The sequence below is a fragment of the Populus alba genome, chromosome 14 (assembly GCF_005239225.2).
Source record: "Populus alba chromosome 14, ASM523922v2, whole genome shotgun sequence".
Lineage (NCBI taxonomy): Eukaryota > Viridiplantae > Streptophyta > Magnoliopsida > Malpighiales > Salicaceae > Populus > Populus alba.
Window position 1 is genome coordinate 882,459 of NC_133297.1, and position 117,491 is coordinate 999,949.

At 33.2% G+C, this 117,491-nt stretch overlaps 10 protein-coding genes, 3 long non-coding RNA genes, 1 other non-coding gene and 1 pseudogene across 17 annotated transcripts; 9 read left to right on the forward strand and 6 right to left on the reverse strand.

Annotated features, from left to right (window-relative positions):
• The first annotated feature begins 1,315 nt into the window (after positions 1 to 1,315).
• On the forward strand, positions 1,316 to 3,128 carry LOC118037381 (cyclin-D1-1). Its single transcript, XM_035043351.2, has 5 exons — positions 1,316 to 1,662; positions 1,745 to 1,831; positions 2,031 to 2,334; positions 2,418 to 2,533; positions 2,795 to 3,128. Exons 1-5 carry the CDS (start codon positions 1,390 to 1,392, stop codon positions 2,951 to 2,953), a joined length of 939 nt encoding a protein of 312 aa, XP_034899242.1. The 5' UTR covers positions 1,316 to 1,389; the 3' UTR covers positions 2,954 to 3,128.
• A 4,518-nt stretch (positions 3,129 to 7,646) lies between these two features.
• Positions 7,647 to 11,374, forward strand: LOC118037331 (heptahelical transmembrane protein 4). The gene is made up of 4 exons (XM_035043289.2): positions 7,647 to 7,935; positions 8,166 to 8,428; positions 9,139 to 9,445; positions 10,535 to 11,374. Exons 2-4 carry the CDS (start codon positions 8,169 to 8,171, stop codon positions 11,195 to 11,197), a joined length of 1,230 nt encoding a protein of 409 aa, XP_034899180.1. The 5' UTR covers positions 7,647 to 7,935; positions 8,166 to 8,168; the 3' UTR covers positions 11,198 to 11,374.
• A 327-nt stretch (positions 11,375 to 11,701) lies between these two features.
• On the reverse strand, positions 11,702 to 11,775 carry TRNAT-AGU (transfer RNA threonine (anticodon AGU)). The gene has a single exon. It is a non-coding gene; the product is annotated as a tRNA-Thr (tRNA).
• A 3,376-nt stretch (positions 11,776 to 15,151) lies between these two features.
• On the forward strand, positions 15,152 to 18,860 carry LOC118037324 (putative glycosyltransferase 7). The gene is made up of 2 exons (XM_035043277.2): positions 15,152 to 16,737; positions 18,376 to 18,860. The coding sequence occupies exon 1, from the start codon at positions 15,335 to 15,337 to the stop codon at positions 16,703 to 16,705; it is 1,371 nt and encodes a 456-aa protein (XP_034899168.1). The 5' UTR covers positions 15,152 to 15,334; the 3' UTR covers positions 16,706 to 16,737; positions 18,376 to 18,860.
• A 1,774-nt stretch (positions 18,861 to 20,634) lies between these two features.
• Positions 20,635 to 21,111, reverse strand: LOC118037413 (uncharacterized). The gene has a single exon (XM_073404414.1). It carries the CDS (start codon positions 21,109 to 21,111, stop codon positions 20,635 to 20,637), a length of 477 nt encoding a protein of 158 aa, XP_073260515.1.
• Positions 21,112 to 31,830: 10,719 nt separating this feature from the next.
• Positions 31,831 to 32,843, forward strand: LOC118037392 (uncharacterized). The gene has a single exon (XM_035043360.2). The coding sequence runs from the start codon at positions 31,921 to 31,923 to the stop codon at positions 32,500 to 32,502; it is 582 nt and encodes a 193-aa protein (XP_034899251.1). The 5' UTR covers positions 31,831 to 31,920; the 3' UTR covers positions 32,503 to 32,843.
• A 2,781-nt stretch (positions 32,844 to 35,624) lies between these two features.
• Positions 35,625 to 38,745, reverse strand: LOC118035501 (GTP-binding protein At2g22870-like; annotated as a pseudogene).
• Positions 38,746 to 39,627: 882 nt separating this feature from the next.
• LOC118037301 (uncharacterized) lies at positions 39,628 to 43,053 on the forward strand. The gene is made up of 3 exons (XM_035043235.2): positions 39,628 to 40,300; positions 41,064 to 41,251; positions 42,075 to 43,053. Exons 1-3 carry the CDS (start codon positions 39,703 to 39,705, stop codon positions 42,807 to 42,809), a joined length of 1,521 nt encoding a protein of 506 aa, XP_034899126.1. The 5' UTR covers positions 39,628 to 39,702; the 3' UTR covers positions 42,810 to 43,053.
• Positions 43,054 to 43,631: 578 nt separating this feature from the next.
• On the reverse strand, positions 43,632 to 47,489 carry LOC118037310 (ACT domain-containing protein ACR1). 3 transcript variants are annotated; one of them, XM_035043263.2, is made up of 8 exons: positions 47,369 to 47,489; positions 46,439 to 46,575; positions 46,309 to 46,354; positions 45,528 to 45,642; positions 45,329 to 45,396; positions 44,519 to 45,166; positions 44,313 to 44,417; positions 43,632 to 44,124 (listed from the first exon to the last, which is right to left on the reverse strand). In XM_035043263.2, exons 2-8 carry the CDS (start codon positions 46,510 to 46,512, stop codon positions 43,732 to 43,734), a joined length of 1,449 nt encoding a protein of 482 aa, XP_034899154.1. In that variant the 5' UTR covers positions 46,513 to 46,575; positions 47,369 to 47,489; the 3' UTR covers positions 43,632 to 43,731. The 3 variants fall into 3 exon arrangements, with proteins under 3 accessions (XP_034899154.1, XP_034899146.1, XP_034899136.1); XM_035043255.1 differs by lacking the exon at positions 47,369 to 47,489 and adding an exon at positions 47,100 to 47,275; XM_035043245.1 differs by lacking the exon at positions 47,369 to 47,489 and adding an exon at positions 47,065 to 47,275.
• A 1,084-nt stretch (positions 47,490 to 48,573) lies between these two features.
• Positions 48,574 to 50,716, forward strand: LOC140954510 (uncharacterized). Its single transcript, XR_012167851.1, has 3 exons — positions 48,574 to 48,682; positions 49,611 to 49,666; positions 50,269 to 50,716. It is a non-coding gene; the product is annotated as an uncharacterized lncRNA (long non-coding RNA).
• Positions 50,717 to 51,136: 420 nt separating this feature from the next.
• LOC118035491 (protein PHLOEM PROTEIN 2-LIKE A10) lies at positions 51,137 to 54,525 on the forward strand. The gene is made up of 4 exons (XM_073404415.1): positions 51,137 to 51,149; positions 52,128 to 53,348; positions 53,946 to 54,130; positions 54,277 to 54,525. The coding sequence occupies exons 1-2, from the start codon at positions 51,137 to 51,139 to the stop codon at positions 52,913 to 52,915; spliced, it is 801 nt and encodes a 266-aa protein (XP_073260516.1). The 3' UTR covers positions 52,916 to 53,348; positions 53,946 to 54,130; positions 54,277 to 54,525.
• Positions 54,526 to 62,436: 7,911 nt separating this feature from the next.
• On the reverse strand, positions 62,437 to 63,123 carry LOC118037457 (phytosulfokines 3). Its single transcript, XM_035043444.2, has 2 exons — positions 62,817 to 63,123; positions 62,437 to 62,697 (listed from the first exon to the last, which is right to left on the reverse strand). The coding sequence occupies exons 1-2, from the start codon at positions 62,940 to 62,942 to the stop codon at positions 62,566 to 62,568; spliced, it is 258 nt and encodes an 85-aa protein (XP_034899335.1). The 5' UTR covers positions 62,943 to 63,123; the 3' UTR covers positions 62,437 to 62,565.
• Positions 63,124 to 82,037: 18,914 nt separating this feature from the next.
• On the reverse strand, positions 82,038 to 85,526 carry LOC118037292 (growth-regulating factor 1). Its single transcript, XM_035043225.2, has 4 exons — positions 84,899 to 85,526; positions 84,160 to 84,384; positions 83,469 to 83,829; positions 82,038 to 83,095 (listed from the first exon to the last, which is right to left on the reverse strand). Exons 1-4 carry the CDS (start codon positions 85,323 to 85,325, stop codon positions 82,285 to 82,287), a joined length of 1,824 nt encoding a protein of 607 aa, XP_034899116.1. The 5' UTR covers positions 85,326 to 85,526; the 3' UTR covers positions 82,038 to 82,284.
• A 6,475-nt stretch (positions 85,527 to 92,001) lies between these two features.
• Positions 92,002 to 95,484, forward strand: LOC118037489 (uncharacterized). 2 transcript variants are annotated; one of them, XR_004685615.2, is made up of 3 exons: positions 92,002 to 92,642; positions 93,052 to 93,133; positions 93,253 to 95,484. It is a non-coding gene; the product is annotated as an uncharacterized lncRNA (long non-coding RNA). The 2 variants fall into 2 exon arrangements; XR_012167838.1 differs by having other exon boundaries at positions 93,052 to 95,484.
• Positions 95,485 to 97,923: 2,439 nt separating this feature from the next.
• Positions 97,924 to 98,371, forward strand: LOC140954495 (uncharacterized). The gene is made up of 2 exons (XR_012167812.1): positions 97,924 to 97,981; positions 98,150 to 98,371. It is a non-coding gene; the product is annotated as an uncharacterized lncRNA (long non-coding RNA).
• The last annotated feature ends 19,120 nt before the right edge of the window (positions 98,372 to 117,491 follow it).

Here is a 117,491-nt window from a genome sequence, read left to right on the forward strand (position 1 = left end):
CCGATATACTTACAAAAGCAGTTTCAGGAAAGGCATTTCATGGAATAATTGACAAGTTGGGCATGATCGATATTTATGCCCCAACTTGAGGGGGAGTGTTGGTATGAGAAGTCTATCAATCTTGTATATTAATATAGGAAATAATATATTTCGTCTCTCAGGAGGAGATTGTTGCCTATTTGAATTGTAACAGTGCCTATATATATATATATATATATATATATATATATATATATATATATATATATATATATTTCCTCCTTGGCAAAGAAGAATAATATGAATGAAAGATTGCAGTCTGCAGAGACCATTGTCTTTCTACAATAATCTATTTAACATTTCTAAGGTGTGTATAGTGATTTAATAATATTTAATTATTCATTCTAAATTGTGCACAGTTATTTCTATATGATTAATTTGTTTATAAAAATAGACAAGAGCTAGCTTAATTAAATCGTATTAAAGGAGAAAAGTCAGTTATGCTTTTCCAGAAAATAGATTGGAGCTCATTTCCAAGGACAATAATTCACAAGCCTTCTCCACGGGATCAATGGCTCTCAACTTGCTGGGTTAGGTGGCGCTACCCAATCTCCCCCAAAATACTCCTTTCGTAAGACAAAGCCATGAGCTATAGCAAGGTTGAGTCCTCGGAGCACAAATTATTATAGCCATAATTGGAACTAAATAGTTATGAAGAAGGTTCGTAGAAAAATTATTTCCCTTAAAAAGCAAGCCATCGAGATTGGTAAAAACCCAATCAAGCCAAGTTATCATCCAATCTAATCCCATTTCTTAACTTCCAATACAACATATGAATTATTGTCTAATGATTCCTGAAGGGTTTTAATGGTACTATGCATGAATTTGAAGGTTACATTTTATTTTATAATTTTATGATTTATGAATGAAGATGTTTAGACTAAGATTTTAATTTTGAAAATTGAATTAAAAACAGGACAGGGTCTCTGTTGGATGGAGAGAATCCTCCATCCGACTTTACCCGATTGGATCAAGGTGGGTGACGGGTTTGGATATTCCAGGTTAGAAGCCGATAGACAAAACACCTGCCCTGACCCAATCTATTGCCAATTATTGCAGCATGATCTTAAGCGGCAGGGAATAATTTTGGCAAAATTTTGGATACAAGACAAGCACTGCTACAGGAATTTAGTCACCCACCGATCCTAAAATTGGCCCTACAGCAATTTGGCTGCTCTTTAAGGAAGCTTCATGCAAATTACCTACATGCAGTCATGTCAAAATCAAAAGCAGTGATTATCAGAATAAATATATTAGATACACCAACACCACAAGTAGCGAAAAGGTTCTGCACCTTTCCTCTCCTGGAAAAATGATGCTCAGTTGCATTGAGTAAAGATCAGCTACAATATGTCTGTCTCGACAGATGTTTCCAGTACTCCTATTAACTTGTACTGCAACGAAACACCTGGTGTTGCACTTTGCTCCAGTGATGATGATGACGTTAGTGAAACCAGTAGCCTTTCATCTACAGATTTCCCAGTTGATATCGATGAGAGCTACATTAATAATATCCTCCTTTCTGAGCTTCATCAAATGCCAGCAACCGAGCTAATAACTCGATTTCTAGAGATTTCACAAGTTGGTTCAGCTCACCAAGATGCACTGAATTGGATGTTAAAGGTTGATGCTAGTCTTTTGAATCCACTCCCCTGTGCAATTCTCCTTTCTTTCTTGCTAATTAAATATCATTTCTGCTTTGCAGGCGCATGCTTCCTACCGGTTTAAGCCTGAAACAGCCTATCTCTCTGTCAGCTATTTTCATTGCTTCATACTATCACGTCCATTGCAGGTATTGTGTTCTTAACTTAATGATCATTATATATTTCAATCTTAGGATGGTTAATTGCTAACAACATTGGAACCACATACATTAAAGAACAAATCAATAGGTATCAGAATCATTCTCTACTCTAATATTAGGATGCCCTGCCCAGAAGATTGACAACATTTAGCCTGTCAAATTCTCATTTAATCGTTGTTTCATGCAGCAAGGTAAAGGATGGCCCCTGCAGCTATTAGCAGTAGCATGCCTATCTCTAGCAGCAAAAATGGAGGAAACAAGAGTCCCATCTCTTTTAGACATACAACTATTGGAGCCCAGATTTTTATTCAAACCAAGCACAGTTCAAAGGATGGAGCTTTTGGTCATGAGCTGTCTCAAATGGCGATTACACATCATTACACCCTTCTCTTTTCTGCATTATTTCGTCGCAAAGCTTCCACATCTCAGCCCCAGAAGTAAAAATTTTATTTTAACTCATTCATCCGATCTTATCATCAGCACATGTAGAGGTAATTAATTCCTAGAGTGATCAGATTTTCCTATCTCTTCTATACAAACAAAAATCACAGCTAGCTTGCATGAATCTTGACAGTGATTAAAATCTTGGCTTATACTCCATCAACAATAGCAGCAGCTGCAGTGCTATGGGTGGCTAATCAAACTATTGATGGTCCCAAATTAGCGTGCTTTCACAGTAGAATGGACAAGGCAAGTCTTAAAACCTTATCTTCATCAAGTCTTTATCAGAGGGTTGTATTAGTTTTGGTGCACGATAAGCTCATCAAACAAATCACAAAATATTTATCAATAAAAAAATATTAAAGCCCTCACTAAGAGTTTATTTGGATCTGAGGCTATTAGACCATGTAATAGTGATTAAAGTCATTTTGTCCAAACTTTTCTTTGTTTGGTGAATCAAATGTAAAAGTAACAAATTAAATCACCGTTTCATGACAAAAATGGACACAGGAAATGGTGAGAGGATGCTACAACCTTATTAGGCAAAGCACGCCTCAACGGTGTCGTGGCGAGGTACTTGATGCAGCCATGCCTGGGAATTGCCATGCAAAGAGATGCTGCAGGAAGGGTTTCAAGTCAAGCCAAGACATGTCTCCAAACAAGTGCTGAAAATTGATACTGCTGACAATGTCTATATATCAAAAGTTTGGCCTCTCTTATATTTAATTGTCTATTCTTTCTCAAACAAATCCTCTTTTGTGAGATAGATTTTTTTTTTTTTTTCATTTTGTATTGCAACGATTGCATTTTCCTTCCACAAAACCAATTGACTGAATATTGCCACTGTCTCAATCTCAATAATATTGTAAACTATTATTGAATTGTTTAAGTTATGATATAATATGATCATGTATATATTAAATTAACTATAAATTAAATTCTTGAAAAAAAAAAAAGATATTGAGTTTTGAAGCTACAAAAAGTAACTTTCCACCGCCTTCAATTTCTTTTATGTCTAGCATTGCCATGAAGAGTCGTGGCGGTTGGTATATATATTTAAGTTTATATGATTTTCAAACAATTCATTAACTACAATCCAAATTTTATCTGCAATTGGATTCTTCATTTATAATTTTTCCTCTTTTCAAAGCTAAAAGTCTCCTCCTGTCTTTATTTCTCTTAAGATTTTGTTTAAATCCACCCATTGAATACAACTAAACTAGACATATCATTTTTATTTATTTATTAAAGTATCAAGATAATTGATGGTAAATAAATTGCATCGTAAGATCAGCATAGAATTAATTTATCATAATCAATGTAAAATTCAAAATATAATTTATATTATTTTTTTTACATATTTTTTCAAATAAAAAAAACTCTTTGAACATTAAAAAAACCCACATTATATACCTTGTATTGTTAATTAATTTTAATTATAAAAACAATAAAAATAATAAGATTTAAATTCATAACAGTTTAAATATTAAAACTATAAAATCATACCAAAAAATTATTTTAAATTAATAGTTTAAATTATTAGGTAAGTTATAAGATATGATTTATACTATAAAGATATACGAGTAAATTCTAAAAATCATTTGAGAGAGAATCTAATCTCGATTGATTGATGTATAAATGGATTAAAAAATGCTGTTTATTATTGATTAAAAGAAGAAGAAGAAAAAAGAAAATAGAAGAGTTGCTTACAAAAACATGGAAACACACGAATTAAAAGAATCGAGGAAGGATCGTAGGCTCTTGCGTGGGGGGCCATCAACTCACGGAAAGCTATCACTCAGCTCTTTAGGTAAGCCCAGAGGACGAGGAGCCCATGATTGATTTGAAAAACGAAATTTCTCTTTGCCAGCTTTGTCAAAATAATTGTCTTGCACGGCTGCTACGTGCATCCCAATTAAAGTTGGAATATTCATATTATCAAAACAAAAAAAATATTATTAATATGAAAACAAAAAAAGAATTAAACACCATCGTCACTCTCCATCATCCATCAAAATCACTCTGATTAAAATGGGTTTATGCTAGTTAAGGTTAAAGTAATTAAGCTAACCATTCTCCTTTATCAACCCTTCTCAAAAAACGAAAAGTATTTGTCACCACTTGGGTTTACAATCTAATTTATTTTTTTTGTTTTAAAAATATTTTAAAAAAAATTAATTTTTTTTTTATTATTTTAAATTAATATTTTTTTGTATTTTTATATCATTTAAATAAATTAATATTAAAAATAATTTTTTAAAAATAAAAAAATATTTTTCTATACATATCTAAATGAATAACACTTTGAAAAACAATTGTAACTACAATTCCAAACAGGCTCGTATTTGTTTTTCTTCTGAAATCATAGTTAGCTTGATAGTGAGGATGACTTTTTTAAAAAATAAAAAAAAAAAACAGTTTTTTACATGGCATATTAAAACATTTTTTACATAGATTTGGATTCTAACCGTACAATTAATGTTCTTGGAAAAATATTTTTTGCAATATGCTAATTAAATTAAATAGTGTTTGATTTCTGTGAATAAAAAAAATGGAAAAACTGTGAAAATAAAATGGATATGTGTGAGGATTAATGCTACCACTAAATTCATCTTATGCACCCTTTTCTTACAAAAAGAAATCATTTTATCCTAATGTGCAGTCTAGGTATGTGGATATGTGTGAGGATAAAATACATAGTCAACATGGTAGATGTTTTTTTTTTTGGTAAAAATAATTAAATGAGATAGTGATCGTGAGGTCAAGTATAAGAAAAATAGCTTAGCTTTCTTGAGTAGGGGAAGGACAATTAATTCTAAGATTTTAAATATGACTTGGGGGTGTTTGCATCTGCTATATTTTAGTTAATTATAATCATGGATAAAATATGTTGGATAACTTTGTCCTTCGAAGTTCGAAGGGCACACAAATCATTTATTATTGTTAGACGGTTCCCCCCTGGTTTAGTGTTTGGATTATTAGGTTAGCCTATGAGTTATAAGGTTAATTCGAATAATTATTTTGTACATAATAATATTTTTTATTGTTTTTTTTAATATTTTTAGAGTTAACTTGACTGATTTTTATTGCTACATCTATCAGGTTATGAATTAACTGAAAAAATCACTGGTTTTCATGTAATTAATATCTAACATTGTCACAATCAAAATCTAGATCCCAAAATCAATTTATCAAGCCATATTTTTAGAGTTTTTTTAGCAATATAGTTGTGATTGTTTTTTAAATAATTTTTTGTATCAAAATGCATGTCAATAATATTTTTTTATTTTTTTAAAATTACTTTTGACATCAGCTCATCAAAATAATTTAAAAATACTAAAAATATATTAATTTAAAATTAATAAAAAAAATTTATTTTTTTAAAAATATTTTTAAAACACAAAACAGGAATATATAACTATACATTTAAAAAACAAAAAAACGCCAATTTCCTAGTTTCCCTCGACATGATTGAGTTTGCTTCCGCTTTGTTTCCCTCGACCCAATCTCGTGGTATATTTTCTTATAGTGGCTCGGTGAAGTATCTTGGATTTGTGTTTTCTAAGTCTTCCCACAAATCAAAGCCGATGAGTGGATGGATTGGGTTATTATAGCATAGATTGTGTGAAAGATTCGGATTCCACTCTAAAGCTCCAAACAAAGGTTCCCATCGTCTCTTTTACACTACCAATTTTATGGATAATAATAGTGGAATCTTGTTTAGCTTATTCGATAAAATCAGTCCACGTCCTCTTAATTAAACAAAATCTTAGCCTATACAGACTAGTAAGAAAAAAGAGTTTAATAAGGCCTGCTGGAGACAATAACTATAAACTTTGTGGCGCTTCTGTTGGTCCATGGATGATGAAGATGAGCTGGGAAAATTATTTTTAATTAAGGTATTTATATGTCACGGGCAAAAACAATACCTTGTAAAACCAACCTTCTAAGCTTTTTCTTAGAGTATAAATAAAGGAAAAATTATATATTGTTTTGTTTAATAAAACGTCTATTCATAGGTTAACGAGACTATTGTTAAAAACAACACTTAGTTTTTTAATTAACCTGGATGACTATCAATTAGATTTATTTCTGATCCTAATAGTCGCGTTGTAACCCAACTTAATTATGTCTATAAAATCAAATTTCAAAAGTCAAAGCGTTAAAATAAAAATAAATAATCTTAATGGCAACTTTAATTCCAAATGTCCATATTTGACATTATAAATTATATACAAGACTTAGTGTGTTTGATATTTTTGTATATAGTGTTTTTTAAAAGTATTTTTCACTTGAAAATATATTAAAATAATTATATTTTATTATTTTTTTAATTTTAACATTAACACATCAAAATAAAAACACACAAAATTAATATTTTTACATGTTTATTGCATTTTTAAAACACAATTTCAAACTCCAAAACAATCATTTTACTACAAAGCTCGTTATCCTTGTTGGACACATATGGCTTTCGAGCTAAAAAGAGGTAGAAAGAAAATCATCACATAGTTTTTAAAGAAGGCTAATAGAGAAAATGATTAAAAAAAAATAAAAATAGTTATGTTTTAAAAAAATAAAAATTATTCAAAAATATCATTTCCTAAGAAAACGTTGTCTTGTGTAGCTTTTTGCATATCATTATTCGTTTAGTTATTATATATATATATATATATATATATATATATATTAGGTCCCTAATATGAAATTGAAATTAACTTGAGAATTAATTAATTTATCATATTTATTTTTTATTTTGGGCCTTCGAAACCAAAACTAGCAAGGTGAGAAGATTGGACTTTAAAGTCTATTTCATTCATTTTTCAGCTAGGACTCTTTGTTAGGCCTTTTGGATTTTAGCATTATCCAGCCTCGTTTTTTTTTTTGAAAAAAAAAAAATGAATAGTGCTTTTTCATCTGCCAATCACTCTAGTGCTGGACTAATAATAGAAATGGAAAAATTATTATAAAACCGAGAAAAAATCTATGTAGTAATCACATCAAATCATGTAAAGCAAATGTTGAATCTCTAAAATTAAAAATCATATTTACTCGAAATAGATCCATTTAGCTACCCGTTAAAATATATGGTTTATTTATTGGCCATGCCCATAATATATGGTTTGGTTTTACGAAGTAAACTCAAGTCATTATGAGAGTTATTGCATTTTATAAAAAATTTAACGAATTTATTATTATAGTATCATAAGAAATTAAATAGTTTATAATTGAATCAGCATAAAAGAAATTTTAAAAAAACCACTTCATTTTGACAATTATAAGTTATAATTGTCACAATCACCGCCTAATTTCAACGTATTACCATCTCAAAGAAGAAAAAAAATCGAAAGGGTACCCGAAAATATCTCCAATGCTTTGTATTTATTTCCATTTCTATTAATATCGTTTCGAATCAGGCAACCGGCGGAACAGAGCCACCGAACCGAAACCAACTTTGGCATCTCCGCATCTCCTCAAAAGCATCTGCTTCCTTCCTCTTTCCGATTCCCTTGAAGGATCCTCCCTCTATAAATTTCTAGCTCTTGATTTATTGTATGGCCTTCGACTTGAGAGCTTGAAAATTCTTTTCTTTTATACGCAAAGAACATCATCATCGTCATCATCATCGTCATCTAGCTATTCAATTTCAGGTACCATCTTCTGCCTTTGCTTTCTTCCTTTCTTGGTTCTTCTCTACCCCGTTCTTATGTATTTCTTCTTTTATTGATTCAATAAAAGACGTTAGCAGCTTAGACTTTCTTGAATTCTTATTCTGTACGATCCCATTTCTTGTTTTTGAGGTTTGCCTTGAAAAAATACGGCTTTTGCTATATTAATTAGTTTATTTATTTTGATGGCATGTGTGCATTTGTTTTAACAGAGGATGGATGGTGTAAAACATACGAGTGAGGATTCAGAGCTGATATCTGAAACAATTGAGAAACTCCCAGTAAGTGTTTCAAGGGAAGGGAAAGGGAAGAGATTATGGAAGAAAGTTAAGTACCAGCTTGTAGAGTACAATTCCTTGCCCGCATATTTAAGGGACAATGAGTTCATTTTGGGCCATTACCGTTCTGAATGGCCTTTGAAGCAGGTTCTGCTCAGTGTCTTCACTATCCACAATGAGACATTGAATGTTTGGACGTAAGTTTCCCATCTTATGACAACAACCCCTCATTTATTATTTTTCATGGAGTTAATTAAAAGTCTCTTGTTTTGGTGTTTGTGCAAAAATCTGCTGTAGATGTTGGCCGTACGTGGATTGTTGTGGTTCTTTACTGTTTAGAGAAAGACTGGTCACTTATGTTTCTTGCTTGATTTTGTACTAAAAGGTTTGCAGTTCCTTTCGATTTCATATTTAGGAAGAAAGTAGTGTGCTGGTTGTCTATGTGATAGTAGCACTTCCATTTGGAATGAGGAAGCGAAGATACGAGGACAGAAATGAAATATGGTTTTTGTTGCTGGCTGATAGTGTACAATATTTATAAAATGAGAAGTTCATATTCAACAAATCTTGTGGTGTGGAATGCTGGTATAGAAATGTTTGAGAAATTGTCTAAAATCTTATGTGGGTGGATTAGATTTACTTTTGAGTCTACAAAGAGGGATGGTATCAAATTTAAATTCCTGAAATTTTAGCCAGTAACTCAGCTTTTGGTTGTTCAGTGAACTAAAGGTTTGTGTTCCAAGATTTGGTCGTTTCAATATGCCAGTCGTATTTTGTTACCCCGACTTGTTTCCAAGATCCATGAACTTGGTGATGCAATATTTGAAGTGCCCTTTTCATAAGTTTTGGTTCAGAAGTCAGATGTTCTATTTCGGGTCTTTAAAATCAGATTATTGATTCACTGCAGGCATTTGATCGGGTTTTTCCTTTTCCTTTCCTTGACCATATATACTGCAATGAAGGTTCCAAAGGTGGTTGATCTTCATTCTCTACAACTACCTGAGGTGTTGAAAGCTGATTTGCACAAATTGCAAGAATGCCTTCCCTCGTTACCCTGCATGCCTGATCTGCACAAACTTAGCGGAGAGTTGAAGAGTACATTGCCTTCAATTGATTTGCTTCCATCATTCTCAAGATGGCATGTCATGGACCTTCTATACAATTGTTTGCCTGAGCGGTTCTCACATAGCAACCAGACTGATGTGTGTGTTCTGGTAATGATCTTTTTCCTCAATGTTGATATTACAGTCAATAGATGACACTGGTCTGCCACATTCTTGGTGGTTGGTGATGAAACAGGAATTTATGCCCCTTTCTGTTGTAACATGATATGATGCTGGTTGAAATTAGATGGCTGATTTGTGAGGGAGAATTTATAATTCACACTTCTGATTAAATTGGATATTCTTGTTCCTTGGTGCATTGAGCATCAAGATATCCTCACATGTTTGTAAGATTTTGGAATACTGAAATTGCAACATTCTATGAAGTTCTCCTTCATCCTTTTGCTTTTGTTGTGGTGTGTTGATTGGTACCGATGCTGTCTTCAGAACCTTACCTCACCTCTGAAGGATTGAATTTTGCTTTCTTTTGCGTTTAAAGATTTATTAAATTTATGTTTGTAAATCAGAAATAGGCAACTTGCTAATTGCATAAGCTCTGAATTTCAAAACTTCTCAACTAAGACTCTGAGCAACAGACAGCCTGCAACTGAAATTTGTGCTGTTTACATAGAAGCCATCTGTATTTCAAACTATATTGCGTGTATCAATTACTTGTTTTATAATGAAAGGTGAAAACAGCATATATCCACACTCTTAGAGTGTATTGTTTGACAAGTTACATGTAACATAGAACTGAGTTCTACATTTTCAAAGTTTCAGCAGTTCACCTATTTGATGCTGAAGGTTCACATTGTTGCATGGGATGTCATATCTCACACTACAACTTTTTGCCATTATTTTAAGTTAGTCATGCCTTATCTTTACACATATTGCTGTGATGTTCCAGTATATTTATAACATATATATTTTAGGAACAAACATTGATTTATTTTTCTGTTTGTATTTAAAAGATTGAATGGTGTTTGTATTGCGATGATTAGAATGGTAGTCCAATCCATCAGTAGTTGCAAGAAGAGAAGGGTTTAAAAGAATATTCTTTATTGATGCTGATATTATTTTCCAGTTGCTGCTTTCTACCGTTTTGTATACTCAGCAATTTGCATGTATAGAATCTCCCATCTAATCTCCTGTCGTCATTTGGCTAATGTTCTTATTACTATTTTTCCCTATTAAATCCAGCGTAGCATGAAGGAGGATGTTGCAAACATGATAGCACCCCTGATGCTGAGGCCAATCACACGTTGGCCATTCTTTGCTTTCTTGGGTGGGGCTATGTTTTGCTTGCTAGCTAGCAGCACTTGCCACCTTCTCTCTTGCCACTCCGAGCGCTTAACATACATCATGCTTAGGCTTGACTATGCTGGAATTGCAGCCCTAATTTCCACCTCGTTTTACCCTCCTGTGTACTACTCCTTCATGTGCAATCCTTTTTTCTGTAACCTGTACTTGGGGTTCATAACTCTCTTGGGGGTTGCCACAATATTGGTTTCACTACTGCCAGTGTTTCAGAACCCTGAATTCCGTACCGTTCGTGCATCCCTTTTCCTTGGCATGGGTTTGTCTGGGGTGGCGCCTATTCTGCACAAGCTTATCTTGTTCCGGCATCAGCCTGAGGCCCTTCACACAACTGGCTATGAGGTCCTGATGGGGATTTTCTATGGAATCGGAGCACTGATTTATGCCACAAGGATTCCAGAAAGATGGATGCCTGGGAAATTTGACATTGCAGGGCACAGTCACCAACTCTTCCATGTATTGGTAGTGGCTGGAGCTTATACTCATTATCAGGCAGGGCTGGTTTACCTCAAGTGGCGAGACCTTGAAGGATGTCGAGGAACGTAAATCCTGAATGCTAAGAGTAACTGATTAGTGGATGAGATCTTAGATTAATGTCATTGTGTCACTAAATAAGTAAAGCTGGCCTAGATATGTAAAGGCAGTGGAAAAGCAAAATACTTCTCTGCTGTTGTTTTTGTGCATTACAACGAATGTCTATGAATAAAATAATTGTATTCTCTAGTACTGTATTCTATTATTCAAATCGCCTATAAGAACATGTGCTGGAACAGAAAATGGTGTTGTTCAGTTTCCACCTCTTGATTTGAAACTGTCAAAATGATGAGGAGAGTTTGGGTCGATAAATTCAGTCCTCAATACAAATGATAGAGAGTTGTCTTTGGTTTCCATTCCGTAATATACTTAGATAGCGTGAGGTAGAAGAATACCGAGGGACAATACAACACGGAACAAAAACGGAGATAGAGTTGTCTTTGGTTGACCGCTTCCACGTTCGTCTTCCTGTGAGCTTCCGAAGAATAATATATACAAAAAAAGAAATCATCGAAATGCTTTCATTGAGAGTTGAACTCAAGACCTCCCGCTTACTAAACGGGTGCTCTAACCAACTGAGCTATGAAAGCCTTGCTGGCACAGTGTTGGATTTTATGTTAATAATCTATGTATAAGTGCTAAGAGCCGGGATTCCATTGTCAGACAGTGACAGGAGAGACGTAGGACCCAACTGTGATCAGAACGGTCACTGTGTCTGCAGTTGGCTCATCAAGTTGTCAGTCTGAATTAAATCGACTCCTCACATGGAGGTAGGGCAAACAGGGTTGCGAGTTTGGATTAACTTTGTTGCTTAGGTTTTTTCCCGTAGTTTAGCCATTAATTTCTTTTTCAATAAATTACTGGGGCTCTTAACTGTAGTTGCTAGACTCTACTTGAAAATTAATCCGAAAAGGGATCTCAGTCACCAAGTTACTAGTTCATCCATGGATTATCATCGAGTCAACCAAATGAATTGTTTTTATTAGAGCAACATATTTCATTATTTTAAAAGAAATTGTTTAGTACCGATTCGGTAGGAATACAGTGTTTGATCAGGTTAAATAAAATCATTTATTGGATCAATGTTTTTTTTTTAATGTTCAACATTAAATCTAACTAGAATCAAATTTCGAGATCTGAATTTCCAAATTCAATTTATTATAAAGTCAAGTCGGTTTAACAATTATGCTCCAGACATGATTTGTGAATTCCGATACTAAAATATACCTGGACTGGACTAGGCTCTGCAAAGATGGATGCAACCTTGAACGGAACAAAGAAAATAAAGCTCTTCTTACTTCTTACTTCTTGTGAGATATGCTATGTATTTTAAAAATATTTTTAATTTTTTTAATTTTTTAAATTTTTTTATTTAATTAATATGTTTTTAATGTTTTTAAATTATTTTAATGTGTTAATATTAAAAATAATTTTAAAAATATATAAAAAAATATTATTAATATATATTTTAACATAAAAAATTATTTAAAAAACAACAATAACTGTACAGTAAAAACGCTGATTATAACACAAGAACATGTCGTAGATGATCTGATCTCGGAATTGGTGTCTTCACTTGGTGGTCGTTTCGACTTGTGTTCTATATTTGATTTTTGGACTTTCTTTAACAACGGACAACACCCTTTTTGTACTCCTTGACATAAAAAAGTTGAAGAATCATACGTCCATTAATTTTTTCTGATTTGTTGTTCATGCTTGTTTTGCACTGCAATAATTTTTTATTTTCAAAGTGATTTTAAAATTATTTTTTATTTTAAAAATATAAAATTAATGCATTTTAAGTGTTTCTTTATTGATTTTAATGTGATAATATCAAAAAAAAAAAAAAATTCTTTTGATAAATTTTTAATTGAAAAACATTTTATACCAAATTACCTCTTAATATTAAATTTTTTTTCTAGTGAATTGAAGTGCTATTTTTGTCCGTTTGGTTTTTCTGTTTTGACTTGTGTGCCCTTTTAGAATGGGTTTTCAACAATCGATGGCCACGTGACACTATGGCTCCCATTTTCCTCGAGACCTCATTAAACTAGAATAAGGCGTTTGTTCATTTTATTCTACAAATTAAAGTCAGATAAGTGTCCAAACTTCATAATAGCCCATTCTCCCCCTTCAAATTAAGAGGTTTTAAATTTGAGTTCCTCTCCCCAGGCTGTACATAACCAACAATTAAAAATTCAATGCAAACGTTTTTTAATACACACACACACACACACCATACACAATAAATACGTTTTTCAAGATTAACATGGTGATGAAGGAGAATTACTCTATTTTTTTTAACTTCTTAAATTACAATTTTAAAATTAGTATTTAATAAAATTTATTAAGATCTTTAATGTACTAAATTGACTTAATAATGCATCTTTAAAATTGTTTGGTAAGAGATTATATATATATATATATATATATATATATATATATATATAATCTCTAAAATACTCTTCAATGATTATATGTGATTTGGAGATTCGGATTCTAGAATTAGGGGGGGGTCGTTGTTTTGAAAATAAAATAATTAATTATGTAATACAAGAGCCAAATTCAAGGAGCTCAGGGTATAATAAAATAAAATGGATCCCAATTCTTAAGGCGAGAGGAAGACGACGGTATGGAGGATAATAATTAACTAAAATAAAATAAAACTTAAGACAAAAGTATCGTAAATGACGGAACTTATGCCGGAAATGTCCAAAATCAGACCAGAAATTCTGGTTCAACTGTAAAAGTGTCGGTGATACACTGTCACGTGTAATAATCTACGTGTCACTTCTAAAACCCCACACCTCATCAACACGCGCCCCATTACTGCCGTAGTTCACGCCTTACCTTATCGTTTCATGTCTATACCTCACTCCCATATGTCCCTCTATTTTTACCATTTGCTCAGTAAAATTTTTAACTTTAAATATGATCAAATCAATCCCCCGTTTTTTAAAGATAAAGAAAATATGAGATCCCTAATCAAATAAATTTAATCGAACCGAATAATAATAATAATAATAATGGGCATAGTTTTACAATTTTTTCAATACTATTTGGATATTCTAATGAAAACCTCATTAGAATGTTTGATAGGTATTCCATGGACGTAATATGGAAAAACCTAAATGGAAGAGTTTGATATTTACGTTTTTTTTAGGTATTCATAATTCATGTACTTATAATATAGAATTTAGTACATAATAAATAATATTTAGTATGTATTTGTTACTCAATTAGCAATCTTATTTTATATTTTTTAATGAACATGGTGTTCTTAAATTGTAGTTAGAGTAATTTATTCCTTTTACAATTTTCTTTTATATTATTTTAATTATAAATATTCATGAATATTCAAAATTTGGTTATAGAATAAACAATATTGTTTTCTTATCAGCAAGATTTTAAGACGAGTAAAGATAAAATTCTATGACAACATTTTATTATTATTTTGATATTAAAAATACATGAATAGCAAGATAAAAAAAAAAAAAAAAACCCATCTCCATTTCTTTTTTGTTTTAAAATGACATAAACTAACTCTAAAACTATTATAAATATAAATTTATTTCATATATTTATCTTCATTCCTCTAATCAAATCAGTTTATATATTTTTTTATCCTAAAACACTAATCAAATAAAACCTAGTGGGTATGATTGGAGTTTAGAAAAAAAAAAAAAAAAAAAAAAAAAACTAGATTGACATATACTCAATTTATAACTATCCCTAGACTCAAATAACAGACGAAGAGAAATTGATTTCATAAAATTTTAAGTAAAAGCACCTATGTGAACAAAAACAAAAAGCAAGGATCATATTAATAATTATTAGCCCTCAATTAACAAGCCCGGCGCATTTTAGCCTACAGGGCGCCATGACACCGACGCTCTCCACCCTCCAATCAGAAACTCATATTGTTGCTCCTAAATACCCCACCAGATTTTTGCAAATTATATGATAAACTCTCTTGCATAAACCCTCTCCTCTTAACTTCCGGCATCAATATTGGTCAATGCATTAAAACCCACCAAGTCCAACACATCTTTCACTCTCACTACTACTAGCCAAAAGAAAATACAATATTACTAGAAAAATCTCATCTAGTTAGCCTCTCTCTTTCTTTCACATGCAGTTTAATGTAAAATGATCAAACCAGAAGTGCCCCAAAACAAGTCTCAATACTCTCCAATGGCAAAATCAAGTGTTAGAAACAAACCCTTTTCCTGTTTCAGTGACGGGTTTCTCTATCTTGGTGGTGCTCTATTAGCTTTTTTACTAGTCTGGTCATTGTGGTCTTACACAGTTCCGCACAGTTTCGAACCCAAGGGAAAATCCGCCACCAACCACGCCCAAACCCAGCAATGCGTTCGAGAAAATCCTGCTGTCAATTTAGGCTACGACCCACCAGACCAAACCTTCTATGACGATCAAGAACTGAGTTATTCGATCGAGAGACCGATGAAGAACTGGGACGCGAAGAGAAAAGAGTGGCTCAAACGTCACCCTTCATTTGCCCCTGGCGCTCGTGATCGTGTGGTTGTTGTGACTGGATCACAATCGAAGCCATGCAAGAACCCAATAGGTGATCATTTACTTTTAAGATTCTTCAAGAACAAAGTTGATTACTGTAGAATCCACGGCTACGACATCTTTTACAACAATGTTCTGTTACATCCAAAAATGTCTAGTTATTGGGCCAAACTACCCGTCGTTAAAGCAGCCATGCTAGCTCACCCAGAAGCTGAGTGGATCTGGTGGGTTGACTCGGATGCCATGTTCACCGACATGGAATACAAGCTCCCGTTACGGCGTTATGATTACAGGAACCATAACTTGGTGGTCCACGGCTGGGAAAAGTTGATCTACAAGGAGAAGAGTTGGACGGCTTTAAACGCTGGCGTTTTTCTGATAAGAAATTGTCAGTGGTCTATGGATTTCATGGAGAAATGGAGCAGCATGGGTCCAATGAGTTCTGAATATAAGAAGTGGGGTCCAATCCAACGGTCAGTATTCAAGGACAAGCTGTTCCCTGAATCAGACGATCAGTCGGGCTTGATCTATATGCTTTATCAGGATAAGGGTTTGATGGACAAGATTTACTTAGAAGGGGAGTATTACTTTGAAGGGTATTGGGCAGATATAGTGCCAACGTACGATAACATAACGGAGAAGTACACGGAGTTGGAAAAGGAAGATGGGAAATTGAGGAGACGACATGCAGAGAAAGTGAGTGAGCAATACGGCGTGTTTAGAGAGCCACACTTGAAGGAGGCAGGGAATGGTAAAGGGAGCTGGAGGAGACCCTTCATCACACATTTTACTGGCTGTCAGCCTTGTAGTGGGGATCACAATCAGATTTATCACGGGGAGACTTGTTGGAATGGGATGGTCAAGGCTTTGAATTTCGCTGATAATCAAGTCTTGAGGAAGTATGGTTTTGTGCACCCTGATTTACTGGATTCTGGCACGGTCACCGAGACCCCCTTTGATTATCCCGATGATGGGCCTTGGTGAATGATTCACCGACCAAAATATAGGAAAAAAAGGTAAGTTCTGTTTGATTTTGACAGTGGTTAATTTAGTTGCTCCTCCGTGCATGGTGTTGTATTTTGGTTTGGTTTATACTGTTGTTTTTTTTTTAATAAGTATTTAATCATAGGTTTGTCTGTGTTTTATAAGAGCGTCAAGCATAAATTTTGAGTATTCTTTTTTATACCATATACAATAGTTATTAAACTCAGTAGCTGACCCGAAAACCCATAAAATCCCGATTGAACCTGAATTTCAAATTAAATTGAAAAAGATATTAATATAATAAAATCTTTTTGACTCATTCACGTTTTCATGAGATTAGCCGAGTTAATTTTAATGAATTTGTTTTTATAATAAAACAATGACTTTTTCTTTTTTACTGGAGTTAATTCGTGGATTGATATATTGACTGAGTTACTCAGATTCTTTTGTAGGTTAGTTTCAAGTCGGGTCTCACAAATATGTTATATACTGTGATGATTGGATATCTGTAACGCATGAAATAATTGATTGACCATTTTAATTGTTGAATTGGTGGCCATGGTTTTTTTTTTTTTCACTCTTTTTTAAAAAGGAAAAAAATAAAAAACACTACGGCCATAATTGAAGGCTTTGTTTGAAAGTACTGAAAAGAGAGAAGCATATAGTGGCACTTTTTTACATGGCTTAAACTAGTGCATGATTGGAGGATAATGTTCCACTTATCGAGGACTTGGTATGATAGAAGAATGATTTTGTTAGGTGGTGGGGTGACTTGAGTTTATGTGCATAAAGAAAAGAATTGTTGGCGTGGCACTTGAGCTTATTTTTTACTAAATCATGGTGCTTTTTGTGCTCGTGATAGGGACTAAGATCTTCGTTTTTCAAAGTGACCAAAAACACCTTCCAGCATCCCTTCAACCATGCCCTAGTGGCTGTTGTGATCAAAAGAGTAGTTATTTCTTTGGATTTTCTTTTCTCTCTTCAAATTTCCAAGTTTGTGTTATGGTGAAACAGTAATTGCCTTGTGGTGGGTTGCTAGCTTGCTACAATGCCTATGTTTTCAATAACAACATTTTATATCGTTGGGTTTGAATAAAATAATATATTCAATGCTTCAGATGGGAATTGACATGGCCTCGATTCTCAAAACGTAGGCAATCTAGACTCATCCCTACCTTATGATCCCAGTTCCGAAATCCTTTCCGGCAGATCTATCGAGCCTGGATAAATTTCATTACATAGCTAATATGCTAGTTGTGGATATTAGTTGTTCCTGAGCAGCTGAGCAGAATGATAAATCATTAAATTATTTAAAGACATAGTGGCCTATCGATTCATTCTAGTTTCATTTTAGATTTACCCTTGTGATCGAGCTGTATTATTTCATCTATTATCTCGGATTTTTTGTTTTTTTCTGAGTTATTCCGATTTCATCGTTCCAATCCCGACGTGTTACATGTATTTTCTGATTTCATGGATTCATCTATGCATCAGGACAGTTTTCTACCTGACTTTGATGTGGGGGCAATGCCTCGTATCTATGACAATGTTTTTAACCCTGTTGTTTACGAGATTCATGTGGATTATTGTCATAAACACTGCATAAATCGAATTATATACACTTGATTTCTAGCACTCAATGCTCATCCATATGTTTTGTTGAATTACAGAAAACCTGAACTAGGGTGGTTCAAGCCTTCCATTCCCGTGCACTCATTCGACATGGCTGTATATTTTCTGTTGGCAATTAGGGACGACTGAATCAATATGCAGCAGTTGTCCTCAAGTAGTCTTGCTTAAGGCAGTGGATTATGTTTCATCGGCATGTCTGCATACACGAGACACTCTTGCAAGATTCATGTCTTTCTCTTTCTTCGTAGGTCTATCCTCCCTTTGATAAATGATTGTCTCCATGCTTATAAGGTATATATAGCAGTGATTGCCATGGTTGAATCTATGTTCTTCATCCAGAATAGGATGAATGTCCTGCTTTATTGAAGCAAGTTTTGCTTGCCTTGCATGTGCCACTGTCTTCTCCTCATGCCTTGATTATGCAGAGAACTTGTGTAATAATTGGCCATTGTATCCTGTCACGCTACTTCACCCAAAAATTGGGATCCATGAGAAGAAAAATAAAATGCAAGTTGTCTGTGTATTCAACGATTCTTTTTTGAAAATCAGAACGGTTTTTAGTCTTAAATAATGCAAAACGTAAAAATATAATTAATTAGCGCCACTTGTCGTTGGTTTTTATGCCTAGCCTATTATGTTTGATTGCTTTTGATTTATCTCTGAATAATTATAGTTAAGTATTGTTACCAGAATTAATGAAAATACTTTCAGGTGAGAAACTTAAACCTAACCCAGTTTTAGAAAGATATGTGTATTTCTATTAATTTTTGTGAAAATATATATTAGAAGAATATATCGAAGAATAATTTAAAATGAAGAAAATATTAGGAACAATTATATTTTTATGGATATATTGGAGATGAGGGGATAACTTGAGCTAATTCTCTCAAAAAACATGGAGTTGTCTTATGCTTAATCACTGTTTTTTTTTTTTTTGAACCAATTCTACATGAAATTGAATCGATTGCAAGAGCAAAATGGAACTCTAAAGTTACAGTAAGAAAAATAATAATAACATGAAAATGTTCAAGCAACTAAGATCTAGCTGCTGTTGAAAGAACCATGATGGAATCCCATAAATTTTTGTCCCGTGGTTATACCAAAAACATGGGAGGATCAAAGTTCAGATTTGATCGTAGAGTGAGGAAGGGAGGAGATGAAATTGTAGCAATACAGATTTTAAAGGTAATCCTCAACGTCATTATATCAAATCGCAGCTCTTGAGGTGCGATTTGTAACAGTGGACTGTCTGCAAATTGAATTTCAATTTTTTCTGACATGACAGTGCTAAAATTTCTTTGCAAATCCACCCTACTGAAAATCTATCAGAACAGAGGTTGCTTATTTGGTTTTCCTTTCATCTGCAATTTGTATGAGCTAGCAGCATAGTGTTATATCTGTGTTTCAAGAATCCAAGGAGCCTGAAACAATGCAATCTACAATCAATACACACTGTTGAAACAGATAATAAAAGATCACATTGAAAACATCTGAGCTAATAGTAATTAACCAAACACTTGGTTTCTGGTATGTCGACGCAGCAAAAGGGAAATAGATGGATGGGGCATTCCTCAAGTAGATTTCTACTCCAATCTCAAATCTTGATCACAAGTCGCCTGAGCTGGAGACTTCAAAGTTTGGTCTTGAACGGCAGTCTCCACAATAGAAGACTTCAACCTTTGCTGATGTAGGTGGGTCAGAAAAGTTTGACGGTTCTGAACAACATCTAAATGACTTTGTCCCTCGGGATCCACCACAGGTTGGGTTTGAGTGAGAGCTGCGTGATAGGTACTATCCAGCACGGTTCGGAGGGCACTTTTTTTTTTTTTTTTTCCAGTCTGCGCTGGTGAATGAAAGTAACCAAATACTACCTTAACACTAATCCTTTTCACATGTCCATATAAAATTTCAAGTTAAAGAAAAGAAAGCGGATGGGGATGAGGATTTTGAGACAGAACTTTCCAATTCCAACAAAAATAAGTAACACATTTAAGGTAGTATGTATCGAAGGTATTCTAGCACCAACCTTCAAGATTAAGTTTAATTACCTTTTCCAATTTAGTACGAGGCAGCCTTCTACATGATGACTAAGGATTAAGAAATTTATGAAACAAGCTTCCTTTTGATCAATTGTCAAAAACAAGGATATGAACAGCACATGTGCCAAAGTTGGAACTTAAGCTGAAATAGGTACTGTAAATATATGTTGGCAAACAAGAAATTGAGCCAAATTTGACAAACAAGAGAACAAGAAAGTCTGAAAAGAGAAGATAGAAGGGAACTACCGGCCCCCATCTTCACCTTTTAGAGACATCATAGCTTCTGCTTCTGGGATAAACATTAGTCTTAACCTTGACATCCTCTTCATCAAAATCACATGGTTTTTCTTCATCAATCCTTCCAATAGCAACAGTACGACTCCTAGGCATATTGTCTCCTAGTCGAGTTGCAGATTTCTTATGACTATATTGTTGTCTTGCAGGAACATCCACATTGATCTTCTTGTTTATACTTCCTATATCACTCCTGGTGGAGGCAGCCCTTAAAGGCTCCCTAAGATCATCTTCCAAGTGGTTTGGTTTTGTTGAGCTGACACTGTAACTTCGAGGCATGCTATTGAAATTGCCTGTAGGGCAACTCACCACACAGACCTGATCTGAGTATTCAGCCATTCCCTTCATGTAGAAGTCCCAGGCCCTGGCCAAAATCCTAAGGGGTGCCTTCAGAATCTTTTTTAGTGCGCTTTCTTTCCTGGACTTCTTTTTGATAACCATGTTCTCTAAAGAAGACTGAACAGAGTGATAATAAATACAGGAAAATGGGAGATGAAGAGAGAAAGAAGAAGACTAGAACTTATCCTCGAGGACTCTGGACATGAGTTAATAGATGATGCTCTGCAATTACAGGGGCTGGCAAGGCAAATATATATGGAATGTTGGGGCTAATAGGATTGCAATTACTAGTTTATCAACAGTCGAAAATGATGGGGACGATACCATTTTAATTAAGTGTTTTTTTTTTTTTTTATAACCATCGTGTTAAAATAATAGTTATTTTTTTTTATCTTATATTTATGAATTTAATTAATGGGAAAATTAAGATTAGTGTAGAATCTTTCATGCCCATAAACGTTTTCTATACTAATTACAACTTGCCAACAAACCATTATTAAGCTAAAAATTACACCAAGCATATGAAAAAAAAAAAATCATATTTAAAGAACATGGATTTATTGTTATATATATATATATATATATATATATAAAAGAAAATGACAATTTAATTAATTCTTTGTAACCACTTGATGATGTAGTTATTTTTATTCTGTTTTTATTTTTTAGTTAACTCGACTTTATCAGTCAACAATATTTAAGAGACGACCAATATAGAATCTTTAAAGTCTGTATGGGTTTACTCTTTCTGTGGCCATATATCCATTGAATGGAGTGTGGTTTACGGACCAATTGTGGTGCATTTGTCAAGTGATTGAGCCGGATTCATGAGAAACTGCAAACCGGAATAGAAACGACACAAAAAAAATCCAAACATTGTTTTTCTAAAATGAAGAAATATACAAATTCAGAAACCTATATATTATATATTGTACCTGCCGTTTGATTTTTTACTTACTGATAGTTCAACGTCTATTGTTTTTTTTTTTTTTTTCCTGGAACAACCATTTAAAAGGATGATCATAGAAGGGGTTGTCGCCCATTATTTCTAGGTCCAGGATCTAGTAAGATGCCACATTTATTATTATATTTTTGCATAACTAAACGCAGAGTTTAGATATATGTGAATATTGCGAGATGTTAGGGTGTGTTTGGTATTGCGGTTGCTGTTGTGGTTGTGGTTTTAAAAAAGTAGTTTTATAAAAAGTACTTTTAGTTGAGGTTGGGTTGGAAAAATAGGTGTTTGGTTAAAACTGTGGTTGAAATTGAGGTTGAACAAAAAGTAGTTTAATGTGTTTGGTTAAAAAAATGCTTTTCAAATTGAGGTTATAAAATAATTAATATATATATATATATATAATATTAATATCAAATATTTTTTTTATTATTTCATTAAACTATATGTAATGTCATTACATACGAAATCTATCAAATAAAGACTATATTTTTCATGGTTTCTTAAGCGCGCAACAACAAAAACTGATTTTTTAATTTATGTAGTGTTATTAAATAATAAAAATTGTGATATATTTATTATTGGAATTGCGATCAAATTCCATAAATACTATGTCATCATGCGATATATTTTCTAATTTATGTAGTGTTATTAAATAATATCAAATGCTAGTTTTTCGAGTAAAACATAATTTTTTTAAAAAAATTACAATTTCATTACGTACAAAAGTTATTCGACAACTACAGTTTCCATGATTTTTTGAGCGTGCAATAAAATTAGATAAAATATTATCATAAATAAAATTGAGATTACAGTACGAATAAATTTAATTCATCTTAAACTAATTTTTTTTTTTAAAAAAAAATATATATTGTTTACGATTAACTGAACTGGTTTTTTGGAGGAAAAAATAAACTTTGCTCACTGATTTTTTAAAAATAAATAAATAAATAAACTTTTTTATACTTATTAAAAAAAAAAAAAAAACATGGTGACAGTGGAGCATGGCTCCACTGTTCATTGAACAGTGGAGCCATGCTCCACTGTTAGAAGAAAACGTCTTCTAACAGGGAGCCATGCTCCACTGTTTAGAAAAAAATGGATGAACAGTGGAGCCATGCTCCACTGTTCATCCATTTTTCCATTTCAAGAAGCAGCCGAGAGCTGCTTCTTGAGACCTGTGGTTGCACCACAGTTAATGGTGGGGTCCACCATTGAAAAACTGTGGTGCAAAGATTACCAAACAGAAAAAATTGTGGCTGCGGGTGAACCTCACCCGCAGCCACAATACCAAACACCCACTTAGACTCATATCTAGCTTCTGCTTTTTACTCCAAAAGAGTCCTGGGCTTCTTGGTAATGCCGTAAGTAAGAGATATTTTATTTTAAAAAATCAGAAATCTTTTATCATGACAATATAGAAATATTTTGTTGATATATGAATTTTTTTTCCCTTTCATGAATGAGGAGACCCTAGGGGCTATAAAAAGAATCAAAGTAGCCCCTACTAGCTAAATTACTAAAATCAAGAGATTAATAATCTTATTCTAGGTCTCGGCTTGACCTTCAAGCCTATAAAATAAAATTAGATTTCATCAATTGAGCTATTAATGAGAAAATGATCAAAAATTCATCAATCACTCCTTTAGGAACAAAGTCATTATCATTTCTAATTACCATTGGATTTGAATCTTCAAAATTTTAAAATATTCTCAACAGGTACTAGTGGAAATGTTGATTCAAATCGTGTAACTTTGGGAGTTAATGCAAACAAAGGGCTTCATTGTCATTATCATTTCTAATTACTATTAGAAAGTCTTTAATGGTTACTAATAAATTGACCCTGTTTGTTTGTAGGAAAATAGTTTTTTTTTTGTAAGTGAATTCCAGGAAAGTGAATTATTTTTTTATGTTTGGTAATATAATGAAAAATAAGTTGGAAAACACTTTCCAGTGTTTGGTTATGAGCTGGAAAATAACTTATTAATGTTTTATTTTTCTCAAGTTTATTAAAATAATGAGGAACAAATCTTACAAATTAAAAAGTTGAATGAGAATGAAATTGAAAAAAATATAATTTCATAAATTAGCTCAAATAAAATAAATAATAATCAAAATAATAGAAATCACATCTAAAAAATAAAAAATAATAAAAAATAAAGAAATTAAAATAATAATAATTAACATTTCATTTATTATTTCAAATAAAATAAGTAACAATCAAAAGAATGAGGATCAAATTTGATAGATAAAAAATTTCAATAAAAAATGATAAGGGAAAAGCAAATAACAATTATAAAAATGAGGACCGAAATTAATATAAAAATTAAATTTTAAGAGATGAAATTGAAAAATAAATATTCAAAATAATATATATAGCAATCAAAAGTTTGAGGATCAAATTTGATATAATTAGCAAATACTATGACATTTCTAAATTTTTCACAATTTCCGGAAAGTGTTTTCTGCCCAAATTTTTCAGGAAAACATTTTTCTGGAAACCAAGCTAAATTTTTCTTTGACTGTAAAGTGTTTTTTATTGATCAATTTTCTTAATGACAAATAAAAACAGGAAAGTTTGGAAAGTAATTTTTAAGAAATCACTTTTCGAAAAACAAACATGGCTAAAGTGTTGGTTCAATCCATACAATTTTAAAAGTTATAGCTAACTAAATACTCTTATCAAGTTTGTGGATTTGACAAAGTAGATAATTCCTAATTAAAGAGTTATTTTTTTTTTCATGCTTGTTATATTCTTCAATAACAGAAGAAACTATATTTATCTTGGAAGAATCATTTTAATAACTACTCAAAAACCTTCATCAAAGAAACATCATTCCCTCTGATCATCTTTAAGACCAATACTATATATATATATATATATATATATAAAGATGAAGAAGAAGTGATGTCCAAATGTTCTTTATTATAAAAAAATTCTAAATCACCGACAGCAACTCTTGGTAAAAATCGAAAAAGAAGTTCAAGAGAGGGGGAAAACACATATAAGCATTATACTTTACAGGTCACAATCCTTTGCTTATATTTTTAATAGATGATATATTATAGATATATTAAATAGTAATACATATAACTCCCATTCAATCCTCGATTATAATATATGCCAGGATTCCAAATTTTAACTTATTGTCGTCTGTATTTATTCTCAAAATTTGCCCATGTCTGCCTTCTGATGTCGTAAGAACTTTATTTAGCTAATCTAGAAAGTAAAAATTAAGTGAAAACTGAAATGTATAAAATTAAAAAAAAAAGGAAAAAAGAATCTGGTGTTCACGAGTGGAAAACTTGAACATGATAGAGTCAATATTTAATGTAAGTCGCTAGTAGTTTCCGTTTCTACTTCGGCACGTTGTTTAAGTTATAGTTTTCGAGTTGGACTCGAGAGTTATCTGATTCTGACATATTTACTCATTTAGCCATCGATCTAAGATTTGACGTCAACTAGATTAGGGAAATCACACAAGTTTTTTTTTTTTTTTTTATATATATATATAAAATAAATTAAATAATATTGATTGAGATTTTTTTATAAAATAATCAAAATTTATGTTGCCTGAGCAGCTCTGATCAGATTCCAAGTTAGATTTTATAATTATGCTCTCAAATTAAAAGTGACATTATAAATTTTATAACATGATAAATCATATAACTAGAATGACAAATCAAAGTTTATCTTTTTATATATCTAAATAATATTGTTTGAAGTTTTTCTTTTTAAATCAAAATTTATGTTGCCTTGATTAACTAGGATCTACTCTTAGAGTTGGATCTTATAACAATAATTTCAAATTAGAAGTAACATGATGATTACAAACTATTAATTTTCAAAATAATGGTTTCGATTTTTTTATAAAGTAAAATAACTACTAATTTTTAAAAAAAATGACAATAACGATAACCGTCCAATAATTGAGGTGAATAAAATTCAAATCAATAACTGGGGTGAAAATTTAAAATTTGGGAAAAAAATTAAATAGAGAAGAAAAATGATTTAAAAACAGGTGTTGAATATTTAAACACGGTGCAAGTCAATTATTTTGAAAAAGCCTCCTATGCCGGTGACTTTAGGGCAAGGTTAATTGATAATTTATGGGAGCTTTTCACAGACATCTGAACAAGATCATCAATGCAAGGCATTTATTTTTCATCTATTGCTATATGTATCATAGCCCCCCCAAGGGATATTGAAAAATATTCTCGAGTTCATTCTTGTGTAAATTAATCAAGACTATTACTTAATGATTTTTAAAAAGTATTTTTCATATCATACAAACATATTAAAAAATATGTTGGATTTATGGTTCAAATAATTTTAAAAAATATTTTTACAAAAACATAATGCATGCACTAAGAAATATCATGCATAAGATCATGAAAACACACCAGATATGATTAAAATCGATTAGAAATTGGAAAGTAAAAAATGTGGACAAGAATATAAAGAAAAGAGAACAAGGAGTAAACGTGGGGGCTCAACCCAAGAGTGTCCATTACGGTTGCAAGTCATGTGACGGTGCGAAGTCAAGTCTTTTCGTTTTTGTCAATTTGTTTGAAGTAATTTGGAGCTTTCACTTGTCATAATTACTCTTGACAACTACTCCTTGAAAGGCAAATAGAAATATCCTGGCAAAAGATCCTGTCAGCTCACCAGTTTGTGTTTAATTAATTTTAGTTTAGATCAAATTAAAATTAAAAAAGATTGATTATGTTGAAAGAAAAAAAGGAATCATATATTATGTTAATAAATAATTTAGTTATTAAACCTGTATTGTCAAGCTTTATTTTTATTTTTTTTAATTTTTTCCAGTAGAAAATACTTTCAATTAGATACCATAAATTGATACTGAAATATATATTGACAAACAAGGGAAAGACAGTTTTGAAGTTTTTTTTTTTTATCATTTCAAATCAAGAAAAATAAAGATGATTTTTTTTCTTTTTATTCAACTGTCTTCATATCTTTCGTCTTGATATAATACAAAAATATCATGGCATAGTATAGCCTTAATTAAATAATATAATTTTCAAACCCGATTTAAATTTAAAGTTTAAATAACATCTTGATTAGATAGTATCTCCGATTAATTAATAAATTTACATGATCTGATATATGTTTAACTGTAAATGTTTTGGATACTTAAGGAAAGTTATTAAGCGAACCAGCAACTTGGGCTTCCTTATCTCTCGGGCTTTGTTGGGTACTCTGCTAGTGAAGCTGCAAGTTTCCTTCCATAGATATATTGTGGGCTCACCTTGTCGGCTTGTTCATAAGGCCATGCCCTAATTTCCAGGTCTCAATTTCGACATCTACCCGAGAATATATTATTTCTTGTCTCGATAAAAATAATAATAAAATGCATATCTAAGATTTAGAACCCAGTCATGGAAAAAGCTTATCACATAAATAAAATATATTTAAAAATATATTCAACAGAATACTCTCATTGTTGGGCATATCTTAATGACTAATTTAGTCTTTTTCTAACTTAAAAATAGGAAAAAGTACTACTAATTAAAATCAAGGGTGGCAATATCCCCACTTCTTTTTATTGTTATTTTTAATGGGTTTTGTTGTTATTTTCACTTCATAAGTTTGTGGGAGTGACAAGACTAAGTCTATTTTTATCTTCCCTTTTTCACTCATTTTTTTCCATTTATATTATTATTTGATTATTTGCTTTCGTGTATAAAAAAAATTGAAAATTGTTTGTCATTAATTAAAATTTGATATAAAATATAAAAATAATACATATTTACTTAAATACATCCTTAAAATATTTAATTATTTGTTTCTTTTAATGTTACATACCCTTAATGTTATATAAATAATTATATAAAAACATTTCAAATTTATTATTATATAAAAAAACTCATTGATCCTTAATCTTTTAACTACATCCCTTATTTTCTAATTCTGTATTTTCTCATCTTTTCTTAATATTTAAAGTCTTTTACATTAATTATAGAAACCTCCTCAAATAATATTTAGAGTACTTCTATTTATATTAAATATGTAGTTTGATTTTGAGAGAGAGAGAGAGAGAGAGAGAGAGAGATTCAATGCATTTACCCATACCAGGTATAAATATCATCAATATGTTTTTTTTTTTTTGTAATTAAATTTAGATCAATTTGGTTTTTTTCATAATTTATTGATAATTCTAAATAAATTATCTAAAAGACCCCCAACAATGTGCGGACACATTTGCTAATATATATCCATAACTAATAGAAGGACGTAATGTCATATTAACTTATAGCTTCCAAGGAAAAAGCATGATAGCTGATGTAATTAGCCACCCACTTCAAAATATTAATTTTTATGTGTGTGGTTCAACCTTAATATAGTGCTTAGAATCGAACTTCCTGATCATGACTCCAACGGTTAGAAAAACAAAAATCCCAAATCAAGTTCAATATGTCAAGATTAATTTTATGTTTAATTAAAAACAAATAGGCCAAATTAAATATACATTCCATTAGTGGAATTGTATGGCAAATGATTGTTCAATAATCTGCTCTTATTAGCCTTTCCTCTTTGAGATTTCAGATTGAAAGCCATGATTTCATACTTAACAATATTATCCGTCGGTATACCTCTCTATGTTGTAAACTTAATTAGATACTTTTTTTTTAATTAAAGTGGGTGTTTTGATGCGCATCTTGATTAATTATACATGTTTAAATTAACAATTATATAAGTTTTCAATAACCCTAAAGTTAATTTGTGAAATATAAACTTAATTAAACATCTTTTTTTTTTTTTTTTTTTATGTGCGTGAGAAAAAGAAAGACTTGGATCGATAGCATTTGATTTGATCGTTGTTTCAAGACAGGAGTGATGAAAATAAAAGCAGTGAAGATAATTGAGATAAAAATGTTATATTTGCATTTTGTTTTAAATGATAGAAATTTATTTTAAAACTATTACATAAATAAATTTGTTTTATACTTCTATCTTTGTACCTCCAGCTAAGTTTATTTTTGTTTTTTTATATATGTCTTTGTCATTTTAAATTATCAACCAAGCACAATAATTTAAACGCATTATTGAGTCATGTCGGTTGCATATGAAAATGGCAGCAGGATTACCCATTGAAAATATGTATAAGTGCAGGAAAAAAAAGAAAGGTCATGCATTATTGAGTTTGGTTGAAATCTGAAAACGATGGTACCTCAATATTAATTCAATAAATTACTTTTTTGACGCAATTGCTTACAGCCAGTTTTACGAGATTCTATACAAAATTTAGGACGGCCGCGACTTGGAGAAAGAGACAGACCACTTTAGTTTTAACATCGGTTTAGATCTGAAAACTTGTTGCTTAAAATATTTTCCTCACTATTCTCCCAACTTTCATGGTAAGCAAAGGAAAGCATGATCTGCACGCATAAATTCAATACATTGATCTTTAGCTTGCTACAATTGGGACTGGTGTAGATTCATGGTAACTAAGTGTGTTTTTGGCATTATGATAGTGTTGTGAAAAATATACAACAATTACTTATAAATATTGTTTAAGAGCTAGAAAACTGAAAGAACATAAGATTTAATTATACCTGTATATATATGAATGAGAAATTTTTATTTTCACTATATTGAAATAAAACTATATGATATGTATTTATAATAGGCCTTAAATCACCCAAGAAATCCTAATCGTTTACATAAGAATTTTTTCTAATACATCTTTATTGTATCGCTGGAGCGTTGCCTCTTAACACCCTATCCTATTAGTCGTTTCTGACAACAAAACATGGAATGAATCCTTGAGAAACATAAGTTGTCATTTCGCTCCGTTTGGCTCAATATACTCCGTTTCGCTCGGTAGACTTCGCTCCACTCCAATGTCTGTCTATGAGCCACAAATTACAGTTAGGTTTTGCAATTACAATTGAAAAGGTAGGTTTTTTAAAAAATAAGTTTACAAAAAATTATAAATTGTTATTTTTTTTCGTAACCAGGATCTACGTAAAATTATAGTATATATTAATTAACTAGATATTTTCAAAATTACAATTAAGATAAAACACAATTTTAAACGCACCAAACTCCCAAACAAATCCTAAAGGGGTGAGAGTTTAGGCAAAAAAATCAATCTTATTAGTACATGGATAGTGAAGCAAAATTAAAATACCATCAATTGAATGCTGTGTGAACCTTGCTTGATAGAGAAAAACTTTGACATGCATAATCCTGTAATGTAACAGTTGGACTAACATCAAAGAAAAAAAAATATCTTTATAAGGTCATCACTAAGAATTCATAGCGTTCTAAATTAGAATCCGTTGCCAGACATTTTATTGGACATTCCATCCCTTTGAACTTCTTCACACTTACTAGCTACGAGTTCTTTTCTCACTGCCTTGCATTCTACAAATTAAAAGCAGGAAAATTAGCAAACACAAACCTATTAATGCTCCCACTTCTCTGTTTCTACTCTAAAAAAAAAAGGTTTGAAGACTATTATTATTATGTTTTCTAAAAATAATCTATAGAAATAAATCCCATTCGGCAGCAAACACCAAAAGAAAAACTAGTTTCTTCTTTAAAAAATAAAATCACTGATGAACATAGAAATGAATTCAAGTTCAATGTACTACTTCTCAGTCTCCAATAGTAGCTGGTCGGATATACATAAGAAAAGCGTGTCTTAGTATAATAATGATTATTTTTTTAAAATATTTTTTATTTTAAAATATATTAAAATAATATATTTTTTAACTTTTTTTTTTATATCAATATATATCTATAAATATAAAAAATATATTAATTTAAAACAAAAAAAATTTTAAAAAATTAATTTTTTAAAAACACTTCTAAAATATAATAACAAACATATCCAAAGATAAAAGGATGCATTATTTCAATAATGCATAAAGTTACTGAGCATTCATATAATTGACTACCTGGGACCAAATATATATAATTAACTCACACTTAAAAATAAGTAATAAATAATGAGTTTTTTTGTAGAATAAATTTACTATCATAATCATGAGATTTGGATGGATTACACGTATAATAAATAAAAAAATTGTTGAGTACTTTAATTTAGTCAAAGATTCTGAACAAATGCCAGGTGAGTGACGTGCTTGATTATGTAAAAGAGTAGAAAATAGGTCCGAGGCGGCTAGCCTCCACCTTAGCAATTTGCGACCTCGTCTCATGTATGTGTTCTTCCATGGCTGGCGAATTATTCGTTTCTTATAACAAAAATTCTGCCTTTTCTTCTTTATTTTTTTAAATAATGTTTTCTTCAGCTTCTTGCACAATATGTTGATTAATTAATTACTTTACCTAATTAATTTACATGGTCGGTGGGCATAATTGTTTTTTCAAAATGTAATTATATAGGGTCGGATATGAGTGAGATTAATTAATTCAAGTTTTTGGTGAAAAATGTTGAAAAAACTTGGTTATAATTCAATCATGAATAAATTAATTATTTTATGTTTCATAAGAACAAATAATTAACGAATATCGATTTTTTTTTTCAAAAAAATATTCGACGGAAGAACGAAGACAATTACGGTGGGAAGTATTTTAATGAATAAAATAAAAAGATTCAAGAATTCAGCATCGGACCATATAGTCGATGTCAGCACTCACATAGGCGTCGGCTATAACATAGATATATAGTTTTGTTTGTTTGTTTATTAATTTATTCTTACATGTTTGTTTGTCTACGTGGTAATTATATTTAGATTAAAAATATTTTTTAAAACCAAATACGGTTTAAATAAACGTATAGCTTCAGCAATAAGTAGTTTCCAACTTTCCATTTCTTTGTCTCATCCACAGATTTCTCTGTACAAATCTTTATATAAAGTAGACGTCTTCCTTTGATCAATTCTCATTCCTCATCTTCTCAAAATTAAAGCCCGCACGAACACACCAAAAATAGTTCCAACCAAGCTTGTTTCTCAGTACTATGGAAACATATAATTCTTCTTCTTCTGTGACATCATCATCAATGTACTCGAAGCAATTCTCAGAAGAAACAAAGGGCTTGAAAATGCCACAATCTTACCATTCATCACTTCATTCAATCCGGAAAACCCAGATGAAACCATGGAAGAAACCAATAGCACCATTGCCACCAACCCCGCCACGAGTTTACAAGGTGGATCCTATAAACTTCCGAGACCTTGTTCAGAAGCTCACCGGTGCACCCAAGAAAGAGCCAGATCCAGAGCCGCAGTCAAGGCTACAAAGCGTGGCACCTCCTCCACTTGATCTCCTTACACCAACATTATTTGGTAGAGACAGAGAGATCGCAGCAGTACCCTTACATCTCCTTCCTGCGCCTGCACAAACCCCATTGTCTGCCAGCTTGTACCAGGAGTTAATGTATGAATCATTGGATGCAAAACCCGAGTGGATGCCAGAAAGTATAATGTCTGCATCAAGTTCCCTCGAATTGAATCTGTCACCATCTTATCATGCTTGGTGTTCCTATCCTCTTCTGAGCCCAGGAACTCTTTCCAGTCTTGAGCAAGGCACCGTGCTTTAGATGTTACATCCCCATGACATATTTTACTTCCAGTACTGTTAGCACAATTTCTTCGAGCTAGGTTGAAGCAGCTCTTATACCCCATTTCCTCCTTTCGTTTTTCTTTTAGGGAATCATTTCGTTTTTGCTTAAGCTGCACAGAGATGCTGTTTAAAACCCTAGTTCTTTACGTTGTAATTAAGAAAATATATATGGTGTCGGTTGAATCCTAGCCATTCAACTTCTTAAACACCAGAATAATCATCAATCATGGAAGCCCTGGACTATATATAACTAGGTAGTCATTTGTGTATAACAAAGTGAATCAATCAATGTATAAGAATGTTGATTCATTTTAATAATTTTCTGATATTTCATTTCAATAATGTGCGTGCGTAGCTAATTACATTAGAAAGAAAGTTTATGCACTTGATCAAGTGCTTAATTTGTATGCAAATCATGTAAATATATGGTATAATTTCTCCAGTTCATCATATGCCAGAAAAGCTTTGGTACAGTATGGTTACTTGTGTGAACTTAAATGTCTCTACGTACGGCTCAATAAAAGAGAATAAACGGTAGTTTAACTAACGTTGTCCTCTTTTATGATCCTAAGCCAGCGATCTCAAGTTCGATTTTTTTTAATAATAAAAAATATATGTATTGTGAGGGAAAAAAAAAAAAAAAAACACAAAGGGACAAGAATATATAGTGATTTTTTTTGGATGAGAGGCTATTACCAAACAAGCTATAAGTGGTTTTGATCTAGATTGAAGTTTGTAATCTTTTCTTAACGTTAATGAATTATGTTTTCATCCATTTGGTCGTGGATGTCTTCCCATCCTTAGGTTTTACCATGTTAAAAATTCTTGTATCCTCTATTTTTATTTCATAATTATTGCTTACTTGTATTATTAGCATAATTGTCATTCGATAATTGATTCAAGAGCTTAAAAGTGAATCCGAAAAAGTTAATTTATCTAAGGTTGAAGGTCATTCTAGAATTAGTTGAATTCAATCCTAAAATTGGCAAAAAGAAGACATGGTCCAGTGCTAATGGTGAATTAGAACTTCAAAGATTAGAAATATGGCTAAAATAATTAGAGGTTTATTTTAGTGCTAATTAAGCAGTGCGTAGATCTTCAAATAATTACTCCTGTTAGGCTGCCAATTGGTGGTGATGCACTCAGATGGTGGGAGGTCTATTCTACTAGATTAGAAGCTAATATTTCACAGAGTCTATTCAAATACGAGAAAAAACCACAACTACATTATCAAATGAACTTGACCTAATTGGATGCCCCGATGACATAAGAGAAAGATGGAAATATCTGTGTCAAGAATAGGGTCAAATTGTCCAAGAGTATGCTACTGAATCGCAGAGGGAAACTGTCATGTTGGGTGTTGATTTTGTGTGATCCTGGCACCTCGACAGAATACAAAAGTTGGTTTGAACTTTTGATTCTGGGATTTGACGATGCTGGTTTTAAAGCTATGCTCATGGAAAAATAGGATAAAAAACTTTGGATTCTTTTTTTGCATCTCTTCTCTTTCTTGTTTGGAGTTTATGCCGGCCCATTTTGACAATTTTATGTCAAATCCTGTAGCTTTTAACTGTGGTTTTTTAAAATCCGCAAGTAAAAACTGCAATATTTTTCTGGTTATGCTATTTTTAAAAATCTTTTTCCACGTGATATTTTTTAAAAACTTTCCGACACCAGTGTTGGAAGCAAAATGATTCAAAATATTAAGTGTCCTTTGGTAATTTCCTCCATTTAGGTACTCATCAACTTTCGGATCACTATGCAATTGGTCTTCTAAATTATTTCCAAGGAACAATCTTTGTCCTTTGGTAATTACTTCTATTTTTTCCTGAATCTTCTTAGGTAAACCTTGAATCATTGTGGAGTTTTTTCTGTGAATATATACCAACAAAAAATCAAATATATACCAGAACACATAAAAAAAAGAGTAAATTCAAAATACTCCCTGATATTTCTTCGTTTGACCATTACTAAGCATTTCATAATGAAAGAAAATGATAAGCATTTAAGTGGTGGTCCAATGATAAAAGTTTGAAATCAAAAGATTTGCTTTCTCTGTGGTCTCAGATTCAAACCCTAAGTAGCTCATATGCTGGCCACTGAAAGCTTACATGGTCGTTAACTTCAGGGTCCATGGATTAGTCGAGGTGCGTGCAAGCTGGCCCGAACACCTATGTTAATCAAAAAAAAAAAAAAGAAAATTATGGAGAGAAGCTGCCTCCATGCTTCAACTACAGGGTTGCTTTCAATTAGTGGATATATGCATAGTTTTAAAATCCGGACCGGCCCGGGCGGGTCAACCCGGGACCCGACCGACCCGGGCATGAGACCGGTCCGGGTGGAGGCCAAAACCCGCTTGGGAATTGGCCCGGCCAAACCCGGTTGACCCGGGAAAACCCCGTCAACACCCGCCCCCAAACCCGTTGACTTTTTATTTTTTTTTTGCTAAAACGACGTTGTTTTGATTTTTTTTTTAAAATAAAAAAATAAATTTTGACCCGGCTGACCCAGTCGAGACCCGGTGACCCGGTCAAAACCCGGAACCCGAGCCTTGGACCGAGCCGACCACCGGGCCGGGTCTTAAAACTATGGATATATGCAAAGGGTATAAAAACATAAATAGAAATATAAAAATAAATCTATTTTTATTATATATTTTTTGAATGAATTTTTATATTTTCAAAATAAAAAGAATAAAAAAAATATTCTCAACGCTAACATACCTCGCTCAATGTCACCCCTAAAATTAGTACAAAAATCCCACCATAAAACCCACAAGTAATCACCGAAAACAAGAGAGGCAATAACAGGAATTCGTACTTGAAGAGGTATCAGTTGTTTGACAGAGTTGAAAGAGAGAAGGCAGGAAATGCTTTCAAAATTCAATTGGGAAAGCTTTTTTTTCACTGAAGATGCCTTCAGATTCACTTAATTGCAACGCTATAAAAAATGAAATGGTCAAAGTTCAACGAGCAGAAACAGCTAAATGCTACAAGTGACATAGTCCTCCACAAGAAGGAAATCACTGAACCATGACCGAAATTAGGACCATACTTCATTGAACTTCATAATAAAAACCTTTTGACTACAGCATGAGAGTTGGTCCAGACATAAAGATTCAGCATTTATCATAACCAGAAATTAAGGTCCGAGAACAAAGACGATATGAAGTTTCTGCAGACAAAAGCAAGCTCTAAGAAGTTGAAACTGTAAAATCCATCTATCTAATCATGGAGCAGATACCGATACGATCTTCTAGAAAACAATAAGACTTCACTCATCAATATACATATGAAGAATGTTACAGGTCCTCCTTATATTTTGATCAAATCTTTCATCGGCAAAACTGACATGTAACGAGAAGACGGAAAAAAAAGGAAAGATGAAAATTTTTTCTAGACTAACATTTGGCTTTTTTTTTTTTTTTCTCGATTACTGATCCCAGTAGTTTCTTAGCTGGGACATGTGTAGGAGAAGCTCATCTCTGCCCAAACCAATGACAATACTAGTCATGATCCATGCAGGATGTTGCTGATAGTTTTGCCCGATCAACTCCTGAAAATTCCTGATATTCTCATCAGGCCTTATTCCCTTTCCCCCCTTCATTTTGTCACACTTTGTGAAAACAAAAGTCATTGGTATCTGAAACACATTGGAATGGCAGAGAACAGTGAGCAAACACTGATATAGACTGGTGCAGGCAACCTAGTTATACAAATTAGAAAGTTATCTAAACAATTTACAGTTGAGGAGAAGCTTACATTGTTGCGTCCAAGCCAGTTAGCACAATCCAAATCGATCTTTTGAGGCAGGACACTAGCATCAATGAGAAGTAGGACAGCTACCAGAGCTTCTCTGTTCAAAAAGTACCCTTTTGTAAAGGAGGATCAATTCATTGGAGCAGAATCTGGGGCTTTAGCAAACCTGAAAACAGAGTGGGTTATTAAGCACTAATTCAACCACACATTCAAAAATACTAATTTCCAAGACAGTTGTTGGTGAAAACAAACAAGATAATTAAGGGTAGTCGTTCAATTCTTTGACATTATGATGAAAACATGAACAATTGATTAGCTATCGTTGACTAAAGCAGAGCATATGCACATGAGTTCAAAAAGAAATGATAGGTTAAGAATGCACAAGCTGGGAAAGCTCCTATAGAACAGTTTGTTGCCTTGCTAAAACTGTGGTTATCTTCTACTACAATCTAACATCCACAGTGGCCCATGTGGATGGCCTTTATCTTTGTCTGGAATTAGTTTTTCTAAGTCCTCATAAATCATGAAGAGAAACCAACAAAAGAAAAACAACATCTAATGTCCAAAGGGCATGAAGAATAAACAAATGCAGCTTTCACCATTTTGAAAGACAAAAGTAGCATTGAAAAAGAGTAAGACAAGCAGCTCCAACCCAAGTTTCTTTCAGTACCAGCACTAGCGCTATACTGCAAGTAAGACAATGCACAATTGAAGTCAAGAACTACCTCAAACTGTTAAAAGAAATAACAGGCGAGTAAAAAAAAGCATAATAAATGAGAGATTAGTACCTATGTTTGAGATGGAAAAAAGAAAGTTAAGGATGCACCCGTCAGTCAATGGTTGATAGAAAAATTTATAAATCTATGCTGCCTGTTCATTATCAAAGCCATCAGGGTAGGCAAATTAAGAAATTTGCATATGACCCATCCACTATAAACTCCAAATTTGTAACTCCAGTTCTAGAAATAGACCATCACAAGCATCCAATCAACAATTAACATAGCAAGAGATTATTCGTTCTAATTTATCATGAAGCCATTGAAGCTATACGTATCAGACCATTGTTCAGTAATCTTCCCAGAATTAGATTGTGGAAAACGTAATTGGAAACTACATTAAAGCTGTCAGTTTTGTCGAACACAAAACTTTCCATCACAAATCATATTGTTTAAAATCTAAAACATAACAACAAAAATATTACTAATTGATATAAAAGAACAAATATACAAATCAATCTAAATGGCATAGACTGGAAAAACAAAATTGTTCCCTTCACAGAATCACTGCAAAACATAGAAGCACCTCAAAGCTGCGGGCATACACTCGAAATGTCAACATAATTTTTCCTACCTTTCCTCTTTTGGACAAAAAATGGAGAGAACTACCGCTCAACCGAAGAACCTTACCTAAAAGCAAAAACCTTCACTCATCTCCCCGAGCTAGATCAGGTGGCAATCTCACAAAGCAGGGAAATTTTCCCTTAATCTCAAGACAAATCCAGCACACTATTCTACTAATCCCCGACGAAAATCAATAATTAATTGCTTATCAAAACATAACCATAAGCAATTCCATTTATTAAAATAAAGAACATGCAGCCTAGCAAGCATTCTTTCACAAAAAAAATAAAACTTCCCAAGCAAAAAGCCCTAGCATCAGTTTATTCAACAAAAAAACATTGAAAATAAAATAATAATAATAAAAAAAAAACAGAGAGAGATATCAGAAACATGAGTTGCTTACCCATAACCAGGCAAATCAACAATGTACCAACTTTTATTCACCAAAAATGATTTATCAATTGAATCTTCCCTGCATTGAATAATATATTTTTTAAAAAATCAAAACCAATAAATAATTCACACTCTAAAACTAAAAATATCTAAGATTTAATTTAATTTAAATATAATTAAAGCATGCAACCTGGTTTCTCAGAAGTGAGAGCAACTTCTTTCTTTCTGACAAAAGCATTGATAAGTGAAGACTTCCCCAAGTTGGACCGACCCAAAATTGCAAACTCAGGTAGCTCGTCTCTCGGACAGTACTTAGCCGCCCCCCTACTCTTAACAGCCTCAACTTCCTTGAAATGGGCATGACCCGCATATGGTCCCACAACAATATTCGAGCCAGGCAAAATCATCTCCTCTGTCACTTCATCCGGGTTTGCACCTGGCCGCACAAAGAGAGCTGTACGGACAAACCGGGCCACGCCGGAGAGTGGGGGTGGTTTCGATGTTTTTGAAGCAGATACATGGTGGGTCGGGCTCGGGTTAGGAAATTCTCGGGTCGAGTAATTGGAAGAGAAGGTTGATGGAAGTGGGTTTCTTGTGGGTTATCACAGAGTGATTAGGCGGTTTCGAAGCAGTAGCATTTCTTTATGGTGTAGTGAAGGCTGTGTAGCTGCTGCTGTTTCTAACCTGCTTCCACATTATCAGGATGTTTCGCTTATGGAACCTTTGGTCCCTCTATTCTCAATTTTATCTCAATTTGGTCTCTTTACTATTATTTGTCCATAAGTATTGATTCTAGCCCAACCTTCGCCAGGTCTCCTCCAGCCAACCATTCTTTCCTCCTCGGGTGACATTCTATGCTCACGGCAGACACAATGGCTACGTCCCAGCCATGGTTTCCACAATGTCACACCACAAATGAGAGCCCATTTATCAGCTTCAGGACCACCAATATCCTCGACCATGTTCTGTTGTATACTAGGACAAACCTAATGAATGTGTCAACTGTACCACACTCTTCTCAGCATATGTAAAGGGTTCCCTTCTATATTAGGACAAACCTATTCAGGAATTTAAATAAATTAAACCATTTCCTTCCTTCTTGTTGACTTGCAATATACAAAGAACTGCATACATAAATCCTCCTCTCTTTCCATGATATTTTCATTGATTAGTAAAAAGTGGGATGCATCGCGTTTCATTGTTTATATAAACCATAATGAAATAGATATTTAATTTTATATTTTTTTAATAATTATTCATATTATTTCTAGACTGATGAAATCAATTAAATTATATTAAATAAAATTTAACATGGTTTATTTAAATTTATTTATCCAATCAAGTTTAGATAGATTACTCTTATTTGAATCACAAGGAGCCCGATTGGGTAAATAAATTTAACTAGATGAATATTTTATACCATTTTACTTGAAACTTAACTTCAATTATGCCTTAAATCACAAAATTTTAAATCAACCGGTTTGATTCTAGTGGCGAGGCTTCTGTTGGGATGGCAGAAAACGACGACGGTTAAAAGCTTAATGACCGTTGTCTCTGTCAATTGATTAATAAAAATAAAAATTGTTACAGTGAGGTAAGATATGTCGGTCGTAGCTAAGAAATAAAACACTTGCTCTGCTAACGCGCAAGTTATTCTTTTTGGCTTTTGATTCACTTTTAAAAAAAATGTCATGGCTAGCAAGATCTATAGCTAATTCTCTCAAATTCGACGACGACGATCAACAACCAGATAAGAACACCACCGCTACCTCAACCTCCGCCCCAACTACCGATAATGTTAATAATAACAAAGATTTATCGAATTCGGAATCGGATCAACAACAATCCGCGACACCTCGTGGCGTCAAAGAAGACCTTACAGATCTAAAAAAATCCCTAACCCGCCAATTATGGGGTGTGGCATCTTTCCTCGCTCCTCCACCTGAACCACCGTTGACGGAGAATCGTTCTCATACTTCAGATCCGGATGGATCCAACGATGATGACGATGACGCTGCATTGATTGCCGGCATTAGGAGCGATTTTGCGGAAATTGGGGGCAGATTTAAGTCAGGGATCACCAAGCTGTCCAGTAACAAAACGGTGTCGGAGTTTACTAAGATTGCCTCCAATTTGCTGCAGCTTGGATCCGAGAGTGATGAGATTGGGACTGCTGCTTCTGCTGTGGGCGTGACTGAAGAAGTTGTGGGTTTTGCTAGAGATGTCGCCATGCATCCTGAGACTTGGCTCGATTTCCCTCTTCCTGATGTTCAAGGGTTTGAAGGTTTTTTTTTTCTTCTTAAACCAAAAAAATGAACAAATATTTTTCCATCTCATAGCTCTAAACACATACAAATTATAATTTCAATCTTTAAATGGTGCATTGCTTCTTAGTCATAACCATTCGGTTGCTGTGTTGCCCATCAGATCAATAAAGCAACCGCAGTATAGGCTATTTATGTAAGGCAGTGTTTAGCAATGCGCCTGGGTCCCTTTTGAAAATGTTTCTCAGAGTTCTTTTAGATAGTTTTGAGAACTGTCGAAAAGCTGGTGAAAAAGCATTAAATTTGATGGCTTTTCGGTCCAAATGCCTTTTTTTTGCAAAAATACATTTATCGCATTATTAAACACACTCTTAATGTGTTTATATTGTCTAATCACTCGTGATTAGGTTGATTCAATTGGTCTAGTAATTACCAATCCATGAAATGTGACACTTAAAGGAGTATCATCATCATCATCATCATCATTTTTTTTTTATTACAATTTAGTTAAAAATTGAAGTTGAAATGAATAATAAGTTACCTGTTTCTTAATCTTCCAGGGTTTTTTTCTTCTTTCAACTTTTCCTAGTTTGATGTGCATGAGCAACGCAAAAAACTACATGCCAATAACCCATTGAAGTGATTGCATTACTCTATTTGCGTGAGATATGCTTCTCTCCACACTCTGCTTGGAAGCAATAAGTAAACGTCGAGGATATGGTTGGATCTGATTGTGAGCATGGCGTATTTTAATCGTCTTTTCTTTTGTGTATTCTTTTTCAGATTTTGACATGTCAGATGCCCAACAAGAACATGCTTTAGCCGTTGAGCATCTTGCTCCCAGATTAGCTGCTCTGAGGATTGAACTTTGTCCAGGATATATGAGTGAGGGCTGCTTTTGGAAGATTTACTTTGTGCTGTTGCATCCTAGACTCAGTAAACATGATGCTGAACTATTGTCAACTCCCCAAGTAAGTTGTTTTTTTGTGGCAGGGTTGGTTGTTTCACTTTATTTATTTATTTATTATTATTGAGAATTTCAATAGAAACTGCTGTTACATTTCATTGTGGTTCGATAGCAATACACATGGTTTCATTAGTTCAATCCATATAACATTCCTTGTATATGCACATTATTTTTATTGACATAGAGGACTTGCATTATTAAGTCTACTTATTTTGAACTTATAGCATAATCCTAATCCTTCCAACATTGCGGAAGTCGTTGTAAATCATATGGTTTTCTATTTTCATAAACATCTTCCTTGCTAATCTGTGCCTAAGTTCTTTATGTATGCATTGCAAAGATGATGAACAGTTCTGCGAAAGAAGCTTTTGATGGTATGATAATTTTGATCCTTGGTCTCTGATACAATAGCTAATGTAAGAACTTGTGATTCTGTATGTGTTGCAAAATTTACGAGAGTATCATTAGTAGTTGTTTTGGAATTGATGATAGTGTCCAGCTTGTTTTTCTATTTGGTCTGAGCCTTTTTTCTTGCCTCAGCATATGACCATTGCTCAACAGAAACTTGAAAGGCAGTTTAGAACCAGGAAATTGATGATAGTGTCCAGCTTGTTTTTCTATTTGGATCAATCTTGACTTCTATATAAGTTATTTTGTTGATGTTAGAACCAGGAAACTGACACTCTACTATTTAATTTTGGCAGTTATTGGTTATTGTCATTAGTTGATTTCACTTCCATGTGATTTTAACACATTGTGTACCTTCATTGTGTTGTGAACAATCAACTTGATTATCTGCATCGCTAACTGCTGATGTGTGCTTGCAGATAGTGGAGGCAAGAGCGATGTTGTCGCATGAGTTACAGAACAAAGCCAAGGCAAAATCCACTCCAGATTGGTCTGGAGTTGACACTTCTAATGTAAAAGCTGATTTGCCACATGAAGAGTCTCTGTCTGTGCCATCTTGTGCCAAGTCTGAATCGGTTCCAATCATGACATCTGGCATTGAAGCAGTCTCTCCCACACTTGCAGCCAAGACATCTGATAATGAAGCAGTCCCTTCCTTTGTTTCTGTTGAATCAGAAACAGAAAAACATCTAGTTGAAAATACTCAGATGCAAATTATTGATAAATCCGTGGTCGAGGAAGGAAAAGTTGACCAGACCAAGCATCAACATTCATCATGTAGTTCGTCCTCTGGGATTCTGGAAGAGAAATTTGACGATGATGGTGATGATTGGTTGAAAGATGATAGTTCAGAAATGATTGGTGTCAGTGGATCCTCGATGCCTCTTGGAAATGACGAGGATGTCTCATTCAGTGATCTTGAAGAGGATGATGGAGATGAACCTGCAAGTTACAAGAAAGTGGCATCAGGCTCTGATTGTGCAACAAAAGGATCACAAGATTGGGTTCAGCTGAGCAGAAGCTCTGCTGACTCAGTCAAGGATATCAAGCCTGTTAGCATAAAAAATGCTGGGTCTGAGAAGGTAAGTGCTCGCAACTCTGAAAACAAGGAATCTAGTGATTGGCTTGATGTTGATGACATTGATGTGATGTGATTTTGCCTTTAAAGCTTTCATGTCGCATGTTGTTGTTCTTCTTATCCTTTTTTTTCTTTTTTTTTTAATTTCCTTATTGTGAATATCTTGCATATGGTTTCTTCAGACCGAGTTGGGCTGTGGAACTTTATATTCCAATGTAAATAATTCCAAATTCCAATGTAAATTGGATTATCATATTTGTATGAAATATGTATTTATGTAATAATTTAACACATTCCAATGCAACATGCGATCTTGCTTTGATGTGGAGTTAGATGAGGTTGGCAATGTGGTAGCTGAATTCTTAATTGTTACTGTGAATATTAAATTGTATCAAGATAACAGAAAGAAAATAAGACAGAAAGAAAAGGAGACGTCCTGAAAAAGCACATTCCAATTATATTTTCATAGAATTTGGAATGATTTTCTTTTAGCCAGCATAACAGGTAATGAATTGCTGTCCTAGTTTTTGCAAACTGAAATTAGATGGTCATTTCAAGAATTTGGAATAATTTTGCTTGGAGTTGGCGTGGGAGGTATTAAAATCAGAAGAGTGTTACCTACTGTATGTAGTCTATTCATGAAATTATACAAACGGATGACTTGAATGTCCATGTAACTGTGTTAATCCGGAGAAAACTGTACAAGACAGTGCGTAGATTTGATTTTAATCTTGCCATGGAGAGCGTTCATGTGTGGGGCAATGACTAAGCTATATTAAAGAGACAAGCTCATTGATTTTATTAAAGAGATTGGGACTAACGTATAATTTACTCTAGAAACAATTGAATTTGAGAAAAATTCTGAGATCATGCAACCAGGAAAATAGAAGTGACGAGATGTTTACAAAGAATAATTCCTTTGATTGCTTGGAGGTAAATGCCATATGCTCATGATCGATCATTACAGTGGATGCTACTGAGCTAGGAAGATAAACTACTCATGATCGTATGGAGCTGAAATTGCTTGAAAGCCTCTTAAGCTGTGACCAGAATAGGCTTCCTGGAGAGAACCGTGGCTTTTCTTCATCAATGCTGCCGCTGCTATTTCTGCCAATACTACCTACCGAGCGAGTCTTGGAGGTTTTTGGTGTCCAGCCTGGTGATTTGTTAACTACCACTACAGATCCCCCCATCTCTTTTTTTACCTCTTCTATTGCTCGTGGATTTGCTTCATATCCTGAAGCATCAGTAACATAGAAGGAACCAACAGCTCTATCACCATTTGTTCCGATCTCAGCCCTTGATATTGATAGCCCATTCTCTCGGAACGCCCGTGTCACATTCGAGAGGAGTCCCACTCGGTTGTTAGTGCAAATGTCCAGCCTCACTCCCTGCAGAACGTAATTCAGTCACAAGTTAGTAATGATTGCCTATGCTCGAGAAACTGTACCGATTAGTGGTATTTTGATTATGCGGGTTAACATAGTACAGTTGCTTAAAATTTTTGCTCGAGTCCGGTCTGAGGTTGACCTTTCCGGCCGAGTTCAATAAACGTAAGATAGGCTTTTACGGTACATACATGGGATGCTCTGCGCTCAATGGCAGCAATCAAGCATTGGGTTAGTTTATGCCTTTCTCTCTCTGAGTCCAAAGTGCACCCATCCTGCTGCCGGATGAAGTACTCCTGCAACATCCAAATTCCGAGCAAGCATCAATCGCCAATTGTCAAGCGATTTCAGTAAACAAGAAGTTATGATCTGAAAGAAATGCATGTTGATGTCGTACCTGATCGGCCATGGTGCCCTTAGCGCTAACCGCAGCATGGAACACGACATACTGCATATCAGTTAGAGCGCAGAGTGTATCAAACAAGAGCTTGGGCCTGTCTCTACTCCTGACATTCACCACAGAGTACCCCTTCTCCTTACAAGATTCAATAGACACATGAATTTTAGTACAGTTATTTCTATGTGCTACACCCCCTCCATTGCATCCCTGACATGGTTCGTAGTCCATGTTGGCGTACATCAACTGGTGGAGCCTCCGCCCTGTGTGGGTCTTTTGTCCTGGTGCTGGGGCCGTCAGTCGCACGCTCCTCCTCTCCCCCACCCCATGATGAGCCTCTACAACATTCTCCAACTGCTCTTGCACATGTGCTAGTCTCTTTGGATCTGTGATGGGTCCTCCTTGCAACCCATCTTCCATGTAGATTATGGAAGCTGCTCTATTATTGTGGGTCCATACCACGGAAGCAGAGACATCGCACTCCAACTTGGAAAGCACCGCTGATATTTCTGAAAGCAGACCTGGTCGGTCAGTCCCAGTTATCTCCATGGCCGTGTGATCAGTTGACGCGTATGGTGCCCTAACTTCTCTGTGGAGAGAAGCTTGCGATTCCTTCGATACCCTTCTTCTCCTATTTACACACAGTGCCTATTTTTGTTTATCATTCATTTGTTATTACATAAAAGTAGAGGATCCATAACCATATCAAAAGCATGACAAAAAGCATTCAGGTATGAATATCTATACATGACCAATACGTATACTTGTACGTGTATGGATAATCATACGTATATTGACGGAGAGAGAGACCTGCTGAATGTAAAGTATGAGGCTATCGTCAGTGAGTTTGCTCCCAAGCTGGTCAGTCACGTGGAACACTGCATACCATACCATGCAATCAAAATAAAAACAAACCCGCATGAAAATGGCAAAGGCAAGAACATGACATTGCTACACACACAGAGGAGTGATGCAAGCATGATGTTTATTTTGGTTGGTGGGCACTGACCTTCCATGAACCATCCCCCATCAGAGGAAATATATGATTTGGATATAACAAGGTCAAGATCTGTCAAGACTTGGACCATCTCTAATAGAATCCCCTGCTTGTTTGCACTGTCAACCTGCAACACAAAGTAAGCAAAATACATAGCAAGACATAAATGTATATGTTTCTCAATTTTAATGAAACCTTGGGGTTAACAATTTATGAAAAGATCAATAGAGCAACTTGGGATGACAGGCAGAAAACTGCTTCTCCGACATTAAAGCTTAATGACAGCAGAAGAAGCTTTTCTTTTTCTTTTTGAAAATAACAATTTGAGCTCCAGTGGCTATACACTCGGTGGGTCAATCAGAGAGAAACCAAAAGGGATCTCCATCTCTTACGGAGGGCAAGTGAGATTGATGGCATCTTCTACTCCTACAACTAGGGCCCCATTATAAGTTATCCACGAACTAGAAACTGTTATATATCAGGACAACAAGCTGTGTAAACTATGGTTATAAGATCCAATGGGTGAGTTGACTTATGAGTTAATTTGATGAATTAATCTAAAATGATATATATTTTTTTAATATATAGAAATATAAAAAACTAGTCCGAAGTAAAACTCGCAGGGTCAAGCTATGGATCGGTAGGTAAGTCACTTAATTAACATGTCAAGTCGAACCGAGTTTTATAAATATCATGTAGACCAACAATAAAAATATATCAGTTAAACACATATAGGTCTAAAATCAATTGCGATCGCAAATAAAGTGTAAATAATGATAATGGAAGTAATGACCTTAACAAGAGTGCAATCTTGGTAAGTTTCATTGTCTACGCAAACTCTGCAACACCAAAACCAGTAAAATCAAACAAACAATATGCAAGAGCATATACATTCAAGAATTCAAAGATATTTTAACTTGTACCTTGGAGGATAAATTCTTTCCATGAGGGATTCAAACTCTGCATCGATATAAGGCTTATAAGCTGTTATCTCCATCTATATATCTTCTTAATCAGCAGCAGTGCTTCAAGGTTTGCTTGGCCTTGGAAATCACCAGAACTATTGTGTACATATCATCCTTTACAATCTATGTATACACATATATTCATAACACGTGCAAAAGAAATTCAGGAACGCGTTAATACAATACAATAATATATAAATTAATTGCTTGGGGAAGAAGAAGACGGAGATAAGAATGCGGCTGTTAGGCTATCTTGTTTCTTAAGATTTTATAGAAACCTGATGATTACAAATTTACAACACATTAACAGCCATATCACCTCATCGAATATCTTCTTTAATATATAAAACGAAAAAAATATGTGTTGGAATCCATCTTTGATTCAGTCATAAATGATGGATCATTGACCTATACATATATACAAATCAAATTTGAGCTGAAACTAACGCATCATGAAATTTTCATGGGTGAAATTGTTGAGAGAAAGATTGATCTTTAATCAAGGATATATAAATTTCTTGAATATGTATAGAAAGAGGGGGGGAGGGGGAGGAACAATTAGAAAAAATATATATATTAATTACCTTGTGAAACAGCAAATCATATATGCAAAACACACCTCAATTCAGGAGACGAAAAGCTTTGTGTTGTCTTGTGTGTGAGAGATATGGAAGATGAACCAAGAGGTGGACTGTGGATGGGCTAATTTTAGAGCGTTTTCTTGGTGCCTTGAGAGTTATATATGGCAATAGCAGGCAGCAGGCCAAGCTAATACCTAAGGCCATGGCCAAGGCCAAACTTTTTTTATTTTCTTCCTTTTTTTCATTTTCCTAGTTTTCCTTTTCCGGGATTAAATCAGAACGTGTCTGCATAGGATTAAAAGGTTACCTGGGACGAGCACTGAGACTTTCATTGGGTTTTTGCCACGTATACAGTCACATACAATTTATTTGAATCCATGCCATCCATGAATACCACTCACTACAAGAGGTCATCAGTCAAGAAAGAAGTAAGCAAGGAGGAGGAGGAAGAGAGGGTGATTTTATAAAAATATCACAAACAAGACCATATTGTTTAATTTAAGTCAAACAAAGAAAGAAAAATAAAATTATATCAGAACACAGGAAAGTGACAAATCCTTGTTCGTTTGTCAAATCGATGGACTAATGTTTTCATTCCTTATATAATTATGATTATTGACTCGTTTCATCATTAATGTTTTAATTCCATAGTATATTAATTATACATTTTTTGTCCGATTTGGGTCAAACAAATTATTTTTTTAATTTATCCCATGATTAAAAATAAATACATGCGTTGAGATATTTTAGTAGGAAGGATCAAGTATTCCTTCCTAGCTAATGCTATTACATTAAATTGCAGGAAAAGTGAAGGTAATGTCATCCAAAATCAGTGAATGTTGAGGGAGCTTGGTCCATATTTTTCCTAGTAGTATAAAAGATTTTAATCCTAGGGGTTGGAGTTGGACCATTTAGTGGGTGTAGGCTGCCGATCTAACTAATTTGGAACCTGAATCAAGCAAAACCATTGGATTGAAGTTGCAAAGTCATATATATTTTAACATAAAAAAATGATGTAAAGTAGTGTATTGTTTCATGTCCGATGCAATATGATATAATGCGCTCTAGTATAGATAGAATATATTATAGTTATTAAATTTAGTGGGGGTTAAAAAGATAATTTGAAACCTAATCTAAGCCAATTTTTGCTTGAGTTGTTTTAAACATTCATTCAGTCAAATTTAAATTATTATATACGACTTATAAACTAATTGATCTTTTCAATCTGGTCAACTTTAAGGGATTAAAAATATAATTAAAACAAAACTATTTTTATACATTTTGGCATTAGTTTTGAAGTCTAAATTCATTGTTTCTTTTAGTTTTTCTAAGTGCTTGTATAAATATTAACAATGTGGATATCCTATTATGTATCTAGAATTATCCATTGAGTAATATTGTAATGAGTTGGAAAATACAATAAAGCCCTTGAAGGCTTAAAAGTTGGAATAAATGAATGAGGGGTATAGTAGTAATTGGATAAATAGTTGTTATATATATAAGAGGGATCTGAAAAATTTGAAGAACAAACCGTGAGAGAGAAGGGAGGAAGAAGAAGAAGAAGAGAAAAAAAGGGAAAATAAGGGAAAAAGGAAAGGAATTGAGGAAATAAGTTAAAAAGGTAAGATTTTGGTTGTTTAATGTGTATAATATGTTAATTAAGCTTTAATTTCAGTTTTGATGAATGTTAGGGTTTTGAGAATTTGTGTTTTGGTTTAAATTGATGAATTAAATTGAATGATGGGGGTTGATTATTATGGGTAATTGATTATTTGATTGATTTTGAGAGATTGAATTGAAAGATGATGATTTTGAGTTGTGATTTTGTTTGAATGGTGAAATTGTGTTAGAAATTTTGGAGAGAACAGTGGGGTTTCTGTTAAAATTCTGGATTGGAGGTTGAAGATGAGGAAAATTCAATTTGGACCCTCAATTTGCGAAAATTACAGTTTAGTCCCCGAACTTTGGAAAATTACAAATTGGTCCCTGGAGCATATTCCGAGATTCTGAACAGAATAACATATGAATTATGGACAGAATTACTGTATAGATAAGAGAATTTAACACTTTCAATTTGGTCCTCCAATTTGACAAAAAGTACGATTTAACCCTAAAAATTTGGTAAAATTTCAAAATGGTCCCTTGAGCATAATGATACATCCTGGACAGGATTGAGAATTAATTAAGGTCAGAATTTCAGTATATTCATGGATTTATGACAAATTTCAGTTTGGTCCTCCATTTGAAAAAAGTTACAATTTGGCCCTAAAAATATGGAAAAATTCCAGATTAGTCCCTAGCTGTAATATTAGCCTTTTCAGATTATTTTGATGAATAATTAAGGGTTATTTAGTGAATTATTACCAATTTTATTAGTTGTTTTTATTATGGGTTAGATTTCGGAGAAACCGTTAGATTTTGGGTTTTTGAGAAAATTAACTAGTTAGTTCAAAAACATATAGGGTTACGGTATACACCCTTAGTTAAGTGTATTAAATAGGTTAAATGTTCTTTTGAGTCGTTCTTGAATATGTCTTTTTTGTATTCAGATAATCCTGATATTCTACCGGCAGAACGTCAGTAGGATTTCCTTCGGTTTAAGCTTGTGAGTGTTGTTTGCTTTTGAGTCAAGTGAGTGGATAATTTTCCATATGCATGAGAAATAGTATAAATATTTGATTTGTTAATATGAATTGAATCATGCTTCTTGATAATATATATTGATTATTATCCTTGTTATGATAAAGCATGATCAATTATTGAATCTGAATTCTTGATATGAGCCAGTATATATTTTGAATTGACTTCTGAATTAATAACTCCTCATTTGATTGATTTCATGAGTTGAATATGTTTGTTGATTATGATTATGAATCTTTGGTATGTCAGTCAGAATACCCATGCTAACAGGGTAGTGTTAGTCTTTGTGCACATCGTATCTGAACCCTAGTTGGTCGGGGGAGTCACCGACCTGTGTGGACTGATCATCCCACAGTACGGAGCCTCATGCTCATTGTATTTTGATTTTCTGATGAACTTTACCATATAATCTTCTTGTTATGGCCTAATTGAGAAACCTTTTTATAATAACCTAGAGCCATACTTGTATATATATTTCTCATTGTTATATTACCTCGTATGTGTATATTAAACGTTATCTACTCACTGAGTCGTTGAACTCACCCTCTCATTATTTATCATTTTCAGGCTTATAGCTTGATAGCAGGTCACTTTTGTTGAATCTTCCGAACCTGCTTTTTAGTTGTAATTTGTACATTCCTTTTTGTCAAGTTAGTGCTCCAAAACTATGAATTATATTAATTCTTGTAGTAAGACAATTATATTATATAATGAAGTTAGTTTTGTTGTTAATGCTGCGTTAAACTCTGATTGAGTTGTTTGAAGGATAGGATTGTATGTAAGTTTGGGTTCGCATAGGTTTGGAACCTTGGAGGGGAACCTTGCCTATGTGCCGGTCATGGATCCGGGAATCGGGTCGTGACAAATATAAATATGTGTGTTGAAAGTATTGTAATCTAAGTTCAAGTCCATACGAACTTACTTTTGTACAAAAGTATTATGAAAAAGAATTGTCTTTCATCATGCTTCCTTCAAATATACTCTCTTTTTAATTATTCATAATAAATTAGTATCAAAGCTAGTATCAAAGCAATTAGTTAGAGCATGTATTATGAAGTAAGGAAAAAATTATGAAAGCAAATGGATATTGAACCCAAGAAAGAATGACAAATAAGTGAAATTAGTAAAACATGAAAGGTGCACGATGATAGAGCCCAACAAAAAAAATTAAGATGTTACATCAAGAAAGATAGAAAAAGTCTAAAAGATTACACAAGAGAAAGTGTTGTGCAAAAGAGATTGCACATGAAAAAAAAAATAAGAGAGAGAGAGCTCTTTCTAAAAAAGAAATGAAAAATGAACAATGAACCATGATAAAAAGAATGCAGCAATATGATGAAAAGTGAACTAAAATAAAATGATCACTTAAAGAGTCAAATCTTGAAAGAGTTATTTTTTACAAGAGAAATGTGACAACAGCCAGAACAGAAAAGTAATGGCTAAGCATAGTAATGTTAAGATCTTCTATAAAATAGTGACAAATACAATTGCTAAAGAAAAGTATATTGAAAAGATGACAATGAGATGATATTAGCTAGCCATAATAATAATAAAAAAGAATGGATAAGAAAAAAAAAAAAAAAGATCTTCTCAAGATGAAGATAGATCATCGATAAAATAGTGACAAAATAAAGATACAAGAAAGATATTCTCAAAATAAAAATGAAAGATCTAAAAAATAATGGTAACAATATAATTGTCCTAAAAACAATAAAAACATTAAAGTTTTTATTATCAATAAAAGATGAGAAAGGTTCACCAACCATGACAAAATAATGCTTCAATGATGTGACTATTTGATTTTTAAAATTCTCCATAGACTACAATAAATACATGTATTAAAAGAGTTGTAGGCCAAGTTCAAGTTCAAGAAACTTCCTCTATTATAAGAGTCATATGATATGAATACGATATGTTTATGTCATGTTTCCCTTCTCCCTTCAATTATTTCAAACAAAGATAAAATAATTAACATAAGTTCACTCGAATACTCTCGAGTTAACCCAATACCTTGGTAACTCAAGCTCTAAATATTCAAGTCATACACTGGATCAGGTTTGAAAATTTTAAAATATAGTACAATTTGATCAAAATCATCATGAAGAGAAATGAACTAGTTTATATGTTCACACTACACTGAGGGTCGAATTGAATATTTTATAAACTAAGAAAGAATTTCTAGGTCATAGGAAAATATTTGGTGTTGTTAGTAAACCAGACCTAGTGGATCAATTTTAAAACTTCTCGATTTGATTTTTTGTTTAATCGATGTTTAAAATTAAACTTTTAAGTTTGCACAGATATAACTCAATCGACTTGATAGGTTCAAAAACAATTCAAATAACATGTAAAAAAGCATGATATGATTTAATTTTTTTTTTTTTTGAAGATGACATCTTTCTTTTTTTAACATTAATACGATAAAGCTTGGTTTAAAACTAATGGGGTTGTCTCTAGGGATTTTAAAGATTTTGTTCAGTCGGAATCAAACCAAATTCCCAATAGTTTCAAGCAAATTTCTAAAGTGGCAAGGTCTAATGAGTTTTCAGAAGGATTAGATGCCCTTACTCAAGCTTTTACTGTGGGAATTTTGCGTGGTTACCAATCCCATGCAAGAATTCATCATGATGCTGGTGCCAATGGGGATAGGAAAAACAAAGGAAGTCCAAGTTTCTTGAACAAGGTTTTTGAGAAGCCTGCTTCTCCAACTGGGTCTGGTTTTGTTTCTGTTATCGTTGGAAGCTTTGCTAGGAACTTGGTTCTGGGATTGTATGAAAGTTGTCTGAATTCAATTTCATATTTGAATGCTGCTGCTGATGGCCATGATTCTTTTCAAAAAGTGATGGGAGCGGTTTGTGGTGATAAGGGTAGAGAGCTGATTGTTGATTGTATTCAGTTATTTGTGAGCACAGCAGTTACGGCTTACCTTGACAGGACTATGCATATCAACACCTATGATGAATTTTTTGCTGGATTAACCGATCCTAAGCACGAAACCAAAGTGAGAGGGGTGTTGGTATCAATCTGTAATGGTGCAATTGAGACTCTTGTCAAGACATCTCATCAAGTCTTGACAACTGATGATTCTAACTTGAATTCGAGTTCCGATTCACCTTATTTGGCCATTGATCAAGAAGAAAGAGCAATGGAGGATGCGGTATCTGGGAAAGAAGCATTTTTTAGTGAATCTATGACAAGAAAGTCAGTTGATTAAGGAGAACGGTTGGGTTAATAAAGTGTCATCTGCTTTGTCAGTCCCAAGCAATAGGAGGCTTGTTCTCGAAGTAACTGGGAGGGTTACGTTTGAGACTGTTCGGTCTTTCCTGGAGTTTCTGCTGGGGAAGCTATATAATGGAATGCGGAGATGCGTTGATTTTGCTCATGAAGTTGTTGTTGACACTGATATTGAAGTTGTGAGATATGTCAAAGCAAAATCCTCTGTTATTGCAACCCTATGCATTTCTTTTTGCTTGCACATACTGGATGCTGCTTGGATTCTGGTTCCAGCTTAAGTGTTTGAATGTTTCGACATCATTTGTTATCGAATTCTCTCAAGTCTTTCATGCGACTTTTTGCGCGAAGAATGCGAGATGTATCTAATTTCTTTGTACAGCTCAGTTCATCTCGCATACCAGAAGAAGAAAAAGGTTATTTGTTGATTCAATCTGGCTTCTTACTACAGAAGCTTCTTGTGTTTAACCCGTTTTGGAACTGATGCAATACTTTTATTTGTGTGGTAATGTTGAAGAGAATACATGTTTGGTAAAAGTACCTGTAGTTGGTTAATGGCATCAGTTCCAATTATCCCTGTACACCCGTAAGATGAAAAGGAATATAGTCTGATAATTTGACAAAATCCTCTGTTATTGCTTCTGGATGCATAACTCTGTGCTTGCACATATTCGATACTGCTAGTGTTATGTGCTGGTTTGAATTGTTGAATGATTCTGTATCATTTGCCATTAATTTAGTCTAAGATTAAGAGATCATATCTGCAGGTAAAGGAACTTGTTAGTAGTTTGTCGACAATGGTCGCTTCGCATATATTCTTGGGAGCATGATCGCACAACGTATATAGTTGAAGAAGTTTAAACGCAGGAAACTTGCCTTCAGGCATGCTTTTATCTTGTAAATCTATGAATACCGTGCATATGTAGTGCAATTACATGATTCAATTTTATTTCTATTTCGCACTGGCGTTGTTTGGATTTTACAGTTATTAAAGAAGACTTCATCGATGACAGATTGTGCTTATAGTGGCATCAATTTGAGCATGTTGATTGTAGACCTCCCCGAGTAATGACTATGAATTGCCTGCTCAAAATTTGAGATGAAATTCTTCGGTGACTATGAGGAGCAATGCAGTGCCCGGTGCGGTTGGATTGTGAACTTACTGCACTCCAGTGTTTAAGATTACTTTCAACTGCTGGTTAGCATTTTAACATGGTTTAGAGTAGCTTTCTAGATCATGCTCTGATTCTGTTTTGCATGTTGTAACTTTCTGATATATTTTTCCTATCTTGTTTGGCTGTTACAAACTTGTACATTAGCTTGAGTTTTTGGTTAATGTTACAGGATATAAGTGACGGGGATGGTGGATATAGAAAGGACATGTCTCCATGCATTTTCTGTTTTGAAAGTACAAGAATTTACTCCAAAACTATTATAGAGATTGATTTATTATATGTCTCTATAAGTTTAAGGCAGCCTGTCCAATTTTTTGAATGTATTGATGTCATGAAAGCGAAGATAGTGTCAGAATATCTAGTAGTTGCATGTTTTCTCATGAAATGGGGCAAGGCAGAATGCCTTTTTCTGTTTGAAGATTTCCTTTTTTTGAACATGGTGCAAGTCTTTTGGCAGGATTTTGATAAAGCAATGGCTTTAGCCGTGCAGTTTTGCCACAGGCTGGTGATGTTTGCGGATCCTAAACCATATCATGTATAAATTTTCTTTTAGGATTACATCACTTGGCTTAGATACTTCTGCTCGTAGCCATCTGGGTTTTTAACCCTTTAGATTTTCAAGTTCTTCTTCAGGAATTATCTACCTAGTACTGACGTTTTTTGGGCCTCAAATTATAAATTGTTTTATAGATTCGTTTGAGTTATGATTTGTAATTAAGTGGGACTTAAAATGATTAGTTGTGAATTGGGATAACGATTTTTTCTCTCACTCTCTCCCTCCATGAATTAAACTAAAGATTGGCGGAACAAAATTCATAACAAAGGGATCTACGTCCAAGTTAGGGTCAGTATAGAATGCCTGAGCTGTCTTCTCCACACAAAGTTAGTTGATTGATCTGGCACAACTGAAGCTTCTTCTCAGAGAAGTTCAATAACATGGTAAACTTCACCGATTATGGCCTCGCAAGGAGAACAAAGTTCAGTAACATTCATTATTGGGTGGTGCAGCTCTAAGCCTGCTACGAGGTAAAGATTACTTGAGCTTTTCTCCTTTGACCAGAAACAGTGTTCATCTTATCCTCTTACAGATGTAGCTGGGAGCCCATCTTATCTAAAATACAGTATCATATGCCCAGATTCTAAATTTTATCAATTGAAAACAGTATCATGAACACATAATAAGCCTCTACAGTGTTGGAAAATTGATTTCTCTGCTCTTGTTATGAAGGAATTATACATGAAGAAATTCCAAGCGCTATCTGCTAGGTTGAGCTTGTGTCAGTCCCCTTTGTAAATGCCTCTTCCACAAGCTTCTTTTTCCAGTACTCATCAAGTTGGGGTCCAAATATTGCCTTCCTTGAAACAACTCCAATGCTGCAAAAGCCATACAAAGTCATTCCCTAAGCAGAAAAGACATGTTACTATAAAATCAAATGAAACCATATGAAAATTTTGATTTGAAGCTTAATAGTTGACAGGTCATATTTACACAACATTGAGGTCATGAAAAAGCTGTATCGTTTTATCATCTATGGCAAAAGTAGTTTCAGATAAGATTATGTACAATTTCGCCATAACATCTCAGCAAAAATCAGCAAACCACTGATCAGACAAGCTCAAGGTTCACCAGAATAGCTTAACCAGGTAAACTCAGAAGCAATGGAGCTCTATTAAATTCTGGTAAGAAGCCAAAAGGCAGAACAAGGATTGCATTCTGGCTTCTGTCTACAAATCATAAGGTGCATGCAATCAGTCAAGATGCGGGTGGAAGCTCGTTCCCTTGGTGACTGCCATTATCCACATTTTCTAAAACATCTATGAAAATCAGTTCAGACAATTGGGCTGTTTCAAGAAGGTTGTCAATTCCGTTTCGGTAGGTGTTTCGTTTTTTCAATTGGAATGAAATATTTCAGTTTTGGAGTGTTTCGGTGTGCCGTTTCGGGGTTGTACTGTTCATATATATATATATATATAAAAATTCAAATTCAAGATAAATTAATTATAAATTATGCAATACAAACACAATGCCAAACAAATATAATTTCAAAATTTAAAATATTTCTAAATAGTCAAGATTAAATAGATCTTTAACTTAAAATAATTCAACTTAAATAAAATATTAAAATATTATGAAAGTAAAATATTTTAACAAAAATATTTTAAATATAAAGCTAGGTCAATGTTATCAAGTGGCTAATAAAATCTAAAACATCATTTGTTTTGCTCAAATTCCTACAAAATATAAACATAAAAAAAACATGAATATAAACCATATATATTAGTGATAAATCTAATTTTAAAAAATTAATATTATTATTAATGAAAATTGTAATAATAATTTTTAATATTATTATTAATATCATTGCTATTGAAAATAGTAATGAAAAAGAGTTTTTTTATAATCGGGTGGTTTAATTAATGAAATTGAGCAAGGTTCAATTTGATTCAATGGCTTTTCAAGAGCGGAACGGAACATGTAGAATGAAACTGGAACGTTTCGGGTGAAATTTAGCTGAAAAATCCGGAATGGACCGAGATTTAAAATGAGATGAAATTTGTTCCGTTTTGTTCCGTTTTTTAAATTGATATGAAATGTTTCGGCCATTCCGGATGGAACGGAACGGAATTGATAACCTTTGTCTTTCAACAACCAATCTACTAACAAGTCTTCAGACCTCAAAGTTTCTTTGAGATCAGCATCAAAATGAATTCTAGCTAAAAAGAAAAACATATCAACTCTCCAAAATTTTCCAATCATAGTTAAGACTTCTAATTTAGCTAAATTAACTCCATCTGTCTGTATAAAGAGGTAATGGATCCTAAAACATGTGTTCTAAAGGGCTGAATTTAGAACACAAGCTTGGTTGTATGACCAAAAGACAGACAGCAAATCCAAGAAACATAAACCGGAAGAATGTGGAAGAGGAAACATGATGAAAACGTACACAACAGCTCCAATCACCAGAGGAAATGAGAGAAACCTGCTTCTGAAGAACATAATTTAAAAAAAAAAATTAAAAAAAAAATGGATTCGAAGATATTAAAGACATTGTTTTTCTTGCACTTGGACGCCGCTCTTCGATTTCAGGGTTGACCTTCCTGCATCTCTGCCTTTCAAGTGTTGAAGCTTTTAGTCATTTTTTTTTTATCAAAGTAAAGATGGATAAAAAATTAATTTAATTTTCTTAGTCAAATCTTCTCAATGTTTAACATTGAATTTTTTTAATAATCAATTTAAGATTGAATTAAAAAATTAATTAAATTTTGGTATATGAAAGCTATCTTAAAAAAAAAAAGTCATTTCAATATATATATATATATATGAAATGCCTACTACAGCAGCCGACATGAAATATAAAAGAAGTTTAAACATGAAGAGGAGATTGTCAAATTTTGAAGATGTTGTTGAGATGATTAAATAATACCCATTTCATTGTCATATGCCTTTTGGTCGTGGGATTCAGCTCAAAAATTATTTTCATATTCTAAATTGTTCTGACAACTCTGAGCAAATTCTGGGTTTACAAGGAAAGTCCAACTCTAAAACCGAGTGTGTGTGTGTGTAGCATCAAGGTTGCTAGCAGTTGCAAGTTGCTAATACTATTATATATATATGTTCATAGTTACAGCTTGAGATATTACAATTGGCTTGAGACCATTTTATTCACCAGGAAGATATATTAAAGATTGCGGTTTACGGGCATTCAAAGGCTTTCTTTTTTTCTATTTTTATTAATTAGGATATTCGGACTAATTTGCACACATTTCGATTAATTCTACGAGTCCTAAAGTTAACGATAATATAAATTTTCAATAACCTTAAAATTTATAAAACTCGAACTTATAACCTCAAGAAAATAAATTTAAAGCCTAATCATTTCCCCTCAAGATTCATTTGAAGGCTTTCTCTCTTTCATTTACTATTGACATTTATGCAATCAATCAATGCTATCTAGTTTACCATGATATAACTTCAATCTAACACTGTGAATCTTGTAATATCAAGAATCTAGTCTAGATTAGATTTCAAATTAAATCAAGCAAAATTTGATGTGATTAATTTGATTAAAATCTAATTTGTTTGACTTTATTTTAAAAACAAATCTTAAAATGAAATTATTTTGAAGTGACCGATCAATCCATTCAACCCATAAATCAACCTTTAACAGGTCATTTGATAACACCTCCTCCATTGTTAAATCAAGTCTTTATCACCTGTGTTTATCTCTTGTGGGTTTTCTTTGAAGCATAAACATAGGTTCTTATCAACAATCAATCACATATGGCTAGACGTGGTCAAGGTAGCCAACTAGCCGCGCCACATATAGTTATAGATAAGCTAGCAAAAAATGGGAGAGGAGGGCCATTAAAGACCATGTGTTCACAGCTTTGTCAAAAGGTATGGAGGATCATTTACTTATTTATGGTCCACATAAATGGGGAGAGGACGGACCACCACATTGATAATTCATGATAGATCCTTGCATCTCCAATTCTCCTCTTCTAGATGGTAATTGACATTTCTTCCCTGTACGTTAATTAAGTCAAACAAAATTATTCCTCGTGGACCAAACTATGATCCCGAATCCATGGCTAATCTGTACAAAATCCCTATAAACTAATGTCTGTTTTTAAATAACACCCCTTAAAAGATTTTTGCTTTTTATTTTAATGAGTTAGCTATTGCATGTTTAGATTTATTTAATAGGTTTGGTTAATAAATTCGTTACATGCATGTGAAAATCACATGCATAACAGGCAAAAAAAACCCTCCTTAATTAAACTATTGTCCATTTTGATTATTATACCCTCGAAGTTTTTTTTTTTTTTAGTAATTGAATTATTGTATGTTTGTATTTGTATTATCTTTCTTAAGTTCTATTAATAAATATATTAAAAAGTACGTGGAAATCACGTGTGTAACAAAAAAAACAAGCCAAAATAATTGATAAATAAAAAATAAAACAAGAAATAATATTAAAAGTAAATGGAGGAACAAGTAACTGGCTTGAAGGTTGATAATTCTTTTACTTTTATTACTCAAGGGTTTTATTCCGATTATTTATTCCTATCCTTCAAGATTTAATTATTAAATCTTCAAGAGATTATAAATCAAAATAAACAATAATTCAAAAGATCTTTATACAAACTTACCCAAATTCATCAAATAGAAATTTAAAAGCGAATTTCTTAATAAATAATATATAATGGTGTTCTACGGATATCATTCATAGGTCTTCATTGAACTTTCTAATCAAATAATTCTTCTTTCATGATTTCAATAGAATAATCGATGCTATAGTTACCCAAAGATTATACGCTACACACTTACCAGAGCCGATAAACCTACCCATCTATCAAACCTTAAAAAATAAGGAATCTAAAGGTTTACAGTGACTATGTATTTAGATGTTGTTTGTTTTCATAGCTGGCCGTGTTTTTTAAAAAAGTTAATTTTTATTTTATTTTTTTATTATTTTAATCTATTGATATTAATAAAAATATATTATTTTAATATATTTTTTGAAAAATAATTGTTATCATGATGTGAAGCATTATCTTTGTCTTGTGTCAAAATTGCTTACCTATGTTTTATGGTGGCTTGATAAAAGAAAATGATATGCATGCATACAAACTATTCTAATTAAAATTCAAACGTATGTAAAAGTGATAAATGATGAGTAATTAATCCTATAAATCATGAAAAAGATTATGATTTGATGGAATATAAAATAGAAGGGTTATTCTGTACCTCTATCTCTCCCGTCTTGTTTTTTATTTTTGTTTTGTTTTTTCTTTGTGAAGGTTTATTCAATGAAACTTGGTTTATGGAGATTTATTTGATAAATTAATGATCGTAGAGCCACTGATAGCCATGAAGTTATGTTTGCTCTGATTATTTATTCTATCTTTGATAAAAATTTATTATTTTATTACTAGTTCTTAAATTGATAAATTTCTTAACTATTGGCACAAAGTCTGTTAATACAATAGACCTGAAGAATTAAACTACCTTTAAAATTATTATTATTATTATATATTTATGTTCACATGCAAAATAAATGTGCTGTAATTACTTTCGGTTGCCTTTTTTGAATAAACAGTTTCAAGTTGAATGTCTTTATGATCTAAATACAGCGGAGAAAAAAGAGTCATGCTAAGAAATTATGTCCAAAAAAATCAAAGAATACATATGAGTTATTAATATTAAAATGAAATCCATTCATGAGCTCTATTAATTTAATGACTTGCATGTGATGATCCACTTGAAAAAAAAAAAAAAAAAATAGCCTGGAAATTTATTTGGGCCTCTACCCAGCACCACAAAAAAATTCTTAGCTTTTTCAAGTTACAATGAATTAGAATATGGCGCTGCAGACCACTCATGTACACATTATTTTTTATTATTATTTATTAACATATTTTCTAATATATTCTCTACCATTTTTACATAAAAGTTATCAATATTTTTTCTAGCTATGCAAACACACACTACATTCTATCTAACCAGGTAATTTCTTTTCTCAACCAATTATTATTTATAACCAATGCATTGTATTATCCACTTCTCCACCTATGAAGAGCCAAAAACTATAATGAATAGTAGGCATCAATATTTTTATCACTCAATTATCAATAAAATAAAATAAGCTGACGTGATTCAGGTTTATAAATATCTTAGATTATTATGTAAATAAAAAATATTTAAATTTGATAGTTTTTATTCTATAATAAATAAGGACACATTTTTTTTAATTATAATATATATTATTTTTCTCCTGAACTCGTTAATTTAAATATTAGAAAGTCTCTCATTTCATAATAAATTTAATTTTTCAAGAACAAAAAAGTCTATAACCAAATTTAGGCATCAAGTTCATAATTAAACCTACATGTCTTGACCTAAAATAACAGCACGTGAAAAACTCAATTTATATTTAAAGTTTTATACAAGATTTTATAAACTTGTATTTTTATTTTTATAATTTTTTTTATGTGTAACATTAAAATAAGAAAGGAATTACTTATCCTCGAGAATTATTGAGAGGAGAAAAGAAAACCCTTGCACCAAGCAGTAGGTGGGATATCTTGATAATTGTGCCTATGGTTTTAGGGATTGATTAGGATGTCCTTGAAATCACTTTTGTTTCCTCAAAATAAGAGAGGTTCCTGTGATGAGATGATAAGACAGCTTCCTTCGAATGGAGGTGTTAGGACATTAATGTGTGTATTGAATATGATGGACTTGCCACTTGTCCTTGGTTAGCCGTGGACCGTCGATCACACATGCATTAATCCGAATGGTTGTTGTTAATTTATGTACCTAAACTCTTTGATTGGCAGATTAATACCAACATCAGAATCTAGCAAGGGCTTCACGACTCTTCCAGATATCCTAAGCACTGATCCTACTACATAGTAATTATTATAAATATAACTTATAATATAATAATATCAGTAGCCTGGCGTGGACCGGTGGAAAAATAGCTAGCTGACCAGCAGTGGTGAAATGTACACGGATTTAATGGAAGTTGTCGGATCAGTCAAAGAATTAATTGAGGAAATTGCAATGACTCGATTGAGAAAAGAATCTTTGGCCGTCAAATCAGAGACAATGGCATCTTCCTTTCCCTTACACGCAAATTCAGTACATAATTGGTTGGTAAGCCTCGAAGCAACTTTTTTAGCTGTGATTGCACAAGAAGGATCATATGGGATTTTTTTCCCCTTGCAAAATGGTTTCTGTTTTTTCCTGTATGAATATGATATATATTTTTTAAAAAAGAACAGCTTAATCCAAAGGTTGGAATATGCAAGGAAATAATTATGGAAAAACCCGACCCTATATAGCTTTCCAATAAGTCTCTGAATAAAATGGAACGATAAGAAGAAAAAAGAGAGAGTGGTAAAGCCTTGCTTCCTAACTAGCATGAAGTAAATGAATCCTATGGTGGAGAACTTAGGATATTAGGTTATGTTTTTTATAAAATATATACATATATAAAATAAATCTATTTTTAATACAATATGAACTTTTGTAATTTTAAAACAGAAACATATCTTATATATCTTTATCTCGTACATCTCTAATATTTTGATCTCTTTTATGATCAAACGCTAATATTTTTTTTGATTGTATACACCTACTGGGTGGAAAGCATACAAGTGACTATGAGAACTGGGAAAAGCAGGGGAAACCTAGGAAATTAATCCTCGAGTTATTATTCTAGCATAGAATCCATGCCCAAGTTATAATAAGTTACCATTTATAATACACCAACGCTACAAATATATATATATATATATATAGATAGATAGACGAGTTACCTTTGAACAAATATTTATCATCATTTAAGCCAAGGAAACATCATACTATATGATGTCAAACAAAAGTATAAATATATTTCTCTTGACACAATATCCATACATATATATATAAGACCATTGTAGCAGTACTTCATGGTTTGTTCTTCTGGGTATAGATGTAATCGGTGTGAGCAGCAAGTGTCCTTCTCATCAAGCACTCTTCCTCACCAAGCCCTTCACAGCTGATCTCTTCCATCACCTCTGCATGCTCGGCCTCAACAACCTAAACAAATACACAAAACCCACTTATCAAAAACATAAGGCCTATCAATCGAAATCTTCTGCATATGAAATCAACCATGTTTAACTACAAAAATTTAAAAAGTTCCAAATTCAACAAACCTTATGTTGGTTCTTTGCCAAAGAACCATCAGGAAAGCCTGGCTCAGGGCGGGCGGCATAGGTTACTGTGGAGCAGAGGAGGAGGGCTACGAAGAAGAGTGTGGCAACCTTAACAGCACTGGCCATCTCTTTCTTCCTGTGTTTAAAAGAAAAATATTATACGGGAATGGATATAAGATGTTGATAAGATTCTGAGACTCAGAGACAAGACAAGACAGATGCGTGGTTCTGTATTTATAGATGGGGAGGGAGGAGACTAATGGTAATGGTGATGGTGTGAACTTGTGGTGGTGGGAGACTTCTAATATAGCAGCTCATTAACTACAGCACATTAAAAAGAAAGTAAAACTTGTATATTTTTAGCTGGAGACTTATTCCAGAAAGGAATTTAAAAAAAGAAAAGGAGGAGATAATCAAAAGCAGACCACAGGAATTGATACTAAAAAATAAAGGTTTGAAAATCATCGGTGATATCACCACATATTTGTTTGCATGTTATTATAGAATTACTTGGCCGTCTTGGACTTGGGACGTTTGGCATATAGAGCAGGAAAAAGGGTGGTTGTTGGTTTGAAATGGTTGCTGAAGAGTAAACGGAAGAAGGGAAAAAGAAAAAAGAAAAAAAAACAAAATTCAAATTTCACTAATGATGTTCCGGAGTGATTGTTAATTAGTTCAGGGAATAATTACTGTCGATAATTATTTTTAACTATCATAGTTTAAAGGATTATTACGGATTCATAGTTTAAAGGGTTATGACGGATTAATTATGATAAAATCGAACGTTTTAGTTTTTTTTTAAATCATTGACTTCTATACTATATCTCATTCTTATTTATTTACTTTACTTTTATTTTTATTTTTATTTGCATTATCATTAATGTTATCTCTTAAATAAGTTTTTTAAATAAAATTAGAATAATGAATATATCATTATCATTATATATTAACCAATCTCTACGGGGTCAAAACTCTATTTTATCATTATTATTACTTGTTTTATTCTGTACATTTATATAAAAAAAAAATCATATAAGCATCTATAAAAATCTTCTCACATTCATATCGGCAGAATTTCTCATATATAACCACCACCATTCAAGTAAATTAATGGGATCGTACCTCTACATCTCATGGATGCAATTATATATCATCCCCAGTCAAAAATCATTATCAAGTGAATCCTACTAGCAATTATTTATATTCCGTACATTGTGGCAGCAAAATTAAATAAATATCATAATTATATGGAATAAGAAGTTCCGAAGAATATCCTCTGCTAGATCTTCAGTAGACGTAGCTTGTTCTACAAATATTTTTCTTCCTTCGATTAGTAAATGACATCTTATATTTTTTTTTAATTATTAATTTGATATTATTGACTTTCGAAAAAAAAATTGCCAAAAATAAACTACGCAAATGAGCAAAACCGCTGAATTATCGTCTAATACGTGAATCAAAATTAATTTTGTCACTATGTCACGATCAGAAATATTTTGCAAGTACAAGTTGGTGATATAAAAAATACAATGAACCAACAATATTTATATATTTATAGAGATTATTCAAAGATCCATGACAATATTCTAACAGTATATATGCAATATAATTCACGTTACAGCATGTATACGTTAATATGGAGCTCGTGATTATGCCTTCTAGATGTGGATCTATTGTATTTGTTGAAACTTTATAAGATAACTAAAGAAATAAAAATAAATCATATCAAAATAAATTAATGGATCAATGTGTGGGAAACGAGTAGGTGTCAGCTACCAGCTGGTAAGGTAAGAACATGATCTTGCTTTAGTGTACAAAGGTTGACTAAAAAACAAGGAAAAAAAACAAATAAAGGGGAGAAAAATCAAAAAGAAAATAATGAATAAAGGGGAGAATCTCCTTTGAAAATGCTGCAAGGAATCGTGGGTGTTGTAGTGAAGGAGATCAGCTGGTTGAACCGAAAGCCAAAGCCAATGGTTGAAGGAGTCAAAAGCATTTCTAAATGAAATGCTTTCGGTAGGCAAATTAATTACATATATTCCTTGATCAAAATTCCAACTCCTATTTATGACTAATTAGCTATAGGGGTTTGTGCTGTTCTTTCTCAGCATGATTGGATTCCTTGATTCTAATTATATTTATGGCCAAGTCTTAGACAATATAATTATTATATTTATAGCACTTGGTTCGTTGGTTTCATATTGGATTAGGCTCCTTCACACCCAATCTTTAAAAGTCAAATCCTTATGAAAAGGAGTTGATTTGTGTGTGGATATTTTGTTGCTGAATATATGGTTTGTTGTTGTGCTCTCTTTAATTTTTAGATTTATGGCATGGCATGGCTGCCTCTTTTCCTAAAAAGAAAAATAAAAATAAATAACTCCTATAAATGACTAGTAATAATAAGATTTTGTTGGATATAAAATGACAAGGAAAAATCAAAATTAAATACAATTATAAATATCTTACTTTTCACCACGACCATAAAATATGTTTTGATTGTTATTTTAAAGAATATATCTTAATTGTTTTTTTTTTTTTAACGAAAATGATATTTTCAAATTAATTCCCATGCATTAAATCTCTCTGGATCGAACTTTAAACAGATTATTCATAATTATACGATTATCTATAACCGGATTAGTGTAATTAATGACACAAAACCATGTTAAAATTGGGTAGCAAGGAGGCTGATCAAAAACGTTTTGACATGTTTAGAAATAAAACAGAACAACACGCTAGAAAATTTAGCATCACTGCCTGCAAATATGATCAGTTTTAAACGATTAAAGAAATTGCCTCTCTAATTCGCCAACTTAGCAATCCTTATCCTTTAGACAAAGTGATCATCTGTGGTCTTTTTTTATCATTGTGATAATGCATCAACAATCTTTTCATACTTTATTAAAGAAGTTGTAAAAGTTGAATGGTAGGGTATATAGTAGAGGACTTGCTTCAATAATGAAATTTATTTGATTAATTTTTCCATGTTATTAATCATGCTTAGCTCAGCGGGTTAGCTCGCTAATCAGCTAATTCAATCTTTAGCTGAGATCAAATTTTAAATTAAATTAGATGAAAAGTTAGGACATAACATCCAATAAATTAATCAATATACGATCTAGTTAACCTAATCAAGACACAATTTAATTTTTGTAAAAAAAAAATAATATTGTTTTTAAAAAAACAATCTTCAAACTCATGAAGTGAACTTTGAACCGACTCATAGAACAAGTCGTCGGGTTTATTAACTTTCATTGCTCCCATGAAAATGAATAATACAGGGACTTAATTCCATATATATCACGGGTAAAAATGCCAGAGCAGTGGGCTCCATGATAGAAATTCTATGCTCGATCTAAAGATATATGTTTGAACCTCACTCAGGCATGTAAGACTTCCTTTTACATGAAACCAAAACAGGATTTGACTACACCATGTAAATACAAGCACAAGGGCTGCAAAGTCTACCATGGATAGTGTGCATTAAAAAGTGAAGGCTTTATGTCCTCATTCTATACGTCATTTCTTGCTATGAGCAAAACCCATGTTTTCTATATGTATGGTTGCATGTGTTTTTACCTTCTTTCACATGTCTTTCAAGGTTGAAATTGTCGGTGGAAAGATGGACGAGGAGTTGCAATCAAACAGGAGTGTACGAGAACCATATCTCTTGAGTGGCCAAAACACTGTCCATCAAATGACAGGGTAGTCAAGAAGCTGTTCAAGGCAAACAGGCAATCACCATACAATAATTTGTTGGAGTGTGTTACATGATTGAGGTTTGGACAAGAGATTCATGCCTAACTCTTACAAAAAAAATGGTCAAAAGGGCCCAGATAAATGAGTGAGAAAAAGGGGCATCAAATTGAGCCAAGAAAAATATGGTTCTTTAATGTTGAATCATAATGGCGAAAAAGGCTTTCCAATAGCATCAAAGAAGAGATCGTTCGTGTTGATTAAATATTGTGACGTGGAATTCTTGGCGAGAGCTTCCCACCACATTTACAAACCGGCTCTCTTAAATGCTACAGATTTATCATCAAAGTCTTAGGTACCTTGAATGGAAGGGCTCTCGATGTCGGGACAATTAGCCAGGTGTGAAGCCAGGCTTATGCAGGCCATGATGTCATGGATGGATGGATAAGATGTGAAGCCAAATACCGATTCTCTTTTCTTTTTAAAAAAAAAAAACATGGTGTCAACTAAAGCTGTCCTGCTAGTCTTGTCCTGGGGCCTAATTGAAGGCAGACTTTTCTCATTCTTTCTGGACCCTGCAAACTTGGAGAAGTAGTCGGATTAACAGTAATCATAGCATGGGCTATCCTCACGTCGGCCCATTTGATCATGGATGGAGGGATAAGATATCGAGCCGGATACTGACTCTCATAGAAAAACATGGTGTCGAGTGTCGACTACGTTGTCTTCGTTGTCTTGTCCTGGGGCCTAAAGGCGAAACGCGTTGGGGAGCAGGCAGACTTTTCTCATTCTTTCGACACCCTGCAAACTTGGAGGAGAAGGAGTCGAGTTTACTGTAATCATAGCATCCGAGTATGTTATCCTCACGTTTGCGTTGGCCCATTTGATCATTGGTTGCGTGGTGGATACGATGGAAACTCAAGAGGGGATTAGATAGGTTAAGGAAAACTTTTGATGTTTTTCTTGCTGTTTATTAACACTTCAATGTATCTCTGTGCTATATATATATATTTTATTTACGTGGCTGTCCGGGCCAGCTTGCGCGCACCACGACTAATCCCACGGCCCACTGAACATCCTGCAAACCCAACGAGCATGTAAGGCACCGCGGGGGTGACAAGCATGCACAATGAAGTTTGAACCCTGGTGCAGAGGAAGGGAACAAACCCCTTATACCGCTAGGCCAAGACCTCAAGTGCGCTATTTATAATATTTTAATCACTCTTTGTGAGTGCGGCCCATGTAGAGATGGGTGAAAGTTTAATTTTTTTATTTTGAAATAATTTTTTATATTCTTAAATTGTTTTGATGTATTATATCAAAAATAAATTTATTTTTTAAATAATATTATTTTAATATATTTTTTCATTAACTATAAAAAATATTTTTTATCATATTTTTTAGTAGAACTTAACTAGAATTCTAATATAAAAAAATTGCAACAACTAATAATAATAATCCTAATCTAAGACATAATCTAAGACAGAACTCTTTTAAATTCAGAATTCTTCAAGTCATAGACCTAGCAAGCAACACATCACCTGGTTCTTTCTTTTTATCTTTTTAAGTACATTTTTTAAAAAAAGTTAGTCTAATCTGTAGCATAGTGCTGAAAGTAAATTAGTAAATTGAGTAAAAAAAGCCTTATTAAAAGAATGTCAAAAGTAAAAGGATGAAATTTATGATTAACCGAACACTAAATAGGCGTAAAGGATTTAAAATTGTCTTTGGTCTTCCAAGTAAAATGTTGTTATTAGTACAAATAAGAATAAAATGGCTAAATTAGTATAAATTGAAAAATAAAAGGATGAATATAAGTTTTCAAATAAATCCTCCTTAATTTATTTCCGAGTTCTTTTAATAACCCAATGCATGTTGACTGCATTGATCCATCGATCAGTTGACATGAACACTTGTATTTAACAATTTGTGTCCGAATTTCATTCATGAATACATATTTTTTTTCTTTTTGGTTACAAATTAATGGGGCCTAAAGGCCCAAAGCATACCATATCCAAAAACACAAAGCAAAGTCTAATCACATTAATCAGAACACTACATGCTCATTAAATAGCTGCTCCAACCTTCATATTATTACAAAATATTGCCACCTGTCATGACCATTTAACCTTCTCTCGACAATATTACTCTTAAGTTCTTACACATCTTTCCATCTCAAACAAAGTTTGAAAAAAGAAGAATTAGAAACTGATATTTTACCAAACTAGTTGAATTTTTAAGAAGTTGACAAAAAAAGAACAAAGAAAAAGAATTTTTTTTTTTTTTTAAATGTATATGGGAAATGAACATTTAACGACCATGATTTTTTTTTTTACTACTTATATTTTCTTGGAAAACAACAAAAAATAAATAAATAAGAGAATATAACTGAATAAATGAAAGAAAGAACACATGATAATGTTTCTCCTTATGCATCTCATGCGTCTCTTCTTTACAGGGAAAAAAAATGTAATCTTCACAGTATGAACTACCAACAATGTTATAAAAACTAATAATTGAGTATCTAATATTTCATTTTGAACAACAATTCTTCTCATTCTTTTTAAAACCGCATAATTAAATAAGAGAACTAGCTGTCCAAATTTGTTTGGTATGTCGGACACGAAATAAAAAATGATATTTAAAGTATCCTAAGATAGAAATGATATCATAATAAAAAATACAGCGACAATTAAGATAGAAATGATATTTTTATTTTTATTTTTTATTTTGAAATGATATATAAAGATAGAAAGATTATTTGTTTAGTTATTTTAGTTTCCTCACCAATAATACAGTGACAGTGTTTTTAGTTAGTGTCTTCTAGAAAAGACAAATATAATAAAATGGATAAATTAAAACATAATCTGGTGAGGAAACTAATTAAAATAAAAAATAAAAATAAACTAAAATATTTTAAATGATATATAGTTAGTGTCTTCTACATTTTTTATTTTTTATTTTAGTTTCCTCACCAAATCATGTTTTTATCCATTTTATATTTGTCTTTTCAAGAAGGCACTAACTAAACACAGCCTTAAAAAACACTGTATGATGTCCATGTGAATTGAACTTAATGAAATCTTTATCTGAATTCAAATTTTTTTAGTACTTTTAACCTGTTAAATGACGTCGATGATTAAAGTGATTACCGGGCAAGGAATAGATTCAAAACTTTGAATCATCATCAAATCGGTGACAAGAGATTCTAGCTTAAATTCTTTAGAGTGCCTAGGTGACCAAGGATATATTTATTTTCTGATTCTTCTCAGGTCTGTTTACGCTGATCACCAGCTCCACTGCCAAACTAGAAGAAAATCCCTCAAGGGGTTACTTAAGATAGAATCTGTAACAGCGGCAGGGGACCCTTCGAGTTTCCCAGAAGTCAATTAAAATAGGCAATGCCTCGTCTGCAAAATGCAAATTGTCAGCTTCAAGTTTTCCGATTGAATGGAATCATCTTTCTTATAAAGAAAAATATAACATAGAATACCTATAATTAATGATGGTAGGACCTATGATTAAAAACCCCAGCACACGAAATGCATCTCAACTAACCCACACAAAAAACAATTCTTCAGCTAGAAAAATATCAATTATTCTGTCCCATTACCCTAACTTTTTCGTCAAAGTATCCTCCAACTCCAGGCTAGAATTATACTATATTTCCACTTGGGTTTTTGAATGTCCAAAAGGGCATATATGGCATCTACCTTCTACAACATCACAACACTGTTTTTGTGTACAAGCCTCCAGAGACAAGCGTGTTTAGCCTGCAGTTAAACCCTTTAAGAACCCGTCAACCTCTCGAGCTAGACAATTTTGAAAATCCTCTTGAATGGATAATACTTTTATTTCTAGAAGCTGCACAAATTGGTGCTGCTGTGAAGGAGGGAGACGCGTCGTCGATCCCAAGGTCCAGCCACCAGCGATTCCCAACTCACGTGTTCCTGCCTGTAGAATGCTCGATGGAGTTGCAGCATGGCTAATCAATGGTGTTGCCACAATCTTTTTCACCTCTCTAGAGCGGTGTTCTTGCATCTACATTGACACAAAAGATGATTCTGAAGATTCTAGTCACTTGCCTTTGATACACTATGAAGGATACGGCAACGAGGCTAAGGGCATGAAAGGAAATGGAGTTGAGAAGAACGAAGATGGACAAAAAGATTGATGATTGATATAGGTGTTCTAAATATAGGAAATGCATACATCATCATAAATACAGTTCCCTCAATATATATATATACACACACACACACACACATATTACAATTTATTTGTTTTATTTGTTCATTAATTATACAAGACTTTGTATATATCATATAGTTCATGTAAAAGAATCAATATTCTTGGATTGTTAAAAAAAATACGTTCTATCTGTTTATATACTAAGATAACGTATATAATTAAAACTAACAACACGCAATTCAGAGATAAATATAAAATTAGTTCTTTATTTTATTTCTAGCATTAATTTGTGGTTATAGGTATTTGTTTTTCATAAAAAAAAAAATATTTTACATACTTATATGAAAAACAATTTAAGTGATAGGGTGCGGGTGCGCGAGTGGAGGGTGATTGTGGTTCCATGTGGCAATGGTGATAATTACAGTGAAAGGAATTATACATGAGTGAATTATTGTATATAGAATTTGATGAGTTAAAAATATTTTTTAAAAAATAAAATGAATTTTAAAATTAATTGTAAAATATTTTATATGGAAAATTTATTAAGAAAAAGAGAGGGAAGAATAAGGAATGAATGTGACCATTGGGAAAGAACAATGAGTTAAGAATTTTAATATAATTATGCACAATATTGAATGTAGTCATACCGGGTAGTTTGTGGTAGTACCTTCTTAAGAGTCACGAAGGATCTGAATAAAAAAAAAATTGAAAGTAAAAAACATGTATAGGCAGTAGAAAACTCTTTTAATTACATTGTTATTACGAGTTAATTTTAGAATTTTTTAATCTGATCTTTTATCTAGTTTGAATTTTAAATAAAACTGTATAAAAATTATTTTGATGTAACTCAATTGACTTGATGAGTTATAAAACAATATGGATAACTAGTAAAAATATGATATGACTTTGAAACTTATATTTTTTAATATCAAGACAGTAATATATTATTGGCTCAAGCTTCACGGTTTAACCCAGTAATTCCGTTATCAAATAATCATTTTAATTTAAAATTTTAAATTATTAGGTCAGATCTCAAAATATAATTTATATTATTTTCTAACACATCCTCTCAAATGAAAGTTTTTTTGACTTGTAACTTGTACAAATCTATCATTATCTTGTATTTAATTTTATCAAATAGGATGAGATGGTGAGATTCACACCCTTCATTTGGTCAACAAGGTTATGATATCATATTAAAAAATCATCCCAATCCAAAAATTTAAGTTGTTAAATAAGACATCGATATATGATTTATGTTATTCTTTAGCATCCACGATATATTCTAGTCATATTTCCATTGAATTTAATATATTTATTTTTGTTTGTTTTCTATAAAGTTATAACAGTTTCAAACAGCTTAACATCTCTGTATTTTATCATGCTTAATTTTACACTTATATATTTCAAAATAAAATAAATATTAAAAAAAATTAAAGAAAAAAAAACCTGCTTCATTATTTATTTGAACAGTGCAAGCAAGTGATTTGAGTTCGTTTTTAGGATAGGAATACAGTGGAGAATATAGATTGCGACACGGGCACTATGATCCAGTTGTAGCTAAAGGTGAGTTGCCTCATGGGCACTGCAAAAGAGTGTTGAAATATAGAGGTAAAGCACGGCAAGAAGTGTTTAAAACTAAAACATTTTGACGACCTTTCACGCATATAATTTAAAAATATACAGATATTTACTGAATTTCTAGTACATGCACAATCCTTGCAATTACATGCTAATAACACCTGGTATATGTATTATATTAATGGAAATAGTAGACATATGATTGATGTATGAACTATTTAAGCATATACATGGACTTTAATATTATATTCTAGAAACAAGTTTAATTATTTGTCAGCATTCCTCTCAAGCCTGTTTATAGAGTAACGTTTGTTATTATTATACTGGAACAAAAGAAATAAAGACTTGAAGAGACAAGATTGAAAAGAAAATAAAAATAAAATTGTGTTTGATAATAATGAATAAGATAAAGTGATTATTTTTATATATTTTTTAATTATGATGGATAAGGTGTGTGTGTGTCTATATATATATATATATATAAAGGTCTATTTTACCTTTAATATGTATTAATGTTGTCAAACTTGTGTATTTTAAAAAATAGATATTATTTTTTTACTTTAGTTTATATTGAATATTAAAATTAATAATATTATAATAACTTTAATTATAAAACCAAGTTTAACTTCACGAATTACTTGAGGTCTAAATTGATCCAAGTTTAAGAAAAATAAAGAAATGATTGAGTTGACCTGGCCTCATTAAAAACTCAAGTTAACTCGAGATAAAATAAGGATAAAAAACTTGTTGACTTTTTTGAAAGAAAAATGGTAAAAAAAAAAAAAAAAGTTGTTTTGATTATTTAAAAAAAAAAATTGGATTAGCTAGGTTAACCCTCTCAACCTGTAACTTAAACATTATCTTAGATCATTTCTCGAGTCGAGTTTTAAAACTATGATAATGACTAGTTTTGTTTTATATTGATCCTGGTTGATCCTCCCAGCATGTGATTTATGCCTTATCTCAAGTTGACCCTCGATTCGGGTTTTAAAACTATAATAATAATCATTTTTTTATTATTATCTTGGGTTAACCTCACTCGTGACCCAGGTCTTGCCCCAAGTTGATCTCTGAACGGTCTTTGCCTTTAATCGACTCCTAAGTTGAATTTTAAAACTATGATAATAATTATTATTATCATTACATGTCTTAGCTAAATAATTTTGAAATTGAGAGTTTTTTATAAGGATATATTATGAATAAAAAATAATAAATATTATCTCTAGAGACATGTTTTCTCTGTTGCTCCTGTTTTGAAACTACAAAAATTTACTTCAAAATTATCCTAAATGTAATTTTATTTTTATATCTTTGTCTTTATTTTTTTCAATCAAACACATTTTTATTTTTATTGTCTTTATATTTTATCTTTAGTAAAAATTATACCTCTTTCTTACTTATGCACTCTCTAATTAGATATAATATAATTTAATATTTGTAGACTTATTTCTCTCATGAAAAACTTCTCTTTTTTTTCAAATCAATTACAGATTTATATCAACAACAATCTATATGCTTTCTTATATATTGAAGCATGTATATTGTCTTCAAAATTCTTCTTCCACACAACAACAAACATGCATGAAGCTGATCATGTCTCTCGTAATTAAGTAGAAAAAAAGGTCACAATTATTTTTCCTTTTAACTTCATACAAAAATTAAATAGTATCTCCCATGAAAATAAGAAATCAATGGTACTCTTGCTATCATCAATTATATATATTTCATAGTTATTGTCACTATAACCAACCAAGTTGAACTTAGTCGAAGAAGAATTAATAGAATATATAAATCATAAAAAATAAAAAATAAAAAATAAAAAATAAAAAAATCCTCTAATGTATCGAATCTGCTCTATTACCAATGAATGTATTACAGTAAGTCAAGAATCATAAATTGCTAATTAATCTGCCTTCCAAACAGTTCTGTTGGATACATCTTCTCCATTTTCTGACAACTTTACACCAAATTGAGGAATCTTTTTACATAGCTCTCTTAAGAAATAAAAATGCTTCCTTCGACTTGCCTTAATTAATTATCTTAATCATGCATGAGCTTAATTATAATACATGAGCCGGCAAACTACTTGAACAAGCTAAACAAAGAAATTATAATTAGTACTATAGAGGTGGAACCATTATTTTTATAAGTAGGAATTTAGCATTACAACATGTTAATTTGTAGCATATAACAAAGAAATTTAGAAGCAGGCAGCATGTCTTGTCCTTGCTAAATAATCATTTAAATTCTTCACTGCTAAGATATTGATGGTATAAAAGGTAAGTTCAAAAAAAAAGGGGGTTATTTGGCCCATGTTTTATGATTTTAGCGTATCTTGCTTTTAAAATGTCGGGCTTATGCTTATCATTTATTCAGCAACAATAAATTATCAGTTCATGCTTTATTCCTTTCTTTCCTTGAGTTTCTTTTCAGCTACTCCAATGATGATTCTTGTAACCTAAAGATTCTTTTCCCTTATTTGGTCCTCAATCTTTTCTAATATTGTAGATTCGTGACCCAAAAAAATTTGAGTGGATAACAATTTAGTGCTTGAGTTTTTTAGTACTATAATAATTTAATATTTTTTGTTTCTGATTAACTCGATCCATTGACTGTCTTGGAATGTTGTTAAACTTTTTAAAAGTTTCAGTAGTCTTTTCTAGAAAATAACCAAACTACTCTTAAATTAAAAGGGTGTTTTGGAAAAAAAAAATCTTAAACTAATAACAGCTCAACACTTTATCAACAAACATTTAACCAAATAAATTAAATTATAAACGAAAATATTAAAAACATAGGCATATGGATATAGATAAACTTAAGACCCAGAATATATTTATTAGTATTGTATATATATGAAAGATATTTATAATATTTTCATTAGTATAATATACACATGCCTTAATATTAACATTATACATCTACATATCTATAATATTTATAATTTTATCATTTAATATATATATATGCATATTTTATATTTTATATTGAATAATAAAAAATACTTCAATGAATATCAAAAACCCAATAAATTATGTGTAAATATTTAATTTTTTACTCAGTAATGAATATAATATAAATATTTATTTAAACATAAATATGAGAATAAATGAACTAAAAATCCAAACCGTTGATACATGTTTGATAGTCGATGTCATCCCTGTGGGTAGCCCCTCAACTTGCACATTCCCTTTTTCGTACTTTCGGCAAAGACAGCAGATTGACAAGGTCATTTTTACAGTGCCTCCAAGCTATTGAAATTGGAATTATTGAGGAACGTATTAATCATAAGTTGGCAAGTCGCTCTCTTCCAATTAATCATCTCCAAATGTCAAAATAGTTCGGCAATTTTTAAGGACTTTGCTAGAGACAGTATTCAGCACTGATGTAACAATTCTGAAAGGGATGTGATAATTGAGAGGGAATAAAAAAAAAAACCTTAAGATTATGATTTTTCTCTCTATAAGTTATAAGTAATCCCAATGGCCAATCAGCTCCCCAAAACGCAGCTTCATCTAGAGTTGATGGTAACTCATGCATGTTTGGCAGTATATTAATAGTTGCTTTTCAAATAACTTTTCGTGTTGAAATACATGTTAATAATTTTTTTTATTTTTAAAAAATTATTTTTGACATCAGCACATCAAAACAATCCAAAAAATACAAACCGTATTAAATTTTAACAAAAATAAAAATTTTAAATTTTTTGGAAACGCAGTTTCAGCCGCGTTCCCAAACGCTACACAATTAGCCTTGCAGTAGATTTTGACATGCCTTGATTAATTGAGATCTTTTACAATTATTAAAAAATAAGGATATATATAAAAAATTATAATGCTTATAGAGTAACAAATAGCATACTATTAATTATTTTCTCGTTCCATTTAAAAAAAATATATACATAAAATTATAATCTCTTTTATTATGTTTTCAATGTTATTTCTTCAATTATTAGGCTTTATTCTTTAAATATTATTTACAAAATTTTAAAAATTAAAATCAGAAACAACTAAGAGAAACAATAAATAAATGGACAAGTCAATAAAAAACACAAAAGTTGAGACCTACAAAGCGTAATAATAACAAAGATGAAAATAAATGTTTCAAAAAAAAAAAAAAAAAACAAGACGTTTTTCAAATAAAGATATCATGTAGAAATTGCATTGTTTTGAATGTATTAAGACAAAAATAAAAATAAAAAGAAGAAGAAGAAGATGCTCCTTCGAGATTCGAATCCTCTCCCATCCAAAACATGGAAGAAAAAAAAAAGGACTAAACAACCACTAATATTTTATGCTCATTATTAATTCAGAAAGCAAATGTGATATCACAAGAGAAAGACATAATTTTAAATTATAATTAGTGAGCCACTCTTCTGTAATAAATAATAATAAATCACCTTAATGCCTTTGATGAATTGGTCAGCCATGACATACATGCATGCGGCCCAGTTTCTCTCATGGCTTGGGCTTGGCTAGCTTCGGCTAGAGAACCAAGCCACACACGTGTCTTCACGCCAGTAACCTCCCCAATTATTTGCTCCCCACACGCTCATGCAATCATGATTCGACACGCTTCACTGTGGAGCATAATTTTTTTGTTCCTTCATGGCTAAGCTTAATCAAGCCCAATAATTCTGCGGGCCCCACCAGCTCATGTCACTTTAGTTTGCCTTTTGAAAAAGACATCATGGTGCCCACTGACTAGAAAGCCAATCCCTGTACACATACGGTTTGTGTAGATAATACATACGATATTGGACGAATATACCCTTGAGGAGGCATTTTTCACGCCAACTGGGTGGGTCCTACCAACACCATGAATTCTGCCCATAAATACGAGCCTCCTATGATGCAATTCTTCCCTTTCCTCCTCCTCCCCTCCTCCCCTATCTATTTAGCAATTTCTATAGCCATGTTGTCCACGGTTTCGGCCATTTTCCCATCGGTTGAACCGATGGCCAGCAACCCATTTCAGTCCTTCGAGAACGGCTTTACGCCTTGGGACTGTTTCGACCCCTTTTCAAGCTCTCCCCAATCACCAAAACCTGTTGGTTCGAGTTCCGGTTCGGATAAATCCAACCAGGCAGACCAAAACCCTGACAACTCGAATTCAAACTCTGGCTCCGACGACCCAAACCCTCAAGTTTCAATCATAGATGAGAGGAAACGCAGGCGGATGGTGTCAAACCGGGAGTCGGCAAGGCGGTCACGGATGCGAAAGCAGAAGCACGTAGAAAACCTAAGGAACCAGGTGAACCGGCTTAGGATTGAGAACCGGGAACTGACGAACCGGTTGCGCTTTGTTCTGTACCATTCCCATGGTGTACGGACAGACTACGACCGACTCCGGTCTGAGTATAGTACGCTCCGAAAAAAGCTGTCGGACATACGCCAACTTTTGATGATGAGGCAACTCCAAGAATTGACGTCCGCGTGGCCATGCAATAATATGATTACCACCGAACAAATAGCTCCATCATTAATCACTTCATAAACTATAAAATAAACTCAATAAATCATGAAACTGAAAGTTAAAACAGGAAGAAAACGAAGCTTTATTTGTAGAGTCTTCTGATCAGCACTCTTTGTAGAGTCTTATATATATATGTAAATGATAAAGCTGCTATGAAGCAAAACTTAAATGGTGGGGTTTACGGTGATTTTTGGTAAAGGGTGCTTTTTAGGGCAAAATGATTGGCGGTTTTGGTGAGCCATGGTTCATTATTGTCATGTAACAAGAGTAGTTGAGTCGTGCTCGGTTATTTAAAGCTATATTATCTATCTTGTTTTCCTATTGTTTAATCTCAGTTTACAGCCACACCACTTCTTATGCTCGATTTATCCGCTTATAATTAGAATATGAATGGAATCATGTATATATATAATTAACTATAGATTAGAACAAAAATCAAGATAAGATAAGATTTAATTTGATTTTTTTAATTTAAAATAATATTATTTTAAATTGAACTTCCTGCTATTAACCCGTAACCTAAAACTTAAATTAAATCATTGAACGATCCGGACGAAATTTCATAAGTATGGTACAGGGCATGGATAATGATGCCACGGCATCATCCAGACGCACTCGCCATTAACTTTTGATAACGAAAGAGAACGATCCCAACTTGTGGATCCAAATACATGAGTGGGCTGAGGTTATCAAACACCATGAGAGTAGAGGAAATTGTGTACGGCAAGAGCCTGTATAAAGCCCAAATTGTCCTTTATTTATCAGTGCTTTTTACTAATTTACATCAGTTTTTCCTTCCTTGATTTGTTTTTTCACTTCCCAGGTCTAGCAGAAATATTGGCATTCGATTTGTTAATTATTTCATTATTTTCATCATCGAGTTTTGATGACTCCTGTTATAGCTAATACTTGCATTACGTTTTTTTAATGTTTTTTTTTTCCTAATGGAAGAACAATATCAGTATGATAAAGCATTTGTCAAAATAATTAATAACTAAGTTATGTGGCGAGGATACATGAAAAAAATTAAAATACAATATACATGTTTCCATAAATATTTAAAAATTTATATTAAATATTTTATAATTTAGATATTTATGAGATATTTATATTAAATATCTTAATTATTTTTTAAGACATTTATTTTTAAAAAATCTATATTAAATCATCTTCATCTTTTTAAATAGAACGTCTGATATGGCTCATCTCTGTATATTCTATCTCTCTACATATTATATATCTAAAAAAAATATGTATGATACAAAATTTAAATAAAATTTAAAAAAATATTTAAATTTAAAGAATATTTATTATCCCGTCAACTGAACAAACACTATATATAACTTATGTTTTAAAAAGTATTTTTTTGTAAGTGTCCTCAGCTTTACCAAATTCTCCCTATCTAGTTTTATCTATTCATTGAAAATGCTATCAATCTTTCTACAATGAATTTTTTTAGCCTCATCATGTGCGGCATGAAACATTTATTAATTTAAATCTTAATTTAATTGTATTCACAACAAGAACAAAAAAAAAATACAGTTCAATTAATCTGTAATTCATTTTGATTCATGAATTTTAAAAAACTGTAATCAAATTTTAGCATCTAATCTAAAAACCCAAACCGAGCTTTTTTTATCCTTTTTTTTTCTTCTGGCCTTCAAAGGTCTAAAAACAGTGTTCAAATACTTTTTGTTGTGTCAACTTTTAAATCATAATCAAACCGTGTAAAATATCAAAAAATGCCAAGCATCGACATCCTCACGCCTGCTTGCAAACATTTGGCACAACGTTGAATGAGTGCAGCTACTTTTATAATCATTAAAATTTTAATTATGGTAGTAGAGTAGAATGGACTGTCGCGAAATCTATCTAATATGATATTTAGATCAGTCTAGCTAGAATGATTTGTTGAATCGAGCCTAGCCCGGTTTTAAATTAATTTTTAACCAGTTAATTGTTTCTTAAGTTTTTTTTTATTAAAACAATATTATTTTGATTTAAAAAAATAAAATTAGATGTGAACCATTATCAACTCTCCCTTCCTGAAATTTAGTTCTTACCTTGAATCGAATTTTATAAATATGATTTTAATTCAAAGAACTCCTCCATTTGCAAGAAGCCAAGAATTGAACCCATAATTATGTTGTGTTCTGACTAAACATTTCAAACTGGTAATTCTTATGACGCATTTAATTAGATTCCCTTTGGGCCGGCCATGAATATCAAGAGGCACCTTGCTTTTTCCTTGCCTACCAAAGGTATATTTGGCCCCATCATGCTTATAATTCAACAACTTTTTCAACTAACAATTGAGAGATAGATAGAGATGGAAATAAAATTCACACGATTTGGATAAACCTTTCAATTTTTATTGATTGATTTACACATTTCTTGTCAATATTCATGGGCTTTTATATTTATAAAAAGATTACACCTCTAATTATCATAATCTAACTATAAATAATTATCTAATTAAACAGAGATTTTAATAAACTAATTTAACATAAATTCATTTTTAATAAAGAATTTCTATATACACTAGAATTTTTGTAGCATAATCTGATACAAGCTCGTACGCTTTACTAGTGAAGACATTAATAGAGCTCCCATCCGAGACGTGGTGTGATAACAATTTCAAGTGAGTTCTCCTTAGGTGAGGCAATGCTTGGGCCTTCATCATATCCACAGGCAAGCCTGCACCAGTAAATATTCGCAAGTCAATTACCACCTGAACACTAGAACAAATAAGATATATAAAATTAGTTGATATATATATAAGTTGGTCTGAAAATTCATATTAATTGAAAAAAATACTAAAGGCTTACAACTGGAAAACGTCCCAAAGTTGTTGCCTTGATGACAACATCACGGCGAACAGCTAGAGATCTGATCAGCACCTTCAGCAGGGTTAGATATCATCACGTCCATGAAGTCGCTCTCACGATCGCTTCCCAATTCGCCATCTTTTTTTTTTTCTTAAGATGTTCTTCCAGCCAAGTTCCTATCACGGCAGCAAGTTCCTTGGCAGTCCTCTTCATAGCACTTACATGCCCCTGATAATCAAGCCATGGAATCGCATCGGACATTACAAAAACCAGAGGATTACCTTAAAGAATAGGATGCGTTGCTAAAGAATATTTTTAGAATATTGTTTTTAATATCGGTTACAATAGAAATTACTGCAGCAATCAAGAGAAGATTTGTTTTTTTTTTTTTGTTTTTTTAGCAATTAAATTCCATTTAAAATTCAAATAAATTCTCTTACGAAATTGATTTAATTCTTGGAAACTTGTGTCTAAGTTTTCACACTTCTCCTTCGTCTCTGTACTAGATTTTACGTGAAAAGGAAGGTTTTCTTACAAAGCTAAAAACATTGTTGGTATATAGGTTACCAAGCAACTGGAAGGGTGGTCATGTGCCGAGCAAAGCAACTGACTGAATTTGTCCCTCGTATATGGCAAATGTAGTTCAAATTGACCTGGACGGCAGGCCCAGCTGGGATCAAACTTCTTAGAACTCTCTATTTCGATGCAATGCCAGGTCTCACAGCTAATATCCTAACTGATAATATCTTGATCTTCTTTTACATGTTTGGATACAGCTATGTTCATGTTCGAGGAGTAGTGACATCGCAAGGGACCCTAATATGGGTCCGATCTCGACAACCATCGGTCCCATCCTTTGAAAAAATCTATGCTTGATGTCAAGAAAAGGTCAGGCTAGGACCAATTGTTCAACTAGAGTCGGTGTCTAGGCCAGACTAGGTTTCTGGGCCATTTAAGTGAGTAAAAGCAGTTGAGGGGTCTGCCTGGTGGCAGGGCACAGGAGTTGCTCCTGTCTGGAGTCGAGGGAACTCGATCTCTCAATCTTCAATTGTGATTTCTATTATGTACTTATCTTGGAAGCAACCTACCAAATGGAATCAATGGGGCAAGAAAGTGGACGTCACACCCCGGCCAACAAAGAATCAATGATCAATATGTATTTTGGAAGTTATATGCTGCATCATTCCCGTAGTTCCCTTTTCATTATTTTTGTATTTCAAAAATATTTTAAAAAAAATTTAAATTTTTTTTATTTACTTCAAATTTATTTTTAAATAATTTTAATATATTTCAACATGAAACTTTTTTTAAAAAATACAATCGGTATAGTATAAATTGAAGCATGCATGTCCTGACCCAATCTGATAATGCATTGCGCTCCAGTATCAATGATGGGGTTATATTCACAGAGATGATGCAGCAAATTTCAAAGTTGAGCCGTGAGAAATAAGACATTAACCTCAAACAAAGCAGAAACAAAATCACTTCAATTCACACATTAAAGATCACTAAAGATCCATAGGTACAAGAATGGCCAATACCTATCATTTGGAATCAGCCATGCCTTACATTCTAAATTGAGAAAAATGAACATCCAACAAAGAGAACACGGCCTGCAGGAATTTATCAGATAAATAGACACTCCAAGCTTCTTCACTTTTCCTTGACAGGTTTCATCCTTACAGTTCGCTTGATTACAGGGATGGAATAGGTGATGAACTTGCAATTATCGAACCACTCATGTCCTCATACAGACTAGCAGTGTCATTGTTTTTCTTGCTCTCAGCTCTTGGGCTGCTCCCAGAACTGCTATTGGAAAGGGAACAGAAAGTTGATTTCTGCAAGACTCCCGTCGGAGAAGATCCCAACTGTGGGCTGCCATTGCAACCTTCTCTCAAAAGGCTAAGGGCTGATGAGCTCTTGCAGGAATCCGCATGGCTAGTGCTGGTGGTCAAGACCTCCCCTAAAGGGCCACCAATTGAAGTTCCCCAAGAGATAGGTATCCAGTTGGTTTGCTTTTGGCTTGATTCATTATGGTCAATGCTCACCCTTAAACCCATTTGTACAGGGTCAAACTCGCAAGATAAACTCAATGGTGAGAGGGCAAGTTTCTCTTGTGTGGGTGAGGATGATGATGATGAGAAATCTGATGCGGCCATTGGGATTGACATGGAGAGCTGGGTCCAGTCAGATTTCAACTCTTCTGGCCAGCTAATGACAGAACAATTAGATTGATCCTTCGGCCACTCATCGATAAATTGACGAAGGGGATGCTGATCTTGGCTTTCTTCGTCATTAAAGTTTAGAAAAGACTCGTAGGGTTTAGAGTTAATGTAAGAGCTCTTCTGCGATGGGTTGAGGAGAGAATCAGAGGAAACAAATCCAAACTCTGTTTGAGAGCACTGCTCCATTAAGATATCTTGTTCAGGAACAGAGAAAGAGGACTCATCAGATTTCCGGTTGATGGTGGAAGACACCATAGAAATGCTCTGTGAATCTTGTGCTCTGTCAAAGACTAAAAGTAAGACTATAATATAGTAATTTGGTAAACAATAAGATACAAACAGGATCCATAACTCCACAAATACATTTTTTCAACATAAAAGGCTTCAATCCAAGTGTACAGGGTAATCAAAAAAGAGAAGTTAGAGTGAAACCCATTTTGAAAAAGGAATCCTAAGTTTCAATTACCAGGACTAGCACTGTCACCAAAGTAAAGATGGAATTAATGGGGTCAGCTTTACTGTAAAGTAAAAGGATGAGAGCATGAGTATACATATTGTTAGAGGGAAATACCGTCTTATAAAATTGGAAAGAGATAACAAAAGGCAAATAAAACAAACAAACAAAAGGAAGCTCAAATACACATTATTTTTACCTGTTGACATCAACATCTGCAGAAGTGTTGGCAGCAGTCGGCTGCAAAATTTTGAACTGTTGTTGCGTGGTCATCGCAATGCTTTTGGAGGCACCGCCATTGGTTATAACCAATTTTGACATCGAGTTAGACATTGGCACCACCTTTGAACTGGCAGTCCCAGTGGCAGCATGGCCAGTCTGGCCTTCCACAGGCTTTCTTGAACGATGGCGGCCTCTGTTAATGTGCCTTTCACAATATTTTTGGTCAGCTACAGCATCCCTTGAGCACCGCCATTTCTTCCCATCAGTCCGACGACACCTTCCAGGCTCCAGATCAGTGTTGTTGCCAGGGTAACCAAGATGGAAAGCGCTCCATCCCACTATGCAGATTGGGAAAGAGGAAGGAAAGGGAGCAAAAAAACAACAGATAAAGGGAACAGATCAGCCAGGTGGGGGTTATTGGGGGGCAAAAGAAGAAAATATTAATTAGAGTATTACTGTATAGCTACAAAAACAACTTTCATACAGGTTTGATAATATTTTAAAAAATCATAATAAATTGAAAAAAGCAGGATATTATTTTCACTACCAAACAAGAAAAATAAATCTCAAACACACACACACAAACAAAAATACAGAAATTAAAAGAAAATTATCAATTGGAAATGCATTGTTCTTCAGTGTATTTCAGAGGGATGGAAAAAGGTTACATGAATTGTGAGGGAAGGATCCAGTAGACGAGCCAGGTAAGCCATAAGGGTAGACAGACTTCTTGAGAGGAATGATCAAATTAGAAGGCACAGGCACACGAGCAGTGATGTATTTGTAGATCAAGGCCTGATGTTCAAGCTCCATCCACTGAGATGGAGTAAATGGTCCTCTAACCCCAGTAAAAGGCCCGTGCATGCCTGCATTCAAGCCTCCGGTGTCATAACCTGCAACAAAAGAAAACATTTCTTGCCTGTAACATTTATAGAAGCTATATGTATCCTTAGCTATTTTCCTACTTCGACTTAGGAGAAAAAAAAATACGGGAACAGGCAGTAAACTAAACTATTGCTTAAGTTTATATCTCTGTGTAACTATTGATTTTCCTAAAATTTCTTGCTCCTTTTCCTCTTTTGTATCTAACATTCTCTTAACACAGAAAAATTAACCAAACCCAAAGCAGAAATATCAGGCTCATAAGAGTGGGGAAAATCAACTTTACCCTTTGACAAGACTCGACATGTAAAATTTCTACTAAATGCCCATGAAAAGACCATCACCAGTACATGAAAATAAAGGCGAAGTCCACCTTTTGGACAAGAATGTATCTAAAATCTGTCATTTCCAGGAAACCCTTCACTCAAAATCAAACACCAAACGAAATCCATGTACCAAATTTAACCAAAAAAAACAAAAACTTTAACCCCAACAAGAGAACACTTGAAGAGCTTATATACTTACCTGCACTTCTAATATAAGAAGACGCTGTGTTCTGATGGTAAGGAAAGCTTAAGGCAGTGTAGTTTTGTGTGCTTCTCTCCACTAACCCACCATCTTTGCTTAGAAATGGAGTCGTTTCTGGTCTTGGAGAAGAGAAGCTCATCATGTGCTCTTGTTGGCGAGAATCATCAGAAAGCGTATAATTAGATCTCAGTAAAGAAGTGGGTTGGTGCAATGACATTGTTTTGGTGACAGAAAAATCATCATTTTTTGGCATCTTTGAAGTCCTCCAGTAATCATCTTGAGCAGACGAAGCTGATCTTTCTCGCTTACTTAACACAGATCCAAGAATCTTTGGTTTGGTCTCAGGAGGTGAGACATTAGAAGGAGCTTCACTACTAGTTTCAGGACCCACAAGACCCTCCAAACCAAGAACCCCAAAGTCCATGGCAATCTACAAAGACTGTAGGATTAAAGCAATAGTTCATTGCAAGGAAGTGAAAGTGGAAAAAGGAGCTCTCATGCCTTGAAACGAAGGGGAAGAGAAGGAGAGGTGCATCTCAAGGTTGGGTTTTGTACTTTTAAGTTTTAAGAGAAAGACTTGATTTTTTCTGTAAAAGATTAAAAAAGATTTGAGCTTTGAGAAGGAAAATTAATAATTGGAGAGAGAGAGAGAGAGTTGAGCTTGAAAGTTATAGTTTGTATGTTTTTGTATTTTATTTAAAAAATAATAATTTTTATTTTATTTTAAATTAATTTTTTATATATTTTTAAATTATATTACTATATTATATTAAAAATAAAAAATATTATTTTAATATATTTATAAATAAAAATATTTAAAAGAAATATTAAGGAGCGGATAAGGGTGAGCACACACTCTTCCCTTCTCGGACATGGTACCACATGTTTATCCATGGTTCTGTAGGTGAAAAACAATATATTTTTGGTCATTTGAGGGACACATCAAGCTACAAAAATATTCTTGCAAACAAAGTATTAGATTTGAAAAATAAAGATACGATGAAGGTTTTTCATGTCCTTCTATTTTGACATTATGTGCTAGCAAATCTTTGGCAATTTAGAGGTTACATTTGGGAGCTCGGTTGCAATTTCGATACAAACTGTTTTTTATTTGAAAATCATGTTATTAAGATATGTTTGAAAATGTGATATAAGTTGTTTTTTAAAATGTTTTTAAAATATAGTAAAATTTAATTTTTAAATTATTTTTTATTTGAAATTATATTAAAATAATTTTTTTTATTTTTAAAATTTATTTTCAACATCAACACATCAAAATAATATAGAAATACTAAAAACTATTAATTTGAATAAAAATAATCAAATTTGATAAAAAGTTGATTTACCTCAGCTCTAAATATAATCTTAATTGGATTTAAATCTAAATATATGTTTGAAAATGTGGTATTGTTGAACAAGATAGCTTTTTTTTATGGATAACACATTTAATGTATAAAAAGTCACAATCAAAAACAAATTTTACATATTTTTTTATTGCTTTTTATGTGGATTCTGTGATTAAAAAAAACTATCATTCCCAACCATGACATCCTTTCAAACAAATCCTAAACAATCTAGTAGCATAAGTTAGAAAGATCCAAACAATGACTTTAATTTAGTAAGAAGTTCATGATACTTCTAATTACTGTTTGTATTTGAAATAGATTTTGATCCCAAAGTCATTAATTTCTTTGCTTATGTCCTTTTGATTTATCAATTATTTTCTAAAAACCAACAGAGCAATCCTCTAAATATTATTTGTATTTAAAATAGACTAGAGCTTTTTAAAAGTTTCAATTTTGTTTCTCAAGACACAATTTTATTTTGTTTTTGTTTTTAGTCCATTTGATTGATGAACTACTTTCTCTCATTTTTTTTTAACAATAACCACATTCTCAAATTAGCTTTAACTAGTTAATTGACCTGTGTTTCATCGCGAATTGGATAATTTTTATTTTTTTTCTCAATATAATAGCATTTTTTACATGAAACAAATCTTAATCATAAATAAATAAAAAAGTTATTGTACATATTTAATTACATAAACCAATAACTATTCATGCAACTGAAATTATTAAAAAACTCAATTCATAACCAACCAAAGTTAACCAATTAAACTTATGACTTGGGTTATGGACTTAACTAGGCTAAACAATTTTTTTTATATCTAAAATGGATGCCAATAAAATTGAGAACCAACTAAATTTTAAGGCAATTGGATAATAATATAAACCAAAACAAATTACATTGTTAAATTAATAACCAATAAAAATATTAATTGATGAAATTTAAAAAAATATCTAATTTGTGATGGGTGAAATTTAGAGGGGAGATAAGACAAAGGCATAGGTGTTCAGCCTAGTTGGCCAATAGTGCATGACTCTCAAGAAAAAGGCTTGAGTAGCCCATGCACTTGAATCTTATTTATTTTTTAAGAATGTTTTTTAAGAGGCAAATGACCTATTGTATACTTCTTAAATTTTTGAATAAAAAAGTTAATAGGAAACGCATAACCTGTCTTATTGAAGTAGAAAATATGTCACCAACCATGCCTTTGGTTGTTGAAAAATTGAGTTGTGTTGTTTCAGATAAATAGAAAAACAATTTTCAAGCATATTTTGACCATAAAAAACAAAAACAAAAACATAAACACTTTATAAAATATATTCATAACCTCAAAAAAAAAATACTTGAAACCTACCATCAATCTAAAACCAAAATTGTTTGTGGGCTCAAATCTATCATATAAAGCAAATTCAAAGAAAAAAAATACTGACAACAAACTCTTCTCATTAAAAGGATATTATTAACATCAAAATAACCCTTTCCATGGCTTTAATTGGTGTAAATGATAACTTTCTCTCAAGTTGTATAATACAACAACTTTTCCTCTCCTATCTCAAATAAGAAATAAGAAGTAAATAAAAATAAAATCAACTTTATTTTTTATTTTTAAAAATAGAAAGGACCATGTATTTATAGTTGCAAAAGTTTAGGGACTAAAATGAACATTTTGCACAAACTTTGTTAAAGCCACTTATTCCCTCCGTATTTTTCACTCTAGTCCCTTCTCTTTTAATCTTACACTTTCTCAAAAAATTAACCCAAATTGAAATTCAATTTGGCAATTTAACAGTGAAATTTTAAAAGAGATTAGTTTATACTGTAACTGCGCGAGAGGCTATGGTCCGTTGTGGAAAAGTAATTCCCCATGCCTTTTAGTTTATAGTGTAATGTAATAATACACTTAAGTCCTCTTTTGTTTTTTTTTCTTGCAGATTTTAAACAAAGTCATCTATATCTAGGCTAACGGAGTAGGCTACTAAAAAAAAACTACAATAAAGTTAATTTGTATAGCAAAGAAAAACAATAAATAAATTAGAAACATATAAAGAAAGATAAATCATAAAGATATAATAAATTTATAAAATAAATTGTAATAAACTTGAATTAAAATTGTGTATCAGACAAATTAAAAAATTATAACTAGATATGTTATCTCAATACTAATTTTAAAATATAACTTCTATCTAACAAAATAGAAAAATAACCAATCTAGGAGTTTTTTTTACTAAAAAAAATCTTAACTCATGTAATGAATTAAAATCCATCCTACACGGTGAATCAAATAACCTAGAGTCAGAATGGTTTTCAATCCCTTACAAGTACTTCAAAAACAATTCATAGAATAAACTTTCATAGAATCAAATAACTTTCATAATACTCGTACATTGAGTCCTTTCAAAACCACTAAACTTCCATTTAACATAAATCAATATTAAATCCACTATTAACCAAGCTAGTTGTATAATAAGTGTTTGAGATTGTGATAATTTTTATTTTTAGATATATTTTATTTGAAAAAATATCAAATTAATATTTTTTTTAGTATTTCTTAATGATTTTTATGTGTTAATATAAAAAATATAAAAAATCCATTTTTTTTAAATATATTTTAAAGTTAAAAACACTTTTAAATGTGTATTTGATATTGTTTTACACAAAGTTGTCAATTTCATCTCGTTTCGTCTAGAATAGCCAAAACATTTCATACCAATTCAAAAAAGGGAACAAAATAGAACAATTTTCATCTTATTTTGAATCTCGATTCGTTCCAGATTTTTTGGCTAAATTCCGTCCGGAATATTCTGGTTTCATTCCACAAGTTTCGTTCCAGTCTTGAAAAGTCATTGAATCAAATTAAACTTGATTCAATTTAATTAATTAAACCATCCAAGTATAAAAAGCTCTTTTTCATTACTATTTTTAATAACAATGATATTAATAATAATATTGAAAACTATTATTACTATTTTCATTAACAATGATATTAATTTTTTAAAATTAGAATTATCACTAATATATATGGTTTATATTCATGTTGTTTTTTTTCAAGTTTATACTTTGTAGGAATTTGAGCAAAATAAGGGATGCTTTAGATCACATTAGCCTTGATAACATTGACCTAGTTTTATATTTAAAATATTTGTGTTAAAGAATTTTAATTTCATAATATTTTGATATTTTGATTAAGTTGAATTACTTTAAGTTAAATATCTATTTAATCTTGACTATTTAGAAATATTTTAAATTTTGAAATTATATTTGTTTGACATTGTGTTTGTATTGCATAATTTATAATTAATTCATCTTGAATTTGAATTATATTTGTTGAATATATATATATGTGTGTGTGTGTGTGTGTGTGTGTGAACAGTACAACTTCAAAACGACACACCGAAACACTTTGAAACTGAAACATTCAATTCCAATTGAAAAAACAAAACACCTACCGAAACGGAATTGGCAACCTTAGTTTTACGGAATGTTTTTTATTTGAAAATGAATTAATATATATATATATATATATATATATATATATATATTATATCAGTACATCAAAATCATTTTAAAACATTAAAATAATATCAATTTGATATTTTTTTAAGCTAAACATAATTTTAAAACATACTCAAATATAATTTTAAACATAATACCAAATAATCACTAAAAAAATACTATACGTTGTATTACTGAACAGATATATAAACTGCATACACTTCTTCCCTTTCCTTGATGATATCACCTGTCTCCTTACTAACAAACCAACTATCAACTTTCATCTATTCAAATGTTTACTGTATATTTTGGATATCAACAATAATCCAATGTTATATTATTGGATGTGATACCTAAAAATTTGAAGTTGATGACACAATCATTAATCTCACATTGATTCTCATGTCTTCGCCATAAATTTAATTTGAAAAAGTTTAAACTACCATCTCTGCTTCTGAATTCATTTGGCACTTCATCTGTCATCTTCTTCGTGCAAAATCTCGAACTCCGAATCTCTTCCAATCATCTGTCATATATATATATATATATATATATATATATATATATATATATAAACAGTATAATCCCCAAACAACACGCCAAAACACTTTAAAAATAAAACATTTCATTTCAATTAAAAAACCTAAACACGTATTAAAACAGAATTGACAACCTTACTTGAAACAATGCCTCAAAAACATGATTGAACTTCAGCCAAACACTTATTTCAATATTTTTAGAATATATTTCAAAGTAATAGATTCAAACAATTAAAAAATAAAATAAAATTTAATTTTTAAAAAAAAATACAATTCAACCGGGCTTTCAAATACACTTTTAAATTATATTTATTAACATTGTTTACGTGGTTTAAATTGCAGTTAACTTGAAAAAAAATATAAAAAAGGATGCTTTTTCAAGTTTACTGCATTTTGAAACACGAGATTAGCACATAGATAGACATGCATTTACTACTAAGATTAATGGAGGTATTTTGTCCTCATCGATCAATGTAAAGTTTTAAACTCTTGCAAGCCTCTAGTTTCATTTCCAATGAAGACCGACCAAGTACCATTATTGAATGTTAGTTTTTGGACAAAAAGATAGAGGTGGAATTAAATCTTGGCCAAGCTAGAAGAAAAATTCAAGAAGTCATGGCATAACCTTGGTATTTACAAACTGCTTCTGGCCACCAAGTATAACATCACACCAAACATACCACTCTTGGGAGCAGCATTTTTGTCCTGATCGAAGTCTAGCAACGTGTTTGTCTGCATGATTGCTACCAACCTTTTAGATCCAGGGGTAATCTTTAGAGCCAACCCCCATGGTTTAGAGGTGGAAACAAATGATTGATACTGAAAAGGTGGTCTGAAGATTTGAAATCCGGTCAAACATATAATGCCCATATGAGAGCTGAGATGAAGAATACCTTGAATTTCTAAATGAGAACATGTTTCCTGGCTTGAGGTCACGTTGAACCAGTGGCTCTGGCTTGGTCTGATGGAGAAAGAGCAGACCAGTGGCTATCTCAGCCACAATTCAGAACCTTTTATTATATTACATAGAGCAGTATCATCAAGTTTCATAAACAATAGCTAGTAATCTATCCAGTCTCCAAGTACTCCTAACGAATCAAGTCCCATGAAAAAGCCTCAGAAGTTCTTCTATATACAATTGATCTACCATGCAAGAACAACCTGCCACGGACATGTCAGCACCATCAGCAAGCTCATAGTCTCATAACCACCTTAGTTTCTTAACCAGGAGCCCCATCAGTAACTCCAAGCAAGAAGCAAATAAACAATCAAAATCAAATAGGAAAAAGAAAAACTTGGAAAGATAAAAGACCAAAGAGTGTGCAGATGCTGCTAGGAAAGTGGAAAAAACCTCATCAGCATCAACAAAAAAAAAATTTAAGACAAATCAACTGTGGTTATGCAAAAGAAGTAAAAAACCCATCTCTCAAAAACTTCCAAAAGCATAAACAAAGGGATGGAGATACATGGGAACAAGAACAGCTTATCAGAAACAAAAAAAAAAGACTAAATTACTTAAAAACTTGATAAAATAGTCAATTATAAAAGATAAAACTATGGTTATAAAACTACTAAATACTAATTAATTATCATAAATACCTCTAGCTTTTGGGGTTCCATTTCCATATACCTCAACCATGTACTTTGCGATGGTTTCTTGGACACGAGCAAAAAATGAGAGATTGAATCTAAGCTGTTGATATAAAACCATGAGAAAAATCCAATGGTGGATAAGAAGTCCAAGTCATCTGTCCATGTCAAAATTATTTCCCTCTCATACCAAAACCAACAATTTGGCACCATTTTACAGCTGTCATAACTGAAATTTCCTTCTTGTCACAAGTTAAGTTTGATTCGAGGGGGAGGAAAGAATTGCATTGGACAATATGAACCTTAGACAATATGACCATTAGGATTTAGTTATAGCTATACGCGCATTTTATTAGTGCAGGGTTTGTTAAGAAAAGATGCCACGTGTGGCCAGTAGCGAAAATATAGGAAGTTATCTTCATATATAAGATCTGTAACAGAATTGGAGAAGGATAATAATGAACATAATGAAAGAATGCTGAGCTGAATGCGTGGAATTCTGCTTCTATCTCTCTCTTCTTCTTCTATTTGCTTACTAACTTGTAAACACCATGAATGGAACTTGGCTACTAGCCATTCCCATCACTAAGGCACCTCTGGATGTTATCCAGATTGGTTCCCAGTCAATCAGACACGCACATTTCTCCTTTTATTTTCTTTCTTAAAATCTCTAAGCAGTTAGGAGGAGGAGTAGTTGAGTCTACTGATGGGTTTGCTACTACCACTGCTGCTTCACTTGTTCGTGTAAAAGATGACAGTGGTGTTGTTAAATGGTATTTACTTGTGTTCCCCCCCCCCCCCGCCCCGTTTTACTTTTTTTTTTTTTTGGGTTTTCTTATTTTGTGCTATTAATTTGAGTTTGAAGATTTTCAAGAAATGTAGCTATGATTTGTTTGATTTTTTTTTTTAAATATGGGTTTTTCTATTTTTGTGTTCTTGAATTGATTTTAGGGTTCAAAATTATGGGTTCTTTGATTTTTTTAAAGAAATTGAGTAACCCGGTTGATTTTTGAACAAACTCTGTTTCTGGGTGTTTCTAGTTTTGTGTTCTTGATTTGATTTTGGGGTTTTCAATCATGGTTCTTTGAATTTTTTAAGAAAGAGGGAACCTAGTTGCAGAAATTAATTAAGGAATCAATAAAGTAATTCATGTCTTTTGTTTTTTTGAATTGATACATGCAGTGAAGAGTGCAAAAAGGATATGCCAGTGGCTTTATAAGTTTCCAAGGCCGTAGTCTTGATGCTAAAATCAAGATTGATTCTGGTTAGTTCAGTTTCATAATATAGTCTTGATGCGAAGAGGCACTAATTTTTTTTTATCTGATTAATCAACTGATTGTTTGTCATGATTTGGGGATTGTGAATTAGTGATTTGGTTTGTAGGAAGACAGCAACCTTGACAGAGCCGAAAGCGAAGAAAGAGGAGAAGGGCAATGATCAAAATGCACTGAAACGACCTCCCATTACTTTCTTTCTCCTCATGTAATAATGCCTTTTGTTGCTTGTTTGTGTGGTGTAATATAATGTGATGATAATGTGTGAATGTGGGAAGTGGGGTTTGTATTGATGTGTGTTGTTCTTTAATTAGGGGTGATCTTAGAAAAGAGTATAAGGAAGGCAACCCGCATTCTAAGAATGTTAAGAAGATAAATGAAACATAATAGTTTTGTCATTTTCAATTTTATTATGTTGTTCAAGTTGATATACTAATAATTATAAGGGGTGATTTTAGAAAAAAGTATAGTAATGCTAATGCTGCATTTGATGAAATTCAGGTTGCAAGGGAAGGTGGTAAGAGAGGGAAATCAATGACTGATGTCGAACCCGACATTGTGGCAGCCTTAAAAATTTTAAATCTTTGGAAAGAACGGATTTCTGGCATCTTGTTTTTTAATAGGAAATGGTTTTGTTTAAAGAGTCGTCACCTAGTATTATGGTCATTAAAAACCCTAACTGGTCAACAGAGATTCTATGGTTCGGGATCGGTTACGTAAAAGGAAAGATATTATCACCCCTTAAACGTTCTGCCTGAGGCAGACTGCATTGCTGGTTTTGTCTTAAATTGCTAAATATTTATTGGTTTATGCTCTGACGATTTATTTTTATTCCTGACTCTTGTGTCAGTGAATAAACAAATAAAAATAAAATTTTTTTTATGCATGCACATATTTTTATTTTTTAAGCTAAATAAAACAAAATACAACAAATAAAAATAATATAAATTTAAACCGATATTTTTATTCCTGACTCTGGTGTTAATAAATAAACCAATAAATTTATATTATTTTTATTTATGCATATATATTTTTTTTATTATTATTTTTTTTTTTTTTTTTTGAGCTTGGTTAAGTCCAGCCCGCCCGGCCCGGCCACCGGCGCGTGCTGTTTCACTGTGCAAGTGGATTAAAATTCAATTGCACAGTGTAAAAGACACTTGAAATAATGCAGAAGAAGAAGAAGTCGCGTACCTGGTCTGCTGGAGGCGAAGGCGCGCGGTTGCTGATCAACCAGCCATTTTCTTGCTTTCCCTGCCTTTGAGTTTATTCCTCTGTTTTTTGTTTCGTTTGGTGATACTCCCTTCTGCAGGTTCACTCCCGCTCTGTTTTCGTCTTCCCCTCTGGTTTCCCCTGTTTATGGTCTCTCTCTCGCTGTAAGTTCCTCTACTCGTTGTCTCCTCTCTTTATACTCACTGTTTTCGTTTTCTTCGCAGCTTTTTAGATGATGCAGGAGCTAAAGAGATGATGAATATATCTGTCATGTTTTGGGAAAGTCTGTGAATCAGATTTTTCATTGTTCTTTTGCCTGTCAAGAGTTAACTGATACACACCAAGAGTTACCTAGTTCCATGTCACCGAAATAAAAAGGGAAAACCATTCTCTCTCTCTCTCTCTCTCTCTATATATATAGCAGGATGGGCAATGGCGGAGGAGAACACCTCCCATAATTAAACCCTGCATGACATGGTGGATTTTAACTGCCATAACACATCTACATAATAGCACAACATACTGGTGATTTATCAATGCTTGTATGTAGTAGAATTTGAACTCTGCTATTCCTATTAATACCTGGCTTTCAAGAGCAATTTTATTGATCTCTCGGACAGCCATCGCTACCATGCTTTTCCTGCCCTATATGTCCTACAAACTTCATATGCAGTCATAATAGTTCTAGCTTTAATAACTTAAACCAAACCAAATCTTTGACCTGCAGGATCCGCCAAAGCTCAACCGTTGTACAGAGTTGCTGTCTATGCAAGAGGAGCTAAAGCAAGCAAGGAAGGCTTTTGAGGTAGACGAAGAGAAGCTAGCGTCAACGGAGTGACATGGGATAGGAATAGTTGACGCGTAGCTGTTTGTAAATAGTGGAACTGGATAAATCAATCTGAGTTTAAAAAGTTTCTCCGAACAAAGGTGTTGCAGACCCATTTGAAAGGACGGAATCCATCATTTCATGTTGTAACCATCGTCAAGGCATCTGCGGGAAGGATTGCTGCAAACTTCAGGAATGCCTTCCCCAAGTTTTAATAGTTGACACACGGAAGTGGACTTTGAGTTGTAAATTAGCCTTACGGCCGCACTCTTACTTATGGATGAAGAATCTTAACTATTGATCCATGCAGATGGTCATGCAAAGTGCATAGAACTGTGCTCCGCCCAGTTACTTTGGACAGAAAAACAGTATCTTGGATGCTCTAGAGTTTTACTTTGTTCATTTCCCAGCGTACATGAATCTCCTTGAGTCTAGTATTCTTGGTTGACATAACCCATTATATTATCTTATATATGCGTCGAAGATTGAATGTCATTTGGTTGATTTATACATGCGCGCTTCAAAATCAAATTCACAATAAATTCAGCAACAAGTAACTCCACAGGTTAAGAACAAGATGGTGGAAACGTCAATCTTCTCCAATTCATTTGTGTGAATCACCAACGCGCGTACAGGCACTGTTTTCCAAGGCACATCTCGTATGCATGGTGAAAAGTTCAAAGAGCCCGCAGGGGAATAAATGGCTTTCTGGATTTCCATATATAATGCCATGTTAGTATGTTACAATTTCGACCCGAGCCAAGATCGCCATGGCCTTCAACTTCTGGCATGTCATAAATATATTCCTTTTCTCTGTGATAGAATTCTTGCAAGGCGGTGAGAGCATGACAAGGACGAGAGCTTTGCCTTCATGCACTAGTCAGAAACTACGTCCTAAACTTTAAATATTACTCGTTCCTTGCCACACGAAAAAAACTAAAAAAGGGACTGTTAAATCCTCTTTGTATTAGTTATTACCCATTCCTTGCTCATTCTGGCTACGATTTGATTCGGAAAAATGCTTCCTCCCTGTTGTTTTCTTTCTTTGCGCACAGAAAAAAAGTCATCCACGCTTCCATAAATCCATTTCGAGCCTTAAATTCATTTTAATTCATATTTCAACGTCTAAAATTCAAAGATTATTTTATACTTCATTAAATTTTTTGTTCATAATAACATTATTTGAAAGAATCAAGGCTTAGGAAATACACGATTCAACTCCTGCCATAAACCAGCTCTTGGGCCCGTATTTACTGTAAAGTTGCTTTTTTTTTTTTTTTTTTTAAGAAATGGTTGAGTTAGAAAAAATAAAATTAATGTTTAACTATATCATAAAAAATAAACTGATGAAATTAAAAAAATTATTTTATAAATTATTTTAAATACAATAAATAATAATTAAAATAACAAAGAATAAATTTTACAGATAAAAAAATTAAAAGATAATGAAATTAAAAAAAACTATAATTTCATAAATTATTTCAAATAAAAATAGATAGCAATCAAAAGAATAGGGACCAAATATAATAGATAAAAATTTTCAATTAAAAAAATGATAAGAGAAAAGAAAATAATAATAAAAAAACAAAAATTAATATAAAAATTAAATTAAATCAAATTTTGAAGGATAAAATTGTAAAATTCTTGACTGAAAGTACCTTGCGAATTAGAAACAAAAAATCCTCAACTGATAGCTTTCCCCTCTTTGATCCGATTTCTCGGGCTTTATGTGCCTGCAAAAAAAGAAGTTGCATATGGATATGATATTATGATACCATCGTGCTAAAGGGGGACAAAATTACTAACCTAAACAGATGCTTACCATATCCGTAACATATTCCACAACAATATCCTCCACAAGTGCCACTGTCTCTGGGAGCGGCTGCTCAAGCAGCAGAAGATAAGTGTAAGTATATTCAATTGCAGACCAAACTAACTGATTTTTACACAAAGATGTTTGATATCAATGACATGAGAGTTCCTCAGCAGTTATCCAACTATTATTGATGGGACTGTTCCTACTTGCAGCAAGTACGGAAAAGGTCTGCCCATAATAAATAATCTCTTGAAAATGGTAATTTTAAGTTATTACTATTTAATGCAATGGATTCATGAGCCTATCAAGCAATTAGAAAAAGCCTCTAGGAAAGTTATTTTAACTAGATCGCCCACTCCTTTAAGGTGATAGATTGATTATGCTGCAACTCATACGTTCTAGTATACTGCCTTAAAGGTCCAGGTTGGTTTAAAACACTTTTCTTCCAAAATGTGGTGTGCTACCATATGGTAATTTGAGAGAGGATGGAAAGCACTTTTACAAACTTTTCACGTTAGATTCAGGAGAGTGCATTGCAAGTTCTATAGCCAGTAGATTATCACTGTACAATTTTAGCAAAATGCATAACAATACTAAACAGTTATCGCTTTGTTGTTACCTGGAGAAAAACTCATTCCATCAATGAAAACCTATTGGGTTGTTCTAATCTTATGATTCGGATCACGGGTCTGACAAGATAATTCGGATCATTTATTTTGGATTTTTTAATTGATTTTTTTTTAAGTTTCATATTTCAACATTGGGTTTAATGGTAATTGAGTTTTGTAATTCTTTTGTATTTGCTTTTTATAAGGTTATCGTGATCTAATAACTTGATACGTGGATTGACAAGTTAATTTAGATTGATCCTAATCAATCAAATAAATTGATGTCTCAATGTTTATTAAAAAAAAAATCTCATATTAATTTTGGGTCTTTCTTTGTTTACAGGGATGAAGGCAATGGCAGAGCTGATTCTTCTCGGTGCTGCCCCTCCCTTTTCTTTCTCTCTGAGAATTTATGCTTTTTCACTCTGTATTTCTATGTTTTTTTGCCTTAGTTCCCTTTTCTCCCCTCCTTCTCTGTTCTGGGTTTTCTTCCCTCTTTATAGAGATCCCCAGCCGCTTCCTCTAATCAGTCCTGCCTTTGCAGGACTGTTATCTTCCACGCACGAGATCGTGGGCGAGAGACGTGGTCCATGATCGGATCGAATTCGTTGCAGATCTTCAGCCTGCTAAACCGGGATGGAGAAGACGAACACGGCTGTTCCCAGCAACGGCGACGTTTCGACAACAATGAACATTTTCACTTTGACCCCTGCTTGTTTGGAAATTCGGCAATTGGACCCCAAACAAATAAAGATTTCTTTTAATTTTGCCCCTTTGATTAATTTCAATTAAGTCCTTGAATTTATTTAATTAATTAAATCAAAGTTTAATTAAGTCATCAAACTCATTAATTCTTCAATTAAACTCTTGATTTCATTAATTAAAATAATCTAAATTTTAATTAAATCAATTCTCCAATAAGTCGTTGATTTAATTAATTAACCTAATCTAGAGTTTAATTAAATCTTTAAACTTCCAATCATGTTGCCCTCCATTCTTCATTTATTTTATTTTTACTTGTTTTTCATCATTTTTTTTAATAAAATAATTAAAATAAAAAGGTCAAAAATTGGGTTATGACAGTTGCCCCCTCTTTATAATATTTACTATGCAAAGATATTAGAAATTTTCATTTTCTTTTAGCTTTGTGTAGTAAATCTATAAAAAAAAATAGATACAGAAAGAACTTTTGCTTCTTTTTTTTATTTTTTAGTTTTGAAAACTTTGAAAATAGTAGATTGACACAAGACCTTTACAGAGAGATGTAGAAATCAAGAAACAAGTCATTTGGGAAACGACCCATTTTTTTTTAAATGGATCAAATTGTTTTAAGCAACCTGCCCAATAATAAAAGAAACGTGAAGAATTTCACGAGTGGTCTAATTGTTCCAGGCGACCTACCCAATGATTGAAAAATACAAGGATTTTTTTTTGTAATGGTATATTGTAATGGGTTTCCGGCCTAGATGGTCACATTGTAATGGGTTCCCTGCCCAGTATATGATGGTAAATTGTAATGGCTTACCTGCCCAGTTGGTCACATTGTAATGGGTTACCAGCCCAGTTAGTCACATTGTAATGGATCACCGACCCAGTTGGTCACATTGTAATGGGTCATCTGCCCAGTGGAAAAATACGAGAATTTTTCAAAATGGTAAATTGTAATGGGTTACCAGCCCAGATGGTCACATTGTAATGAGTTACCTATCCAGTAGAAAAATATGAGGATTTTTTTTTTTAATAAGACATGATAGGGCTCGAAGGCGCATCATTCAATAGATGGAAGCTCGAAGGAAATGAGGGCTCGAAGGCGCACTCAAAAGAAGGTAGGATAGGAAATGCACTACCTTTGATGGTCGAGGGCTTGAAAGCACGCTAAAAAAGAAATAAGACGAGGGCTTGAAGGCGCGCTCGAATGGAGATAAGACGAGGGCTCGAAGGCACGCTCGAATGGAGATAAGACGAGGGCTCGAAGGCGCGCTTGAATGGAGATAAGACGAGGGCTCGAAGGCACGCTCGAATGGAGGTAGGATAGGAAATGCACTATCTATGATGGTCGAGGGCTCGAAGGCGCACTCGAAAATAAATAAGACGAGGGCTCGAAGGTGCGCTCGAATGGAGATAAGACGAGGGCTTGAAGGCGCGCTCGAATGGAGGTAGGATAGAAAATGCACTACCTTTGATGGATGAGGGCTTGAAGGCGCGCTAAAAAATAGATGTGGTGAGGGCTCGAAGGCGTACTCAAAAGGAGGTAGGATAGAAAATGCACTACCTTTGGAATGGAAAAAAATGAAAGGTGGTGGAAAAATACAGAGATTTTGCTGGTGGCCTAATTCTCATGGGTAGCCTACCCAGGTTGAAAAATTTTCAACAACAATTTTGATCTTTGGCCATTTCAAGTTGGCCTTCCACTTGATGGATTTCGTTGGAATTTTCTTATATGAAATTTGCAAAACTCATTGCCCAATGTCTCAAAGTTTAAATGATATGCATGCATCTTTACCTGATTTGAAATATAGGCCCCAATTTCTTCATAGTCTTCTTGTTGATTGATTGGTGAGATCTTGCTATCTGACTTGAGTCATCTTTTTCGCTTGACTTCTATCCCACTCAAGTTGGCCCATGTAAGTTTATTTCCAGATTTGTTTACATAACTCAGCTTTTGTGGTGCCCATCGTGACCCACTTGCTTGCTAGAGATTTTCTATCTCGTCAAATAATTTGAGAGGATTATTCATTACCCCTCGTCTCACTACTAAAAACATTCGGTATCACTTACTGAAAGGATCGAGTTGTCTTTTGTAAACCAAAATGCTCACTTGTCTTATTGAAAGGGATGATAGATTTTTCTTAAACACAATGTTGCCCCCTTGTACTGGTCATTGCCCCCAAGTGTGCTATGTCACTGACTTAGATGAATAATGGTTTTAAGAGGTCATTCTCTCATTTGGTGAAGGAATATGGGTCTAGAATGAATCTTGAAATCTTAATCTTGCATTTTGAAAACAAAAATTATTTCGATGCGAGTCTAAAACAATTTGCTTTTGAAATCTTGCAACTCCTTGGTTATTTTCTTTTTTGAAAAAGAGATTATTCTCTCTTGTGTTTGGCAATGAGGTCTTCGGTGAAAATATGTCATGAGATGACCTTTTGTTTCGAAGTGAAGGGCTCGAGAAAAAGCTCGAGGTTTTATATGAGAAAAACTTGTCTCTTTTTGAACATTTATTTTTATCAGCATGAAGAATAAAGAGTAGTTTATTCTTGATGTCATGAATCTTATGAAAAAGTATTCTTTGCATTTTGAGAGCATTGTTTATTGTTCTAGATTGCTTGCTTGTTTGATTAGAAAGGACTTCTACAGGCACGTAACATAAGCTGTGGTTTTTGGCAATGAAAGAAAAGGATTTATAAGGCTCAAAGAGTGTTTAAGGGCTTCAAAGACTGAGGATCACTATCAACAGTTTGACTATTGATGTCATTCATATTTTCTTTTGTCGCTCTTCTTTGATTTGCTGCTTTTTTCTTTTTTCTTTCTCATTGCTTTGCTAGAGCATACTCACTTTATCTTGGTGATCACTTTTTCTTGTGATTTGGGCATGCCCCCTAACATTTGAGTTTCTTGGGCTCTTTTTCCTTTTGGCTTTCTCACGGCTTTATTATCTTTCTTGATTATTGAAATTTCACTTGCCCCTAGTATGGAATGTGATCCTAGTCGGGATTTTTTTTCATGAAAGAAAAATTATTTAGGCTAAAAAAAAGGGATCGCAAGGGATGTACTTATTTTAGAATGTGAAAGGAATAACAAAGATGGCCTTTCCTCATTTCAAGCGCAAGCAGCTATGATCAATAAACTTTCACCTCATCTAGTGTGATAGTTTAGTCTTTGTAAAGATGTATTTCATAAGTTATGAGCAACGAGTCCACTACATATCATTATTCATACATTTAAAAAACACATGATTCAAAAGTCATGGGGTAAGGGTGTTTATTCATTTCTTGTTTTCTTTTTAGAGTTTGGTCACCTCTATGAAGGAGTTGCTTGATTTACTTGTCATTCTACAGGTAGAATGTCAAAAATATCATTTTTGAATAAACATCAAAATATTTTTGAAATCAAAATGCCAGATCATTTTTTTCAAAATTTCAATAGAGAAACTGATTTTGGTAAATAAGATGAATTGCGTCTATGAGATCACGCGAGGCTTCCAAAGTGTATTCGTGAGTTCTTATAAGAAAAATTTCTTAAGAAAATGAATAATGCTTGGTTGTAAACATGATTGAATGGCAACTCATTATTTCATTGAAACTTTGGAAAAAAAAGTTTAACAACAAAGAATTTATGCCAACATCTTGGGCTATGAACACTGGCATAATAACACATAAAGGGGCTAAATATTTAGCGATAATTGATTGGAATTTCTAGAATCTTTCAATCATTCATTCTCCTCGACAAGGGCATCTTTTCAACAGTTAGTTGAAGTCATATGTAAGAACAGTAAGTGTCTTGGCAACCCCCTTCAGTGTCCTTTCCCTTTTCAGTGAAACCGTTCTTTTTCAGTCGGATCAGCAATTTTACCTAACCCAATGGCTTGTTCAATCCTCTCAGCTATAACAACCAGGTCAGTAAAATGTTGTGCAAAGCTTTTTGTCGCACCCGACATCGCGGCGGCCTTAAAAATTTAATTCTTTGGAAATAATGGATTTCTGGCATCATGTTCTTTAATGGGGAATTGTCTTTGTTTAAGGAGTCGCCACCTAGTATTATGGTTACTAGGAACCCTAACTGGTCAACAGAGATTCTATGATCCAAGACTGGTTACGTAAAAAGGAAGATATTATCGCCCCTTAAACGTCCTACCTAAGGCAGGCTGCATTGCTGATCTTTGTTATTAATTGCTAACATTTTTATTGGTTTATACTATGATTTCTTGTGTACAATATTCCTAACTCTGGCGCCAGTGAATATTCAACTACGGATATTTCCAACTCTGGCGTTGGTAAATATTGCGTAGGTATCAAAATAAGTAAATTCATATCATCATTTTTATTATATTCCTGACTTTGGCGTTAGTGAATAAACAAGTAGAAATCAATTTATTTTTTACACATACGCATTTTTTTTATTTTTCATGTAACTAAATAAAACACCAATAACAAAAATAAAATAAAATAAATTTACATTAGTATTTTTTATTCCTGACTCTGGCGTCAGTGAATATACTAAATAAATTTATCCTATTTTATCTTATGTGAATAAACAAATAAAAATCAATTCATTTCCTTATCAAATTATTTTTTATGCATGCGAAACAAAATAAATTAAAATAAATTTACCCTAGTATTTTTTTAATTCCCGACTCTGGCGTCGGTGAATATACTAAATAAATTTATCCTATTTTATTTTACATGTTTTTTCCTTGTCAATGAATAAAAAAAACAATAAATTCATTTATGTATATATTTTTCACATACACAATTTTTATTATATATTTTTTTTACTCTTTTTATTTTTGGACTGGGCTGGGCTAAATCCAGCCCAGCAGGCATACATATTGGTGGCTGGGCTCAGATGGGTTACCTGCCCAGATGGTCACATTGTAATGGGTTACCTGCCCAGTTGGTATATTGTAATGGGTTACCTGCCCAGATGGTCACATTGTAATGGGTTACCTGCCCAGTGGAAAAATACAAGTTTTTTTTTTTTTTTTTTAAAGACATGATAGGGCTCGAAGACGCATTATTCAATAGATGAAAGCTTGAAGGAAATGAGGTGAGGGCTCGAAGGCGGCCTTCCCAGGTTGAAAAATTCTAAAAAATGAAAAAAAAATTAAAAGCAATTTTGATCTTTGGCCATTTCAAGTTGGCCTTCCACTTGATGGATTCTGTTAGAATTTTCTCTAATAAAATTTGCAACACTCATTGTCCAATGTCTCAAAGTTTAAATGATATGCATGCATCTTTACCTGATTTGAAATATAGGCCCCCCATTTCTTCTTAGTCTTCTCGTTGCTTGGTTGGTGAGATCTTGCTATCTGATTTGAGTCATCTTTGTCGTTTGGCTTTCTAGCCCACTCGAGTTGGCCCATGTAAGTTTATTTCCAGATTTGTTTACATAACTCAGCTTTTACGGTGCCCATTGTGACCCATTTGCTTGCCCATTTCATCAATTAATTTGAGAGGATTATTCATTACCCCTCGTCTTACTGCTAAAAACATCCGGTATCACTTACTGAAAGGATCGAGCTGTCTTTTGTAAACCAAAATGCCCCCTTGTCTGGTTGAAGGAAATTACCATCTCTTTTTCTAGAATCTTTCCTTCTAAACACAATATTGCCCCCTTGTATTGGTTATTTCCCCTAAGTGTGCTTCTGTCAACGACTTAGATAAATAAAGGTTTTAAGAAGCCATTCTCTCATTTCTCTCCTTTTCAGTTTGGGTGGAGGAATATGGGTCTAGAATGAATCTTGAAATCTTGATCTTGCATTTTGAAAACAAAAATTATTTCGATGTGAGTCAAATAACAATTTGCTTTTGAAATCTTGCAACTCCTTGGTTATTTTCTTTCTAGGAAAAGAGATTATTTGCTCTTGTGTTTAGCAATGAGGTCTTCGGTGAAAATATGTCATGATATGATGACCTTTTTTTTATAGGTTTTCAGAGTGGAGGGCTCGAGAAAAAGCTCGAGGTTTTGTATGAGAAAAACTTGTCTCTTTTTGAACATTTATTTTTATCAGCATGAATAATAATGAGTAATTTATTCTTGATGTCATGAATCTTATGAAAAAGTATTCTTTGCATTTTGAGAGCATTGTTTATTGTTCTAGGTTGCTTGCTTGCTTGATTAGAAAGGACTTCTACAGGTACGTAACGTAGGCTGTGGTTTTTGGCTATGAAAGAAAGGATTTATAAGCCTCAAAGAGTGTTTCAGGGTTCCAAAGACTGAAGATCACTATTAATAGTTTGACTCTTGACGTCATTCATAGTTCTTTTGCCGCTCTTCTTTGATTTGCCCCTTTTTCCTTTTTCATTGCTTTGCTAGAGCATACTCATTTTATCTTGGTTATCACTTTTTCTTGTGATTTGGGCATGCCCCCTAGCATTTGAGTTTCTTGGGCTCTTTTGCCTTTTGGCTTTCTCACGGCTTTATCCTCTTTCTTGATCATTGAAATTTCACTTGCCCTTTTTTTTTTTTTTGATGTGGGCCTGATCCTTAGCATTTGAGTTTCTTAGGCTCTTTTGCCTTTTGGCTTTCTCATGGTTTTATCATCCTTCTTGATCATTGAAATTTCACTTGCCCCCAGTGTAGGGTGTGATCTTAGTCGGGATTTTTTTATGAAAGAAAAAAAAAATTATTCAGGCTCAAAGATAGCCTTTCCTCATTTCAAGCGCAAGCACCTATGATCAATAAACTTTGACCTCGTATAGTGTGATGGTTTATTCTTTGCAAAGATGTATTCCATGAGTTATGAGCAACAAGTTCACTACATACCATTATTCATACATTTAAAAAACATGATTCAAGAGTAATGGGGTAAGGGTGTTTGTTCTTTTTTTTCACAATTTTTTTTATAATTTAATAACCTCAATGATGGAGTTGCTTGATTCATTTGTATTCTACAAGTAGAATGTCAAAAATATCGTTTTCGAATAAACATCAAATTATTTTTTTGAAATCAAAATGCCAGATCAATTTTTTTCAAAGCTCCAATAGGGAAACTGATTTTTGGTAAAAGAGATGAATTGCGTCTATGAGATCGCACAAGGCTTCAAAGATGTGTTTGTGAATCTTTATAAGAAAACTCTCTCAGAAAAAATGAATAATGCTAATCATAAACACGATTGAATGACAAACTCATTATTTTCATTGAAACTTTAGAAAATAAGTTCAACAAGAAAGAACTTATGACAACATCTTAGGCTATGAATACTGGCATGATAACATATAAAGGGGCTAAACATTTAGTGATCATTGATTGGAATTTCTGGAATATTTCACTCATTCATTCTCCTTGACAAGGGCATCTTTTCAACAGTCAATTGAAATCAAATGTAGATCATTCTCGACCTAATATCACCATAGCTTTATCTTCAAGATAGTTGGTTTCTAGGAGTCGATGTGAAGCAATTAGCTATAGAAATGATAAGTGCTTTGGCAACCACCTTCAGTGAAACCGTTCTTCTCAGTCGGGTTAGCAATCTTACCTAACCCAATGGCTTGTTCAATCCTCTCAGCTATAACAACTTGGTCAGTGAAATGTTGTGCAGAGCTTCTAACCAAGTATTCAAAGTTCGGAGCTTTAAAGGTGTCGGAAAATAAATTGATCATCTCTTTTTCCAACATAGGAGGGTTAACTTGTGCAGCTAACTCACTCCATCTCCAGGCGTATTCTCTTATGGACTCCTTGTTGTCCTTCTCCATAGCTTGCAAGCTTAAACAATCAGGGCCCACGTCTATATTGAACTTATATTGCCTCATGAAGGCATCAACTAAATTCTTCCATTTTTTAACCTTGGTATTATCCAACCGCATATACCAAGTGAGGGAAACATCACTCAAGCTGTCTTGAAAGAAATGAATCAACAATTTCTCATTATCAACCACCTCAGCCATTTTGTTGCAGTATGATTTGAGATGAGTTATAGGGCATTGAGTTCCCGTATATTTAACAAATTCTAGCACTCTAAAATTTTTAGGAATGACAACGTTGGGCACCAAACACATCTCAACAACCTTTATAGGATCATACAAACTATTGCCTTCATTCTTTCTTCTAAAGCAGCTAGTTTTTCATGACCATTTTCCTCCATTATCTTGTTCCTCTGAGGTTCTTCTTCTGTCAACACAGTATGGGGAACCCTCATTGGAAATGCTGATTGAGTAGGTGCAAAAAGAGCAGCATGCTGAGGTTCCAATGGTGGAATAAAGGGAGGCGGAGGCTGAGGTGAAAATGTTTGTTGAGAAGATGTCCCTTCTCCAACTCTAGGCCTCAAAGCCTGTTCAAACAGGCTGGTAAGCCTTGCTACATCCTCTTTTAGGCTTTCCAACTCTCTTTGGTGTTGAACTTCTAACTGATTTCTCTCTTCATTTTCCATTTTCTTTCGTGAACGAGTATTATGGATACGTTTTGGTTGGGGACCTATATTTCACCTGTTATATGCAGAATATGACAATCCATAAGCAAATGTATGAGATGCATGAATGTGAATGCAACATATTGGATATGGATTCGCTCTTTGTTGGTGACATATGGCCGTCATTCTTTGGATATGTGGGTTGAGATTGAACTTGATATCATTGTTGCGATGCCGAGAGGAGATCTGCTTAGCTTTTTGACATTTGGGCTTTCAGCCATATACACATATCTTTATATTGAAAAGAAACGAGTTTCAACTTTTTTATTATTTATTTCAGAAGCTTACAAATGAAAAATTAATCTAATCTATTACAGGAGAAAAAACACTGCCTCTAGTAGCTATTGCTTTTAAAAAAAGATCGGTGTTATCCATGCTTCTTCGATATTTCATTATATCTCCTCCCACTTGACGAGCTTCCACTCATAATAAATGGGCTTCTACAGCTGCTCGATCAATCTGATCTTGTAGTTCCCTTATCCTCTCAGTATGCATCAAGTTGTTTCTAGACAAAAAGTTATTGGCATCATCCAATGTTCGATTATGTTGTTTTATCATTTTTTGGTTTCCCATAAGTTGTACGGTCTTTAATTTTTCTTTGTCCAACTTAGATCTCAACACTTCTGCTTCAGCCTTATGACTGTTCAACTCTGCTTTCTGCTCTTCGTGCATTTTAGTTAAAGCCTCAGCTCTTCCCAATTGGTCTTTAAACTTAACAATGTCTGCCCGACGCATTTTCAATATAGCTTGTGTCTTGATGGCTGACTCTTCCCAATGCTTAGCTTTTGCCATATAATACGTCATATCCTGATTAATTGTCTTTTGTGTTTCCAAATCAATCTTTGCCTTTATCAAGTCTTGACCCACAGAGTCCCTTTCTTCTTCAGCTGTTTTCCTTACATCCTTTTCTTTGGCTAGTTGTCGTTCTAAAGACACTCTATGTTCTTCCTTTTCTTTAAGCTCAACTTGTAACGATTTTACTTGTTTTCTTAATTCCTCTTCACAGTTCACTCTTTTCCTTCGAATACCCACAGATTCAGAAACTTTTTTCATATAAGAGCCTCCTCCATTACGCCATTCGGGATACTTTTCACTAACTGTAGAATTCCTTAATCCGGTCTCCTTTTTAACAAGTACCAAAGATTTCCAATCCTGTTTAATGCTTTCCAACATCTCTATGGTAGCTCCTTTGTATACTCCAGTGAATTGAGCTAAACCAACCGTTCTTGGGATGCTTTGTATGCCCCCAAGCTGTCTTGCAACTAAAGCAGACGCATAGCTAATATATCTAGTCACTCCAATCAAAGGTACCCAAGGCTTCTTCCCACAACCCATTAAGTACGTTACATTTCTCATCCAAGGAGCTCTCCAATTAAAATTGCTTTGTGGAATTCCTTGTAATTTTACCCTCCAGTCATCTTCAGAAAAAAAAATTCCATTCATTCGATACAAATAACTCGAGTGGCCTTTGATCAAACCACCAAAAATTCCGGAATATTGGTGTCTCGGATTCTATGTGACTTACCATCCAAATGAACAATAATGGAACACAACATCTCATAGAACCTTTTCCAGTCTTTTTGCAATGATTGAGGGACAAAAAAGTTTCAGCCAAGATTGCAGCCGAAGGATTAATTTTGGTCCTCTCATACTCAACAAACAAATTAGCTGCCTCTAAACTGATAATTCCAGCAGTTGAAGGACATATAATCAAACCAAATATTCTCAAAGCTAATATTCTGTATACCTCTAATTTAGCACATGGATTAGAATTTTTAGCAATCAACAACTCTTCTAGTCGTTTCCATCTCAAACCCCCAGAATTATTTTTTTCTCTATATAAGCTCATTTGTTGGATTCCTAATAGCTTAGCAAGCTCCTCTATAGTATCCTCAATCTTTTGATAAAAGTACACCCTATGTATGTCCTCAGGAAATTCTGTCAAAACACCATATTCTTCAATGGTAGGAACCATATCAACCTCCCCAAATGTAAAACATCGATAATCAGGATCCCAAAAATGAATCAGGGTTCTTATGGCCAATGGCAATAGTGGCACATTTAGAAGATGCAAAATTCTCCCATACATCTTGTCGCACCCCAAAAAAATTCACGCGCGGCATCGGCTGGCGATTTAAGTCTCATTGTGGTTTGCTGGAATTTGGTTCGTTGGAGTCGCCACCTAGTAATTGATTGCGGGCTCCTAGGAAACCGGATGTACTGGTCTCGTCAGAGATTCGCGGGTACGGGACTGGTTGTGGTTAGGGAAGGTATTAGCACCCCTAACACACCCTACCTGAGGTAAGCTGCTTCGCGAATTTGATGTGTTAAAGAAGTTTTAATAATTGTCTTTTCATCGAAAATTAGAAATATCACTTACGTATAAGTTAATAATTCTTAACCGAGATCCGATCAAAATATTAAATTCTTCTTTAATATATTTGCAATTCTATCATTAAAAAGAAAATAAATAAATAATTCAATAAAAAAAAATAAACACACACATACACTTTCACTATTTTTTGTTTCTTTTTCTTTTTCTTTCTCCTTTTCTTTTCTTTTACATCCATATTTACAAAATACAAATGGTTCAAAAATCAACAAAACAATTACATCAAACAATTCAAAATTACAAAACAAACCCTAAAACATCCTAAAGCTTCAGGAACAGTGCACGGGAACAGTGCTGGGAAGGCTTCTGGGGGCAGAAAACAGTGGCGGCGCGTGGGTTTACGCGCCACCGATGAAGGCCACAAACCAGTGGATCGTGAACGCCTTCTTCTCCCCTTCCTTTTCCTGCAGGCGGTGAGGACCATCGTTACCTGCAATTACAGAAAACGCACAACACAATTCATTTTATTTTGTTTTCTCCTTCTCCGATCTGCTCCTTCTTCTTCTTCTTCTCGGATCTGCTCTTTATTCTCCTTCTTCAGATCGGCTTCTTTCGGGTCAGCTGTTGGGCGGCGCCGGCGCTGTATAGGAGCTGGAGGATGACGGCGGACAGATCTAGGATCTGTGGACGGCGGGGACAACTCTGTGGTGCGCTGTTGGCGGTTGGCAGTGAAGGAGGTCGCCTGCTGCTGGGCGGCTTGGTTGAGGGCGGCGTTGATGGAGAACGACGGGGAAGAAGATGTTGCTGAGGGGAAGTCTCCGGTGTTAATGGAGAGGCGGCCGACGAGAGAGGATGAAGGAGCGGCCGAGAAAAATGAGAGAAGATCGGCGTTGTGGGTGAGGGAAGAAGAAACCGAATCTGGATGGGGGGCTGTCTTGGGGATAATGACGGTGTTGGGTAAGGGAGAAGAGGATGGGCTCCGGTGTTGAGAAAAAAGAATTCAAAACCAGGGGGGAGGCCGGCGTGGTTTTGGGGTAACAAAGAAAATCAAACTCCGGGGAAGGGGGCGGCTGTGTTTGGGAGTTTTTTAGGTTAGGGTTTTCTGTATTTTTTTTTAGATGTTGTCAAAATTACCCCCTTTTAAAAATCAGTTTAGCATGGTATTTATAGGAAAAATTTGCTAGGTTTTTCAACTTGGTCTCTCAACTTCTTTCTTTTTGTAAATTTTGATTTTTCTTTATTTTTTGTATTTTTTGAAAACGAGCAATATCAACGTCGATTCACATTCAAAAAATCAATGATTTTAAAAATGACGCGTGAAAAGTCGAACGCGTTTGAAAATCTTTTAACAATTTAAATTCTTTTTTAGACGATGTTGAAAATGCTAAAATGACGAAAATATATTAAAAAAACATATTTTTTTTATTTTCTTTGTTTTTCTCAATTTTTTGGATTTTTTGAAAATATATCAAAATATGGGTCAAAAATTGGGTAGCAACACATCTTAGTAAATTCTGTTTCATCAGCCAAATATTTGGTGATTGGAAGCAAACGAATGGCATCATTTATTACACATCTCACATCTTTTAGCAGTGGTATCCCACTGTCATCTAGTCTAGGGCAGTCTCCCTCAGTCATATGCAATGATTCAGATTCAAGCCCATACTCAATAGTGTTGACTTCTCGATTAACGGCCATTATGTCACCCGAAATAATAATCCTGTAATGAAATGATATATGTTAAGCTTTACCTTAGTGAAACTTACATAGGGAACAACCTAAAGGGTAAGTTCTAGTCATTAAATGCTTAAGGTAGGTTGTTATCTAGTCTTTGAAAGGTCTTTCGCATGCTCAGTGATCTTCCTCGAAAGGTTGATGTGAGGCTTACAAGTAGCGTGAAGATAGAGGCCCTGAATAATATCAGTTTAGGCATACCAACCACTATCGAGTAAACAATCAAGCGAAAGTTGGATGGTTTCACGAGTCTTACCCAGGCTAAAGCCATTGGGGTACCGCTACTCTCCCATTTAACATAAAGTTTACATAACAGATATTCATTATGAAATGCGTGGTGTGTGAAGCATAAATGCATATCCAATATATATGATGACATGAATAAATATGGATGCTAAAGCTGTAAAAATAAATAAAATAAACAAAAAAAAAAACAAAAAAAAACAAAAAAAACCAACAACACAACAAGCATTTGTAGCAATTTTAACAAATAAAGACAAAGCTTAGTCTTAGGTTCCCAGTGGAGTCGTCATTTTGTCGCACCCGACATCGCGGCGGCCTTAAAAATTTAATTCTTTGGAAAGAATGGATTTCTGGCATCATGTTCTTTAATGGGGAATTGTCTTTGTTTAAGGAGTCACCACCTAGTATTATGGTTACTAGGAACCCTAACTGGTCAACAGAGATTCTATGATCCAAGACTGGTTACGTAAAAAGGAAGATATTATCGCCCCTTAAACGTCCTACCTAAGGTAGGCTGCATTGCTGATCTTTGTTATTAATTGCTAACATTTTTATTGGTTTATACTATGATTTCTTGTGTACAATATTCCTAACTCTGGCGCCAGTGAATATTCAACTACGGATATTTCCAACTCTGGCGTTGGTAAATATTGCGTAGGTATCAAAATAAGTAAATTCATATCATCATTTTTATTATATTTCTGACTCTGGCGTTAGTGAATAAACAAGTAGAAATCAATTTATTTTTTACACATACGCATTTTTTTTATTTTTCATGTAACTAAATAAAACACCAATAACAAAAATAAAATAAAATAAATTTACATTAGTATTTTTTATTCCTGACTCTGGCGTCAGTGAATATACTAAATAAATTTATCTTATTTTATCTTATGTGAATAAACAAATAAAAATCAATTCATTTCCTTATCAAATTATTTTTTATGCATGCGAAACAAAATAAAATAAAATAAATTTATCCTAGTATTTTTTTTATTCCCGACTCTGGCGTCGGTGAATATACTAAATAAATTTATCCTATTTTATTTTACGTGTTTTTTCCTTGTCAATGAATAAAAAAAACAATAAATTCATTTATGTATATATTTTTCACATACACAATTTTTATTATATATTTTTTTATATAAATTCCCGACTCTGTCTCTTCTCTTTTTTTTTTTTGTGTTTTGTTTGCTCTGTTTTTTTTTTTTTGGTTAATTGCTATGTTTTTTGGTTCTTTTTTTTTGTTCGGTTTCCTGTTCTTATCTCTGTTTTTCTGGGTAAATTCTGGGTTTTTCTTTTGTTTCTCCTTCCTCTCTGTGTGCTGTCAATTATTGGGTATTTATAGGGATCAATTTTCCTCTCCCTCAGCCTCACGTCTCTCCTCTTGATAAGCACGGCTGAGGGAGACGGTTCCTGCTAGGACTCGGATGCGAAGTGCAATCTTTATCTCGCGGGTTGTAATTATCATGAAGATAATTATTGCTTTTCTGTATTTTGAATGGGCTAGGATACTGGTGTTTCACGCTTTTGTTTCCTTCTTTGCAGGCGGACGTTCGGTGTTTTGAAGACGAAGATGACGGACAACACTTGATTGAAACGGTGTTGTTTTGGGCTGAGAATGGTTATTTCCAATCTAGTCCTTGAAGTTTCTAAATCCTTGCATTCAAACCCCTGGTCTTTTAATTTTCAAGATTTACCCTCCTTAAAATTAATTTAACAATAAATGGGTCAAAATTGGGTTACAACACTTTTAACCAAGTATTCAAAGTATGGAGCTTTAAAGGTGTTGAAAAATAAACTGATCATTTCTTTTTCCAACATGGGAGGGTTAACTTGTGCAGCTACCTCACTCCATCTTCGGGCATATTCTCTTATAGACTCCTTGTTGTTCTTCTCCATAGCTTGCAAGCTTAACCGATCAGGGCCCACATCTATATTGAACTTATAATGCCTCATGAAGGCATCAACTAAATCCTTCCATTTTTTAACCTTGGTATTGTCCAACCGCATATACCAAGTGAGGGCAGCATCACTCAAGCTGTCTTGAAAGAAATGAATCAGCAATTTCTCATCATTAACCACCTCAGCTATTTTGTTGCAGTATGCTTTGAGATGAGTTATAGGACATTGAGTTCCCGTATATTTAATGAATTCTAGCACTCTAAAATTTCTGGGAATGACAACGTTGGGCACCAAACACATCTCAACAACCTTTATAGGATCATATAGGCGAATTCCCTCAAATGCCCTCATCCTTTGCTCTAGGGCAATGAATTTGTTCAGATCATCTTCTTTTACAATCTTGCCTTTTGAGATTCCTTCTCGTTTGCCCCCAGATTTTGTGGAGTAAAGGGATTTACAAGCATAGGCTCAGGCTGAGCTATATGTGTTGCTTTTCTGGATTTATCTCTCAAGGCCTGCTTGATTAGACTAATAAGCCTTGTGACTTCTTCTTTAAGATTGTCCACCTCTTTTTTATGTTGGGCTTCCAACTGGGCTCTTTCTTCGTTTTCCATTTTTCTTTTTCTCAAATGATTATTATATGTAGGTTTCAATGGGAAACCTATATTTCAACTTGTAAATGTAAATCATGCAATTTATGCAAAAATGTTGAAGCAATTAAAAAAAAAATGCGTATGAAATGCAGACTCACCCTTCACGGGATGACAACCTAATAGGAAGATCCTAATTGTTGAGTGCATCAAAGGGTTGGTCATTATCTAGTTTCAAAGGGTCTCTCGCATGCTCAGTGATCGTCCATGAAAAGTCGATATAAGGCTTACAAGTAGTGTGAAGATAGAGGCCCTGAGTAATATCAGTTCGGCATATCAACCACTTCCAAGTAAACAATCAAACGAGAGTTGGATGGTTTCACGAGTCTTACCCAGGCTAAAGCTATTGGGGTACCGTTACTTTCCTACCTATCCTAGATTTTCAGGTGCGTGCTCTCAAAGGGATGCATGACAATATAAACAAGGATGCATGCTAAAGCAGTAAATGCAAGAAAAATAAACAAATAAGAATAACATAATAAACATTATAGCAATTGACAAACAAAAGGCAAAGCTTAGTCCATTAGTCCCCAGTGGAGTCGTCATTATGTCGCACCCGACATCGCGGCGGCCTTAAAAATTAAATCTTATCTTTGGACAGAACGGATTTCTGGCATCCTGTTCTTTAATGGGGAATGGTCTTGTTTAAGGAGTTGCCACCTAGTATTATGGTCACTAGGAATCCTAACTGGTCAACAAAGATTATATGGTTCAGGACTGGTTACGTAAAGGGGAAGATATTATCACCCCTTAAATGTTCTGTCTGAAGCAGATTGCATTGCTAGTTTTGTCTTAAATTGCTAAATATTAATGCTATTATGATTTACTTGCAATATTTCTGACTCTGGCGCTAGTGAATATTCAATTACGAATAATTCTAACTTTGGTGTTGGTAAATATTACGTAGCTATAAAATAAATTTGGATCAATATTTTTATCCCTGACTCTGCCGTCAGTGAATAAAAAAATAAAAATAAATTTATTTTTATGCATGCACATATTTTTTATTTTTTTTAGATAAATAAAACAAAATACAACAAATAAAAATAATATAAATTTAAACCGGTATTTTTATTCCTGACTCTGACGTCAGTGAATAAACCAATAAATTTACATTATTTTTATTAATACATACACATTTTTTTATTATTTTTTTTACTTTTTTTATTTTTCTGTTTTTTCTGTTTTTTTTTTTTGTGCTGGGCTAAATAACACGCGTGCGTTAACGCATGCATGTTGCTACACTATGCAAGTGAATTAAAATTCACTTGCACAGTGTAAATGCTAATTAGCTGCAACGAAATGAAGGAGAGAAGCCGCTTACCTGGCCTGCTGGAGGCGAAGGCGTGCGGCTGCTGATCAACCTGCCTCTTTCTTGCTTTGCTGCCTCTAGTCTTTTTCTCTTCTCTTGCTCTCCTTGTCTCTCTCAATGTCTGCCTGGTGCTGGAGCTTGATGACGAAGACAAAGGTGGAGATGTGTTGATTGGCCAAAGCTAACTTCTCTCCTTCTCTGTTTCTGTCTTTGCTGTATGCTCCTGTGGTTTTTTTTTTTTGTTCGTTCCTTCTCAAGAAATAACAACAGTGGCTGCTGAAATTGGAGCCACCGAAGAAGAGGTCGAGAGCGTCCCCTTTTGTTTTTTCACTTCTTTTTCCTTTGTCTTCGTCTGTGTGTCCCCTGCTTCTGGGTTTTGCTACTGTTTTCTTCTCGGTTGCTGAGGCCCTTCTCTGTTTTTTTTTTTTTTTGCTCTGGATCTTTGTCCAGTTCCCTCTTTGTTGCTGAGGTCCCCTGGTTTTGTCTCCTTTTTTCTTGTGTCCGGGCCTTTTATAAGGCCAGAGACCTTCAAAAAACCATCACCTCCACGAACGGGATCGTGGCAATCGTGGCATAAGACATGGTCACGATTTGGATCGGATGCACTGGGATTTTCCTGTTGAATCGACTGTCTTCATGCGAAACGGAAGGGATGAAGAACACAGCTTCCAAACGGCGCCGTTTGTGTGTTTGAGGCATTTTTTCACTTTGGTCCCTGGATGTTTTATACTTCATAATTGAGATCTTAATCATTAATAATCAATTTCTAATTGTACCCTTGGATTAATTCCAATTAAGTCCCTAAATTTATTTAATTAATCAAATCAAAGTTTAATTAAGTCCACAAACTTATTAATTCTTCTAATTTTGCTCCTTTTTTATTAATTTCAATTAAATCCCTAAATCGGTACATTGTTTACAAAACAGTCCTTAATTCCCAGATTATTTAATTTGATCCTTAATTAATTCTTTCAATTTTGCCCTTATTGGATAAATTTCAATTAAGTCCCAAATTTATTTAATTAATTAAATCAAAGTTTAATTAAGTCCACAAACTTATTAATTCTTCTAATTTCATTAATTAAACTGATCCAAATTTTAAGTAAATTTTCAAACTTATTAATTCTTCAATTTCTAACCAATTTATTCTCAAATCTGATAATTTTATCCCTAAACTTCAAAATTTGTTGTCTTAACCCCATTGTCAATTATATTTAATTTTTATTATTTATTCAAAAATTGGGTTATGACAACTGATGAAGTGAATGTTGGTTTATCTCTCTAAATCATTGGTGGACATTTATAAGCTATTGAATGATGAGAGTGGTATGTAACTGTTATGTTTTGATTTCGATTTGTTTCAGGAGAAGAAGCCTTATGTGGATAAGGCTGCTGAGCTTAAGGCAGGGTATGATGAAACTAAGGAAGTGATTTTAGAATATCTCCTTAATTTATTGATTTAATGAGAATGTTGTTATTGGATTTAGAACCTTCAAGTTTAATCCTTTAATGAGTTTCGGGATTGTGCTAATTGAGCTTCCTATTCATCTAGGACTGGTTTCCTAGGGCCTGGCCATTCCATCTTCTTTGTGGGTTGGTGGCTAGGTATGGTCTTCATTCAGCCAGGTTTGGTAAATCCTTATTTTCAGTTTTATTTGATTTTCTTTTTTATTTATTTCTTGCACCCCTTTACTACTCCATTTCACTTCGTTTTAGGATGGGCTGCCATGTTTGCTTTGGCTATCCTAGCTGCCCTGATTAGATTATTTCCCTTCATGTCAAGTTGTCTAATTTTTTTATTTAAGAGAGTAACAGATGGTTAGTTGTTTTTTCCCCCTGAAAAGCGTGGTTGTGTGCTCTCTCGGTTTCTTTCTTGCATTTGTTTTTTGGTTGTTTTCTCTATGCTGTTCTTGGCTTCGGTTCTTTCTTTTCTTTTCTTTTCTTTTTTCTCTTGGCAACATCTGTTCATTGTTAATTTTTTATTTCAATTGTGAGGATGGCTGTGAAAATTGGTTATGCTAATCTTTGTTGAATGTTTTTAGGCAGTGGCTGAATCAGTTGTTTTGATCTATTTGCTCTGCATCCATTTTGGCTTTTGGTTATTTTTTGCTCTTGCAATCCCTATTTGGTTTTTTTTTCTTTGGGTTTTTTTATTGTTTTGATAGGTTAACCAGAAGATTTGGCATCTTATACGTTGGTTTTTTTTGGTTTTGGGTTTTGTTTGCTATGTGAGGCCTCTTCTCTTGAGTTTTCAATTTTGTTGGGTGAGCTTATGTGGTTTTATTTTGCTAGTAAGGCCAACCATTGAGGTCCTTTTTAGCTCTTTTTTCTCTCCTTTAAAGATTAGTGCATTCATGAGTTGTTTTGTGTTGTTTTATGATGTTGTTCCTTTGTGGATGTTCTAGACTTCAAGTTTGTTGCTCTTGGTTGTGGCTGGCTGGGTGCTGAAAAAATTTCCTTCTTTGGTTGTTTTTGTGTTCATAAGTAGCTTCACGTTGCGTGTTGATGCATGTTTAAAGATTCAATTTTTTTATATATATGTTTCATAAAGGATGATGCACAAAGGAGTTAAAAGAATT

Coding starts and splice junctions, on each gene's coding strand:
- LOC118037392 (XM_035043360.2), top strand. CDS start 31,921: ATGGAAACATATAATTCTTCTTCTTCTGTGACATCATCATCAATGTAC.
- LOC118037331 (XM_035043289.2), top strand. CDS start 8,169: ATGGATGGTGTAAAACATACGAGTGAGGATTCAGAGCTGATATCTGAA. Junction 8,429..9,138: donor GAGACATTGAATGTTTGGAC/GTAAGTTTCCCA, acceptor GATTCACTGCAG/GCATTTGATCGGGTTTTTCC. Junction 9,446..10,534: donor AGACTGATGTGTGTGTTCTG/GTAATGATCTTT, acceptor TATTAAATCCAG/CGTAGCATGAAGGAGGATGT.
- LOC118037310 (XM_035043263.2), bottom strand. CDS start 46,512: ATGGAGATAACAGCTTATAAGCCTTATATCGATGCAGAGTTTGAATCC. Junction 44,418..44,518: donor AGGGCACCATGGCCGATCAG/GTACGACATCAA, acceptor TGGATGTTGCAG/GAGTACTTCATCCGGCAGCA. Junction 44,125..44,312: donor TTGAGCGCAGAGCATCCCAT/GTATGTACCGTA, acceptor TACGTTCTGCAG/GGAGTGAGGCTGGACATTTG.
- LOC118037413 (XM_073404414.1), bottom strand. CDS start 21,111: ATGGTTATCAAAAAGAAGTCCAGGAAAGAAAGCGCACTAAAAAAGATT.
- LOC118037381 (XM_035043351.2), top strand. CDS start 1,390: ATGTCTGTCTCGACAGATGTTTCCAGTACTCCTATTAACTTGTACTGC. Junction 1,663..1,744: donor CACTGAATTGGATGTTAAAG/GTTGATGCTAGT, acceptor TCTGCTTTGCAG/GCGCATGCTTCCTACCGGTT. Junction 1,832..2,030: donor TACTATCACGTCCATTGCAG/GTATTGTGTTCT, acceptor TGTTTCATGCAG/CAAGGTAAAGGATGGCCCCT.
- LOC118037324 (XM_035043277.2), top strand. CDS start 15,335: ATGATCAAACCAGAAGTGCCCCAAAACAAGTCTCAATACTCTCCAATG.
- LOC118037457 (XM_035043444.2), bottom strand. CDS start 62,942: ATGGCCAGTGCTGTTAAGGTTGCCACACTCTTCTTCGTAGCCCTCCTC. Junction 62,698..62,816: donor TGGCAAAGAACCAACATAAG/GTTTGTTGAATT, acceptor GTATTTGTTTAG/GTTGTTGAGGCCGAGCATGC.
- LOC118037292 (XM_035043225.2), bottom strand. CDS start 85,325: ATGGACTTTGGGGTTCTTGGTTTGGAGGGTCTTGTGGGTCCTGAAACT. Junction 84,385..84,898: donor TTCTTATATTAGAAGTGCAG/GTAAGTATATAA, acceptor CTTTTGTTGCAG/GTTATGACACCGGAGGCTTG. Junction 83,096..83,468: donor GCAGATGTTGATGTCAACAG/GTAAAAATAATG, acceptor AGTCTTTGACAG/AGCACAAGATTCACAGAGCA.
- LOC118037301 (XM_035043235.2), top strand. CDS start 39,703: ATGTCATGGCTAGCAAGATCTATAGCTAATTCTCTCAAATTCGACGAC. Junction 40,301..41,063: donor TGATGTTCAAGGGTTTGAAG/GTTTTTTTTTTC, acceptor ATTCTTTTTCAG/ATTTTGACATGTCAGATGCC. Junction 41,252..42,074: donor AACTATTGTCAACTCCCCAA/GTAAGTTGTTTT, acceptor GTGTGCTTGCAG/ATAGTGGAGGCAAGAGCGAT.